The sequence below is a fragment of the Crinia signifera genome, chromosome 9 (assembly GCF_055691185.1).
Source record: "Crinia signifera chromosome 9, ASM5569118v1, whole genome shotgun sequence".
In the NCBI taxonomy this organism is placed as follows: Eukaryota; Metazoa; Chordata; class Amphibia; order Anura; family Myobatrachidae; genus Crinia; species Crinia signifera.
The window spans coordinates 117,537,649-117,681,827 of NC_139225.1; the positions used below are offsets into that span (position 1 = coordinate 117,537,649).

The 144,179-nt window shown below is 44.8% G+C and overlaps 1 protein-coding gene across 1 annotated transcript; it reads right to left on the bottom strand.

Moving 5' to 3' along the window:
* Window positions 1-7,952: 7,952 nt before the first annotated feature.
* WDR44 (WD repeat domain 44) lies at window positions 7,953-89,197 on the bottom strand. The gene is made up of 20 exons (XM_083159579.1): window positions 88,916-89,197; window positions 60,182-60,215; window positions 41,138-41,212; window positions 39,582-40,218; window positions 36,930-37,060; window positions 36,738-36,839; window positions 36,190-36,326; window positions 30,296-30,379; window positions 28,474-28,580; window positions 27,949-28,100; window positions 25,906-26,044; window positions 24,048-24,112; window positions 21,633-21,749; window positions 17,247-17,369; window positions 14,349-14,540; window positions 12,900-13,001; window positions 12,689-12,804; window positions 11,784-11,911; window positions 11,048-11,182; window positions 7,953-10,593 (listed from the first exon to the last, which is right to left on the bottom strand). The coding sequence occupies exons 1-20, from the start codon at window positions 88,987-88,989 to the stop codon at window positions 10,499-10,501; spliced, it is 2,745 nt and encodes a 914-aa protein (XP_083015705.1). The 5' UTR covers window positions 88,990-89,197; the 3' UTR covers window positions 7,953-10,498.
* Window positions 89,198-144,179: the final 54,982 nt, after the last annotated feature.

Sequence of the window (144,179 nt, forward strand, 5' to 3'; positions counted from 1 at the left end):
AATGTGCAGAGAGAATTAGATTTGGGTGAGTTATTTTGTTTCTGTGCAGGGAAAATACTGACTGCTTTATTTTTACACCAATATAGATCTCACTTTGAAGTAAAACCCCACCCAAACCTAACTCTCTCTGCACAAGTTACATCTGCCCCACCTGCAGTGCACATGGTTTTGTCCATCTAAGAAGGAATTTGTCAGAAAGAGTGAACCAAAATAACCCCCTAAATGTCAGAAATAATAATAAAAAACATACCAAATAGGCATAAAAAGGAAGTTATCTCACTCTAAATATCGATGCATCGAAAAAAAAGTTTAACACAATCTCATCAAAAATACTCATGGTTGTAGCTCCTCATTAAGATATTCAGATTTAGATGTTTCAAGGTCAATGTTCTCAAAATAATTTAGTGGACCTTTTAATGGCTATTATATGCTCCATTGTGCAGAAATATTGACAGTTGCGGTATCTCCAATCAAATGCGGGTATCAATGAATCAGTGGGATCCTAATACCGCACAGGTGTTTAGTGATGGTAAAGTATCTTGTTTGAAAAGGGGGTACCACTAACCCTGAGCTCTCACTTCTGGATAGTGGCAACCTCCTATTTGGACAAGTGAAGTCCCTTTAAGCAGTGCTCGCTGTCCGGTCCTGCTATGCCCGCATCAGGAGATTGAACGGTGTGGTATATAATTATAATTGTATACAGTATACCATTTAACAATTTAGTTAGTAATATATATGGTGTAAATGTATGTCTATATATTGTATTAGTATTTCTAAAGGTCTCTTTGATCTTCATCCATCAATATATGTTCATTTTTATTGTTTATTCTTTTATATGTACTTATAGAATAAATCTTTTTTTAAGGATAACCTTTTGCCTGGAGTACCTTGCTAGCAAAATTAGCTTTTGACAAATAGTGCAGAACTCTTCAGTTTAATCTTCGCCGTCCCAGCTTGCCAAAGAGCATTGAATATACCCCACTGTCTTAAGGCATTGATGTGCCAATCTCAGCCAATCCGTGGCCTCACTGGCTGCTGCCCGCCCTGATCATTTGTGTCTTTCAAAATACGCATTCTAGTAAACATGCTAATTGGTAAAGCATGGGGGTAAATTTATGTTTTTTTTAAACATTGGGTAGATCCTAATTGGATAAACGGTCACTAGGTTAACATAATATACTTTGAGAGATCCACCAGGAGACGGGTACCAAAGGTTGATTACAATTTGTTTTTCCAATATTGGTATTTTTGGGGGGGAGTGGGCGCTGTTAACTTTTTAAAGCCACGTATAAACATAAAAATGAAAAACTTGTATTGACCATTGTCATGTTGAACTTTTAAATGTCGCCTTATTACTATGTCAACCATATGTTGTTAACCTACTGACATTTGGCCTAAGTAATGTAGACCTATCTGCTGGGTAACATTTTATGTTCCGTTTTACTTTTGGCATGTCAAACTTTGGGGAAAAATACCCTGAGAAATGAGGACTAGCAAGTGCTCCTGCTTGGTAAATTTAGCCGCTGTGTCAGGATTACTGAGATAGAGATGCTGCCCAATCTGTGAGTGACCAGTGAAGGAGACAGGTGAGCAGAGTGCCACCTACAGGAGAGCCTGACCAATCCAGTGATAGAAAAACAAACCACTATCTGTAAAGTAACATACACTGGGGCAGATGTATTAAGCCTTAACAAGGGTGATAATGAGAGATAAACATCTAGCCAATCACCTTTTATAGGTGCGTACACACGAGGCGATATATCGCTCACGCTTAGCGATATATCGCTCTGTGTCCCGTTTGCATCAGCGACTAGAGATGGTCGCTGATGAAAAATAAACTGCCGGGGGAGCCAGCTGGTCGCAGGAGCAAGCTCCAGCGATCACAACGGGCATAAAACGGGAGCGCGCACCCAGCGATTTATGGCTGATGCACACTCCCATCGCTGGCAATATGGTTGCTCAGCGACCATATTTCCAGCGATAGTTGCAATAATCGCCCCCGTGTGTACGCACCTTAAGTGCCATGTAACAGGCTGTTTGAAAAAAGTCAGTAAGGAGCTGATTGGCTGGACATTTATCTCTCCTTATCAACCTTGCATTTATCTATTGTTAAGGCTTAATACAATGCTCCAAAAAATAAAGGGAACACTTAAACAACACAATGGGCGGTATTCAATGAGGCTGATTCGCCAGGTTTTTATGGCGATTTTGTGCTGTAAGGCGAATTTCTGACTAAAACGGTGAATCACCCTATTCAATGACCAGATGGCGAATACATTTCAAGGTTTTTTTCGCCATGATTCACCGAGTAGCAATCGCTATCTTTTTATGAAGTGGAATGTGAACTTTTAAAATAAAGTGTTTTGTTTTTTACAATTGGTGTCAAAAAATCTGGAATTTTATTCTGAGGAGGGGCATGCTATTTTTATTAATGTGCTGTAAGCACATGAATATATATTTAATTTAAAAAAAAAATATATATATATTTTTTTTTTACACAGAGCAGCCAGCAGGGGGCCGGAGCCGAGCCGCTCATTAGATATTCATATATTCACTTCACCCGATCATTACATATTCATGATCGGGTGTAGTGAATATACGCGGTCCCCTGCTGGCACCCCCGGGGGGCAGCCTGTGCTGCCTGGCACCCGGGGAGCCCACCTCCCCCCCACAAATGTTCTGGGGCAGGCAGGGAGACTTCCATCTCCCTGCCTGCCACCGTCCTCAGGCTCCCTGCGGCGTTTGCCGCAAGAGCTCAAATTCGCCGGTCAGGGGCAGCGAGCCCCTGACTCGTTGAATACCGGAGCCGGCGAGGCTCCGGAACGCGGCGACCAGTGGCGACCAGTGGCTGCACATCGCCAAAATCCACATTGAATACCGCCCAATGTAACTCCAAGTCAATCACACTTCTGTGAAATCAAACTGTCCACTTACTTAGGAAGCTACGCTGATTGACAATCAATTTCACATGCTGTTGTGCAAATTGAATAGACAACAGGTGGAAATTATAGGCAATTAGCAAGACACCCCAATAAAGGAGTTGTTCTGCAGGTGGTGACCACAGACCACTTCTCAGCTCCTATGCTTTCTGGCTGATGTTTTGGTTACTGTTGAAAGCTGGCGGTGCTTTCACTCTAGTGGTAGCAAAAGACAAGTGGCTCAGGTAGTGCAGCTCATCCAGGATGGCACATCAATGCGAGCTGTGGCAAGAAAGGTTGCTGTTTCTGTCAGCGTAGTGTCCAGAGCATGGAGGTGCTACTAGGAGACAGACCAGTACATCAGGAGATGGAGGAGGCCGTAGGATAGCAACAACCCAGCAGCAGGACTGCTACCTCTGCCTTTGTGCAAGGAGGAACAGGAGGAGCACTGCCAGAGCCCTGCAAAATGACCTCCAGCAGGCCACAAATGTGCATGTGTATACTCAAACGGTCAGAAACAGACTCCATGTATGATGGGCCGACATCCACAGGTGGGGGTTGTGCTTACAGCCCAACACCGTGCAGGATGTTTGGCATTTACAAGAGAACACCAAGCTTGGCAAATTCACCACTGGCACCCTGTGCTCTTCACAGACAAAAGCAGGTTCATACTGAGCACATGACAGAATCTGGAGACACCAAGGAGAACATTCTGCTGCCTGCAACATTCTCCAGCATGAACAGTTTGGCAGTGGGTCAGTAATGGTGTGGGGTGGCATTTCTTTGGGGAGCCGTACAGTCCTCCACGTGCTTGTCAGAGGTAGCCTGACTGCCATTAGCTACCGAGATGAGATCCTCAGATCCCTTGAAAGACCATTTACTGGTGCGGTTGGCCCTGGGTTCCTCCTAATACAAGACAATGCTAGACCTCATGTGGCTGGAGTGTGTCAGCAGTTCCTGCAAGACGAAGGCATTGATGCTATGAGCTGGCCCGCCCATTCCCCAGACCTGAATCCAATTGAGCACATCTGGGACATCATGTCTTGCTCCTTCCACCAACACCACGTTGCACCAGAGAGGAGTTGGCGGATGGGAGATCCCTCAGGAGACTATCTGCTACCTCATCAGGAGCATGCCCACGCGTTGTAGGGAGGTCATACAGGCACGTGGAGGCCACACACACTACGAAGCCTCATTTTGACATGTTTTAAAGACATTACATCAACGTTGGATCAGCCTGAAGTGTATTTTTTCACTTTAATGTGACTCCAAATCCAGACCTCCATGGGTTAATAAATTTGATTTCCATGGATAATTTATTGTGTGATTTTGTTGTCAGCACATTGACCTATGTAAAGAACAAAGTATTTAATAAGAATATTTCATTAATTTAGATCTAGGATGTGTTATGTTAGTGTTCCCTTTATTTGTTTGAGCAGTGTACATCTGCCCACTTTGCCTTATGTTGTCTATGTATACCTCCCACTGTTGTCTCTTGGCAGTTGCAATGTAACTGAAAACAAATTCCTAGTATACAGAAGTACACCTGGCTAATAAAGTTAATTCTGACTTTACAAAAGTGTGTGTGTGTGTGTAGTTGGTACACTGACTTTATGAGGGTCAATGTAGAATGTCATTTAATGCTGAAATGCTCTTTTTCAAAGATGACGTGGATACAACAGATTTTTCAACAAAGGCCAGAACATGCTGACCCAACAGACCTTAAATGGTTTCATGCTACACACTTGATGCATTGCATTGAATGAGAGATGGCATTTAGTACTTAGTGTGCTTGCCTATTTTACATAGAATTATAAAGTAAAGAGCTGTCCTAAAGAAATACTTCAACTGTGGAAATTATAAGGGTGGTTAGAACCCATATTTCTACAGGGTAGCATTGTAATTGACCATAGAACTATGCAAGGTTAGTCATTTTCTTGCAGTGCACTGGTGTTAAGTTACTGGGAAGGGAGGCAGTGAGGTCCATCCTGGTCTTCTGCCTCTCTACTATCAACAGAAGGAAGACTCTGGAAAAGGCACCGCATGGACCTAATAAAAGTAAACTGTCTAGTGACCTTGCTACCTATCTCCATAGTCTTCAGACTGGAAGTATAACTTGTATATCGACTCAGCTGGCAGGCCGGTCACCTGACTACCCCTGGCCAGAGTACTGGGAGTGTTTTAGCACAGGATCACCCTTGATTCATAGGACCAAAAGCAATGTGGAACCTTCACTCATTGTAAATCAAATACCATCATTATGTAGCAATGGGTATGATACATTGTATCCATGCATTCTAACATTCCACAAATTAGTTCATTCATAGGGCCTGATTCAGACTCTTTGGCAAGGCTGCAATTTTTGCAGGTGGACAAAACCATGCTGCGCTGCAGGTGGGGCAGATGGAACAGTTGCGGAGAGTTAGATGTTGGCAGGGTGATTTCAAACTGAAATTTAAATTGCAGTGTAAGAATTAAGCAGCCAGTATTTACCCTGCACAGAAACAAAATAACTCACCCAAATGTAACTTTCACTGTACATCTGCCCCACCTTCAGTACACATGGTTTTATCCACCTGCAAAAATTGCAGCCTTGCTAACAGATCTGAACCAGATCATAGTCACTTTTGCCTAATTAGTTATATGGTTCTGAACAAATCTTATCTCAAACAAAGCAATTTATCATTGATTCATGCAAGCTGTGTCACAATGTGCGGTTAGTGTGAGCACTTATTAGTAAATACTTATATCTCAGAGAATGTAGGGGAAAAGTTTGTGACATTTGCAGATATTGAAAGCAAACACTTTAATCATACAATAGCGCAATTCTATTGTCATATGTCACTGGTATGACCCAGGTTGTGCCATTTGCCCTGTTCTCACTGGTACAATGCACGGTGCATGGTACAAACTAGTACCATATTGGAGATCTGTTCTTGTCAGTTATGACCTCTAGCATCTGTCTCCTCTGAGGCAGAGAAATGTGGGTGTCTGAGGAAGGTGGCGGGTGAACGGAGGAATTGCTGAGGCAAACTACCAGTAACTCGCGTGTGATTGGTTGACAACCATGGATCTACATGATATTGTATTTTGTAGCAGGGTTAAGATTTGAACTCCAGATAGAACAGTAATATAAATACAAAAGCCGTGATCACTTGATTGAATTTGCCTTGTTATTAACAGAGAAGAACAGTGGAGATTACATGTCTGAGAGGAGGATCAATAGCTCTGTAGTTCTAACAACAATTATTCTATTGTGCATCTAATACTCTGAACCTCTAGAAATGCAATCTGGAGATCTCGCCTTTCCTTTGTGGATGGGATCTGATTGAGTGGTCAAAATCCTTCGCCACGTCAATATACTACAATATATAAATTTATATGGAAGCCAGACACTTTTCAGGTATTATTTCCTATATAGTCATGCAGTCGCCTACTTCTTTTCATTTTAAGAATGCCTCCCTCCTGTACATTGTTAAAACCCTTGGTATATTTAAAAGTGTGCATCAAGATCACGCATCTCCTTTCTCTACTCCAAACGCTACAGGTTAAGAGTGTTCTAATCTTCTGGCCATGCACCATTACTTTATTCATGCTCCTAAAGTACTTCTGTCATTACTCAAGTCTACCTGGATTTTGAATAATTTGCTTTATGCCTCCATGCGTGTCTATGCTGTGTCATCTGCAAAAAAGAAACACTTTCCCTTCAATACTGTTTGTCAGGTATACCTTTCGCCATTGGATAAGTATTCTGTCTATGCTAAATTGCCCATTTATCATAGATCAGATATTCAATGCGATCTGCGCAGGATCTTACTGCCCAAGATCACGTTGCAATATGCAATCCCATCGGCTGTATGTAGGATTAGACAAATGAAAGGACAGGGTCTCTGAGAGGTAGCCGTCTCTGCGATGGGCTGTGAGGTCAGCACAGGTGCCGTCAGCAAGGACAGCACTGCACAGCGGCCACTATCAGGGAGAGTACCGGGGAAAGCCTACTACCAGCCAGCAACATGTGTAGCCCATAGTTACAATAGGCAATAGATGGAATCTTGGTAAAACAAGCAGCATCGCATCCACCATAGAAACCTATAGGAGATACGGCTGCGTGCAGGATTGGAGGAATATCAGCAAGTATCGGTGTCATAACCTAACAAGTTTCTACACATGCCCATATCAGAAGTGTAGACATTTTATTTTCATAAGGGTGATCCCACACTTACAGACCACCCTTCTATATTACTCACACATTATGGAAAGTTTCATGATGAGATCTGTGGTATATTGGGGTTTATATATAATTGCTGCTGAGTAGTTACCAGAAACTGGTAAACGCAACACTATGCTGGGAGAGCCACATCAGGGCTCAATCTACAGAAACCATGGCAGCACACAGGAAGTGACATAGGTCATTACTGTGCAGCTCCCAGCATGCAGGGCAAACCCCCAGCACAACACAAATGGGGAGTGTAATCTCAGGAGAATGCTGGCTGAGGCCACTCCCCCCAATGTCACATCCAAACTTTAGCTCAGAGGTGGTCAGGACAAATACACAGCCTCCAGAATTGGGGGTGTTGCTTAATAGCAAGGGGTCATGGTCCCAACCAGAATTCTACACCTGGGACTACACCTCCCATTTCTGTCAAGCTGGGGGCTTGCCTTGCACTCAGAATCTCCAGGAGCTAACACAGTGGGAGTGGATAGCGAGTGCATTAGCCGGACAGTGTTTCCTCCTCAAATACCCCCCAGACTGTGGGACACTGCGACCCGCTGGAGGGACAGCAGGTCAGTCCATGAAAAGCCTGGAATCGGTACTGTTGGAAGGTGTGGCTTATCAGCTTCTTCTCTCCAGAGTACTTTCAATTGAAGGACAGGCTGCAAGGACACATTTCAACTGGGTAGCATCTTGCAGAACTCTGCCCTACTGTTCCCTCCCCCTCCGTTTCCTAGCCACAAGTCAGCATACAGAATATTATTTTCCTGGTAACAGAATTGCACAGTATACATCTTGAGCACAATAATGCACACATACAATTGTAAGCAACAAATAATTTTTATAATCTTTTCGGTGATAGACTTTTAATGATAAGACTTTGTTTTTTGTGTATTCCCCTAATAACCATCAATAACACGTACTGCCGGAATGTGCCGGACTGTTATTTCATTGGTATTTAGTGAGCATATTTACATACATTTTCATTATCCAGGATATCTAAAACAAGAAGAAAAAGAAACTTCCACTTTACTACAGTAGTTACAAAATGTAAACAAATTTATCTTTTTACACAGGTGGGGTGTTGGAGGAAACACACTAGGAGCAAAGCAAGAACAAAACAAAAACCCCTAGCATCCTGATAGTAACCGGTTCTGCCCCGGTACATGACTGTATAAGGAATGAGATCCGTCTCTTCTACTCGTGACACAGACATATTGTGCCCTAATATAAAAAGCAAGTGTTACAGATCAACCAAGTATTCACAGCAGAAAGGAGATGGAGCAAAGCACAGACAGCAAATGCCAATGTTGCAGATAGTACAAATAATAAAAATGTATTAAACCCCATTTAAAAAAAAAACAAAAAAAAAAAACACATTTACAATTTTTTCAAAAATCTAAAATTTTACAGATGTGCAGAAAAAAAAATGAGAGCATCTAAATACCTGAAATTTTTTTTTTTAAACATTTTATTTGGGGATCTATCTACTAAAGGGTGTTAAGCTGTAAAGTATTATAAAGTCGCAAATGTACTTTAAATCCTCACAACATCAAGTAAGATTATTTGTGGTAGGACCACTTCTTAAGACCAGAGGTTCATGCTGTGTGATTGTGTGCCACTAAGGTAACGGTGCAGCCTCCATCTTTGTGAGTCCACCTTACATTGTGTTACCAACACACACGGGTGAACGGTGAATTTCTATGCTACGAATTATTATGCATTAATCTTAATATTTGCAATGAGACAGACTTATGTAATGCAAATTTCTGAATGGATAAACAATGCACCGTGAAAATTATATAGGTTACATTCAGCAATCTGAATAAAGCTACATATTGCAGGTGTCTCATGTGGTAATTATGCAGATTTATATTACCACAGCAGTCGTCTCCAATTTAATAACGCAAATTGGAATTGCTGCGATTTTAAAATGCCACTAAAAAGATACAGAGAAAGCAATTCTGCAGGCGGAGCCAAAGCCGCTAGAACGCAGCCTGTCAGTTCGGTAGGAATAGACTTTTAGGGCCAGATGCATCAAGCTTCATAAATTGATAAAATGGAGAGTGATCAACAACCAGCCAATCAGCGCTTAACTGACAATGTTATAAGATGAGTTTGAAAAATGACAGTTGAGTTGGGAGCAGATTGGCTGGCTGTTTATCACTCTCCACTTGATCACTTTTTGACGCTTGATACATCTGGCTCTTCGTGTTCATTCTAGCATCCTGCATCTTTCAAAAATCGGTGAAGCTTCTGTTCATTGCCCGGGCGTCACTTTTAGCAAAGGTGCATCAAGCACAGTGTGGTCCGTATTTCAGTACTGATATGCAGACCAGAATTGTGCTAGAAGCGCCATAGCAGAGAATGACATCCCAGGGAAGGAAGCAGGGATTTTGAAATATATGGATATAAATTCAGTCTACAACAATATGGCTGCTTCCACTGGATGTCCATTTTAATACATTTGTTCTATCATTGCACTAGGGTTATGCACCCTGGCTTAATTTAGACTCATTAGGTGTTAGATGTGCCATAGGACATTTAACATAATAAAAAAGCAAAGGATAGTGAAAAGACACAACTAAAAAATATTGAAATTCTATATGCACAGAACATAGGAATTCTGAGCATAACTGACTTTTAAAGGAAGGCTCATTGGTGGAGACATTGTTTTGAGTACTGTTCTTTACCTTTTACATAGTACATATACTATTCACATATCTCTTGAACGTCCAGCAAGGCAAGGACAGACGTGTGTCTATACAGGATAATATTGAACAGCACTGAGCTGCAACAAGATGGCGTCTTACAATATGTTGTTCAAATAAGGTGCAGAGTTACTAAAATCATAGCTCAGTAAAAGATTCCCCTGAACGGTGTACATTTTGTGAAGGTAATTCTAGCTAGAAATCTGGGTGGAAAAATCATAAAATTGACCATAATGAATGATTAACACTGAACCCTAGTCCTTACCTATACATGTATTTCTATCATCTAAAAGCAGCTTTACAGAGCATTCTGGGTAAAGAACGGTGGATGTGGAATAAAGTAGATGAAACAGTAGCACGCGGAAACATTATAAAGCAGCTGCGTATTGTTGATAGTTCAATATTATTTGAATAAAGAAAATAAAAATTGGCAGAAAGTCACTGGAAAAAGGTGGTGAGAGGAGATCTTAGCAGCGCGCACACTTGCTGGTCACAATATTACTGCAGAACAAAGACCCATTATCCTCCAACAGTATCTTCATGTGCAGAGACGGCTGCTGCAGTAATATCCACAGGTCAGTGTAAGTTTATCTGTTATTTTATTATGACTGGTGGCTATTCTAATAAAGTACGGGTTTGTTCCATCAAAATAGGACTTAAGATATATTCTTCTTCTTGTTAACGAACACCTTGATGGCGCCTGTAAAATCGGCAGACAGAAGAACTTCTGTGTGATCAGACTTCAAAGCACCTGGAACAACAGAAATAATTCATTGCATCAGAGCTCATAAGAGAGCATATTATTATTATGTAAGTTGCAGGGATATATTATTTATCTATTTATGCATCTCTCGGTGTAACTACAGTATATAGACAATACATTAAGTATAGCAACGGTCACATATGTGTTCTGTTGTGAAAATGTGACAGCAGCCTGAGCCATTGTTTATTTTTAAATCAACCCAATGTCCCATTTCGCTGACGACATCGGCTCATAGACCGTCCCAGAAGCCTCTGCAAGTATTCACCTGCATGTGACCCTTAAGCCTAGCAATGATCAATGAAGTGTCAGCCTTAGTAAGTCAGCAAATAACGGTGTAAAAATAAGAGAGAGGCAAAAAGACAACAGAGGCTGCATGGGCAATGTTCTACACAAATAGCCGCAAGTATACAAATAGAAACCACAATAAAAAGGAGTCACTCACCAGAAGGTATGTTATCTACAGACTCTCCTTCTTCCCCCTTGCTGTCAGTGTCTTGCCTCTCAGAGGGTGTGTCCACTGATATCATCAGGCTGGGATTTGGGGCAAATATAGCTGATGTGACAACTGCATTATGTGCTACAAGAACAAGATGAACACATGAAATTTAACAGGGCAATATTTGCTGATAGATGCCCCTTTCGCATGGCTGAGCCGGGTCGGACCTGACATCGTAATCCCAGGTTGCCTATTATACAGAAGGTGACCCGGGTTTATTCCTTCTTATAACCAGGTCAAATTGCCAGGATCGATGACCCAGGTTAAAAGTGGTGGTGCTTTAACAACACTCCTCCACCGTCACCAACCAACTCGGCAATAACCCAGGCCCGAGGTGTCAAAGTGGTAAGAGAAGCAGATCGCAGAAAGTCCCATAAGCAGCTGGGCCAGGAGTAATACTAGGGAGCTAACTCCCTACTGAGAACATAAGCACAGATCGGAACAGAACATTTGCGTCATTAAAATGAGACTCGGGGGAAGGTGTACCAAGTCTTGGAGAGGAGATAACACGGAGTAGTCGCCCAAAACAACCAACTGACTGATGTCACTTTAAAGATTGCACTAGAGAAGGGACAGAAGGTAATTTTGGGAAAGGTCTGCTAGGCTTGATACCACCCCCCCCCCCCCCCCCCCCCAAATCAGGCTGTATATGTGCACAATTATTCATTTTATTACACTATACCTTTAATCCCCTCCCAGAAGTCATTGCGGTCTCTTCGTACAGAGGTGAACTTGCTTAGATCATGGTACGTACTCCAGATATAAACATATTTGTCTTCAGAACCACTAACGATATATGTAAAATCATGGCTGAACAGAAGGGAAAAGAAGAAAAAGGAACACACTTATAAACTAAACTGGAGACTTCACATAGGAGATAATCAGGTGCACTTAGAATTTACATTATAAATACCAAGCCTCAAAAAAATGCCGTGTTTTTGTACCAAACATTAAATTCCTTTCTCTGATTCCATAGGAGACACAGGAACACAAGGGTGTACGGAAGTGGTGATAGGAGCGTCACTTTAAAATACGAAACCTCTTAAACTCTGGCTCCTCCTTCTCAAAATATTTGGCAACTTCATGTCAAGAACCAGTCATCATACCCCTTTTGAGCCAAAGTTCTGGGTCTGACCTGGAATTTGGGTCATACCCTATTTATACGATGGCTCCAACCTGGGTTATTCCTAAACCGTCTCGGGTGCAGTGCCTACGCTGTGAACAGGGATCTGGGTTGGACGGTCAGGGTTACCGGTTCCCACTGCCACCTGACCCGAGTCTTTGTATGTACATATAGACTTCTTCATACAAATACATAGTACACAGCAGGTGCGGAAGAACAAGCTTTGTTTTGCTATATTGGAACCTATTGGCATTTCTATATAGAAGAGTAAAACTTGCACATGTGATATGACAGGCCTGCTCAGTGATCACCTATGCAGGTGATGCTGCCATAACAGCCTGCTGGAAACACCAGATTAGACGGGAACAGGACACCAAGTGGTATCACCCATGCAGCCTCACATTCCATATACACGCATACATACAGCTCTCCACTGCATCTCTCACCCAGTATATGCCCTTTACCTAAAACTGGCCTTTATCTGGCTGCTGCTGTTCACACAGCCTTTGTACTTCATGGATAAGGATAAATCTCTCAGGTCATAGAGCCTTATTCTTGAATCATTAGACGTTACCAAGATCTAAAACAAGTGGAAAATAAAAAGGTTAGGAAACCGGAAAGTTAAAAATATAGACACTTAAATGTAAGTAGAGAGAAAGGTAACGTGAAAGTCACCTTATTTTCTCCTGGCAATGGCTCTATTCCAGTGATTTTCCTGCCAACCCTATTTCGCCCTCTAGTGGAGCGGACGTGTATTTGAGTGTGGTATTTTAAATGCTGGGGGAAAAAAAAAAGAGAAAGAAATCCATAAATAAAAGCCATTTAAACAAGTTGGCTAACACCAATAATCTTAAGATAAAGGATAACACAATCTTCTATGTATTCCCCTGACAGCAATGTACTACATATTATTTTTTATTTTAGTAACATTGACTTAAATAGTGCCAGCATATTCTGTAGTTCATACAACGGAGAATAAAACGGTGATAGAACAGTAGTAATGGTGTGTACACACGGTGAGATTCCCTTGCTATTTGACTAAATATTCCAGTGCTATGCAATCTTTGCTAACTCTTACATACAATCCTGTCTATCTGGGTTTCGATTTATGCTGCTGGCACATGTTCCTTTAGAATGCCATGGTTGTCATCAAAGTCTACATGGAGTGTCAAGAGTAGCTGGGGCTACAGCATTCAGGATATTGATGAGCTTTGGCTTAGATGTGGTACAGCAATACCAGAAGAAGAAAAGGTAGAAGGAGAACTTGAAATAATGTAAGAGAAATTGCAGGTAATGAAGTTGTGAGCTGGGAAAAGAATGTTAAAGGGATCAGAAACCAAACAGTATTGAGTGAACAGCAATCATGCTGTGGAGTACAAAAGGGGGCGTGGATAAATGGCTATAATGGATAAGGCAGTGTCTGACTGCTTAAGCCATGTTTTGGTTATTGCCAGAAGGTTCAGGTTGTTTGAGAGAAAGTAGTCAAGGATGAATCTGAATTTGAAATTCCAATAATTATTCATATTATGGTGGTACATCTACAAACGTAGGAAAAGCCGCCAGAATATATTCATGGGTTATATTTACTAAGAAGCAGGTTTTCAAAGCCTCCAATAATCAGTGTCTTTGACCGATAGTTTTAAAATGGCAATAAAAATAAATGCTGAACAACCCTGATTAACACTGGCTAATAAATTATCTATCTGATGACCAGTGACCTTCATAACCTGCTCCTTAGAAGTTCTATAACAGTGGGGGTCATTCTGGTTCACTCCTTCTGGCAAATTCCTTCTTAGACAGACAAAACCATGTGCACTGCAGGTGGGGTAGATGTTACTTGTGCAGAGAGTGTTAGATTTCGGTGGGGTTTTACTTCAAAGTGATCTCTATATTGCAGTGTAAAAATAAAGCAGTCAGTATTTTACCTGCACAGAAACTGAAATAACTCACCCAAATCTAATTCTCTCTGCACATTTTACATCTGTCCCTCTGCAGTGCACATGGTTTTGTCCATTTAAGAAGGAATTAGCCAGAAGGAATGAACCAGAATAATCCCCAACGTCTCTACTCATAACATACCACACTTTACGGCCCTCAATCGGTACAGGTAAAAATCCTTATTACCTCTGTATCATAGAAGATGCATCTCCCATCATACGTGCCAATCACGGCATGCTTGCCGTTCTGACAGAAGTTTGCAGCTGTAATGAGTTTCGTCTGTCCATCGATTTCATTCCACAAGGCAACTTTTTTATCAGGAATGTTCCAGAGTCGAAGTTTTCCATCCAAGGAACCGCTCAAGAAGTATCTATCATCCTACAGACAGAAACCAGATAACTTACTGCTATAAAATATATAATCATGAAGAGTCAAAATTGGTATTTAAGTTGCAGAGCAGAATTCAGATTCCTTCCTGCACATGAATCAGCGTCTGATGAAGAGGTGCAGTCCTTATGTACACAACCTGACTCAGGCTGACTACCATGAGGAACAATCTGAAATATCCAAGCAATGCAATGCACCGGGGGAAAGGTTTAATGGTCAATGGACTATAGGTACAGTGAGTTTATGGTTTAAAAAGTTGAAGCTGCTTCCCAAGTTTTAAAAACTATTTCTTAAAATAAAATTGAAAAAAAACATGCGTCCCATCTACATTATTGGGGATATAGCATATATGTCTGCAAGTATACACGGTGCATTAAAAAGATATTCCCCATAACTAGTTACTGTAATAAATAAATAACGTTCTAAATAATTGCACTCTGTTGTTGTAAAATTAGAAACGTATTTACTTGCCGATGCCGGTAACCCACAGGGTCCTGACATGAACAAGGCTGCCAGGTGCACACATTGTTTAGTGTGTACCCAGTAAAAGACCTGTAACGCACTAGATAGGGTTTTAATGTTGGGTACACATTAGACGTTGTGTACCAAGCACGATTATCAGACGCGATGGGACCTGGCAGGGTTTGCACTTGCAGATGCTGGGCGTGACGAGTGACAGAAGGGAGGGGGCATGGCTCTTGCTAGAGACATCCGTTGTTCGGCACATTCAGTTGACGGAGGACATTACCATCTACTGTTAATGATATAATAAAATACACACTGGACAATATACAGATGGAGCCCCTCTCATTGAGGTTGGTGGTGGTGGTGGAATCGCCAGTCTCCGCCATCTGCCACCGGAAGGGGACACGCGCGAAAGAGATGCTTGCACACCCCATTCCGACAGAGCTTTCAGACGGTCGCCTGCACCCCCCCTCCCTCTGAGCCAGCGCTCACCAGCGGGGACATTGTGGTGAGCGCTGAGGCTAAATGAGAGGGGCTCCACCTGTACACAATGTTGTTGCGATATGTCGTTATATCTAATGTGTACGCACCTTTAGTAGGTTTATCTTTTAAAGTTGGTTTATTTTTCTGCATTTGCTCTGTAAATATATACGTGTTAAGGTGCCCATGCACAGTGCGATGTGAACTATACAATGGTACTGTACAGTAGAACTTCAGAGCTATGCAACGCTATGAGATTTCAATTGTATGCCATTTGAACTGCATACAATTAGGACTAAACTACGTTATGTAATTACCTCATATTCTATACAATGTGCTACAACAGTGTTGCGATGCAATTTTGTACAAAAGTGCTGCCTGCACATACTTTTTGTACTATACAATTTAAAGTACATTGGAGCGCACTATGCATAGCATCACATTGCAAGGCCCACAGAAACAGTGCGATCTGAACTACATGCGATGCATCTGAAAGTTCACAATTCATACAATAACCGCACCGGGTATGGGCACCTTTACTCCCCACAGACAGCCCTATTTCACACTATACGGTAAATGCACTTACAGTATGTTATAGAGGAGTAGATGTATGAAGTAGTGATAAGGGAGAAGTGAACCAGAGGAAAAGTGGCCCATGGCAACCAATCAGCTGCTCTGTATCATTTTATATTATGCAATTTATAGATGCTACTTCAGTGCTGATTGGTTGAAACCCCCACTGAACACAGAACTTGTCCCAGAGTACTATCCTTGATCACTTAGCAATAAAAAATGTTATGCATTATTCTTGGTCGATTAAAGGGCATACTGTATGTTCCCGCAGAGGTGGCTGCTGTTTTGTGGGTGGAAGTAGTATTTATAATGGAGCCAGCAACTTCATTAGGAACCACTGACATTCACCAAGGGGGAGAGTGTCACACAAACCAGACAAGTAGGTATTATATTTACCAAATATAACACAGCGGGGGCATAAAGACAAGCGACAGAGAGGGCATGGTCATTCTGGGATATACAAATAGCATGGGACAAAAATCAGACAGTTCTTCTCACGTTCCCGAGCATATGTCAACCAATTCAAATGAAACAGACCCACTGGATTACATCACATCAACTAAAAACAGGTCATCAGTGCCGGAAACGGCAGCAAGAAAAAGCTCTGCGTCCTGGTAAAGCAAATGAGGAAACATAACATCCCTGAACAATTCTACAACCTTTTATATTTGCTAATAAAACGCACAAACACCAGCTGAGTCCAGATAGAAAGTTATCATAAGTGCCACACACGGAACAACAGAACTATATTTTAGCGTAATTAAAGCAATGATTTTACAGCACAATCAATTAGGGTTCCAAAGAATTCATTAAAAGCTCCAATAAAAAACAAACCTATAAAAAGTGGTTCTGAAAGACTGGGAGGTTATCATCATTACACAGAGTGACTATGCCGGCATCCCCCCGCACAGGGCAGGCTGCAGATTCACCTCTACCTGGGGAGGGAAGAGCAGTCCCTTCACCCCTTCCTCCTCTCCTGTCAAGATAATTGGGCTTTAAAAATCGCGCTGTAAACACACAGCAGGGACCATTTAAACTTGAATACACTGTTACTGTATGTCAGGACGGGAATGGCTGGTGATACATTATATTCTATACAATTTAAAACCCTCTTTCGTAAGAAAGCGTCCCTCATTCTCTATTGAGCAGCATTACACTGTCACAGGAAGGTTTACTTACCCTTGGATGGAAAGCTATTGCTGTAACAAAATCTATATGCTGGAAGCAACACAGACACTCCCTCCTGGATATGTGCCACAGCCGCACCGTCTTGTCCATTGATGAGGAGAGTAAAAAGTAATTCTGTGGGGAGAATATCAGGATGACTGTCACAGTGTGTTCTTTTCAATAACAGGAACAGCGGCTAGCACACGTCCTAATTATCTGCTGTAAGGGGATCGTTAGCGCTAACTGTCATTTCACCCTAATCATTTTGGCTCTTCACTATTATTAAGCAGCAGAAGTCACTTTGTGGACAACGGATCGCTGCTAAATACAGTACAGACAAATATAATAGCCGTGGCCCAGTTTCATGCTGGCGGAATATTGATCCGCTTCTTTATTGTGTGACATAGTGGTTACAACGTGATAGGGAACAGCTTCTGAAAAGATGTCTGGTCCTTCCATTCAATCACAAGGGGGTCATATTTAGATAAGGAAGAGACTGAATCACTGCAAAAAGGGCTTTAAACCATCACCCTTAAGGGGCTCTTGTGCAAACTCCTACCCTCCATCACTTGCATAGACTTCAGTCTATTAGCTCATGGACAATGTCTACGTAGATCAGGGGTGGCCAAACCGGTCCTCGAGATCTACCAACGGTCCACGTTTTCCAGGTTACCTAGCTGGTGCGCAGCTGTAGTCATTACTAACTGTCAAGTTTCCCAGATCACCTAGCTGGTGCACAGGTGTAGTCGTTACTAACTGTCACATTTTCAAACATGCTGCATTCATTCCTACTATAGATCCACAGGTTGCCTGGAAAACATGCACCGTTGGTAGATCTTGAGGACAGGTTTGGCCACCCCTGACGTAGATCGTCAAAAGGTTGATACGTGAAAAGTTCAACATGTGCATGTGGACTCCTAATTAGTATAGTGCGTACCCTCACCATGCTGTGGGCCACTTTACCGTTCCCACTTGGAATCCACAAAGGGTAAAGCATAAAAAAAGTCACAAAAATAAAAAAGTCACAAAAACACTCAAGTCAACCTTTTGATTGCCGATCTAGACACTGTCTTTGAGTCATCTGGATCCCATCTAGAACCATGCAGGCATTAACCAAACATCCATTTGTAAAACGGAAACAGGTTTTTGTTCGGTAAGCTTTTACATTGAAAGCTGCAAACTGCTGAATGTATAGTGTATAAGTTGTGTAGTGCACCACAGCGGCCTATGGGCATGATTCAGACTGGATTGCAAAGCACAGTTTTTCTCAAAAGGACAAAACCCATGTGCACTGCAGGTGGGGCAGATGTAACACGTGCAGGGTGTGTTCGATTTGGGTGAGTGGTTTTGTTTCTGTGCAGGGTAAATATTGGCTGCTTTATTTTTACACTGCAATATAAGTTCAGTTTGAATACACCTCACCCAAATCTAACTCTGCACAGGTTACATCTGCCCCAACTGCAGCGTCGCATGGTTTTGTCCACTAGAGAAATAATGTACTTTGCATTTCAGTTAGAATTAGATCCTTTCATAATTTCCATCGTCTTCGTAATCCAATCTGTTTTGTTTTAGGAAGTATTGTATCAGCTACGCATGGAGACAAAAATAAATTCCTATAACCCACAAATAATAAAACAAAAAATTAAAAGGAAACACATTCAAATGATAAAAACCATGGAAGGAAAAAAACATGTGGAACGGAACGATGATACATTGAGGGGTATTCAATGCCGCAGTGAGCGGCCGGCGAGGGGGTTAAACAGCGAGGATTGCTGAAAACCAGCGATCCTCGCTGTTTAACCCCCGTGCCGGCCGCTCGCTCTATTCAACGTACTGGGGAAATCCTCGCAGTCACAGGACGGCGAGAATTCCCCAAAACAGCGAGACCCGCGGCTGCTGCAGAAAACTCGCAGTTTTTAGCCGCGGGTCTCGCTGCTTCTGGAGCCGCATCCGCCAATTCTCCCTCGCTCAAAAAACGGAGCGAGGGGGAATTGGCAGATGCGGAGGCTGTGTTGAATTCTGTCAGGGTGAGTGGTGACAGCGAGCAGGAAGCCCTGCTCGCTGTCACCACTCGCAAACAGCATTGAATACCTGCCATTTACTCCCATTTACTCCATTCCTACAGTACATGAGATTTCACTTTGCAGCAAAATCCCCCCAAAAATCTTATTTGCAGGCAGAGTGAAAGAAATGTAAGATATCAATGTGGGTGGGTGCTAGGTATGAGACGGGCAGACCACTGTGGATAGAGTAGCGGTGCATACACACTGGGTGTTTTTGCCCAGTGTGATGATCGCTTGCATACACACCGAATGATATTTCCCCCCTAGCCAGCGATTTTCACTGCTGTGAATGGCATTCCATAGCAGACAGCTGCTCAGTCTGCTTGTAAAACCAGCGACTGCCGGCGATGATGCGGGTGCGTGCATCAGCACCACCTCTCATTGCCGGGACAAACACATTGGGCAGCTTTTGAGATGAAAGCAGCTCAAACAACCAAACTGCTTTCAGCTCAAAATCGCCCAGTGTGTATGGGCCCTAAGGCTGACAATAATCTCTCTGTCATTTACAATTACAGCCATTTACTGTGTTTGTCTACTTGAGTTTAAATCTTAAAACTATAAGTTATGCAAGTACCGGAAGAACTTCTCCAGGTGCGGGGAGACAGAAAATCCCAGAACTTTCTAAATTAATGTCTTCCACCAAACAAAACCCATAAATACTTTATGCGTTTGCAGAGTGGTGTATAAACCTGCCATGTTGAAAGGAATAATAAGCATGTGACAATGAAAAGCTTCATTCCTTAACGATGCAGGGTATTTAAAATATAGATTTTATTTTACAGTATATCGGTCCTTTACGATGGCTGCTGCTTTCAAAGAAAAATGGATTTAATAAAATATTCGGTACTCTTTACCTAGAACGGCGCCCGTCGCAGGCATCGCGGGTACATTTATGTGTGGCCGCGACGCGACCGACGCGATGCCCGCGATTTCCCATTGAAACCCATGCTAAACATGGAAATCGTGTCGGTCGCGTCGCGGCCGGCCATAAATGTACCCGCGACGCGATGCTCCCGATTTCCCATAGGAATCAATGTTAAAAGGCGCGATGGACCCGATTTTACTGTTAAATGGCTCAATGGACCCGATTTGGCCATAGAAATCAATGTTAAATGGGCCACAGAGCCCATTAACCCTTAAATGTCCCCCCCAATTTTTAACGCCACCCCACGATCCACGGGAACCCGAAGCGTGGCGAGCGCAGCGAGCCCGCGAGGGGCGGCGGTACGCGTCCTACGACCTTTTCATGCCCTACTATCCACTAGGGCGTGGAGTGAGAATATAATAGTGTGGCGAGCGCAGCGAGCCACCGAGCCCGAAGCGTGGCGAGCGCAGCGAGCCCCGCAAGGGGACGCGGATACCTTCACAGGTAGACGCGTACCCTCGCGGGCTTCACAGGTGTCGGCGTCGCCACGGACACCTGTGAAGCCCGCGAGGGGACGCGTATAACTGTGAAGGTATCCGCGTCCCCTCGCGGGGCTCGCTGCGCTCGCCACACTATTATATTCTCACTCCACGCCCTAGTGGATAGTAGGGCATGAAAAGGTCGGAGGACGCGTACCGCCGCCCCTCGCGGGCTCGCTGCGCTCGCCACGCTTCGGGTTCGCGTGGATCGTGGGGTGGCGTTAAAAATTGGGGGGGACATTTAAGGGTTAATTGTGCTTATTTGGGCTCTGTGGCCCATTTAACATTGATTTCTAGGGCCAAATCGGGTCCATTGAGGCATTTAACAGTCAAATCGCGGTCAATCTGACTTTTTAACATTGTTCCCTATGGGAAAATCGCGGGCATCGCGGCCATCCCGATTTACCCGCGATGACCGCGATTTTTACCCCCGACGACCGCGATTTCAATCGCGGGCGCCGTTCTAGGTAAAGAGTACCAAATATTCAAATCAGCCTGAAGTTAACCGAGCATCCCTATGTATGACAAACTCTAATCATTCCAGCGGCATGAACAGGTTTCTGCTTTTCTCGCAGCCAGTGTGTGCGTTAGATTAATAGCGCACACTATGTCCATCCCTCATATTTAATCAGTATCCTCCTTTTGCGGCTTTCATTTGCCGTCTGCAAATTAGGATGGGGGGAAAAAAAAGGCTGTAATAAAGTGGCCTTAAATCTAGACTACAGCTAGAGCCAAGTTCTTCTTGACTAAGTTTCTGCACCTAGGTGCATAAAATGCTTCCTTTCATCTATTGTTCTCAGGGGATTAACAAGGGATTAGTGTGACTGGTCTTTCTCAATTAATCCTATTAAAAGGCCAAGGAGAAAGAGGCTCCATCTGGAGTGTGGTTTTGTGCATAAACAGAAGAACTTATGTGAGACCGCAAACTTACTTTTGACCAGGACAAATCGAGCAGGTCGGCGGTGTGTCCTTTGTATTTACAAAACGGTACCTGGCGGAAAGGTGCATTTTTATCATCTGTATCATTATCGTCTCCTGCACTGCAAGCCTTCAGACAAAGAACAAACAAACATTAGCTAGCTGTTCAGCCAACTACGGTAATTGCGTAGATCACAAGTGGCGTATCATGTTTAAGGCAGTACACAAATAATTCTCTACTGTGGGTAATACAATTCCTCGCTCAGCCATTATTCTTAATGAAGCATTTCTTTCTCAACCGTGATGACTGTCACATTGCGCGTGTGTGTGATCAGCAAGCAGCTGACCGTATTGTCAATATTGGGGCCTAGTGTTTCCCATCCCATGCACCAGGTCACATTTCTGTGTTCCTGTACCAGGTGTCAAGACTTTATGGGGACTAAATGAAGAAATCTGATCCTTTGCAATACGGTTTATATCGGAACTTTCTTTTTGAGTATGAACGAATCCAAAAGCGTGGTAAGACTACTATATTGCATGTACTGTATCTAACACAGGCACGCTGGATACTGCACATATATTCCCCCAATGAAAAGGAAATGTGGCCTTACACTACTGTGACTTCAACAACGATCGGCTTTGACTTCTCACCTTGTTGAACAGCCCAGGAGCTTCCCCGGCGGCAGGATCACATAATAAATCCTACGATAAACCGTATTCATCCCCATTTCTGCTGATTGGAGCTTGCCAGAGGCCGAGGACAGAGGTGCAGCACGTCCGATCTTTAACTCCGATGCAATGCGCATCGGATCGGATGTCAAACACAAGCGATTTGCCCACTTTTCACCCGATTTCTCTGCCTGATTCGTCGCAACTGGGTGAAAAGTGTCCGAATTGCAGTAGCGTATGGCCAAATTTAGGGGCCCCCATACAGATGGAGCCTTCTTCAGCTAGCCTTCTCTGGATAGCCATGGTGAGCCAAGGCCTATTGTTCTCAGCATCAATACAATACATACAGTAGGGGATTAGCAGAGGATTACGTCCAAAAGCTCTGGCTCACTTACTCCTATTAAAAGGGCTAGATGAGGATGGATCCATCTGTACAGTACATCACTGGCCATGATACCCTGACCTGCCAGCACCACCGACCGGATGCAATGTTTGGTGGGCAGCGATAATCAGCGATCAGAGGAAAATTAAAAAGAACAGTTCTGACCAGGTTTAATATTCCCAATTCACTGATCTCGGTATCAGGAAATCGGGAAACTGCCACAATAAGTGGGCAGTTTATGGAAGTCATAGGGGCCGATCCTATTAGTCCCCAAGGTTGCGGATGATTCGAGAGTGTGAATCATCACAACATCCGGTGCACTTTACGGCGTACCGAATTTGCTTAAAATGCTCGTACCTCCATAGGGGTGCAAGCAATTTTAAGGGGTATATTAAATCGCCGTCGAGCATCTCCCGTGGGGGAGATGCTCGACGGGCCCTATTCAATGCTGTCTTCCCCGACAGCATTGAACAGGGTTTCCTGGCAGAACGAGCCCGACATCTCTAGCTGTCGGGCTCGTTCTGCCGAGAACAGCCGGGAAGTGACGAGCTGCCGGCTGCATCTCGTCACTTCCCGGCCGCAACTCGCGGCCACGCCCCCTTCTCGCCGCTCGGCGGCCGGGACATTGAATCCCGACTGCCGAGCTCCAGGCGAGCTAAACGAGAACGGGACAGGGGCACGGCTGTCGCGCTAGCTCGACAGCCGTGCCCCTGACTTTAAAAACCCCCCTAATAGAATTCGGCCCTGCGAAGGGTGAGCGATAAAAGGTAACTCACACCCTTCGGGTCTAATAGGTTGGACCCCATAATTTAGACCCTCCCCCGAAACACAAGCAGGGTGCCCATAAGCTTTTTATAGAGGGCCCTGGGCAAAAAAACAAAACAAAACAAAGAAAAGCATGATTCCTCACCCCTCACATCTACTACATGTAAAGTAGAATTCTGACCGAATGCACCAAACTGTCCAATAAACAACAGTTACAGCTGCATTTCCCTCAGCTAGGGAGAAGGGGTGCTGGATGACGCTCCGACACCCCCAGAATCCCGACTGCTGGTACTCCGACAGGGGGAATCCCGACTAAGAGGGGATATTCTCCCTTGTGGGGGTCCACGACCCTCATAGAGGGTGAATAGAACCACTGAGCCTGCAGCGTGGCGAGCGCAACTTCTCTGCGCTCGCCCCCTGTCAGAGCACCGGGAGTCGGGATACTGACCGTCGGGATCCCCCTGTCGGAGCGCCGTAACACACCCGGGATAAGATGCCATTACAATAAACTGTACTCATGCAGCACTTATTGTGGCAGTGAGGTTACTGGGAATTCTTATAACTCCGTGGATTTGACCTTTTCTATCTAGTTCAGAATAGAGATCTACGTACCGCACCATCTGTATCAGATTTGGAAGAATTAAGACTTTCCTGAGACGGTGATGGAGAAACTCGCCCTGTAAAAACACAAGGAGACCACACAAAATGAAGGCATAGTAATGAGCGTGTGCCCTACTGTGTGCGGGATTCCCTTGCCTTGGTTTCCTCACACACAGGTATCTATACTGACTGCTGAGAAAAAATCCCAATGTACACGCTAGTGTTATAGAGAACTCAGACACTACGCTTCTATGGGGCAGGAGCGGAAATTAATGATGAAATATTCTCTGTAAAGCACTGCATAATATAATGGCACTATGTAAGAATGAAATAATCAATATTACCTCATGTGCGTACAAAACATCTGATTGTAAAAGTGTGTTAAAGGAAAAAACATGAGTTTACACTAGAACACAGACAAGTCTATAGAGAGGAGGTTTACATTGCATATAATGTGCCGCCCACTGAACTATATACTAAATCCTTTCCGCACAAGAGGCCTTGTCCTGACATTGCTATAAAGCAGACAATTACCAAACAACTCAAGTAGATGAATCCGGTTACAACTGACCACAACCTACAGCTGTTATTGGACAATCACAATAAACAAATCCGGTAAATTGAGCCTACAGACAGACAGTGCCTAGGAAGGACTGCGTGACCTGCTTTTCTGGGAGCACGATAAATAATAAGAAATACTATAATCCAGGGGTTCTGAAATCGGTCCTCAGGACCCCACACAGTTCACGTTTTCCAGGTGCATTCATTACTCATTGACACATTTTAAAAAGGAGCTCATGATTTCACTTGTGATTCTGTGAGGAGACCTGGAAAACGTGCACCGTGTGGGGTTCTAAGGACTGTTTGCTATAATCAAAGGGTACATTTTTCTTAAAATGCAAAAAAATGGCAATTATGCTAGAATATATATATATATATATATATATATATATATATATATGTCATATATAGATATATATCTATCTATATATATATATATGACAAAGGCTTAGGTGTCATTACAGCATCCACCACAGAAGGTTACACCCCCCCCCCTCCTTAGAATCCGCAGGGAAGATCACGTAGAGCAGGGGTGGCCAACCCGCGGCTCTCCCCCTGCCAAAGTGCGACTCCTGCTCCCAACTCCCCTCTCATACATTAACCCCTTGAGTGATGGGTTTTGCTGGGGCAGGACAAACCTGCCCGAGCAAAACCCACCACACGACGTTGGTAGTCCCCCCACCCATCTCCGCTCTGGCGTTTTTACGCCAGAGCTTCCCTGCCGCTGCTGCCCCCTATGCCTTATCCGCCTGTCACATTCAGCAGTGACGTCGGCGGCAGGCTGGGGGATGTTCGCAGCGGCTCGGGAGGACTCCCGAGTCCCCCCGAGCCGCGCCGAAGATACCCGAGCCTGCCGCCGACGTCACTGCTGCTGTAAAATGAATGGCAGCTGGCGGCATGGCGGCTGGGTCAGGGGAGCAAAGGTGATGTAGGGGGGGTGGTTCGGAGATAATTCAGCAGCATATGAATTATCAACGTTTCAGGTGCATTTATTGGAGCACCCTTCGTCAGGATAGGTTTGGCTTGGCATAGACACAAAAATGGGGCTTGGCCTACTTCCAAATAGACCACGCCCCTTTTTTGCCATGTTGTTAGCTCTTTAGCTTGACTACAGATATTATTCGGCTCTTTTCCTGACTGGTTGGCCACCCCTGACGTAGAGACAGCGCCTCAGCACAAGCCAAACTGCCTAGTGGCTGATTGCGTTGTCTGCGGGTGATCGGTACACAATAAGGCATAAAATACAGATACTAATTTGAATAACTGTATATTTTAAGACTAGCCAAATAGCAATGACCATTACATTTACCTTCTGTGTTATACTTGATCCGCATGTTATTGAAGTAATCAAAAGCATTTTTGAGAACCCATATCCTCACAATATTATCTTGTCCAGCGGATGCCAATAATCGTCCACAATGAGAAAACTTCATCGTCCAGACAGCGCCCTGGCAGAAAGTGCAGAAAAAGAAAGAAATCCAAATAAATAAAAGGTAACTAGATAAATAGGATCCCTCCTTATTCAACCTATATTGGATAACTCCTTACGCCTAGAAAGGAAAAAGAGAAAGCGCTCTCTGGATGGGGCACTCCAAATAAGATGTTCTAGGTATTCGTGAACGGTATACATATGCACGGCATATCAATACATCCATCCCTCTCTATCTGAAAAGTGGTAAAACTATGTGTATAATATTTTATCTAGGTCCCAACATCTGCCAAAACAGCTCTGACCCATGGACGCATGACTGCATAGGATCTTTGTAGGTATCCTGTGTTACCTGGCACCAAAGCATTTGTACAGTAGTTGATCCTGTTAGTTGAGATTGGGCCTCCTTCATTGAATTTGGAAGTCAACACCTTGAACTCTTTGTCCTGTTCCTCAAACCATTCCGGAACATTTGTTTTAGTACTATCCTACCGAAAGAGGCCACCGAAAGAGGCCACTTCCATCAGTGACCACCATTGTACATCTTGGAGCCAATGGTAAATCAATCTGACCGATTCGGCCATCCACATTGGTAGGTACTAACCACTGCATACTGGGAACACCCCAGAAGATATGCCATTTTGGAGGTGCTTTTACTTAGTTTATCCAGCCATCACTATTCTGCCCTTGGCCCTTATTCAGATCTGATCACAGTACAAATTTGTTCTCAAAATGGGCAGAACCATGTGCACTGCAGGTGGGGCAGATGTAACATGTGCAGAAAGTTAGATTTGTGTGAGTTATTATGTAAATACTGGCTGCATAATTTTTACACTGCAATTTACATTTCAGTTTCAACACATCCCCACCCAAATTTAAGTCTCTCTGCACATGTTACATCTGCCCCACCTGCAGTTCACATGGTTTTGCCCATTTTGAGAACAAATTTGTACTGCGATCAGGTCTGCATAAGGACCCTTGTCAAAAGTCACTCAGATCATTACACCGGTCCCCCTTATATAGTACAAAATGATGGAAATTGGTGTTCAAGGCATGGGAACAAGCTATTGGTCTCCCCTTCCTACTAGATTGTAAGCTCCTCCGAGTAGGGCCCTCTTCCCTCCTGTTGTCAAAGCCCACTTCTCTTCACATTTCACTCACAGCTCTCCTTTACTCCAACACTCAGTGACCATCTTCATACTCATCTCCATCATTGGCCTCAAGCCTCTAGTTGTATGTTGATTGGGTCCTCACTACTTACATTTAAGCTGTAATGTGTATTGAACTGTGGTGCTCTTTATTTGTACTGTATTTTTGTTATTTATTCAATGTTATGCCAAGTTTTGTCTCCCTGTATTGTTCCTTTGTACGGCGCTGCGAAACACTTGTGGCGCCTTATAAATAAAATAATAATAATAATAATAATAATAATAATAATAATAATAATAATAATAATAATAATATTGGGATGCTTTATAACTGCAAAAAAATGACACAGGCCAATTAAAAATAATGAAAAACTTAAGTGCTTAATTAGTCATTCAGGGGGTGTCCCATTTTTAACTCTAAAAATTAATTTTTCCCCAAGTATATCAAGTGGGGAATTGAATCTTGCCGTAAATTGACAGTGAATCCATTTTTTCGCAGATAACTGAATAGGATTTAGACAATTGAATAGGCTTTTGGGATTTGCTGTAAATTCTGGCTTTTTAAGATGAAAACCGGGGTTTTGGGCGGAAAATTGATTTCTTTGCGATATGACTAAGGTGATTGAGGTAAATATAGATGAAAATCCTGCAGGATGGAAAAAAAGAAAGCCAGAGCCCGAGAGATTCTAAGCTCCAGAGAGATAGAGAAAGCAACATAGACACAGCGGATAGATAGACACTTAATCAGTGAAAATGTAAACAGGAGTTTGATTACCATGTGTTCTCCACTGAGATCTTGCACCACTTTGATCTGCTCAAAGTCATAAGGACCCTTGAACCCATGAGCAGCTTTGAACTTCACCGGCCTGGTGTAGGGCATTCCTTCATCATCACTGGACGATGGGTCATCAGGGTCTGTGTGAAAGACTGAGGGCCAGAGTAGACTATTAGTACACAATCCTACACATATTCCAGAAAAACAAAAAATTCAAGCAAAACAAAAAATTCAAGCAAAACAAAAAATTCAAGCAAAACAAAAAATTCAAGCAAAACAAAAAATCTAACAGCAGCAAAACAACAACAACAACAACTCCAGGAACAGCGTATCTAACAATAATCACAAGGGCATATGTAAACTTTCCCATGCTTGAACAGGATAAGAAATACATAAAGTCTTAATTAGTGTTTATACTGGAGCTATGAGCAATCTGCTGAATACCTTTAGGGGACACTTCCAAAACTCACAAAATACAGATATTAAATATAAAGTCCTCCAGAATCTGAATCGGATGTAACGAACCTTCATCTCGGACACTTTTCACTTTGTTGACCGCTCTCTCTCCATACTCCTCCGCCAGATGTTTTGCCCTTTTCACCTTTTTGCCCAGGAATTTTTTCAACTGCGTCCTTGAAATCCAGGAAAAAGAAAGTAAGATCCTGAGTCTCCATGTCGCTGAACCATCAGAGTTAAAGAGACCGTTAACTTTCATTCAGCCAAACAGGACATGTTCCCGTCTGATGTGTTATGGAAGCTCACTAATCACGCTCTTATCAGATTAGTAGGGTGTTATGTCTCCACTGATGCACATTTGGAAGTGAATGTTATAATGAATATAGCTGCGTCTTTTGTCAGCAGTGCATAGAGACAATGGGGCAGATGTATTAAGCTTTAACAAGAGATAAATGCAAGGGTGATAAGGAGAGATAAACGTCCAGCCAATCACCTGCTAACTGCCATGTTACAGGCTGTGTTTGAAAAAAAGTCAGTAAGGAGCCGATTGGCTGGACATTTATCTCTCCTTATCACCCTTGCATTTATCTCTTGTTAAGGCTTAATACATCTGCCCCACTATGACCAGACAGACCGCCCAGACTTGGGGTGAGCCCAGTAGGTGGTTCAATGCCAAATCATAAGCCAAAACACAATACATAATAAAAGTAGTAGAGACCTCAGATTGGCAGATTACACTGAGACAAGAGCAATGATCACCGATGTCAAACCCACAAAACAGATTCTTCATTTAAAAAAGCTAAAAGGCTAAACGTTTCATGCATCATGAAAAGCCAAACATAAGCCAAAGTCAGTGTACATGGAGTAAACAGCCAGCCCTAATTCACAAAACTACATTTAAACGTTTCAAGAACCTATCAGACCTGCATGTATGTGTAGTAGAGCAGAGATGGTGGTGGTGACTGGGTAGTGCCAGGCGCATTTCATGGAACGCAGCGTTTAGTATGCAGATACAGGTACATACAGAATATAGACATGACGGACATTGTTTTATTCACCAAAAACTGTAGCGCTGCCTATCACTTTGTGAATACAATAAATTTTAATAGAAAAAGTTGCAAGTATGAAGGTGGATCGATAAGTAACTGTTAAGAATGAAGACAAAAAAAAAAATTTCTCAACATAATCTCCTTTCACGATAATAACCCTCTAAAAAATGTTTTGTGAAACTCGCGTAGGCTTCTGATCGACGATGACCTCCTAGTTTGAGCTGAATTTTTTTCCTGCGATACACGTTTTCAGGTTAGGGAACAGAAAGAAGAAGAAGTCACAGGGAGCCAAGTCAGGCAAGTACGGTGGATGCAGCAAAAAATCATAGCGCAGTACATGCAATATGGGCGCAACAATTCTGGATGCGGGAGCTGGTGCATTGTTGTGGTGGAAAAAAAACCCCTAACCTATGAATCAATTTGAAATTTCGTATGGTGTTGTGTAAAAGACGGTAGTACAGGATAGTAATACCAACTTTCCTCAGCAACGCCACCTGTCTTCAAACACAGGTACTTATTGATCCACCTTCATAAAACAATGCCTGGCGCTACCAAGTAACAGCACATCATGGAGTGACTAGAAGGGCTGTTTAACGCGCACGGAAGCTAGATGCGTGTGGACACATATGTAGTATAGTAAGCCTAGCTATGTCCAGCCTGGTTTGCATATACACAATACCCATACAACTAGGCAAACACAAACAAGCCGATATGACCCCTGAACTCCTATGACCTGTGGGAGCTCAGTGACCTTATAGGTTTATACTACTGTCCACGAGCAAAGGTACAAAAGGTAAAGCAAAGGAAATGTTTTACAGGTAAAACAATGGAAAATGGATTACGTTTTCTGCTTCAGTTTTCCCCCATCTGTATCTGCTTGTTGAGATTGAGGCTTCTCTTCATCATCAGACTGGGCAGCATCATTACTGAGGGAAGCAAACAAACATATTACAGTATATCAGATCTTCAAGCCTATTTGGCGATAATTTAATAGTAGATAGTATTAGTAGTACTTTATAGTAGATTTAAACATAAAACTGCTTGGTACCACCATACCATGCACTCTTTGTGTACCACCAAATTAAATGACTTTTTAAAAAAAAAAATGTGACCGTAACTGGAATGCAATGGTCAGATCATGTAACAAACCCAACTGGATTTTCTTCCCACCTTCGCAATGATGACTTACATCATTGTACAGTTTAAAAATACATCTGCAATTTCTTTTTCTGAGTGGACAATATCTATGGAAGGCAGATAGTATTGGCTGCTAGTCACATAAACAAACTCAGTATGTCCTGTAATGAAGAACTAAAAATTGCAGGTAGAGCTCAGAGAAGTGTCCATAGGCCCCTCTGCTCACATTAACACGTTCCACTAAACATATGGTTGACATGCACAATTATAAATATCATCATCTTGTAAAAACAAAAAAGGTTCCTTGTCTAGCCTGCCAGTGATTTGAGAATTCAAAATGCACACATTTTTATGGAATTGCTACTTTAATAAAAGTTTGAATCTAGCTTTAGCTTAATATTTACAAGCAGAAGTTTCACAAACACATCACTAAACTGTTTCACAATGCAATTAGGTCTAATAAAAGTGATACAATCTTGCACTAACTATGAAACAGATCTCTAATGCCCCTTTCAGACCGCAATTTGTAAACGGTATATTGCCGTTTTTTTACCGTTTTAAAACGGTAATCTGTGCGGTCTGAAAGGTGCAGGACCACTTAACCGGTAATGCTGCTTTCCCACTGCAGACCCGTTTTAAGTTACAGGTAATCTTAAACGGTATTTAGCATTCCCACTGCAGCAGATTACAGTTTGAAATGCCATTTAAGTCCCATTCCCATTGCAGGTAAAATGTTTTAGCTCTTCAAAACGTTTTTACAGCATTGGTGTGCAGTGGTGCTAGTAATATATACATTGCTGGCCTGTGCCAGCAATGTATATATTACTGGCTGATAATTAATCATTGGTGTGCAGTGGTACCAATAATATATACATTGCTGGCCTGTGCCAGCAATGTATATATTACTGGCTGATAAATAATCATTGGTGTGCAGTGGTACCAATAATATATACATTGCTGGCCTGTGCCGGGGGGGGGCGGGGCGAGCAGGTCTCCGTGTTCAGCAGGCGGGGGGCGTGGCGAGCAGGCCGGGAGGGGCGGAGCGCCCAGCTTGTGTGGCCGGGCGGGGGAGCAGGACTGCCGGGCGGTGATCGACAGCGGGACGGCGCCGGTGAGCGACAGCGGGACGGCGCCGGTGAGCAGCGGTGAGTATATGACGCTGCGGGCAGGGAGGGGGGTGGCAAGGGAGGGAGCAGACAGCTGGACTGAAAGCCGCGCATCTTTCAGCCCGGCTGCTGTATACAGATTCAGCGAGGATGGCTCAAATATGAGCCATCCTCGCTGCATCTGCTGGTAAAACCGTTTAAGAGGCATTCCCATTGCCTCTTAAACGGTAGATTACCGGCTAAAACCCTGCTCTGAAAACGGGTTGAAATACCGTTTAACTTTAAACGGTATTTCAACTCTGGCGCTTTCCCACTGCAGCCTTAAACGGTATTTTGCCCTCAAAAATCGGCAAAATACCGTTTTAAGGCTGCAGTGGGAAAGGGGCATTAGAAAATACCGTTTTTTCTAACCGGTTAAAATGCAGGGTCCTACCAGTTTCAGAACCGGTATTTTAGGCTCAAAATCGGCTCTGAAACGGTATTTAGGACCCAGCCAATAAGCTGGGTCCTAAATTCAGTGCAGTGAATATTTAATGCGCTCATTAAATATTCATTGCGCAGGAGGCCGCCGCCGCCCCCCCCCCCCCCCCCGCACGCGGGTTAACACATACAAACCCGTTAACCCCTCCGCACCCCCACCCCCGTTAACACCCCCCCGCATTGTGTTTAAGAACACCCCCCCCCCCACCCCCCCCCCCCCCCCCCCCCCCCCCTGAAGCCGGTACCTCCTCACATTGCAGTTGATCGGCAGCCGCAGTACTGTACCACGGCTGGCTTCGCGTATGAAAAAAATAAGGAACTTTCTGAAAATGGCTGCCCCATAGGAAACCTCATTTAAAAAAACTGTCTTTTGTATGGGGGCAGCCATTTTCCGAAAGTCACTTTTCTTATAAGAAAAGTGACTTTCGGAAAATGGCTGCCTCCGTACGAAAGACAGTTTTTTTAAATGGGGTTTCCTATGGGGCAGCCATTTTTTTTTTCATACGCGAAGCCAGCCGTGGTACAGTACTGCGGCTGCCGATCAACTGCAACGTGAGGAGGTACCGACTTCACGGGGGGGGGTGTTCTTAAACACAATGCGGGGAGGGGTTAACGGGGTTGGGGGTGCGGAGGGGTTAACGGGATTGTATGTGTTAACCCGCGCGGGGGGGGGGGGGGGGTCGCTGAAGACTGGCTTTGACCCTGTATTTGGAAGGTTTCCAAAAACGGGTCTGCCAGTGCAAAAAAAACGCACTTAAACGGTAATATACCGTTTAAGAAATGCGGTGTGAAAGGGGTTTTACCTGGCAGACCCGTTTTTGGAAACGTTTCCAAATACAGGGTCAAAGCCAGTTTTGCGGTCTGAAAGCAGCATAATGGGCACACGGCAGCTGTACCAGACCCATCCTGCTAGATGTAGTCATTTTCAATTTGTATTTAACTTGTGAAACTTCCTGAACATGGTTATTGCTTTAATTGGCAATTTTATTAGGTCAAACGACTCCGGTTGTAAATAGTAGGAAATAACAGCCTATAAGAAGATACTTAAGAATGGAAAAAAAAACAACATAATGACTTTCTGAAAAAACAAACTCATCTGAATAAACAAACTCATATCAACTTTAATCCAATCTCTTTCACTGCGCCCTAATTAGCTCTGACACAGCAAGGAAGCCGAGGACCTGGTAATTAAATTCTAAACTTAAAATAGGTGACATCATCTTTATAATGACGTTAAATGTTTATCTTGCAGTACAAACAAATACTACACTACATTCTTATTTGGAAACCAAGAAAAGGATTTTATTGCGGTTACTGTGGTAAAACAACAATATTACCTAGAGAAAGATTTTGTTGAACGGATAATATTTAGTGGCAAATGAACAATCCACAAAGTCCTTCCGCTGGCGTGATTACCTAACCAATAACGAGGGCTGATCACTCTGCATAAACAAACTAGTCCATGTGGCAACTCCCACGAACGGCAACTCCGACTCAGTCACTAAATTTATATTCATTTACAACAAAATTTTAAGAATTTGTTCCATGCTAACATTTTGTATCTTACATGATCGTGGGAACCACCTTCCCTTGCAGCATCATCATCAATGGTTACTGTATGCTGTTGTCTCAATGAAGTGTAAACCAGTTCCGCGATACAAGTGTTGGAGGCCAGCGAGGAACACAAGCAGAAATCCGTGTGATTCGTTCACGCTCTGGTATCAACTTTACCCGCTACACTATTTATGCCGATGCACTCAGAAGACATATTGCAAGGAATGTTGGCTCTAATTTTAAAGTAATTACTATTCTTCCACCTAGCCGGATATGAATACTATAATTATGATTAGTTAAGAGATTAAAAAGATACATATATAAACACATATATATCTGAATGCACTTCTCGAATCTTATTCTCCACAAATAATGCACACAGTGGCTTTAATTGGAACAGTTATGTGTAGAGACAGGATTATATGCATTTGCATATTTGCATATGCATTTGCATATTTTGCCCATTCTCACTGGTTATTGCATATTTTACCTAAAATCTAGTGATGGTGCATATTTTAGGCCCCGCTCCCTTTCCACCCGCGAGTCACAGCACTGCTTTGCCCTGCTGCTGCTGGCCAGGTAGTGGTAGAGTGTGCAGGATGGGGCAATATGTGCGCAGTGTGGGGAACCTTGGATGTACGATATGTCTGACACTGCTCTAGGCTGCCAATCCATGATGATAAAAGTCAGTTGGGGCAATGCCATTATGAAGCTCCTGAACTTTTGCCTTCCCCTGGCCTGGGACTTTACACCATGAGACAGACTTCTGCAGCAGAGGAGGCGGGCAGAAGGGTTGTGACATCACGCGGCGTGGAGAAAATGGCGTGTCACAGTGAGTATGCGGCGCAGGAAAGAAGCCTTCCACTGCGCCGCCCTCACACTCTATGCTGACATTTGATCCATCGGCACTGGAGATGAAAGTCCGTGTAGTTGATGCAAGAAGAGCCTAGGATGCTGCAGTCTGCTGTAGCAGCCAGGAAGAAAAAAAATCCTGTGTACAGCACTAGACATCTGCAGATGCTGTGGGCCTATTTTTGAGGCTTATTTGCAACTAATTTTATGCTGATTTTTTAATAAATAAGTTAAAAATTACTTTTTTTTATTATTTAATGTAGCATATTTTAACACTTTTCATGCATATTTTAAGTATTTTTCAGGCATATTTGCATGCATATTTCAAGCTTTTTATGTTGCATATAATCCTGTCTCTAGTTATGTGTGTTTCCATATACCAGGCATGGCCAAACTGTAGCCTTCCAGGTGTTGTGAAACTACACATACCAGCATGCCTTGCCATAGTTTTAGCATTCCCCAATAGCACAACTGTGGCAAGGCATGATGGGACTTGTAGTTTCACAACAGCTGAAGGGCCAGCAGCCTTTATACAGTATTTATAAGGCTGATAAATAAGAGGGTGGCATAGATGCTCTAGAAGTACATTGCACAGCTAGCAGGCCCTTCAGGGATCTGAACTCATGGTTTAGCACATTATTTAATAAACCATAGGTAATGATCACCCTGAAAAGTTCTAGATAAAAGCTAAACAAATGGCAATCAAACTGCAAGAAAAGCCAGATGAATTTCCAATATAAGTATCTGTTAAGCAGACGGCTCCGACCACAAGCTGTTAGTACTGAAAAGTCAACTGTATCTTTGATACATTAAAAGCTGTGTTTTGTGGTTCTGTTTCACAGATGTAATCCATGGAAGAGCATAGAGTTTGCAATCAGAAGACATTCTATGTAACGGGAGGGGGGGGGGGGGGGGTGTCGGAGAGTGTCTATGACAAGATAATACATTTCTAGAAATATGGTCAGGTATAATACTATAAGCTAGGAGTCGGGAAATGCAGTCTCTGCAGTCTGCACTGTAGCCTGGTTTTCTGACAGTGTCTCACCAGTAATGGGAGAGGAAGGTGTTAATGGCCAGGACCAGAATTTTGAGTAGTATACATGACAACCTCTGCTTCCATGACAGCATGTCTTCTTAAAGTCAGGAAATAGATTGTTGGAATTCACACAAATAATTGCCCATAAATTGATGCAATACAAAACATCCATACAGAAAATAGCTAGTGAGTATCACTAGACAGCAAAGACTCTATATAACCCTATATCAGGCATGGACAAACTATGGCCCTCCAGCTGTTGTGAAACTACACGTCCCATCATGCCTTACCACAGTTTTGCTCTTAGGGAATGCTAACACTATGGCAAGGCATGCTGGGATGTGTAGTTTCACAACAGCTGGAGGGCCACAGTTTGGACATACTGTACCTGCCCTATAGCATTTAATCTACACAACTGAGCCGTTACAGGGGCTGAGTATCCTATATGCCATGTCTACCCATATAAACACAACATAAACACCATCATATACAGTGAGAGTATACAGTAGCAGCATACCAGGGCAAGAAAATTATACTGTATCTAGTTTTAATTGCATTTCATGACCCTTACCTGACATACTCCTTCGTTCTCCTCATGATATGCAGGGTGAGTGGATTTATGCCAGTCGGTAATTTTTCCTCTGCCAAACTCAGAGGGATCTCCTCTCCCGTGTCTAAGTTTTTTATCATTACGCTGGCCAAAATCTCCTGCAATGACAAACCCCGATTTAATAAACTGGCATAATGGGGAGCTCCCATTATACAGAAGCGGGAGGAGATGAGGAAGTAAATAAAGGAGGAAAGCGGAACAGTCACACTACTTACGAGAGAGAGAGAGAGAGAGAGAGAGAGAGAGAGAGAGAGAGACATTGTGAGGACTTCCATTACTGTTCTAGAGCAGCGGTTCTCACCATCATCACACAAGTCCTCCCAACAGGCCATGGTTTGCGCATTTCTGCCTATGGAGGCAGGTGGGAAAAGAACTGACCCGATGCTTGATTAAAGACTTCCACAAAACATGACCCATGGGAAGACTTCAGGGTTGATATTAAGAACCTGTCCTAGCGCAGAGCAGAAAGAAGGGAACAGGGGCAATGAAGTACTTGGTGAGGACATTACCTCATCAGTCAGCTCCCTTCCGGAGTTAGATCGGGGCCTCTGAGGACCAGCACTTTCCGCTGGGGAGCTGGACAGCTGTCCATCAGCCGCCTTCCCATTTTCCTGTTGGTAGGATAGCAGGAAGGCAATGAACACAGAACTGTGTGTAAATGTACCAAACTAGTAATGAGAAAATGCAAATACTATACAAACCTGAGCAGTCACTACTTTGTCTCCACTGGTGGCACTAGCTAGATCCAGGGAAGGCTGGGAGTCTCTGTTTGAACCTTCTGTCATGGGGTTTGGAGACAGGAGTCCGCCAGCAAGAAAGGCATCTTTTGTAACTACAAGGCAAAGAAGGGGACTATAATGAGGCTAGGGAAACCTGCAGGGTGTCCATTCTTTGAGCACTAAGAATCAGCTAACTATACAGCTAAATGGGTCTAGAACCATTTCTTGTAGATATGCAGCACGTTGTTGGATAGTTCTTGGGTTTAGCAGGAGTGTAACTGATTGAAAAAAAAATTCCCAAAAGAAGGTGTTTTTTAATAAAGTAAAAAAAATATAAGAAAAAACATAGACTCCAGGGATAGTCTGGCACTCCCAAATGAATTTGATTTATCAATTGCTGTGGTCCCTTCCTTATGGATAAAAATCCAGCAACATTGGTACGGAGGAGGCGGCACTCATCGGGATAATAACATAGGCTGTAAGCTTGTAGCAGGGCCCTCTAACCACCAAGTCTCCTTGGTGTTACCCAGTTTCTTTCCATCATTGTCTACAACTGTAAAGCGCAACGGAATCTGCTGCGCTATATAAGAAACTGTAAATATATCGATATATTACCACACACATATTCCGCTGCACTTAGACAATATTTGGCCATTCACATCACTCCCTGCCTCAGTGGAGATAATCTGTCTATCCCTACCACATGCACACATAAGGTTAATATAGCTGGAAGCGAATTAAACTACCAGTATATTTTGGAACGCTGGAGTAGAGCAGAGTACCCAGAGAAAGTCTGCAAAAGTATGGGGAGAACGTCCAAACTCCACACATATAGGGCATAGCCCGTATTGAAAAACCGAACCTGTAATCTCAGTGTTATTACTCTACCCCAGACAAAATCTAGGTTAATCACCCGCTGCTTGTTGGCATCCACCGGTGAAGCGGTGTAACAGGCTGCCCACACAGCTATGGGTCATAGAGTACTGACCATGCTGCGGCTTCTTGTGGCTACTGAAACACTGCAATGCCCATAGGGCTTGAGCTGGCCAACTCCGGTACAGACACGTTCTAAGAGCAGTGCTCAGCTTAGCCTGCAGTCACATGCAGAGGCCGCACATGACAACACTGAGGAAGAGCTTTCAGATTCCTAAGGTATAATATATATATATATATATATATATATATATATATATATATATATATATATATATATATATATATATATATATATATATATATATATATATATATATATCATACACACACACACACAGGTTTGCCCAGCGGAATGAAGGTTCAAGTGCATAACTTGGTTGAATGTTAAAATGCAAAATAGAAAAAGAAGAAAGAAACCCCTTACAGAGAGCACGTATAATATTATACACTGATTAAATGCCTGTCAAATTGGTCCCTTTCCGCTCCTACCTCCAATCCCTGTCTTCACAGCTCCATCTCTAATACCCAGCAAGTTCAAAACAGATTATTTTGCCTTCACTTTAATCTATTCCGATTAATCTTCTCTATTAATCAGTAATTTGGGCCGTCGGGGGACCTCTAGTGGTCACTGGCGGCACAGATACCTTGACAAGGAATCACAAACACTGGATAAGATGAAGTCTTGGTCTTGATTTTGTAGCAGGCAAACAGCACACCAGGTAATCAGCATAAGCACAGATGGCTACAGCATTGCAGCATACAGGTGTCACAGCATAGTACAAACTCTTCAAAAAGCTTCTGTGGTCCCTACCGTAGCCCACACCCATACATTAGGCCCCCCATACATCTCTTGTGAGCCACCCGGAAGGCTCACATACAATTTGGCACTTGATGGGCCATTTATAAATCGCAAGCGATTTATCACATGTAAGAGGGAGCTGCAGCGGGTGGTGGGTGGCGGGTGCTGAGCTAGCGGGCCGGGCAGTGATCATCATCAGCGGGACGCCAGGATGGGTATTAGATTTTTTAAATATCCTGTCAAATGACTGGCCATTCTCTAATTGGCTGAGAGGGCTCTCAGCCAATCAGAGAACGGTCAGTTATTTGACAGGATATCTGAAAAATCTAATACCCGCCACCCAGCTGATGATATGATCATGGCAACCAATCAGTCGCTACGGATACCTTGTTATAATGCACTTAACAAATGTTACACAAAAGCTGATTGGTTGCTGTGGCACACTTCTCCACTGCTTCATACATTTCCCTTTATGTGTAATGCCGACTAATTGTGGATTCTAAAATAGATTTAGTGCTATTGGGAATGTATGGATTTTATATACATTTCCAACATTATTCAATTCAGATAAAAATATGTACATACAAGTACTTACCAAAAAAAAACTTTACAAAATAAAAAAAAAAAAAAAAACAGAATTATTTCCACTAAGAGCATTACAATTTTTTATTTAAAATAAAATTAATAAAATCATCAAATCATGGCACAGAATGTGTTTTGTCTTCTTTATTCTGCATCACTAGTCTATCGGATTTGTATACTGTAATACGGAATACACACAGACTTTTGTCTCTGTTCTTTATGTTTATGTGTAATTAAAATAAAAAAAAGTGTTTAAAAACAGAAAAAAATCGTACGAAACAAAAAGACGATATAATAATTTATATATGTGTACTCACAGTCCAGACCGGATGATCTTGGGCTCTCATAATCAGGGTCACCTTTCTTTTTGCGTGGTGGTGGTGCTGGCCGTGCAGGTGGTGGTGGTCTTGGCGGTGGTACATTCATAGGAGGTCGTGGCCGTGAAGGACCGGACTTCTTAGTACTTGCTACAATATCCGGCTCAATATTAATCTGTCGGGGAGGCTTAGCGGGTGCCAATTGCTCGATAGCGTCAGAGGTTGATGTTTCATTGGACACATTTTCTACAGTTTGTTTATACTGGTCTTCTTTATCCACCTCATAAACTGTTTTTTGTTCCTCTGTTTCTTCCTTTTCTGTAATTTGAAGGTCTTCAGTTAATTCTATAATATCTGCAATCTTAGAAGTTTCCACCAATTGGTCAATAAGAGGTATAGAAACATCATGCGTTTGACTGTGTTTTGGCCCCGAATATTCCTCCAATTCTTGAAGGATAAGGTCTTTTGGGTCATCAGGAAAGGTGGTTTCAGTAACCACTAGTTCAGGGATGTTGACTAAAAGTTTCTGATCTGTTCTTACAGAATTGCTAGAAAAGTTCAATATTTCCACAACCGGGCTATGACTTTCATCTAGGACAATGGACTTCTGACTCTCCTCAATAATGCTGTCAATAATCTGAAGAAAAAGATTACAAAAATAAAAAGCATGCCCCAACACCAATGATTTATAGTACTGTACATCGCAATATTGTATACAATCATTTTTTATGGTCCATGCCCTAACTGGTTGCCATGGGCAACAGTTACTTGGGCTCATAAAAGTTTCCATAAAAGCTCACACTGATTTGTCTTTGTTAGCAAAGGCCAGACAGTCGACTTCTTTAGCCTCTTATTAAGAAGCCAATGGTCCCAATTCAGACCAGATGCTGACGCTGGGCTGATAATTTCTTGTCATCAAGTATACGCCACCCCGCCAGAGTGAAATCCTGCCCCATGATTGTGCAAATGATTTTCCTAGTGTATGCAGTCTTTGCGTATCCCAGGACTTATTCTGCGGCTGCGATAGAAACTGGCTGTTCGGGGTCGGAGCGGGCGTCACACGCCTTACAACACCTGGGCACCCATGCAATTTCTCTGACTCTCCCAGAAAATGGGTGGTTACCACCCCCAAACACCAGCTTCCTGTCGATCAACTTGACTAGGGCCAGCGATATAAAAAAAAAGTAGTAGGATTTTATCGCAGGATGGCCTCACAAATGTGTACAACAATCCTTATGCATGCAGTCTATCAATAATCGCCAAGAGATCAGGCCTGAATAAGGCCCAATGTAACATCTGGGCTCTGTTATGCAAGGAATCACTTGTTTAGCAAAGTAAATTTTACAAAACTAATTTAATGGAGGTATAGGGGCTGATGCACTAAACATTGGAGAGTTACAAAGTGGAGAGAGATAAACGGATCCCAGCAACACAGTACAATGTTTTAAAGTGGCATTTACTCAAAAAAAACACTAGCCTGTCTTTTCGGAACCGCGCAAGCTTAAAACATCCCCCCTCCATGCACCCCACCTTGGTGCTACAAGTTTTACACAAACCTCTTTTGGGTCATCTTGCTTTGGTTCTGTGGTTCCAATTTCTAGATGGGGCTGTTCGGAATGGGGGACTTCTTCCTGTAAAAAACAGCTAGCGTTTAGAACAGCTCACACTGTATAGTGCACACAATCATAGGACACTGCAGAGTTTGTTGGTGGAGGTGTACATCTTAATAAGTACAAGTATGCAGAAGAACATAAGATAATAACTTTTCAAAAATTTCCTAAACAATGACAAAAACACATACATGGGCTAGTCCAGTTGTACCCAAACTCTTACAGGGGTACCCTCAGGTTGGTGGTCCAGGACCAGATCAAATTATTTATGGTCAAAGTGAAAACCAGTGCTAGTGGCTGTCATTCATAACACCTGTGGGCAATCAGAAGGACAACTGTACACAACCTCATAACTGACCCTAGGGATGGACAGGTAGGCACAATTCACTTCATTTATGTTTTATCTTTTCCCCTAATTTATAAAAAAAAAAAAAAAAAGACGGTACTTATGTAGTATCTGGGCTGCCGATTTCTAAATCGGGTCGGATCGGGAGATCGCATCGCATCGCATGCGACCATGCGATTCGATGCGATGCGATGCGATGACCCGATTTTTCCATAGGAATCAATGTTAAAATGGACTGAGTCCATTTTAACATGGAATTCAATAGGAAAAATGGGTCCTTTTCATACCCCTACTATCCAAGTGGGCATGGAGTTGGATATAAACCTGTGGCGAGCGTAGCGAGCCACCGAGCCCGAAGCGTGGCGAGCGAAGCGAGCCCCGCGAGGGGACGAATACCGTCCCCTCGCGGGGCTCGCTTCGCTCGCCACGCTTCGGGCTCGGTGGCTCGCTACGCTCGCCACAGGTTTATATCCAACTCCATGCCCACTTGGATAGTAGGGGTATGAAAAGGACCCATTTTTCCATAGGAATCATTTTAACATTGATTCCTATGGAAAAATCGGGTCATCGCATCCGATATCGGATGCGATATCGGATGCGATGCAATATCGCATCGCATCGCATCTGATTGTATGCCTTAACTTAAGGCATACAATCAAAAAATCGGCAGCCCAGATACTACATAAGTACCAAAAAAAAATACGATCCTAGAGGTGCGGTGAGAAAAAAAAATATCTATTGCTCTAGGGTGCTGTCCTACATGAAAGCTTGGGAACCACTGGCTAATGCTGTGTACACATGGTACAATTTGACATTCGATTTAGGGGAGAGGCTAAAACAGTGTGCCGGGTGCAGCGAGGCACTGAGCCCGGAGCATGGCGAGCGCAACAAGCCACGCGAGGGGACGCGGTACACTTAGACGGTGTTCATGACAACTATGTCTACATTCAGGACAAAAAAAAATGTGAAAAACTCATGTCGACCTTCCAATTGTAGACCAAATGCTTGTTGTGTCAACCTTCCAACCGGTCCAACTATTTTAGGTGTCGACCTTCAGTGGTTGACCAGATGTATGCCCACCTTAATGGAGTCAACTCTATATCACATACCCCTTATAATAAACCCTATGAGCTTGCTAGTTCTTTTTTAAAGGACAGCGTTATGTCTATTCCCGAGAGTGTTTAAATCGGACTACTGTTATAGCACCTCTGATGGCAGAACACTTTACCCCCTTACCCTGTGCAGCAGGAACTGCGTGCACCCAAAAGGGGGCAGACTGACACAAGTGATAAATCCATTGACTGATAATCTAGGTGCAGCTGCTAGATACTGCTGTATTGAATATGGATGATCAACAGACAGTGCCAGTGCTGGTCCTGTGCGCATCGGATCAGAGTCTGGAGGTCGGACCGGCTGTACATAAGATTTGCTGAATCTTATGTGCAGCTGGGCAGGGGACTGCGAGGTGGCTGGCAAGCCAGAGCAGGGAGCTGTGCTCCGGGCAGGTGGAGGAAGCAGGGTGGCGGGGATTCTGCTAGTAGGGTGGCAGACGCTGTGGAGGACACAGAGGCTGCAGTAACGTAGAGTCGGGCTGGGGGAGCCGGGAGCTGTCAGTGCTGGGGAAAAAAAAGCCCATACAATGAATGGGCAACTTTTGATTAGCTGAGCGCTCTCTCAGTCAGTCAGCAATTGGCTGAGAGAGCGCTCAGCCAATCACAGGCTGCCCATTCATTGTATGGGCTTTTTTTTTCCAGTACTGATCGCTCCCGGCTCCCCCTGCCTGGCTCTACGTTACTGCCGCCTCCTTGTCACTGTCCCCCGCAGCGTCCCCTGCCCGCTGCCTCGATGTCCGCCACCCCCCTGCAGCTCCCCGGGAGTTGCATATGATACATCGCATGAGATGCATCATATGCAAAACTTGGCACATCAAGTGCCCAATCATGTGTCCCAGGGAGCTGCAGGGGAAATCAGGTCTGACTTGTCCTTAGTACAAGTCGGACTAATGTATGGGGGCTTTTAGTCAACTCCCAGTAATGCACTGCACCCTTGTGCAGTCAGTGAGGCAGATGTATTAAGCCTGGAGAAGAGATAAACTGGAGATAAAGTAGAAGGAGATAACGCACCAGCCAATCAGCTGTGTTTAAAATATGACAGTTGGGAGTTGATTGGCTGGTGTATTATCTCTTTCCAATTTATCTCCAGTGTATCTCTTCACCAGGCTTAATACATCTGCCCCAGTGTGCCTTGGCACCCCATGCTCAGCACCATTAATCATTGTCACATTGGCAGAAAGGTGAAGCTGCAGCAATACCCCACTCCCATGCACAAAACCTTTAGCTAATTTTTTTTTTTAAATACATGCCAACCACAGTGGGGCCCTAGTTAGAGGGGGGCCCAGGGGTACTAACCACTTTTGCCCCTGCTTTAATCCGGCCCTGTCTACAGAGAGAGGTGTGACAGAATATTAGAATGCTGACCATGTGCTATAAAAGCTGAAACCAGAGTGTCCCACTGCAGTTGGTTTCTATTCTAAATATATATATGTGACACCCAGGAAAACACAAGTAATCTGTGCACTTTGCACTGTATCGCACTCCCAAACACCAGCAGCTCACTTATCCCAACAGGCAACGCTCCAGATTAACTACCAATATCACTGCTTTGGTTCAGATACAAGTAGGGGAACATTTACTGATAAAGTAACCCAAGGTTGCCGGAAGGATCATTTACTCAGTGGTAATCAGCACAGATTCATAGTACAATGCAGACAAATGATTTGGAAAGAAAGAGACTAATCATGTTAGGGGAAACAATAGGATGACATTTTTCACTTAAGAAATGATTTAGTTCATCCTTTGTCTGTATTCACATTCCATCATGCTACCCCGTGCATAATGACACCAAACCAATTACACCGCTATTATGTAACATGCAAATGCCAACCTGATATCTGTCAATGAAATAAATAAAAGAGACTGACAACAACAAAGTATTCATTTTACATAGATGAAATTGGTTTGTGTACTGGCAGGGCATCTGATTTGTGTGTCATTCAGTTCAATTCATACTTTATAAAATTGCACATACATGTGTGTGTAAACACACACACACTATTAGATACAGTACACACACCCATCATATATAATAAGGGTTCCCAAACTTTTTCGAATCACGGCACCCTAGAGTATCAGAAATTTCCCACGGCACCCCTAGGCCCCCCCCCCCCCCCCCCAAAAAATATATAAAATTAAGTAGATTGTGTTTATATTCAATTCTTAGGGTCAGTTATGTGGTAGAGGGCAGGATTTGCTTCTGTTAGTACATATTTTATGATTGGCAGCCACCAGCACTGGTTTTGTCCATAAATAATTGATCATAAATAATTTGAATTGGTGCAGGACCAGCAACCCGTGGCACCCCTGCAAGTGTCCAGAGGCACCCCAGGGAGCCACAGCACACAGTTTGGGAACCTCTGGGCTAAGCTGCTCCCCACCTCTATGGGAGGAATTTAAGTGTTTTGAGTGCCAGCTGCCACTAGGTGGCTCCCAATGGAAAATCACATCTTGCTCCGTTCGGTGCACAGACATTACAGTTCTGTTGTTCCATCATTTTGATGGACTTTTAACTAGTCTCTACTAATGCAATTTAAAAATAAAAGCCAAATTGGATTGGTTGATATACAGTAGGTATCTACTCATTTTTATTCTGTTATCAGGGGAAAAGTTTCTCTCCCAAAAAACGGAAAAATTTTCCTCCAGCTATCAGGCCCAGTGGGTAAAATGCTATTAATGGCTAGGTGCCATTAAGATAAGAGTACTGGACAAGTACCTGGCAGGCAGGGTATATTCACCACTGTTAAGTGATCATTTTTTTGTCCTGTGTGTTTAAGCCTCAAAAAAAATAAAAAAGGAAACCGATATACACTGGGGGAGGGACAAGCAAAAAAAACTCAAAACGTATAAAGAAACCCCACTAATTTCTCAGCCAATCAAATGCAAACATAGTAGGTAATACCCATTGGGGGGTATTCAATGCTGCAGCGAGCGGCCGGCGAGGGGGTTAAACATCGAGGATTGCTGAAAACCAGCGATCCTCGCTGTTTAACCCCCGCGCCGGCCGCTCGCTCTATTCAACGTTCTGGGGAAATCCTCGCCGTCACAGGAGGGCGAGAATTCCCCAAAACAGCGAGATCCGCGGCTGCTGCAGAAAACTCGCAGTTTTTAGCCGCGGGTCTCGCTGCTTCTGAAGCCGCATCCGCCAATTCTCCCTCGCTCAAAAAACGGAGCGAGGGGGAATTGGCGGATGCGGAGGCTGTGTTGAATGCTGTAAGGGTGAGTGGTGACAGCGAGCAGGAAGCCCTGCTCGCTGTCACCACTCGCAAACAGCATTGAATACCTGCGAATGAGAAGAAAAAAAAGAGGGAGAGGAATTGTCCACTTTCAGTTAACAAATCACATGAAACATTTATTATTTGCCATCACCCTATTAAAACCCAACTATAATGAACGATGGTCTCAGATTCCACCGCAAACCAGATTAGTACATTTCTCATTTACCTTTAACCCTGGTTTTCAATATTAAATAAATAACGCGACTAAACTGCTTTCTAAACGAAAGCAGCTAGGACCATACAGTAAGTTTATGAATAGTAACTGGCTTGAATTGGTCTACAGCACCTTTTACAGCAACAGAAAATAGGTCATAATCTTCTTTTGTATTACAAAAACAAAGTACGGTACAAAGCCAAGCTTAAGTGAAAACTCTAATAAACCTGGATGAATTATTTAATGTCAGGACACATGAGCAAAGACACAGGAGTCTGCTGGAACTGCAAGCTTTCATAGAGGACTCGTCGCTCACATAACCTCATTAAAAAGAATGCTCTTGTTTTAATTCCACAATACGAGGCGTAGAGAAGTGGCAGGCTGGCTGTCGGACAGAAAGTGCACACCTTTACAGGGTGGAATCTCGTTTACCTTCTGCTATTTAGCATTACATTGACCTGGATCACAAACACACCCTCTGGGAAAGACCTGCGAGTCATCCTGCTCCTGGCACGGTCACCTTCCTGCATCACTGACTAAGCACAGAACTCCAGGCTGGTACAAAGATTAGTGGAGGGTTACAGGTGTCAGTAACCATTGATGTATATTAAAAAGAAGACATGTATCTGGTTGAACTCGGTGTGATCCCTTTATTGAAATGTACAGATTATGGCAAACTCAGAAGCCTGCCGGTGAACACAGCAAAACCAGCTCACCAAAACATTTAGTAAACCTGGCTACAGGAAAGGGGATTTACTCCATAGCAACTAGATGGCTCATATTTGTAGCGTGGATTAGAACACAGACTTACACATTGCACAAAAATACTGGGCCGGACCTGCATTATTCAAAGAGAGTAACACAGGTCGAGCAACCTGGAATTTCACCCTGTGTATAATGGGTAACCTGGGTTCAGTGTGAAACGGTTTGATTGGATTCGGACCCAGGATATGCAATGTTAAAGTGGTATAAATGTACCCAAATCACATGTTTGCATGCAAATGCTTGAATTACAAGTAATGTATCAATACATATATCACTTAATGCACGGTGGAAGCTGTAGTTCTAAAGCTGAAAGAGCAAACCATTTCACATGTAGTGATCCCACGCAGTGACGCGACTAAAGAAGATGCAACTGCTATGGGGCCCAGTGGCTTGGGCAATTCTATGCACTTTTTTTTTTTTTTTAATTGTGCCGCCCTTCATCGACTCCCAGGTCAGAGGAGCTGGAGCTGGGTACCCTGCACTGAGGCAAAGGAGTAGGAGACACAGCGCAGGGTAGATAGTGCAGCAGATCCAGCACTGGGGAGCTGGAGGAGACCAGCGATGAGGAGAGTGTGAAGCAGCGCCGGTGATGGGGAGGCAGGAGGAGGAGACTCAGCAGTGCTGATGAGAGGAGGTACACAGGTGTCACAACTTCTTCATAAACCCTGTCTTCCCTCTCCTCCTCCTTCACAACCCCATCTCCACACGGAATCGGTACATCTGTCAGAATGAACTTAGGTCTACAGTCATTAGGTCGACTGGCAGGAAGGTCGACCCTATTTAAGGTCGACATGGGCCAAGGTCGACATGACTTAAGGTCGAATTTGCATAAAGGTCGACATGAGGAAGGTCGACTGGCCATACGGTCGACATGGGTTTTTCACTGTTTTTTGATCCGAATGTCGACACAGTTGACATGGAAACAGTTGGCAATGAGAATCGGACGCTCGCAATGCATCGGGCACGGTGGCTCGCTTCGCTCGCCATAGCTTTAATAACCTCCTCCACGCCCTAGTGGATGGTAGGGCATGAAATACCGCATGTCGGCTCAAAAAACAGTGAAAAACCCCATGTCGACCTTATGACCAGTCGACCTTCCTCATGTCGACCTTTATGCAAATTCGACCTTAAGTCATGTCGACCTTGGCCCATGTCGACCTTAATCCCTTCCCGACATTTGACGTACATTTACGTCATGGCCGGGATGTACTTCCCGACACATGGCATAAATGTACGTCATGACTTTAAACTGTCACTGCGTCTAGAGACGCAGTGACAGAGGGACGATGTCTGCTGTCCCTGACAGCAGACATGTCCCTGCATGCCCAGGGGGGGCTGCGATGCCGCCCCCCCGTCAGCGATAGCTGTGATTGGCTGTTCAGTGTGAACAGCCATTCACAGCGTTTTCCTGTGTTACCAGCGAATCAGACGCTCGGTAACACAGGTGTCAATCACCGCCGGGCGTCAGGGGGCATGAGGGGGTCATCGGTGACGATGACACCTCACCCCACCCTCACCCCACCTGCCCCCAAGGCTGTCATTGGTCCGTCGGACCGACAGCCAATCACAGCCAAGGCGCGACATTTAAACTAACGGTGACTGCGCTGCAGACGCCATTCCGGTCTGGAATTGCGTGCAGAGCGGTCACCGTGCCTATCTGCCGTGATACTGACCTGATCCTTGCTAATACTTACCTGATCCTTGCAAATACCTTACCTGATCACCTGATCACTGCTTGTAGCGTGCTGGATGCTTCCTGGATCTGACTTCTTGTGACTTCCTGCTGCTGCTGCAGTGTGATAGAGAGATAGAGAGAGAGATAGAGAGATAGTGACAGAGAGAGCTATATTTTGTGTCTGCTACCCCCCCTTTTTGGGGGTGCAGGTTTTTTTTATATATATATAACTGTCAGTGCTGCTGCTGCAGTGTCATAGAGTGATAGATAATGATAGATAGTGAGAGATAGAGAGATAGAGAGATTTGTGTCTGCTACCCCCCCTTTTTGGGGGTGCAGGTTTTTTTTTTATATATATATAACTGTCAGTGCTGCAGTGTCATAGAGTGATAGATAGTGAGAGATAGAGAGATAGAGAGAGATAGTGACAGAGAGTGATAGAGAGTGTATATTTTGTGTCTGCTACCCCCCCTTTTTGGGGGTGCAGGTTTTTTTTTTATATATATAACTGTCAGTGCTGCTGCTGCAGTGTCCTAGAGTGATAGATAGTGATAGATAGCGAGAGATAGAGAGATAGAGAGAGATAGTGACAGAGAGTGATAGAGAGTGTATATTTTGTGTCTGCTACCCCCCCTTTTGTGCTGATCAGTATATCTGAGCTGATCAGCAACTTTTTGGGGGCGCAGGGTTTTTTTTTTTTTATATATACCTGTCAGTTGCTGCCAGTTGCACTGTCAGTTGCACCAAAGGTTGTGCACCTGCTGCCCCTCACTGGTAATCAGTGTCGCATCAGTGATCACCTTTTTTTTTTTTGAGGGTGCTGTGGGGTCTTTTTTTAATTTTTTTTTTTACACACACTGTGATTTTGTGGGTGTCCTGTGGCCACTGTGCGCTGATCAGTGACGTACATCACTGATCAGCTTTTTCGGCACAGGGTTGATCTATTTTTTTTTTTTTTGATCAAATTCCTGTTGCCTTTGAGCGCTGTTCAGTGACGGACGTTACTGACCAACATCTGTGCTCAATTTTTGGCGCAGGACCTTTTTTTTTTTTTTTTAACCCCTTCAATTTTTTTTTTTTAACCCCTTCAATTTTTTTTTTTTTAACCCCTTCAATTTTTTTTTTCTGCACTACATACACACTACACACTACATACCCCCCGGGTTGAAATAAAGTTTGTACCCCCCCCTACACTATACACGTGTTGAAACATTTCACTACCAGTAACACAAAAATAAAAATGGCATCCCAAATGTCATCCCGAAGAATGTATTCAGCGGAGGAGGCATATGCCATGCTTGCCTCTGACTCTGACACAGCCAGTGAGGCAAGCGGGGAATTTGAAGGATTCGTCTTAAGCTCCTCTTCCTCCTCTGGTGATGAGGGACCCCCTCAAAGACGCCCCCGTAGAGCAGCTGAGACCCCCCCCCCCAATAATTGATCTCGTATGGACCCCACCACCAGACAATTTTGAGCCCCAGGTTCCTGAGTTTTTGGCCATGCCAGGAATCCAATTTGATTCCACAGGTCTCAGAGAAATTGACTTTTTCAAATTATTTTTCTCTGATGATTTTATAAATTTAATGGTGGACCAAACTAATTTATATGCCCAGCAGTTTATTGCTCAAAACCCCACGTCATCATTTGCTAGGTGGACCCCTGTAGATGCAGTAGAGATGATGACGTTTTGGGGTCTGGTGTTTCATATGGGCATAGTAAAAAAGCCAGAAATTAGGCAATATTGGAGTACAGATGTTCTGTACAGCACCCCATTTTACCGTATGGCCATGACCCGGGCTCGATTTGAGACGATCCTTAAATTTTTGCATTACAACGATAATGCACAGTGCCCACCCAGAGATGATCCCACCTTTGACCGGCTATTCAAAGTCAGGCCGGTCATTGATCATTTCAGTGCCAAATTTGAAGAGATGTACATCCCAGATAAATTCATTTGCATAGACGAGTCCCTTATACATTTTAAAGGAAGGGTTAAATTCCGCCAGTACCTTCCCAATAAGAGGGCAAGGTATGGCATAAAAATGTATAAGCTGTGTGAAAGCACCTTAGGGTACACTCACAGGTTTAGGATATATGAAGGGAAGGATTCAAGAATTGAACCGCCAGAATGCCCCCCCTCCCTCGTAGGTGTTAGTGGAAAAATTGTCTGGGATTTAGTGCACCCCTTCCTGGATAAAGGTTATCACCTCTATGTGGATAACTTTTACACTAGCATCCCCCTGTTTAAGGCCCTTGGTTCAAGAGGTACAGCAGCTTGCGGTACTGTGCGCAAGAACCAAAGAGGCCTCCCAAAAACACACATTGCCCAAGTAATGAGAAGGGGTGAAAGCAGGGGAATATGCACCGAAAATATGTTGTTGGTCAAATATAAGGACAAGAGGGATGTCCTTATACTGACAACAATTCACGGAGACAGTACCACCTCCGTCCCTGTACGAGGTACCAGTACCCACACCTCAAAACCTAATTGTATCCTGGATTACAATAGGTACATGGGCGGAGTGGATCTTTCAGATCAGGTACTGAAGCCGTACAGTGCCCTGCGGAAAACAAAAATCTGGTACAAGAAGCTGGCCGTGTATATCATCCAGATGGCACTGTATAACGCTTACGTGCTATTCCGTTCTACCGGCCAGAGGGGGACATTTATGCACTTTCAAGAGGAAGTCATAAAGGGCCTAATATTTGGGAACCAGCAGGCAGAGGGCCCCAGTACTTCTAGTACTGGCCCCCGTATTGTACCAGGGCAGCATTTTCCTGATGAAATCCCCTCCACTGGAAAAAAGGGAAGGACACAAAAAAGGTGCAAAGTTTGCTATAAAAAGGGAATAAGAAAGCAAACTATTTTCCAGTGTGACACTTGCCCCGACAAACCCGGCCTATGTATAAAGGAGTGTTTTAAATTATACCACACATCTATGGATTATTAGGTTCATAATTTCACCGTGCTTCGGGGGTCTTGCTAATGCCACATAGCACCCACCATTCATTTCACCAGAATCAGAGCCGCAAAATCCAAAAATCACTCCTTCCCTTCTGAGTCCTGCCATGCACCCAACTGGTATTTTTTGGTCACATGTGAGGCATTGCCGTACTCTGGAGAAATTGGGGCACAGATTTTGGGGTGCTTTTTCTCCTTTATACCTTCTGAAAATGAAAAATTTTGAGCCAGAACTGCATTTTTGTGTAAAAAAATGTAATTTTTCATTTTCACTGCCCAGTTGTACCACAATTGGTGAAACCCCTGGGGGTTTGAAATGTACACTATACCCCTAGATGAATTCCCTGAGGGGTGTAGTTTGCAAAATGGGGTCACTTGTGGGGGGGTTCCACTGTATTGGTGCTTTGGGGGTCTTGCTAATGCGACATAGCACCCACCAACATTCCACCACCAAAAATCACTCCTTCCCTTCTGAGTCCTGCCATGCACCCAACTGGTATTTTTTGGTCACATATGAGGCATTGCCATACTCGGGAGAAATTGGGGCACAGATTTTGGGGTGCTTTTTCTCCTTTATACCTTCTGAAAATGAAAAATTTTGAGCCAGAACTGCATTTTTGTGTAAAAAAATGTAATTTTTCATTTTCACTGCCCAGTTGTACCACAATTGGTGAAACCCCTGGGGGTTTGAAATGTACACTATACCCCTAGATGAATTCCCTGAGGGGTGTAGTTTGCAAAATGGGGTCACTTGTGGGGGGGTTCCACTGTATTGGTGCTTTGGGGGTCTTGCTAATGCGACATAGCACCCACCAACATTCCACCAGAATTTGTGCTGCAAAATCCAAATATCACTCCTTCCCTTCTGAGTCCTGCCACTGTTTGGTCACACATGAGGCATTGCCGTACTCGGGAGAAATTGGGGCACAGATTTTGGGGTGCTTTTTCTCCTTCATACCTTCTGAAAATGAAAAATGTTGAGCCAGAACTGCATTTTTGTGTAAAAAAAATGTAATTTTTCATTTTCACTGCCCAGTTGTATCAAAATTGGTGAAACCCCTGGGGGTTTGAAATGTACACTATACCCCTAGATGAATTCCCTGAGGGGTGTAGTTTGCAAAATGGGGTCACTTGTGGGGGGGTTCCACTGTATTGGTGCTTTGGGGGTCTTGCTAATGCGACATAGCACCCACCAACATTCCACCACCAAAAATCACTCCTTCCCTTCTGAGTCCTGCCATGCACCCAACTGGTATTTTTTGGTCACATATGAGGCATTGCCGTACTCGGGAGAAATTGGGGCACAGATTTTGGGGTGCTTTTTCTCCTTTATACCTTCTGAAAATGAAAAATTTTGAGCCAGAACTGCATTTTTGTGTAAAAAAATGTAATTTTTCATTTTCACTGCCCAGTTGTACCACAATTGGTGAAACCCCTGGGGGTTTGAAATGTACACTATACCCCTAGATGAATTCCCTGAGGGGTGTAGTTTGCAAAATGGGGTCACTTGTGGGGGGGTTCCACTGTATTGGTGCTTTGGGGGTCTTGCTAATGCGACATAGCACCCACCAACATTCCACCAGAATTTGTGCTGCAAAATCCAAATATCACTCCTTCCCTTCTGAGTCCTGCCACTGTTTGGTCACACATGAGGCATTGCCGTACTCGGGAGAAATTGGGGCACAGATTTTGGGGTGCTTTTTCTCCTTCATACCTTCTGAAAATGAAAAATTTTGAGCCAGAACTGCATTTTTGTGTAAAAAAATGTAATTTTTCATTTTCACTGCCCAGTTGTATCAAAATTGGTGAAACCCCTGGGGGTTTGAAATGTACACTATACCCCTAGATGAATTCCCTGAGGGGTGTAGTTTGCAAAATGGGGTCACTTGTGGGGGGGTTCCACTGTATTGGTGCTTTGGGGGTCTTGCTAATGCGACATAGCACCCACCAACATGCCACCACCAAAAATCACTCCTTCCTTTCTGAGTCCTGCCATGCACCCAACTGGTATTTTTTGGTCACATATGAGGCATTGCCATACTCGGGAGAAATTGGGGCACAGATTTTGGGGTGCTTTTTCTCCTTTATACCTTCTGAAAATGAAAAATTTTGAGCCAGAACAGCATTTTTGTGTAAAAAAATGTAATTTTTCATTTTCACTGCCCAGTTGTATCAAAATTGGTGAAACCCCTGGGGGTTTGAAATGTACACTATACCCCTAGATGAATTCCCTGAGGGGTGTAGTTTGCAAAATGGGGTCACTTGTGGGGGGGTTCCACTGTATTGGTGCTTGGGGGGTCTTGCTAATGCAACATAGCACCCACCAACATTCCACCAGAATCTGAGCTGCAAAATCCAAAAATCACTCCTTCCTTTCTGAGTCCTGCCATGCACCCAAATGGTATTTTTTGGTCACATGTGAGGCATTGCCGTACTCGGGAGAAATTGGGGCACAGATTTTGGGGTGCTTTGTCTCCTTCATTCTTTGTGAAAATGAAAAATTTTGAGCCAGAACTGCATTTTTGTGTAAAAAATGTAATTTTGCATTTGCACAGCCCAGTTGTATCAAAATTGGTGAAACCCCTGGGGGTTTGAAATGTACACTATACCCCTAGATGAATTCCCTGAGGGGTGTAGTTTGCAAAATGGGGTCACTTGTGGGGGGGTTCCACTGTATTTGTGCTTGGGGGGTCTTGCTAATGCGACATATCACCCATTAAAATTCCACCAGAATCTGAGCTGCAAAATCCAAAAATCACTCCTTCCCTTCTGAGTCCTGCCATGCACCCAAATGGTATTTTTTGGTCACACGTGAGGCATTGCCGTACTCGGGAGAAATTGGGGCACAGATTTTGGGGTGCTTTTTCTCCTTCATACCTTCTGAAAATGAAAAATTTTGAGCCAGAACTGCATTTTTGTGTAAAAAAAATGTAATTTTTCATTTTCACTGCCCAGTTGTATCAAAATTGGTGAAACCCCTGGGGGTTTGAAATGTACACTATACCCCTAGATGAATTCCCTGAGGGGTGTAGTTTGCAAAATGGGGTCACTTGTGGGGGGGTTCCACTGTATTGGTGCTTGGGGGGTCTTGCTAATGCAACATAGCACCCACCAACATTCCACCAGAATCTGAGCTGCAAAATCCAAAAATCACTCCTTCCCTTCTGAGTCCTGCCATGCACCCAACTGGTATTTTTTGGTCACATATGAGGCATTGCCATACTCGGGAGAAATTGGGGCACAGATTTTGGGGTGCTTTTTCTCCTTCATACCTTATGAAAATGAAAAATTTTGAGCCAGAACTGCATTTTTGTGTAAAAAAATGTAATTTTTCATTTTCACTGCCCAGTTGTACCACAATTGGTGAAACCCCTGGGGGTTTGAAATGTACACTATACCCCTAGATGAATTCCCTGAGGGGTGTAGATTGCAAAATGGGGTGACTTGTGGGGGAGGTTCCTAACTTTTAGCACTTATGGTGCCTAGAAACCTACATGGTGCCTAAAAAATAATCTCATAAAAAGGAGGCTCCAAAATCAAGTAGGTGCTCCTTCTATTATGAAGCCTGTGGTTTGGTCAACGTGCACACTAGGGCCACATATAGGATATTTATGAAAACAAAAGAATTGGGGGAATCAATTTTTAGTCACATTTCTCTAGTAAAATGTACTGTGTTCCTTAGAAAAATGTATTAAAATTGCAAATCTGCAAAAAAAATGAAATTTTGAAATTTCACCTACACTTTGTTTTAATTCCTGTGAAACACCTAAAGGGTTAACAAACTTCCAAAATGCTGTTTTGAATACTGTGAGGGGTGCAGTTTTTGAAATGGTATCATTTATGGGGGTGTCTCACATACAAGTCCCTCAAAGTCACATCAGAACTGAACTGGTCCCTAAAAAAAATCAGTGTTTGAAATTTTCTTGAAAATTTGAGAATTTGCTATTCATATTGTAAGCCTCCTAGTGTCCAAAAAAATTAAAAGGAAGTTGAAATAATGATGGAAACATAAAGTAGACATATGGTCTATGTTCGTTATTAACTATTTTGAGTGGTATGATTATTTGTCTCACAAGCAGAAAATTTAACATTTTGCAAATTGCTAAATTTTCCATTTTTTTACGACATTTTGGTATTTTTCACACAAAAACACAGACTGTATCGACCCAAATTTACCACTAATTTGAAGTACAATGTGTCACGAAAAAACAATCTCAAAATCACTGGGATAAGTAAAAGCAAAAAAAAGTTATCCCCACTTAAGTGATACATGTCAGATTTGAAAAAAAGGGCTCTGTCAGGAACGCAAAAACTGGCTCTGTCAGGAAGGGGTTAAGTCAGGTCGACCTTCCTGCCAGTCGACCTAGTGGGGTCGACCTAATGACTGTAGACCTAAGTTCATTCTAATAGATCACCGCTTCCCCTCCACTTCTCCTCTCAAGCTCGCTCCTCCACTCCCCCTCTCTACCCCACAACGCTCAAGCTCTCAACCTTTCTTTCCCATACATTCTCTTCCACTCCCTATCTCTAATGCCCCTTTCCCACTGCAGCTCTTAAACGGTATATTGACTTTTTTTTAGCCTTTTTAAACGGGTGAAGCTGCAGTGGGAAAGCTCCAGGGTGCTATACCTGTTTAACAAATACTGGTATTTGTTAAAAAGGTAAAAAGCAGTGTCCTACCAGTTTAAGACCCGTTTTTTGGCAGTGGGAAAGGGTCTTAAATGGTATCCCACACTGGTCTCCCATGGTACCTGTCCTGCCACCGCCTCCCCTCCTCCCCTGTTACCTGCCAGCAATCCTGGGGATCCAGACAGCGCAGTCTGTGCTCAGGAGGAGGAAGCAGGTCCATTAGGAGAGTGTGATTTCATCGTCGGGGTCCCTGCTGCAAATGGGAACTAGCGGGCCGCTTATTCATATGCGCATATGTAATGAGCAGGACGCCCGCTGTCTACCTCGCTGCCAGGTACCAGGAGAGGGAGGGAGTTACTAGGTGCTGCCTACTGCAAGGTATATTACTGGTTAATTACCGTGTACCTTTCACAACGGGTGCTATGTGAAAGGTACAAAAACGGCAATTAACCAGTAATATACCGTTTACAACATGCAGTGTGAATGGGGTTAAACTTGCTCTGACCCGGGTTAAAGAAAAGTTTATAAAAAAACAGGTCAGAGCAGGTTTGGCAGTGGGAAAGCAGCATTACTCTGCATTTTTACTTTACCCTCTCTCTTTTCCCAATACCCTCTGTCTCACTCACGGTTTCTTCTGCCCTTAACATTTTGTACGGGGCCCACAAAGTGTCAATTATGTCCCTGATCATTCAAAGACTTCATTTCCTGCATGATTGTAGCAGTCACGCATTAGACTGCAATGTGCCTTTCTTCACTAGGAGAATAGGGCGGCTATCAACTAAATTGGGAAATTGTTTTTTGCAGAACTGTCTTACATCTCAGCAACATGGACACTGTCATCAATATGCGGACAACCTCTGGCCCTGCACTGCTAAACGGTCACCCACCGCTTGTTAACAAGAACGCCATTGATTTCACAGCGCACATGCTTTGTTTAAACTAGCTTTAGAAATACTAGGGGTACATTTACTAAGATGGAAGTTCTACTGAAGATGGGATGTTGCTCATAGCAACCAATTAGATTCTACTTCTTATTAGAATCTGATTGGTTGCTATGGGAAACATCCCATCCTCAGTAGAACTCCCATCTTTAAGCCCTGTACACACAGGGCGATTTCAGACAAAATTGTTGGGGATATGGTCGTTGGGCGACCACATCCCCGTGCGTACCGTCACCGGGAGCACGCTCCCAAGACCAGCCCTTGGGTGGTCGCAACAGCAGCAGCTTCCCCTGGCAGAGTGTTTCATATTTATCAGCAACCATCGCTCATCGCTAATGAAAACCGGACACTCAGCAAGTTGATTTAATGAGCCCTTCGCAGTTTCACTGTACCGGCCATGTGTACTTACACGTGCATGGCTTAATGTTTGAGACTGCTACTGGCAGGATCAACCAGGTAGCTCTTGGCTTTAGTAAACGCACCCCACTAGTGTTCATTCTAGCATCCTGCGAAAATAACGTAATTGTAAACAAAGCGATTTATAACCCTGTGCACTTGTGTATCAATAGGTTTTGTATAGGCCAGTCCAGACACACACACCCCCTACCAGCTGCTCACATGCTGCAGGCTAAAAGCACTTTACATTTTGGATCAGTAGTCAGAATCATTTTACTTTTAATCCAGACTTCAATGTAGGATTTTCACTAAAGACTGTCAGTAATTAGAAAACTCAAACAAAACCTAAATGTTTCCAAGAGAGGACAGTATTTTACATACTTGCAGTATGGTATCCATGGCACCTAAGACTTGTTAACCATTTATTCACTACAGCTATAAATGGTACCCTGAATGTATCTAGTGTAAAAAGCGCATAAATCCTTTTTCTTCAACCGTCTTCCATTGGTTAGTTAACTTGTGGGTTAGTATATGGCAGTCTGGCACGTGTCCATATACAGCGCTCTAAAACTGGGTAAATATATTGACAGATCAATCGATCTGCATATATATCTAGACGGAATGACATCCCAAAAGAGTTGGTGCTTTTGCATGCGGCCGGCCACTAAGCTGCCAATCACCGGTGGCTCTACGGGGGGGGGGGGGGGGGGGGGGGGGATCGGGTGATTGCTCACACACACACAGATACTGTATATCAATATACGGTATCGGCTGTGTTGTACAGTCGACAATATATCTGAACGATGCTGTTCACAGATATATCGCTCGTACACACAGGGTGATTTTGCATGCACCTTAACATTGCTTACATGAAAAGTAGTGTGCAGACCTCAAGAAAGTCACAGATGAACAAATCGAAGAGCACCAAACTGCACCCACACAGCTGAACAAGCAAGGGTTTTTTACACTCCCAATAAAAATCAAAAAAGTCATTATCAGGGGGAAAAGAAACATAACTACATCTAAAACATGTACACCACAACTAAAAGGTATAGAGAGGCAGTAAAGAGTTTGGGATGGTTCAATCATTGCCACAATCTGTGGAAGAGACGTTCCTTTAGTTAATTTAGCGATGGTGGGTTCTACAGTATGTACAAACAGGAAATAACGTAATAGGTTTCTTACATACTGTAGGTTATTTTAATGTATTTATATCATTATAGCATTAACGCAAAATACAATCATTGTCATGGATAAACAAATTCTAAATATACATAAAAACTCACTAGAACAATTGATATGTATAAAAACAACCAACAAAACAATACTTTGTTAAAAACAAGTCTCAGCATCAATTACGGTGTAAAGGTATACACCCCGATCAACCAAATGATATAAAAATGTCAGCCCCCCCAACAAATATAAAACTTAAAATAAGAAATGAGAAATCTCATTGAATCCTTAGCTGTAACATGTTACATGGGACCTACATGCTTCCTCAGGTAGTAGAGAGTTTATTGTAACTTAAAATAGGTCATTTCATTTCATTTATAAGCCACATCCTGGGTTATTACCCACTTGTAATTACACCCCTGCAATACTGGAAAAATTGGACAAGGTGATGGGTCCAATAAACCAATACTGTACATACTATGACCCCAGAAACAAGGAAGATCTCACGGTATGCAGGAAACCTCGTGCAAATAATAAGTGTATTATCTGTCAGAACAACATTGCTTGTTTTTTTTTTATAATGTCCCCACAGAGAAACCGTCAAATACCCAACAAGATTTCCCTACTGTAGTAGCCAGATATATATAAGCAGCCACATAATATACAAGGTTCTGTCAATGTATAGCCCACAAAACAGATTTACTGACAAATATAAAGTCAACTCATCGACCACCCATGTTGTGCCTTACTAGCCTCTCTGGTTGGGAAAATCTCAGAAGTGGTCAACATCATGATTTAAGAGTAGTCCTACTTAACGTTCTGTCGATGTGTTCCTATAGCACCCAATCAGATTGTATAGATTTTCTTCTAGAAAGTACTAAATAAACTAGTACAATTTGAATGGGACAGCATCCCATATTAATAGAACTCCCATTTTAATCATTTTACCCCAGCGTGATGTGACAAAGATGCATATACTGTAGGTAAAAAAGGATGCATGACACTTGAAGTCTCATGAGACCAGGCACGTGAGGGGTGGCTGCTTGGCAGGACTGCAGCAATGATGTATGAGGACACATCTGTATATGCTGCACTTATGGTATTGCTGAACGCATGGATTTACCACAGGGTTGCATACAAAACCCCAAAAGTCCAGGGTGAGGGGGCAGAGTTCCACCACCATTGCCAGTGTTTCTATAAATTGATCCCAATTTGTTATCTCCCCATCCCAACTAATCCAACTCCAGTTTTCATGAACCTTTTCATTTGTAAGTATTCATTAGCAGAGACCTAAAACATTTATGAAAGTTTATAAAATAGAAAACTGTTCATTTTGTGTGTCGAATATATCCCATAGCCTATGTTCTGCTGATTGTACAATGTCTAATACACTGGAATTGCTTCACCTGGGGTCAACTCGTAGCCAATTACACTGTGCAACAGGATATATTCGGCACATAGAAGTAACAATACTGATGACTGGAAAATTGTGTAAACAAAAAAGAAAATAAAGAAATGGTTATATGTTGAATCTTTTCAACAACCATGGACAGACTCACCTGCAAGATGAATGTTCCTGGCTTGGTTGGGGATCTGCAGAAGGGAAAATAAACACATAAATACTTATAGGTTTATACAGAAACACCCCCTTACCTCCACACAGGATTACTTTTGGTGTCAACATAAAAACACACGCACATACATACATACATACATACATTTGTTTTGCTGTGCTTGAAAAAAGCCAATACATGGCTGAAACGTTGCTTACGGCAAGCTATTCTTCTTAGAGTAGTTCTTTATCCCAAGTGCCGCTACTACAACTTTACTATATAAAAAGTGGTCACAAAGCAGCACAAATGTAAAGCTAGGTAAAAAAGTATACAATATTTTGAAAAATGTGGGTGATTGCACAAGATCGCAACTTTAAAAACAATCCCACTGTACACGCACTATTGCGAGCTCCCGTGAGTCGTTCGTCGCGTCTTCGGGTTGGTCGTGCAAATGGTAAGCAAAATGCATTTAATTTGGACTAGATAGTTATATAGTACATATCTATACTAGTCTTGCCTGCACAGTCTATTTTTCTATTAGATTTCTAATAGGGCAGCGCATCAGGATCGAATCGGCATTGAATGCGGCTAAAAAAAAAAAAAAAAAAATATCGCTCGATGTCCATTCGACGTTGCTTATATACTGTAAGTAAAATTAAGTAGAAAACTAGACCACATCGAATCCTGTGTACAGGGCATAATATGCTTAGGCATGAGATCCTCAATTATCCTAATGCAACAGCATACCTAGTGGCCAGGAAAGTAAGACATTAGAATACATTTTTAATAATAATTAAATCCATTTTTAAAGACAGAGGCTGAAGGTATGCCCCAAGCGTAGAAGGAGCACTGTCCTAAAACAGACAGTCATATAATGAGGAGCATTGCAGCTGATTGGTTATTAAAGGCCACTTTACCGGTCTTTAGAAAGTTGACAAATCAACCCACCCCTTGAGCTCTATGAACATGTTCCTGGCATTACTGTACAGCACACAGAAACACACAAGAAGGGATACTACTTTAGTTATGATGCCATTCTAGAGGACAATACATGTATTAGTCTGGAGACTATCGGGGTGATTCTGAATCAGTCCCCGCGTTCGCACAGGGGAACAATTTTTGGAGACTGCGCGGTTATTCAAGTGCTGCCGCTGTGTGTGAGCAAGGGGGCTGTGCGGGTGGCATCTGGGGGACTCCACAATAAGGGCCTATAGTCCTCCGTATGCCAAATGCCGTTCTATAGAAAATGTGAAGATGGTTAGCCAAGAATGAGAGGAAATTATTTGGGCCGTCACCCCTGTACTTGCCTGACCATGCTAAAGAAGAAAAGTGTCTGTTTCGGCAATTAAGAGTTTGGATTTTTTGCCGCATAAAAACACTTAGAGCTTGTCTACACAATAGTGTTTAAGAAATTATTTAAGTCATTTAGCTACTTCGGACCATTTCTCGTGGCAAGATCAAGGTCACCAACATCAAAGATGTTTCATTGCATCCCAAGGAGTCTGAAGGAAAATCAGTGATGTTGCAGAACTGCAATTATTGGAGATTAGAGCACAAAAACTAACTGCTGCTGCTAGAAATAAGTGGTTTAACAATTACAGTAGATCCACATTTAAAAAGGTATAGCGCCTGATTTGTTTGTTGTTTAGCCAGTAAATGTGCTGGCAGCTCATGCTTGGGAACGGAATACAGGCCTAAAGCTAGGTACACACTAGGATCTGGCAGAGGAGCAAAGGCAAGTACATACACAGCGATGGACCCAGGGTGGGGTGATGTCTCCGGTCGGGCCTGCATGCCTGGCCGTCAGAAGGTGCAGTTGGCAACGCTCAAGAGCGCAAATAGTCAAGGACATGGGCCTAATTCAGACCCGATTGCAGAAAAAAAATTCTTCTCAAAATGTGCAAAACCATGCTGCACTGCAGGTGGGGCAGATGTAACATGCAGAGAGAGTTAGATTTGAATGGGACGTGTTCAAACTGAAGTGTAATTATAAATCAGCCAGTATTTACTCTGCACAGAAACAAAATTACTCACCCAAATCTAACTCTACACATGTTACATTTGCTCCACCTGCAGTGCACAAGGTTTTGCCCATTTTGAGAACACATTTGTCCTGTGGTCAGGACTGAATTAGGCCCATAGTGCATACACACTATAAGATTTAAAAAAATGTTGTTCCAATCTTTTGGAATCTGCTAAATTGTTCAAAAAATATTATCTAATTTGTATGCAGCCTAAGGGGGTATGCAATCCTTGATCCTGGATCATTTGCGGTTTCCCCAACAGCAAATCGGCAGGCGGGATTCAATGTCCCATCTGCAGATCAGGGAAAAGGGGGCGTGTCTGCGTAAACGGCCTTGGATTGTCCAGATACGGCCGGGATCGTGACAATCCACGGCCATTATCGGCAGAACGTGCCCATTTTTAAAGTCGGGCTTGATCTGCCGTGTTGCCTCTTCGGTAGGCACCCACCACTATTTCCGCCGTCATAAATAGCGGTGGAGGATTGCATACCCCCCTAAAGAGTATCAGAATCTGAAAACGTTGACTTATATGGATAAGAGACAATGTTTTAGAAAACTCCACGAAAATAATACAACTGCTGAACCTGCAGTCTCCTACAAAGAAACAGACTGAAAATAAAAGAAATAAACAACAGGACTAAAAAAACAGGACATCATCCTTCACGTGGAAGGGAGAACTGTATCTATTTATTCCTTTAAAAACGGAAAATATTTCTGTGCTTAGCACCTACGTTTGAAAGTATAGCTATGTGACCCTGCACAAGGATTGCCTCTAGCTTTGATAATAAAAAGAGGATATAGACTTGACACTTCTTGTAGCTCTTCTCCCATTAAAAACATGTGATTTCTGAACTCTATGGTTTTCTTCCTTGACTCAAATCTTATAACCTGGAAAAATCAGATGAGCCTAACCAACATTAAATACTATGGTTAGAAAATACGGGCAGGCATTTATGGCTGTTTAATTTGGGTGTTATTGGTCATTCTGGTGAACAGAAGGACTTTCCACATTAGAACGTCTACAATGGTTGCTGGTCTAGAAGGGTTAACCATGCATTGTTGAATTATTTAAATGCTTGTTAAAATCATCAAGTCCTATAACATTTTCAAAAAAGTAAAATCTGCTTATGTTTAAACACACTGGCTTCCTACATCGCTTAATATATTTGTAGATTTCAACATGGCCTTACCAGAGACTATTAAACCTCTCTTTTCCTACTACTTATACGGCTTCCTATAAAACTATGGTTGGTGTTTAATTACCACCGGTCAATGATGGGGTGGTAATTATCTCACCAGGGAGGCTATTCAATTATCGGTGTGTGCCATGGCGTATAGCCATAAGAAGACACAGATTTCGCTGAACAACTGCATTTTCGGGTGGAAACTGGATTTAGCCGAAAAAAAAAAAAAAAAAAAACTTGGAAAAACTTTGGGATAAATTGCGAAAAGCATTCAATGTTTCTTTTGGGATAATTGAATAACTGTCCATGTGTTCTACTGGCTTTTCCCAACTGCTTCTTTACATATGTATCACCTGAAAGCGTTCCAACAAGAGCGTTAAGCCTTCTATAAGGCAACTGTAGAGGCCCTCAGCAGCAATAACATGTAGCTTGAAGATTGTACTTATTTAGGACACATAAAAGAATAATTGGACATAGAACATGTATCAGAGTTTGCAAGGATGAAAGGTGGGGTAATAGCTCAACATAAATATACCCATACACTGCCCCATTACCGACAGTCCTCAATACCAATGGAATGGGCAAACCAGAAAAGGAAGTACCAATTTAGTCAAAATGTGAATGGAGACAGACATGTCTAGAAGCTCCTCATTCCCACACTTATTTATTCATTACCAGTTATAGTACTTGTATAGCGCACACATATTCCGCAGCGCTTTACAGAGAACATTTGTACACTCACATCAGTCCCTGCCTCAGTGGAGCTTAAAATCTATATTCCCTACCACATGTACACTTACACACAGACATTCTAGAGTTAATATTGTTGAAAGCCAATAAACCTACCAGTGTATTTTTGGATTGTGGGAGGAAACCAGAGTACCTCGAAGGAAACCCACACAAGCACGGGGAGAATATACCAACTCCACACAGGGCCATGGCGGGAATCCAAACACAACAGTAAGAATCCCAATGGTTGCAATTCAGATGGATTCTGATTAAGTGTCTAACCCTAACTCACCCCCCCAACCCTTCTGTCTCACAGCCTAACTATAACCCACCCCTCCCCAGCCTAACCCATGCCCATCCCCAGTGTTTAACACCATCAGGATTCTGACCATCAGGATCATGACTATATCTCCCTCATACACCTAGCGTGAAATGCACCTGGAAACTGTGCTCATTAGTGTGATATAGGACACGGTGCGTTGGTATCTCTATAAAGAGTACTACAATGTAGCATCGGCAGCTTTTCCAGTACAATTCGGTTTTGCTCCATATAAAGACTCAGCATTGTGTTGCGACTAAGATGCATTTTCATCCATTAAAAAAAGGGACTCCAAAAATCAGATCTGACAACTCAGTCACCCTAGCCATCTCGTGCTCCGTGTATGGGGACGCATTTGTGTGTACAAAGTTGCAGATGAGCACCACAGATCTTGGCGTGAGAAAAAACACAGTTACTGTATCAAAGTACTTGGTATACAGACTCAGGATAATTCCCGAACCTATGCACAAGTGTTGCAATTCAAATTAATCGGTACGTAGCGATTTTGTCACATGACATTGCAACACAGTTGCGGGTTCTGGCAAAAAGAAGACCATCAAGGCATCAGATCAGGCGTGACGAGAAGGGCTGTTTGGTGCGATTGCAGCAGTAGTGTCTGATGACACATATGTAAGTAATATCAATAGTTTTAAAAAGTCCAAAGAAGCTATTTGTTCAATGTACACATTAATGTATCACCAGCATGACTGTGCTACTAGTAATGTATTCAGTAGTGACCATGCCCAGCTCTGGCTGTGCTCAGGAACAAGACAACTTCTTTAGTCTGAGCCCTTACAATAGGGTGTGAAGTTATTTTTGGATTAAAAGAGGAAATCCTGAGCTGCCTGTCGCAGTCACCTGGACAAACATCTGTAAGAGGAGTTGTGTTCACAAAGGCCTCACCGCCACTGAAATTGTTACAAGACTCGGGCCAAATGAACCAGCTTTAAAGTACACCTACCATTAGTTCATGCTGAAACATTATTTACATAGTGAACTCTTACATATGTGAATCTAAACCAACAAGCAGTACACTGGGATGGACACCCACATCATTCGATGGTTGCTTACCATTAAATGATGTGGAAGGGACACGCACATCTAAGGTTATTCTGAGGTAACCTTAGATGTGCGTGGGCATTCGGAAGGAAGAGGGTGGGAAGCAGACATCCGGTGATGTCAGTTACCCACCCATAGCACGACCCAATTAACATGGGAACGCTCATGAAACGCTGGGTGTTCCATGGCCGCCGCCCCACGCCTGCAATGTTGGGTGCGTGCACCCAGCGAACCTTCTTTTTGCCGCGGCCGGGCGCACCAGGCATACGCACATGCGCAGAAATGCGGCTGCGCATGCACCAAACGGTCCCCATGCGAATGTACGGTCCCTTATTTGGCTACACAATAACTTTATACAATGACAATGGCCTTGGGGCTTGATACTGTATTTAAAATCTAGTTGCCAGGATGAGGGGGTTAAGGGGTGTACCCATGGAGCGACCCTAAGTGATTATGACTACATAGTCAAAATTGCGTAGAAGGTTAGTAAAGATCTGTCAAGGTTAGACAAATCGTCCTATAATATCGCTTAGTAAAAAGAGCTGCCAGGCAAGGATATTGTGACTAGATCACTGGCTGTGTAGTCAAAATCCCTGGTGTTCACTGCTGAGGGAGATAGTCACTAGGCGATCTGCAATGTATACCAACCAAGTATGTTACTTCTAGTATAGTGAAAATTGCCCATAGACAAAATCCCTTAGTTAAAATCGCTGGTGCATTTAGTCAAATTTGCTCACTAGCAAAATCGCTCTGTGTCTTAGGTGCCAGGCCACTAAACCACAAAGATAATAACTGAACTCCCCACCCACAGCCACATTGAGTTGCCTCCCCCACCACCACCACCACCACCAATGACCAAGCAACTAAAAGCATACTTCCATGTAAAACCAGCCCGTTGCAGACACATTGTTGTGCAGATAATGGCAAAAATCAAGCTCCAGCCCCCACTCAGACCCAATTATGAACAAAAACATCCCTCTGCAGCTACAGAAACAATTCCCATGGTCACATCTCTACTCCCTACAAAGTTGTAATTCTCATCTTTGCATGGACCCATCAGAAAGCTCTATGTGGGCAAAGTTTGGAGACAGCAGAGGCAGGGACAGACAGGAGGAGTCAGTGCGGGCTGGGATGGACAGTCACACCAGTCAGGTTTGGGCACTCAGCACCTGAATACAAGCACACCCACACATCTCTGCTTGTGCTGATGAAGATCTGCTGCCTCCCTCTCTGCACAATCTGGTCACCAGGCATCAAAATCTAGGGGCCATGGGAAGCTGGTCCCCAAAATTTGTTCAGCTTTACTAAATTGAGGGAATAACAAATATTTTTGTCGCCTAAGCACAACTTCAACAAACACATTAAAATCCTTATACATTTTAAGATATGAATCTATTATGCCATTAATGTTTCCACAGGCCCAGATAGCAATAAAATATAAACTGTTCATTAGATGTGATCGTGCATCAGTTAAATTATTCATAAATGCCACCCACTCCCATCAAGCATACAAACTGTATTAACACTGTTCCTCGCTGCGCATTACTAACCCAGGTGAGAATCTATTGTACCAGATCATGCAGCATATGATAGAGGGAGAATTCAGCAGCATGTCAACATTAACCAAACCACTAGAGATTTGGGGAAATTATTATAATGCATGTTTTGTTAAGTGAACAGCAGAGTGTTTTATTTTGAGAGATGAAGAGAAGTAGCAGTTCTGGGTATATTACATGTTCCGGTTATACTAACGAAGAACCACCGCATTGCATTTGCACTAGTATATCATCCCATAAAATCACCCTAAGGAACCATCACATTCTATGTTCAATTAATATGACATGATGTAAGGCTGATATTATTTACAGTTCTGAAATTATCTAGAACATGGCAAATTCCTGTACACATAATGGTTACAAATCTCCTCTGTCAAAAAGATTTTTGCTGCTTTAGGTAAAGCCGTATTCTAAAGCACAGTTTCTCAAACTCTGGGGTAGATTTATGAAGTGGCGATAAGGGGAATATGCGCTATCCCCGTGCGTTATGGCAGGGGATAGCGCTTCCCCTGATCCATCACACCCGCGATGTGGGTGTTCAACGGGGCGGTGGTGCGGGGCAGGAGGGTTAGTGCACGTTCGGTATTTTATGTGTGTGGGCCTTCCACTTTCCATCCACTAGGGTTGGTGGGAAAATTAAATAGTGTGCCAAGCGTATTGAGGCACCATGCCCAAAGCATGGCGAGCCATGTGAGGGGACGCGGTGCCACGTTTAAGTGTCCAGGTCAACTGTGTCGAAATTCATGACCTTTTGACCTTCCCCAAGTCGACCTAATGACCCTGTTGACCTAGTTCATGTCTATCCTATAATCCATACCCAGAATAAACGGTTTAAAACGGTTCTCCTAGCCCTTGTATACAGCTGCTCCTCTTTACTCTCTCAGGAAAGCCGTAACTATGCGTGAGCAAGTGGTGCACCGCACCAAGCGCAGATGCTCCGTGGGGGCACCGTTGCCCGCCCCACTGCCTGTGCTTCTGGCTTGCAGGGTGCATGGAACAGCACCACACACCATGTAATAAATAGACCCTGTAAAGTTGTAACTCCTGTTCCACAATGCTTAGACATGTACTGTGACTTTTACCCTAAAAAGATGCCCTTGCTGCACTGTGATTGGATACAAGCAGTGCACCAATATGGTTCCCATGAGCATTAGGTTTAAGCAGTAGATGATCCTCAGAACGTGAGATGACATTCAGATGCAAAAAACAGCTCAGAAAAGGTAGAGAGAGCCTGGTAATGCCAGACAGAGCTGGACGTAGTGACAATCTGCAGCATTCTGCTCTGTGTAATGAGCCATATAGTCTGCCTACATACGCAATCGCTCACTGGGTCTAATTTCTCAAGGTAGTATCCATTACGGAACATGTTTAGCAATAATATGCAGATTGTCTGTTACTGCTGTATCAGCACGTGGATTCTATTGTGTCGTGTCCTCGGACAGCACCTAGGAGACGAGAAACTGATAAATAATAATCTACGTCTTCCCGGAGAACAACATGAGCATCATACGACAAACGCCAGCAAATACTAATCCTATCAAATAAAAAGACTAACGCTGCTCCTCACCTCTATAGGGGGGGGAGATTCAAGTGTTTTTGCGCAAGCAGCTATTAGCTGGCAACCAACGGTGCTGACATAACGGTCAAGTTGTTCCATCATGTTCTTTTATAAGGCACCAGCTTGCTTCCATTAAGGAAATGCAAGAGTTCCCAAAGTACCAAAGCAACTGTTAAAGAACTTATAAAGAGCAAATTGCAGCCTATGTAGGAAAAAAACAAAACATCTACAAAATCTGTTCTCAGGAACTTTTTAGATTTTGTCTGGGACATTGAAAAGAGTGGGCAGTATTACGACCTTTGTCGTCTACTCATGTGCAGTATGACCTGAGTGTATCTAACATTTAGCCACATTTATTTGAGTCCAAATTAGACATCCATACTGTGAGCTTGCACAATACTGTATTTCTCCATGTTAAATAGATTTGGGAAATGATTATTCAACTTTTCTAAAAAATGTGCATGTTGTCTGCATAGATCTAGCCTTAATACGTCATACGAGTGAACATCGAGCATAATTTTTACAACTATGATGCACAACGAGACTGCGCTGATTAATTTGATATGACAATTGCATATTGTGCGCCACCGAGTCTGCATACGGAGAACAAAACTTGTACTTGGGAAAAATACTGCGGCTTCTACATTATAGCACTTGGTATGCAGAATGAGACTCAAGTTGGGCACACGTTGGACGATGTGCACCTAGCCTAAATTTGCTGCTGAAAGGAACCGGCATGCAGGAAGTGCATATACCATGGTGGACACTGGGTCTGCAGGAAGCGGGAGAATGGGTCACACGACATGCCTCAACACGAGCGACATCCCTGTCAGTCCTGCTGTAGGGCCGCCAAATGAGCCACTAGCAGCCCTAGGAAGCACACTTATAATGAGTACAAACCAGGTGACTGACCAGCTTTGTCTTTCTGGACCGGGGCACCAGACAACATATCATGTGTGTACCCAGCTTAAGTCCCACGCAGATATACAAGTGTCACACTCTATGATTCAGCACATCGTCGCATTGTGTTGGGACTAGGCAAAAGAAAAGGAAAACTCCCAACGCTAGACTCTCTCCAGACCTGGTGTACCAAGTGGGACTATTTGACGTAACTGTAGCAAAGATGTAAGAGGACATATCTGTAGATGGAGGAAAACACTTTTTGTTAGCTGAACGAATATTTAGACGTATCCAATAATTCATTTTATGGAGGTTATTCGATTGTTTTCCATGCAGCTGTTACTAATGGGTGCTGCTTGCATGGAGCAATTCAATAATTGCTCCGTTTCTGCGCGCATACTGTAGCAGAGCACATTTCTGCTGGCAGCCTGAGGTAGCGTGCAGAAAAGTGTGAGAACCCTGTGAGGTGTGCACCTCAACGAGGACTTTAAACTATTTGGACAGACAATAAATGGGCAGCCGACACAATTTAATTGCGTCATTGGGCACCCATTAATTTGTGAGCCTTCTAAAACAATTGCACTATCCCGTATGTATGTATGTATGTATGTATGTATGTGATGGAGTAGGATCAAATTGATAGGCTGAATTTTCATGCTATTTCTTCAACCTTTAAATATGTCTGCAATCTATTGAATGTAACTGGCACAAGACAAACAAATCACACACGGTAAGATTTGGCTTCCGATGTTCCTGATATAGGGAACATCGGAAGCCAAATCGCATGGAAATCGCAAGCTTTTTTAGGGCTTGCGAACCCGATGCGCTGCCGATGCGTGCTCCCGTGTGAGCGCATAACGGCAGCCAGATAGAGAGGGCAGGCAACACTATATAGTGCAGATATGCACTATATAGTGTAAATTGTGCCCCTCTGGCATGCCGCGTGATGCGAGTCCCGATGCGATCTGATCGGGTCAGGACTCGCATCTCACGGCATATCCTGCCGTGTGTACACACCTTTAGTATTGTGCTACTGAATGTATACAAACAGAAATGTTGTACAGATGAGAACGTGTCTCCTGCCAGGGATGAAGGAGCACAGTCTTATGACTTGTGTGTGATAATGAAGCATGGAAACCAGGTAAAGCACTATGGGCGTGGAACCAAAGATTCTTGACACACCAGCCTCAGGTATGTATGGTTTGGCAACATGGCAAAGAGACAACACTAACTAGCACTAACACACCACCTGTCATCGGTTATATACTGGTTTTCTTCCCTGCTCATTACCTTCAGGCAGAAGAAGCAGCCCCTACTTGACCTGGTTTAGACTATCAGTACATTACATGGACAAACGTATTTGGCCACAGCTTTTAATTATTGAATTCAAGTGTTATAATCAGACCCTTTGCCACAGGTGTATTAAATCAAGCACCTATGCAGTCTACATTTGCACATTGTAAACTATTATGTGTTTTAGAAAAATAAAAATAAAATTATAATAATAATAAAAAATAATAATAAATAATAAGGATTGGACTGATTGTACAATTAAAAACAATAATACATTTATTAATAAAGTGACCAAGTGCTGGTATGGTAAATTTGGGGGGCGGGAATAAAATCAACTTGCAGAACTGTCCATTCCTATTGTGCCGAAGACAATATTGAGTGCAAATGCATAGAGAATGGATAGGGGTTACCGTCCACCTGTAGACACCCTGGGGTGTAGCTTGTGCTCCCTGGGACTCAAGGCCCGAGTTGTTGGTAGGGCCGAGTCACCGTCCAGAGTAGAGGAGACACCCGGAGATGGTACTCCCAAAAGATGGTACTGGGGTCCTTTTCGGTGTTGAGTGTCCACGGTTAGGTAAAGTAATCCAACGAGGTCCACGGCTGGTCTGGAACAGTTCAGGGATAAGATATGGAACACCTGACGCGTTTCGCCGGCTCAGCGGCTTTATCAAAGGGCCCCGTGGACACTCAACACTGAAAAGGACCCCAGTACCATCTTTTGGGAGTACCATCTCCGGGTGTCTCCCCTACTCTGGACGGTGACTCGGCCCTACCAACAACTCGGGCCTTGAGTCCCAGGGAGCACAAGCTACACCCCGGTGTGTCTACAGGTGGACGGTAACCCCTATCCATTCTCTATGCATTTGCACTCAATATTGTCTTCGGCACAATAGGAATGGACAGTTCTGCAAGTTGATTTTATTCCCGCCCCCCAAATTTACCATACCAGCACTTGGTCACTTTATTAATAAATGTATTATTGTTTTTAATTGTACAATCAGTCCAATCCTTATTATTTATTATTATTATTATTATAATTTTATTTTTCTAAAACACATAATAGTTTACAGCGCTGCTACATCCAAGTTGTCCTTTCTATCCAGTTCGGGCCCAACTAACCCGACAAATCAGCAGCTGCTAGTGACACAACCCAGGTCACAGCGCCACCTACCACCCCCTCCCCCTGTGGAGGTACTTTTTCTTACATTTGCACATTTATGATACAAAATGGGTCATCACAAACATCTCAGTTAATTTAAGTGGTACTGTTATAGGATGCCACCTTTGCAATAAGACGGTTCCTACCATTCCAAGGTCAACTGTAGGGGAGAGTGGGCCTAATTCAGACTTGATCACAATGCACATTTGTTTCTCAAATGGACAAAACCATATGCACTGCAGGTGGGACAGGTATAACATGTACAGGGAGAGTTCGGAGGAGGGATAATAGTATGGCAGCTGCTTTTCAGGGTTTGGACTAGGCCCCATATGTCCAGTGAATGGAAATCTTAATGATTCAGCATACCAGGACATTTTAGACAATGGTGTGGCAACAATTTGGGAAAGTCCCTTTACTATTCCAACATGACTGTGCCCCAGTGCACAAAGCAAGGACTATAAAGACACGGTTTGAAGAGTTTGGTGTGGAAGAACATGACTGGCCTGCACAGTGTCCTCACCTCGGCTCCATGGGACACCTCTGGGATGAACTAAGACAAAGCTTGCAGCCAGGCCTCCTAGTCCAACACCGTGTGCCGGACGGGGTCCCGACAGTCGGGACAGGCATTTACCCGACGTTGGTATCCCGACTGTCAAAACACCGACAGCCGGGTTCCCAACGGCCGTCAGCTATTTTCCCTCGAGGGGGTTCACGACCCCCAAAGAGGGAGAATAGGTGCCTCACGTAGCGATCGCAGCTAGCTCGCAAGGGGCTTAGTTGCGCTCGCCATGCTGTCTGGGTCCGGCCAGTGGGGATCCCGATGTCGGGCTAATGACTGTCGGGATCCCGACTGTCGGACCCCTATACCACACCCTCCAACACCAGTGCCAGATCACAGATTCCCACAGAACCACTGCAAAATCTTGTGGAAAGCCTTCCAAGGAGAGACGACCAACTCCATATTAAAGTACATCATTTGAACACACTGTCATTACAGTTCCTGTTGGTGTATGAATACTCTTGTCCATATAGTGTATAACACAGCATGAGCTATATGTGCTGCTGGGCGGGTTTCAGCAATATCCCATAGAAAGAAGAAGTTGGTCTGGAAAGCACATCATGTGGTGAGTGTGCCGTGGCTTCTGACTCATGTTATTAGCAGAGTGCTTCTCCAATAAGACCAGGGGACAGAGAAGACCTATCTTTAACGTATGCTAATTATATAATTTACAAGACCTATATGTGCATGGGTAACGGGACTTACAGTGTACCGATGTGTGTAGGGAGAGCGTTCTGAGCGATGCTGCTTCGCTAAGAACACTTGGTGTCTCAGCACACAGCACTGTGTGCTGAGCGAAGGGTCAGGGGCAGTGTTCTCCATTGAGAACACTGCGTGCAGGTTAGTAATTGGCGGAAGACACAGACCCGTGGGGCCGTGCATGGAAATCACACACACACAGCAAATTTTCTGAGCATAAAATAATGTAAAATCGCTCAGAAAATGCCTGAATATCGGCCTGTGTGTAGGTCGCCCATAAGTCTCCATGAACTGCAAGCTTCTTTATGTGGTGCACGCGCGCGCACACACCACTCTTATGGTAGACAACAAAACAGTACAGCTTTACAACAAAGAGGGCATATGGGGAAAACAATAATTTACTGACCATAAAAAAAAAAAAAAAAAGTAATAATTACAAGTTATGCTCAGAAATGACTATTTCTACTCAGAACGTACTGAAACGCTTAAAAATATTGTCAATGACAGCTTAACCTGTTATTATGCGATATGCAATACCCCAACCAACATTATTACATAGGGCAAATAAGGGGACTGGTGTTCCCTCTCTTTTTGCATCTACAAATACAAAGAAAAAAATTTTGGGCAAGTCCGAGAATAGACGGCCAGTCCGAGAATAGACGGCCAGTCTGAGAATAGACGGCCAGTCCGAGAATAGACGGCCAGTCCGAGAATAGACGGCCAGTCCGAGAATAGACGGCCAGTCCGAGAATAGACGGCCAGTCCGCCTGGCCTGTAATTGTGGTTGTAGAAGATGGACAAGCTTTCTATCCTAGCAGACGGAATCAATATGGTGAGACTACAGTCTGTCCTTGGCACGTCCTGCTCTTCCTCCTGGATCCAGTAGGTCAGGGGGCACAATGCAAAGACATTCGCACAAGCAGGGTCCTCCTACCTCATGAACTTTTCCTTCCATCATATACCCCATACTACCTACAATGGCACCTAACCCTCGATTTCTGCAACCCTGCTGTTCAGCTTTGATTGCTGTGACCACTAAAGTAGCAATGTTTATAAACCACGTACTTGGTAACAAAGTTTAGCATAAATTATTATCATCATCTATTACCCATCCTTTTCAAATATTTAGAATGAATAGTCCTGTCCTTTGCTGTAACTGTCTTTGTTGTCAACCTACAACAACTAGGTCGGCAAGCATTGGGTCGACACAAGCATTAGGTCAACAGTCAAAAGGTCGACACGGGGTTTTTCAGTTTTTTTACCCAAATGCCGACATGGACACAGTTTGAAGTGCTGCGCATCGCTCGCTGCGCTTGCCATGCTTCCAGCATGGTGCCCCACTACGCACGGCACACTATTATATTCTCCCACCACGCCCTAGTGGATGGTAGGACATGAAATATCACCTGTCGGCACATGTCAGCTCAAAAAAACAGTTAAAAACCGTGTCAACCTTTTGACTGTCAACCCTGCCCCATGTCAACCCAAAGCTTGTCGACCAAATGACCGTATCCCATTTACCATGTACGTGTCCTGCTGTGCCTTGTACTGTAATTCATTATTTTCTTGTTTTTCCCTCATCTATGTATATTCAGGCGCTGCGGAACCAGTGTAGAGACAGAGCTGGAGGAAAAACAAAACTGTTTTCTGAGTTCTATCTGGAGTTAATATTTTTATATTTGCAAAAGGGATATTTACACAAGTATTAACATTGAAAAATCAAGAGTCATACGTAAATGTAACACCTGCTAGTCGTCACCAACTATAAACCTCAGCTGCAGCTCCATGTATGCCATTACAGTTCATAGGATTACCTGCTTTAAAAAGATAACAATGGAACCGGCATGGCCAACTAACGCCACACAGCAGAATATATATATATATATATATATATATATATATATATATATATATATATATATATATATATATATATATATATATATATATATATATATATATATATATATATACACAAATACTTTCACATGCAGAAATCTTCCTCTCTCCCTCAACACTCACTGTAAAGCCCCATACACAATATACGACTTGGGACATAACTATATAAGAAACTAAAATATATTGGCGGTGCCTCTGCCCAACGAAATGAAGTGCAAACACAGAACTATATTGGTAAACTATATCATTCAGTGACATCACTGGGACCAGCTGCACATGAGGGCCATTGGTTATATAGCCAAACTCGACCTGGATGTTCAGCAGGTGGTGGTGGTGTTAGCAATGTGCTGGAACACACCACCCCAGAGCCCTACACTCTTAGGGCTGGTACGTGCTAATAGCATGCATTCACAGCATGTGTTCTTAAAGCATGGTAACTGCATGCCAGCATTGACAGTCCCAAAATACAAAAGGGGCTAGATTTACTAATATGGCAATTCCATGAAAATATGGGCACCGAGCCTAAAACAGTGAACACGGGTACAAGACGTGGTACTTGCGTATTGTCACGGCGCCCGGCTACGCTACACTGACAATGTAGCCTAAGGTAGCTTAGCCGGGCGCCGTGATAATACACTCATGATCCCCGCACCGACCCGGCGGTTATGTATTATCACAGCTCCTGAACAAGTTACGTAACTTACAAAGTTTAAGTAAATTAAGTAGTTAGCATAGTGGTGCATTGGTATTCTCAATACACCACTACGCAAATTACGTAATGGGCACCATGATAATACACAAGTACCCAAGACGTTGGCGTCATTAGCCAGGTAAATGCTCTATTATGCCAGTAGAGGAATGCATTTTGATTTGTGATCTAGTTTTTCATATCAGGGGCGTCATCCTATTAGCAGAGGTAATTTACCTCTGCTAAGAGGTTTGTCAGGGTCTATCCTATTAGTCCCAGTGCGGCGTGCTGATCCCTCAATGACGGCATTTATCTGTGATTACGCTCTGCGTACCTCAGGCATGCAAAGCATAATCCCTGATAAGCAGGCCTTCAGAACCACAACAACACATGGGTTCGGGAACTTATCCCAAACCAATTTGTTAGCACCCTACGGCTGTTATTGTTTACTAAATAAAGACCATCATGGACAGGCTTTCATGCGTTTGCATATAAAGCACTCAAAATAGGTTTGATTACATTATTACATAAAATGCCAATATCAGGGGTAAAATAATGGAGAGAGTTCATTCAAGCCCCCTGCATTTTTTCAAAAATTTTCCCTGCCTTGAGTGCCACTCTCTGCTGTTGTACTCCTAGCACATCTGGTCTGCATACAGACCACACTGTGCTAGCACTAGAGACGTCGTAGGGAAGAGAAACTGCATGGGATTTGGGAGATTCAGGGTGCTAGAATGTACACTGCAATGGAAATAAAACAAAATAAAAATGATCCTCTTTCCATGATAGTTAAACTAAAAAAAGTTAATGTAGTTCCCCGAAAAGGTTAAGAAAAAAAAAAATTATTCATCTTTTGAGCTATTTATTCATCTTTTGAGCTATTACCTCAAAAGAGTTTCACCATGTTCTGTACCACATGGAGATTTGTATAAAAAAATATTCACAGATAACACAAATTGTCAAACGGTTACCAAATTTATGTAAAGGTCTAGCCACCCACATCAAACACGCAGCTTGGGCACACATGGCATGCTGTGCTGCAAGTGCAAATTAATATGCCAGCCTCCATCTCACATTTTGCCTTTAGCAGTGTGCGCATGTACGAGTCATAGTCCGGACACACTTGCCACGACTGGGACACCCTGCGACAAAGCTGAACGCAGCTACATCTGTAGCTCAACATTTGAATCAGTGGGTGCTATTCAATTGTTATATTGTGCCCGATCTCCCATCTAAAGTAAAGGGAGATATTCAAATCGATGTATATTTTTGTGCAGATCGCGCCCATTATGGTCTGGTTTAGCCACGGATTCCCGCATTTCAGCTCACTAACCCTGGGTATAGTGAGCAGAAGTGCTGGTGAAAAACAATTGAATACCACCCAGTGTCTCTCATAAATGGTGATTCCATAACAAACTTCATGGACCAGCTTGAAACACCTTCCCGGGAGGCAAACAGAAGTGCGGGACTGTGCCATACCCATGGTGGACAGTAACCAAGGAAGATCACCATCTTTACTTTTGGATTCATATCAAGGGCTTACTAGGAACAGACATTATCCATTCTTGTACCAGGAATGGTGTAGGACATTTTAAATTCAGTTCAGTGTACTAGCATATGCATTATTTTTTTATTATTGTTCACACTTTTACTAGTACTGGTCATATTCATGCCTAATAAATTGTCTTTATACATGTAAAATCAGTCCAATTAGCTTTTACGAATAGTATTCTATATAAGCGCTGCTATCCATTTATTTTTATTTTTCTCCATACTTTAAAAGTAGGCTGATTTTTCAAGGATACCTCACACAAGAGCGCTTCAGCTATTTAACATGGGTTTTTTACGAATACCAGTTTTTGCCAGCCACCTCAGAGGACAGGAGGATCGCAGGTCACCTGGCCTGAATGGAGAAATAATTGAATTGCTCCATTAAATGCCTAATGGCGGCACCAGAAACAATTGAATTCCCCCACATAGTGTTTTTTTTTTTTACTGCTTGCACAAAGTAAATATTAGGAGTTTAAAATACTAATTTGTGAAATAACCTTCCTGAAGCAACCTTCAATCCCAACTCAGGGACTGTGGCCACCTATATGCTGTCTGTACATGAAGAAAAGATAATAACCCCAGGTTGCCCTTCAACACACGGCAAAAGATTTTACACGACACGCCTCGGATGGGATGCTCTGGTCTTGAGCAGACATGCAGCACATTGTGAAATAAAGACTTACTGCACAAGTATACATTAATAACTCAGATAGTTCGGACAATGGGGCAGATGTATTAAGCCTTAACAAGAGATAAATGCAAGGGTGATAGAGATATAAACGTCCAGCCAATCACCTCCTTACTGACTTTTTTCAAACACAGGCTGTAACATGGCAGTTAGCAGGTGATTGGCTGGATGTTTATCTCTCCTTACCACCCTTGCATTTATCTCTTAAGGTGGCCACAGATGCTACAATTGTACTGTGCTATGCGTTTTTGACTGTACAATGGTTCTATACAATTTTTTTTTCCAGCTTGCTATGAGATGTGCACTTGGATGCATGTGATGAACCCATGTTTGTAATGTTAAATTTCAGATGTAGTGTAAAAAGTACGTGCAGCACGTACTTTTTTAGACATACAATATCGGGCTCCCGGGAACGCGCATCGCACAAGCCCATAAACACCATCCAATAATTGTACATAAGATGCAATTTGTGCTTAAAAAGTACAAAACGCATTTGATAATTGATGCGTCTGTGGGCACCTTTAGAGCTTAATACATCTGCCCCATTGTATGCAAAAAGAGTGCATATATCGACTCCCAGGCCGGCAGTTAGCATGCGTACCTCGCATGCAATACCCTGCCATCCCCCTTGTAGTACAATATGAGAACCTTTAGTCCACCTACCATATAAACCCATTACAAAACTGACCTTAGTAGCCAATTTATCATCATGTAAACCACTTCTAAACAACCTTCAACAAAGATTTTCTCAGACATCACTGTAATGCTGTGTACACACGGTGCAATATGATTGCTAGCGATATATTGCTAGCAATATATTGCCAGCAATCATATTGCTCAGTGTCTCCTTTTCATCAGCGATGAAAAGGAGACACTGCTACGGGACGGAGGGGGAGTGCAGCAGCAGCAGACGCTGCTGCTGTCACTTTGAAGGGAGGAAGGAGGGAGCAGCGGCACTGGGCTGGGGAGATCAATGCTGATCTCCCCGCCACTGACCTCCGTGAAGGGAGGAGGGAGGGAGCAGCGGCACTAGGCTGCGCTGACCTCCCGGCACAGTGATTGCCGGGGAAAGCCGCTGGTCGCAGGAGCATGCTCCAGCGACCAGCGGGGAGTGCACACGGGAGCGCGCAGCTGGCGATTTATCGCTCAGCGACCATATTGCCAGCGATTTTACCTAATATTGCTCCTGTGTGTACACACCATAACCTTATTTAACTAAATGATTTGAAGATCTACAGGATATGTAAAGTCCCCCCCCTCCCTCAAATATCTAACCCCATTAAATCCAGCATTCCTGAACTGTGCATTTGTGACTTTACCTCTTCAGCACATGAGGAATTCCGGATTGGAGCAGGGTCTACACATGTTTTCTGAGCACTGCTGACTGAACAAACCACTGGTGTTACTAGTTGGGTGGGGGGATGAAGTTGGCAATATGCACTTAAACCCAAACTGTGACCCTAGGGCCTAGGCTATTTAGTTTTTGGAGTCTATTAAATCCTCTATATCTAAACAACATTTTTTTTTAAGTATGATAGGTCCACTTTAAGACTCATTGACCATATTAGCATATGGCAGGTTGAATAAATGAAGGCAGAGCAGCCAGATAAAATGTTATTGCAAGGTAGGAGCTATATACAGTAGGTGTGAAGCTTAATGCAGTTTTGCAGCCGTGGCAGATTTCTGACTTGCTCCAGTCATGCGTCAGTGACTGTCCCCAGCAATACACTGTCATATGGTTGGAAAATATGGGCAGAGACACAAGGGACGGTCATGTAATACAAGTGAATCAAACAAGCCAAAATGCAATAGCAATGTGACAAAGTGACTGCTCGTTACAGGGAAGGACATGCTGTACTGTACTGGTTTTGGCAGTTCTACATTCTATATGTATCTTACACACTACACCCTGGCAAGGGCTGAGGCTGGAACTACACCTACACAAGCAGAAGGTAGAACACAGTCTTGGTGCCAAACTGATCATTAACCCACTTGCCTCCAATTGCAGCATACCAGGGGATAGCTATAACTGCTAGCTACAGTACATAGTATTACTGTACTGTCTCTGAGGCCGTATGAATGTACATATACAGGAATTCTAGCAGATAGAAGAAAACAATCAGTATAGTTCATTGTCTGCTGCACAAATAAATATACGTGTTAACCGTGTAATAAACTGTAATTAGATCCATAAGCCAAAAGGAAAAAGAACAAATAAAGGAAAGAGGAAAACAGAATGACAATACCATAACAAATGGCTGCTTGGGTCTGTAAATAATTGTGATGTCCCGTACGCGATAGGCAAAATAATGTCGTTCATTATATTTCAAGTGTGTAGGCTTCCAATGACAAGTGCTCCCATAGTGTCTGATATGCAAACCAGACCTGTGCTAGAAACACCACAGCAGACAGCGACACCCCAGGCAGGAAGAGGAACTGCATGGGTTTTCAAAAATAGCGGGTGCTAGAATGAACACTATACTCCCAGGTACAGATCAGGGAGTAGATAGTTACAGAGGGCAGTTTGCATGCTGCAGAATGCCAAAATTAGCAAGCATTGTACCTGCATTTGCCATTATTAGCGACCGCTGAGATCACCTAGGACTTCAGTCCTCGAGAGCTAACAACAGTTCACGTTTTCCATACCACCTAGCTGGTGCACAGGTGCATTCATTACTCACCAACACATTTTTAAAGATCCACAGATTCTGTGAGGAGACCTGGAAATCATTAACTGTTGGTAGCTCCCGAGGACTGGAGTTGGCTACCTCTGGCCTAGTGTGGAAGATCAACTAGAAAAAAGAGAAATCTTTCTTACCTAGAAATGGCTGTCAAAGGCATTAAAGGGACCTGACAAATGGGGACATCACTGGTGTACAGGAACAACTAAATTTTGGGTCAGAACACTAGGGCGATTCACTTGCAATTTGGTCACTTTTCAAGTAAGTGCACAAAATGCATCCAAATAGCATGTGATTGACAACAGGTCCGATGCGATGCGTGGTGCCGTGAGGATCGCATCGGAGCTTGCTGCCTATACATTAGGACGACTTCTCAGAGGGGGGAATTCGCTTATGATGTGCAACTGCATAGTGTGAGCGGCGCGCGGGGGGGGGGGGGTGTCTTATTTACATATCGCCATATTTACCATCTTTTAGATTTACTATCAACGTCAACTAAGACTGAGAATAGTAAAGTATGGCGAATTCAGCGAGCCACCTGGTCCAAAACATGCGAGTGTAGAAAACCTGTGAGGGTATACGCCATCACTGGTGGTGGATACATATTATTATGCATAAAAGATTTACTTCTCTTAAAAAAAGTATAAAAAATACGCGTTGATCACGGTCTCTCTGACATTTTTGTATTCGCCTATATACTATAAATGCTCTATCCTGCACCACAGTAGCCATGGTCAGGAATGGCAGTTACACTACTTCTTTCATGTCTACAGTTTTCTATGAGGGAAGACCTAGAATTACTTGCTCATCAGCCACACTCATATTTCAGACTCTATGCAGACAGTCTTGCTTGCATAAAATATTAATTAAAATAGGAATTAAAACTAGGTATTTGCCAACCAGGAGGACATCAAAATCTAGCAAAATCTAGTGGCGACAGCGGGGGACAAACACTAATTTCCTGACGTAATTTCAGAGAAAAAGGGGTCTTTCTGTTCCCTTCACTGTGGTGAACAAAATAGTATTCTACTTTAATGTTCGCCGGCCATCGGATGATTTTTTTTTATCCGTTCACAAATACAAGTGTAGGCTGAATTATTTACAAAGATCTGGATGAAGACGGGGCGGGCGGCTGACGTCATGTAACAACAGCTGCCTGCAGACTTCGCCATGCCCGATGCTTTTCTGGGCACACCCAGGAAACGTTGGGCATACCCAAGTGCCATCCCTGTTTGCACACGGCCCACCCCCCTCTCTGTGCGTATATTTGCCGATATGCATGCGTAGAGCCGCACCATCATTCCCCGCAGAGAACTAAACGTGAATCAGGCCCATAGTCACATACAGCACATTACTGAAGTGAGGACATGGCATTCATTTATTGAGGTTACCATTAAAGGTAGGTGCCCATCATCAGAGTACTATCAATCCTATACTCTGCCATACAATCTCACACTATAAACTCAATTTGGTGGTAATTTGATTGCTTTGTTTTAGACAAGATTCTCCACCATGCATAGCAGCAATAGAAATCCTCTCATGGCCACACAGAAAACAATTGAATTGCATGTTAAAAGCATCAGAGTCACCATAGGTAATTATAGTAACTGCAGCATTAGACTAACTGTACCATAAGAAAATAATGTTTCACAAATAACCGTAAGTGAAGGAGAATCAAAGGCTCTATCCATTTTAAAAATAAAGTTTACTTGATCCCCTCCCAATCCAATAATTGTTCTAGGGTTGCACTCACTTGCTTACAAAGTATCTCTGTTATAGTGTGTACAGACTGTTAGATTTGGCTTCCGATGTTCCCGATATAGTGAACATCGGAAGCCATATCGCATGCAAATCGCATGCTTTTTTAGGGCTTGCTACCCGATGCGCTGCCGATGCGCGCTCCTGTGTGAGCGCAAATCGGCAGCCAGATAGAGAGGGCAGGCCGCACTATATAGTGCAGATCTGCACTATATAGTGTAAATTGTGCCCCTCTAGCATGCCGTGCGATGCGAGTCCCGATGCGATCTGATCGCATCGGGACTCACATCTCACGGCAGGATCTGCCGTGTGTACACAGCTTTAGAGAACGTTGTTGGTTATTCCCTGCCACAAGAAAGTAGGTCATGGATGTATAGCAGTGGGTCAGCTATACTGTATCTGGCCAACAAGTACCCGCTACACACAGATCTAATGGTAGCAGCATTATTGGAAATGGACAGGATTTACGCAAGTTTCCTTTAAACAATGGAAAACACGCACGTAGTGAACACAGGTGAATAAAAATTAGAAGGGAGGGTAAATACGGTATAACTTAAGTAGTGTACACACAGTGTGATTTACTTTCTATTCAATCACGATTTGATCCCAATTGAAATGGGATCGAATCGCATAGTGCCGTGTACACAGTTTATTTAGGCTATATAGTACAGATCTGATCTTTACTTGCCTGCACAGTCTTTAATTAAATTTAATTTAGTCCATTGAGATCGAGGGGAGGGGGGGATATTTAATCCTGGCCGCTCTTTTCCACTAGTAGAAATAGCGGCCCTCGCCTACTCAATGCCGTTTCCGACAGCATTAAAGACCGTTTCCAACAAAACAGATCCGACTTTAAAACAAGTCTGATCTGTTTTGTCGGAAACCGCCGCAGATTGTCGAAATCACTGACTTTTTTTTTGACAATCCACGAACTTTCCGACACTCGGAACATTGAATTCCAAGCGGTCAAGTTACAGTCGGATGGAACAAAAATGGACTGTTCCGAATGCGTTTGATTTCGATTTGATTTTGCTTATATAAAGCAAAATCTAATAGAAAAATAGACAAAGTCGAACCGTGTGTACACTACATAAGCCATCAAAAGCATGAAGACAATGAAAATTACTGTAAGGAAACAGAGTATCCACAAACATAAATGAAAGACTAGGCAAACAGAGGACGCCATGATTGAACACTCCTAATTAAAGACAAGGAAAGAATGTGTAACATCAGGAAAACAGAAAGAGGGAGTGAGTGGGAGATAAGGCGCCAAGTGATCACATATGTAAAAATAATAATTAAACATGCCTGCAAGAGAGACTGCTGGGAGATCCACGGTAAATGGAAGATGAGAGCATACATGAAAATATGCATGTAACATGCCGATAACAGAGGTATAATTATATGTGAGTGAATGCAGGATGCAAAGTTGTAATTAAGCGAGAATATGGAGAACAGGTTTTTAGTGACAGCAAGGACAGACCATAGGAGAGGGGACACGTCATGTCACATATTACTGAAAAAGGTAATGGGAGACAAGATTTAGAGATAACAGTCATCAGGTAAATTTATAGTAGGGGAATGAGAGCACTGGACAGGGGGATGCTAGTACTGTACATTAGAAGACGAGGGTACCATGTATGGTTAATGCATCCTATGGGAGTAAATAGGGCACACTGGGGAGGAGAAAGGAAAACAAATAAGAATGAATTAAAGTCTAAGGTGCCCATACACCTTGCGATTTTAACATGCATTTTGAACTCTTAAAGTTCAAAACGCATCGCATTGTTTAGAATCGCACAGTGTACCTGCGGGGATGCGATGCACGTCCCCACAGGTACAATATTGAATAGCAAAAAAGTATCTGCAGGCAGTAGTTTTTGTGCTACATCGCATCACTTTTGTAGTACATGCCATGCGATGAGATGCGACGTCCATATAAACTTTAAAAAAAAAAGTAGAACAAATCGTATTGCAACAGTACTGTACATCGCATTGCATCCCCTACAAGTGCCAAAATCGCACAGCACCTTAAAGTTCAAAACCCACAGCACATTAAAATCAAAACGTCTATGGGCACCTTTATGGTGTGTACACATGGTACAATTCAGCATACAATTTTGACAATATAGTCAAGATCGCGTAGGTTTTTTTAAGCTTGTGATGCCGATACACAAATCGAAGCCAGATAGAGAGGGCTGCACTGACTATAGTACAGATCTGTACTATATAGTCAAAATTGCATTCATGTCTCATGGCTTGCCGTGCAATTACATACCGATGCTATTGAATAGCATGGCCGTCAACTGTGTGTACACACCAATAAGGTGCCAAACATGCTGCGTTTTTCAGGTGCGATACACGCTCCCACGCACATTACATCGCAGCCCATGTTTTTAGTACTAGATTGCATCGTATCTAGTACAAAACGCGCGGTGCTGTAGCACATTGTATGCTTTTTGTACTAGATACAATGCAATCTAGTACTAAAAGCACAGAGTTCATGGCACCGTGTATGAGCAATGTTCTGCTGTATAAATCATGGTAGAATACAATTTCAGTAATCATTTTCCTAGAAAGCTGTATGGGGTGGGAGGGAAAATATGCAATGTTATTGGCTGCAAAACACCTTCGCACAACCAGTAGAAAGGTGATTCCCAGTCATCCTTAATTTACTGGGAGGACAGAGGATATTCAAAGAACAGTGAAAAAAACCCAGCATCATACAGTAAGGGGCACATTTATCAACAATAACATTATAAATGGGATATGGGTGCAATATTAGCTCCCAAAATCACTTTGAGGGATATGATAATACCACTTGAGTAACAAATATCACATGCAGGGACAGGGGCTCCAAAAAGGTGCATCAGAAGTCTCTACTCTTCTAGCTGGGCTGCACAGTGCTACTGCCTCACGGGAAAGAAGAGGCCCTGGAAGTCTGGGTCCCAACTGTCGTGAGGTCATGCAGCACCCATAGATTTTGCAAAGTGTAACCCATAGGTTACACTGTTACAGTGACTAATGTCGTCTGCAGATAGCGAGTGAGATACAGCCACTGGGAAAAATTGGTCAAACCTCCAAAACATTCAGTTTTTCTGAGGTTTGGCCATGTTTTAGCAATCTTTGCAGATAGACAAAACCATGTTACACTGCAGGTGGGGAAGATGTAACAAGTGCAGAGAGAGTTAGATTTGGGTGAGGTGTGTTTAAAAATATCTCAATTGCAGTGTAAGAATAAAGCAACCAATATTTACCCTGTTTTACCCCCAAACCTAACACTCTGCACGTGTTACATCTGCCCCACCTGCCGAGCAGTATGGTTTTGTCCATCTGCAAAAATTGCAGCCTTGCTGAAATGTCTGAATCAGGCCCGAAGCCCGGAATGCAATGGATTCCAGAGCTCGGATGCAGTGGGCAAAACCATCTGCAGATCGGTACTGCCCTATAGATCCCCATGGGCTTCATGCATACCGCATTAGTAACCACAGATATGCATGGTGGATGTATCTCAAGCAAAACGCAATGCTTGCTGCATCCCGCACAGTGTTAGATGCAGGAGTCAAACAGGAACATTTCAAATTGCTAAGCCTGGAAAATATGACAGCTTTGTGTCCTCCATTTAAACCTCTGCTATGGTCCCTCATTCATACATTCAGGAATAACTAGTATTTGCAGGCGTGCCTAGGAAGCTGTTTTTTTTCTGGGATATACTGCACATAATTAACAATATATACAGCCCATAATCGGAGAGGGAAAAAGTTAATACACGGTTAGATATGTATAGTAAACAGATACTGGAGGAGACAGATACACATACAAGAGAGAGACAGGGGACTATACTCCCATATAATAGGACAGGGAGAACAGATACGGATTAAGACACTCAGAAATAGAGAGATACAGTATAGGGAGTACTGTATACTCACACACGGACTAGGGAGGACAAGTACTGGGTGACACACACACACACACACACACACACACACACACACACTACAAAGGACACATATAGGGAGTATGCTTGTATACTGGGAGAGGGGACGTACATACAGGACTGATACACTACAGGGACATATATAGGGAGTATGCCCGTATACCGGGAGAGGGGACGCACTTACAGGACTGATACACTACAGGGACACATACAGTATAGGGAGTATGCTTGTATACCGGAAGAGGGGACGCACATACAGGACTGACACACTACAGGGACATATATAGGGAGTATGCTTGTATACCGGAAGAGGGGACGCACATACAGGACTGACACACTACAGGGACATATATAGGGAGTATACACATATACAGGGAGAGGGGACGCACTTACAGGACTGATACACTACAGGGACACATACAGTATAGGGAGTATGCTTGTATACCGGAAGAGGGGACGCACATACAGGACTGACACACTACAGGGACATATATAGGGAGTATGCTTGTATACCGGAAGAGGGGACGCACATACAGGACTGACACACTACAGTGACATATATAGGGAGTATGCTTGTATACCGGAAGAGGGGACGCACATACAGGACTGACACACTACAGGGACATATATAGAAACATAGAAACATAGAATTTGACGGCAGATAAGAACCATTTGGCCCATCTAGTCTGCCCCTTTTTTACCCTTCAGGTAAACTCAACCCTTTTATATAGGGAGTATACACATATACAGGGAGAGGGGACGCACTTACAGGACTGATACACTACAGGGACACATACAGTATAGGGAGTATGCTTGTATACCGGAAGAGGGGACGCACATACAGGACTGACACACTACAGGGACATATATAGGGAGTATGCTTGTATACTGGAAGAGGGGACGCACATACAGGACTGACACACTACAGGGACATATATAGGGAGTAGGACCATATTCTGGGAGAGGGGACGCACATACAGGACCGATACACTACAGGGGCCACATATAGAGAGTATGCACCTATACTGGGAGAGGGGACACACATACAGGACTGATACACTACAGGGAAACATACAGTATAGGGAGTATGCTGGTATACTGGGAGAGGGAACGCACATACAGGACTGAAACACCCATATATGTCCTTGTAGTGTATCAGTCCTGTATGTGCTTCCCCTCTCCCAGTATAGGTGCATACTCCGTATATGTGGCCCCTGTAGTGTGTCAGTCCTGTATGTGCGTCCCCTCTCCCAGTATAAGGGCATATTCCCTATAGTGTATCAGTCCTGTATGTGCGTTGCCTCTCCCAGTATAGGTACATACTCTCTATACGTGGCCCCTGTAATGTATCTGCACATACAGGACTGATACACTACAGGGGCCACATATAGGGAGTATGCCCGTATACCGGTAGAGGGGACGCACAAACAGAACTGATACACTACAGTGACATATATAGGGAGTATACACATATACAGGGAGAGGGGACGCACTTACAGGACTGATACACTACAGGGACACATACAGTATAGGGAGTATGCTTGTATACCGGAAGAGGGGACGTACATACAGGACTGAGGGGTGAATTTATGAAGCTTGGAGAAGTGTTATCTATCCCCATAAAGAACGTTATGAGCAAGGTGATAATGGTTCAGCCAATCAGCTACAATATGTAAATTGACAGGTAAGAGCTGATTGGCTGAACCATTATCACCTTGCTCATAACGTTCTTTATGGGGATAGATAACACTTCTCCAAGCTTCATAAATTCACCCCTGAGACACTACAGGGACATATATAGGGATTAGGACCATATTCTGGGAGAGGGGACGCACACATACAGGACCGATACAGTACAGGGGCCACATATAGAGAGTATGCATCTATACTGGGAGGGGGGAGACACATACAGGACTGATACACTACAGGGACACATATAGGGAGTATGCCCGTATACCGGGAGAGGGGACGCACATACAGGACTGACACACTACAGGGACACATATAGGGAGTAAGCCCGTATACTGGGAGTGGGGAGGCACATACAGGGCTAATACACTACTCCCTATATGTGTCCCTGTAGTGTATCAGCCCTGTATGTGCCTCCCCTCTCCCAGTACACGGGCTTACTCCCTATATGTGTCCCTGTAGTGTATGCCCGTATACTGGGAGAGGGGAGGCACATATCAGGGCTGATACACTACAGGGACACATATAGGGACTCTTAGGGAGTATGCTGGTACACTGGGAGAGGGGACGCACATACAGGGCTGATACACTGTCCCCTGTATATGGTGTATGCCCGTATACTGGGAGAGGGGAGGCACATATCAGGGCTGATACACTACAGGGACACATATAGGGACTCTTAGGGAGTATGCTGGTATACTGGGAGAGGGGAGGCACATACAGGGCTGATACACTGTCCCCTGTATATGGTGTATGCCCGTATACTGGGGCTGAATGAGGTACAGAACAGAGGGGGCGATAGATACTCACACTACAGGGGAGGCAGTAAGATTCACATCCTCGGGAGCATCGAAGAACTCCTCCGTGTCGCTGTCAGACGCCATGGCCGGGTATGGCACAGGCCTCAGTGGGCGCCGCTCCCCGGGGGCACTGACAAGGATGACATACAGGCTACACGCCGCTGCTGCAGCTGCTGACAGGCCGGGCCAGTGGCAGGCGGGGGGGCCGGGGCTCACGCACGGGCCGGATATCGCGAGATTACAGCGCGCACATAGGCTGGTTGAGAGGAAGCGCCGATGCTGCTGCGCTGTTGACACACAGTGGGCGTAGCCGCTGCCACGAAGAGGAGGGAGTGACAGGAGGATGAGAGGGATGGGGCGTGGTCACTGGCACGGAGGTGAAGAGGAGGGGTTGTCCTGAGGCTGGCACGGGGCGTGGTCACTAGGACGGAGAGGCAGAGAGGGTGTGACGGGAGGCAAGCGGAGGGCGTGGTCTGTCAAGAAGGGGCAGAGGAGGTGGTGACAGGAGGCGGGTAGTGTACTTCGCTGGCAGCCTGGCTGGCACACAGAGGTGGAGCCGAGCGTATTGGCTCACACATACAGGGCAGTAGCGTGGCACAAAATCCCTGGGTTCCGTGTGGTGTGGGGTGACTCCGGGCTGCATTAATGTTGAAGGGGTCAGCTGCACCCAAACAGTAGGTGTCGTTATAGGCGACTCAGAATGGCAGCCAGCAGAGGCGTAACTACAACTTTGTGGGCCCCATAGCAGCATTTTTACGGGGCCCCCCTTTCACTAGAGTTTGTGTGAAGTTGTGACATTTGGTGAGGTCAGAGACATTATACGCAGGTGCAGTAGTATATACTGGTGGAAATTTGGTGAGGTTTTATTAGACATGTTCAGGAAAGTTAGGCAGGCTAGGCCATACCTCCCAACTTTCGTCTGGAGGAAATAGGGACACTCGCGCGGGGGGGCGGGGCGTATGCAAATGAGGGCGCGGTTTATGCTAATTAGCCGCGACCTCATTTTCATACGAGAATAGACGCTGTGCGCATGCGCACAGCGTCTATTCTACTAGATTGGGGGCTCTCCCAACTGCCACCCCCCGCAGCGGGACAATGCCTGCCGCGGGTGGGACGTCGGGACAGGACCCGAAAATCGGGACTGTCCCGACGGAATCGTGACAGTTGGGAGGTATGGGCTAGGCAGTGTCTCTCCTGTCATAAACATATGGTACTCTTTACCTAGAACGGCGCCCGTCGCGGGCATCGCGGGTACATTTATGCCTGCCCGCGACGCGACCGACGCGATGCCCGCGATTTTCCCATTGAAAACCATGTTAAACCTGAAAAATCGCGTCGGTCGCGTCGCGGCCGGCCATAAACGTACCCGCGATGCCCGCGACGCGATGCTCCCGATTTCCCATAGGAAGCAATGTTAAAAGCCGCGATGGACCCGATTTTAGTGTTAAATGCCTCAATCCACCCGATTTGGCCATAGGAATCAATGTTAAATGGGCTACAGAGCCCATTAACCCTTAAATGTCCCCCCAAATTTTTAACGCCACCCCACGATCAACGCCAACCCGAAGCGTGGCGAGCGCAGCGAGCCCGCGAGGGGCGGCGGTACGCGTCCTACGACCTTTTCATGCCCTACTATCCACGTCGGCGTGGAGTTGAGAATAGAATAGTGTGGCGAGCGCAGCGAGCCACCGAGCCCGAAGCGTGGCGAGCGCAGCGAGCCCCGCGAGGGGACGCGGATACCTTCACAGGTAAGCGCGTCCCCTCGCGGGCTTCACAGGTGTCCGTGGCCACGCGGACACCTGTGAAGCCCGCGAGGGGACGCGCTTACCTGTGAAGGTATCCGCGTCCCCTCGCGGGGCTCGCTGCGCTCGCCACGCTTCGGGCTCGGTGGCTCGCTGCGCTCGCCACACTATTCTATTCTCAACTCCACGCCGACGTGGATAGTAGGGCATGAAAAGGTCGTAGGACGCGTACCGCCGCCCCTCGCGGGCTCGCTGCGCTCGCCACGCTTCGGGTTGGCGTTGATCGTGGGGTGGCGTTAAAAATTTGGGGGGACATTTAAGGGTTAATTGGGGCTATTTGGGCTCTGTAGCCCATTTAACATTGATTCCTATGGGAAAATCGCGGGCATTGAGGCATTTAACGCTAAAATCGCGGTCAATCAGGCTTTTTAACATTGTTCTCTATGGGAAAATCGCGGTAATCGCGGGTACCCGATTTTGATTTACCCGCGATTTACCCGCGATTTACCCGCGATGCCGCGATTACCGCGATTTTACCCGCGATGCCCGCGATTTCAATCGTGGGCGCCGTTCTAGGTAAAGAGTACCAAACATTTTACTCCAGAGATTTGGCTATTAAAATAATTAAAACAATTCAAAATGATATTTATAATATCTTCTTTGAATTCTTACTATTTTAAAGTCAAAACAATGTGCCTCACCTGAACACATCGGTATGGCTTGTGTCATACATAATGTGTGGTGTTAGTGTGATTTGACAGAGAGTGGCAGCAGGGATATAGGGTGGCGTGAAGATAGACAGAGGGGGCATGGGGACATGGGCAAAGGGGGAATGGAGGCAATGGGGGCATGGAGACAAAGGGGGAACAGAGACAGGGGCAGAGGTGCCACGGAGACAGGGGCAGAGGTGCCACGGAGACGGGCAGAGGAGGCATGGGAACAGGGGCAGAAGGGATATGGAGGCAGAGGGGCCATGGAGACAGAATCAGAGGAGGCATGGGAACAGGGGGAGAAGGGGCACAGAGACAGAGGGGCCATGGAGACAGGAGCAGAGGAGGCACAGAGGAAAAGCGTGCATGAAGACAGAGGCAGCAGGTGCTTGGAGGCAATGAAGGAGCAGGACCCACAGCCTTCTGCAACATTGGGAATAGTTAAGGGCCGTATGCTGTGTCCTGGAATTATACAGAGTATGCACTTGCTTCTTGCATGGCCCAGACCGCAGTTATCCCCGGCTAGTCACATATTTGATGTTGTTTCCCACCCACCACTCCCAACCCACAGTGTGCTGCAAAGATGTAGAAGGAAGCTGTTCTGGGATCGTGTGAGTGACTCACCGGGACGTCCTACTGCAGACCACACTTGGGGCCTTATTCTGGTTGGTGCGGCCGGGCCGTACGCGTACGTCCCGGGGTTTTTCATGATCTGCGCATGTGCAGATTCGCTAATGCGCAGGCGCGACCACTGAACAACGTTTATCGGGTCTCAACGTGCGAAAAAACCTGTACGCGAGTGTACGGGTATTGGGGGCGGCATAGGGGCGTGTTGAGGGGAGCGGCCGAAATAATGAGGGAAAATGGGCGTAAATATGGGCGTACACGGGGGTGTGCACCAAAAATGAGCGGTGCTACTACCGCACGATCGACTAAAGCACCGTTCATTTCGGACACCAGACAAGCGCCCGCCAACCGCCAGCTCAGACCACCCCTACAGATACCGCATGCCAGCGTGCGCCTGAGTTTGCTAATTAACGCTGATTACTACTCAAACACATACACCTGAATGTAATAAGCAATGCTGCAGTCTATTAAGTCCAAACCATTATTTCACTGCCTGCAAGCCACACACAGCACGCAAACACATTGGAAGCTTATCTTTCTATACTTCTCCACATTTAAAGGTTTGTTTAATTTAAGGTAAGAATCTTTTTAAGACCTGCTTATATACGCTAAGGTAGGTATTTGCTAAACAGTTAGACACATTCACTACGTGCTTTCATAGACTTTACACAGTAGCACACTCAATCTACACAAGTCGACATGTGTCAACGTGTTCACTCTAATACAAACATAGGTTTTGTATTTAGGATACAATAACATAAACCACATCTAACACCTACAAAGGATGTTTCAGCAATGTTTTAAGCCCATGACCACTATTTTGCACACAATCTTTGTATAGTACCCAAAATAATTACCTGTACCACTATCTCATCTGCTATGATTTGGATTTGACTACACTCTGGATGTAAGATGCCACCAATCACATTATTGCACTCTCATCTCTCTAACAAAGGATTCCTACATCTGCTTATGACACTGTAAAATCATATATATTTAAAAAGTTATGCATGTTTGTTCACAAGCTATTTTATCATGTTTGGCCCATTCACACATCTTTTTTTAGGGAGGACACATATGCATTCCTACACAAATGTACCTTTTCACCCTTGTTTGTCTGCCTCACCCACTCCATGAGGAAAGCATTGTTCTGGACCTGCTTTTACCTACTACTGTAGGAGCTACCTTACCTGCACACAAACTGCTTTCTCACCTATTAAGTTGCTCTGCACATGTGCTGACACAAACTAATTAGCAGGGAAAAGTTGGATAGGAACATGGGAATGGCCATGGAGAGGGTTACACATGGGAAACTTCGACCACACTTCAACAAATGTTCAAAAATACCCTGGTCAGTAAGTACACATAAATCTAGTATTTTTTTCACACAAGAAATGACACATACCACAATTTTGATTTAATTTGTAAAATAAATTTATTTGCTGTTCAGCATCACAGCTTATTTCACACTTTAATGTGAGAAATCAAATAAACAAATAAAATAGACACACAAATAATAAAACAGCCAGAACAAGAGGTTGCATATCTCCAAACATGTGTTACCCTGCAAATGCAATGGTGAAAGAAATGGGGACACCAGAATACGTACTGCAACAACCAGGGTGAATACTAAGCAAGATACACACCACCACAAATTTATCCTGCATTTGTAGAGGTCAAAATACGAACTTTCATGCCCATGGCACGCAAATGGATAGATGGCCAACTCAGGAAGCGGATGTCCAGTGCAATTTAAACATTTGGGGTCCAACCACAGAGGAAGTGAACCAGGTCTCATTATTTGGGCCCTTTTTTCCCCCTTTTAGATGGGGCCTTGGGGACAGGGGCCTTTGGCTCAGCTGCCTTGCGGCGTCTTCCCCTAGTCGACACAGGAGGGTCAGCAGAGGTGGAAGGTTGGGGAGCAGCTTGGGGTGGGGCAGCAGATGGGGGATTGTCCCTTAGGGACCTGGCGGTGGACAGCTGCTCCGCAAGAAGTTCATTCTGTCGGCTGAGGTGTTGGCCAATGCTTACTATGCCAGCCGCCAGAGTGTCGTTAATGCGGTTCAAGGCCTCACACTGCAGCCTGTTTGTGGCCTTCCACTCCGCCAGAAATTCCGCCACCTGCTGCTGACGGATCGCAGCATCCACCCCTTGCTGCTCGATCCTCTCCAGTGTCACCAACAGGCTCTCATCCCATGTCTCCTGTGGCTGGTGCTGGGGGCGACATCTTGGTGGAGGCTGGACCACTTGCTCCACCTGTGGCTCTGCAGAGGAAGATGCTGCCGGTACATCCTGGGTTTCTGCTTCTTCTAGGATAAGAATTGAAAACAATGTCACCATCACATACGCAATAAAAAATATCTTTCTAAATACAATGCATTACTGTGACTTACCATCAAAAGCAGCAGCAAAGACCTCCGCCGGGAGCTCACTGTCCATATTGGAGATCCCCCTGACCTCCCCCACATCAATCACGTCCAAGGAGTCCTGCTCCAGGGGGGTATACTCCAAATGGTCGGGCATAGGACCTCTCCCGGTGGACATGCTGTGGTTGTACCGGTCAGTCATCTTCCTCTTCATTGCCGTTTTGAAGTCAGTCCACCTACAAGTTTAAAAATACAAATATCACCATGAGATATGTGCACCACTGTGCTACGTGTAGGGTTACCACCTAGTCCCTTAAATTCCGGACACATGTTAATTACACAGGTTCTGTGGCAGTTTAAAATTAGGTGAAGTGGAGTCTTGAAGTCAGCCAGCCACAGAACCTGTGTAATTAATATGTGTCCGGAATTAAAGGGACTATGTGGTACCCCTAGCTACGTGACATTTCCTAGTGTGGGTGATCTTATGTTTTTTTGCCATATGTGTCCCACACACACATTCATGTCTCAATTAGGAGGCATTTCAGTGTCTCATCTCATTCATTAGGCCACTAAATGCACATACATACATCACTATGCAGAAATGACATCATCCATGGCCAAATTATGCACCTCCACCTGGTGTGAAACTACACATTCCACCATAGCTTGACAATGTGGTTATTATGGAGTAATTTAACTATGGAATGGCATACTGGGATGTGTAGTTTCTCACCAGCTACATGTGCACAGTTTGGTCATTCTTGTTTCAGTAGCATCATATGGAACATGTTACAACAACTCTTTACAAAACACACTTTCTCTTGTCCCATCACATACTTCACATGAGCAGAACTGTGCCCATAACCTCACATCACACCAATGGTGCATGTTTCATATATCAATGTGGGTTATTAGACATGGTTGTGTTCACATGTGACATTGAAGTGTAGCACTATCTACAAACACACCTTTCTATTAGTCTCAAAACATACATGTAACATATGTACACACATATGACATCAGGGGGACAAAGACCAGGGCAATTTTTCAGCAGTCTCCAGCAGGAACTGAGGCCCTTATTCTAGTTCACTCTTTCTGCCCAAATATTTCTTTGATGGACAAAACCATGTGCACTGCAGGTGAGGCAGGTGTAAAACCCCACCCAAATCTGATTATCTCTGCACAAGTAACACCTGCCTCACCTGCAGTGCACATGGTTTTGTCCATCTAATAAATATTTGGCCAGAAAGAGTGAACTAGAATAAGGGCCTCAGTTCCTGCTGGAGACTGCTGAAAATTAGCCCTGACAAACACACTAACCTTTTCTTCACCGCGTCCCAATTTCTGACCACTGGTGCCACCTAGTTCACTTCCTCTGTGATCTTCTCCCAAAGGTTTCTCCTTGCACTGGCACCCGGCTTCCTGGTTGGCAATTCAATCCATTCGCGTGCCCTGGGCACTAGAATTCGCATTTCGGCCTCTACAAATGCAGGGTTTCTCTTTCTGGTGGTGGTATCCTGCTCAGTCCTCACCCTAGATGTTGCAGCTCGTTTTCTGGTGGCCCCAGTTCTCTCACCATGCACCTGCTGGGTCACACCTGTTTGGAGAGATGCAACCTCTTGTTCTGGCTGGTTGCTTGGCCCTTGTGGAGCTGGTGGAGGTTGAACAGGGCCTGTTACTGAGAGGCCCGCTTGGTCTTGGCTCCTCCTTGTCCTCTCCTGCTCCCTCTGCCTCAACCTTTCCAGCAAGGATTCTGCTCTTGCTCTCTGGAGAGCGTCCTCAGCTGTGGAATCGTCTGAACTAGACATGTTTGCAGCAATTGTGGCCTGCATCTGACTGAATATTTATATGTTAATCTCCCGCCATGAACAAGGGGGCGTATATTTTTCACCGCAATGTATTTGCTCATTTACACAATATTTCCCGCCGATAATTCCCGCTTAAATTACGCAAGTCTCAACGCACCTGATCAATCACCTGTATATGCACATACACAGGTTGTGGAGCATTGTGGGCTACATCGTGAAATGTGTGCACCTGTCATTCCAATGATGAGTGTTGTCAGCTGGTATCTGTTGGAGTTCGTGTATGCTTTGTGAGTCACATTTCAAAACATCACGTTACAATGCTTTCCTTACATATGTAATGTGTATGAAATTGTCATACAGCAACATGTTGCATTGTTTCCCTTTAAGCAGCGTAGTTATAAGTAGAGGGTTGCGTGTATTATTTTCCGCACACTGTAAATACAGTACTCCTCTCCATGGAAATCGGTGTATCGTGCCCCCTTTAAGCAGCGTAGTTATAAGTAGAGGGTTGCGTGTATTATTTTCCGCACACTGTAAATACAGTACTCCTCTCCATGGAAATCGGTGTATCGTGCCCCCTTTAAGCAGCGTAGTTATAAGTAGAGGGTTGCGTGTATTATTTTCCGCACACTGTAAATACAGTACTCCTCTCCATGGAAATCGGTGTATCGTGCCCCCTTTAAGCAGCGTAGTTATAAGTAGAGGGTTGCGTGTATTATTTTCCGCACACGGTATATACAGTTCCTCTCTATACATTGAATGCATGCTGGTGGTTATGGTGTGTGTATATCGGAACGGTCCGCGTAAGTTTCTATTCGCATCCAGTTTGTTAATGTAAGAGGGATTAATAAAGTTAATACCAAACAAACAATTTTTTACACCAATCAGCAAGCACCAAAAGTGATATATGTACCTGCAATTATTAACTGCGCCATTGGCACTATGACTACTACCAGGGCTAGGCCGTTTACGACCCAGGAGCTGTTGGCCCTGGTTGACGTAATGGACCGTCACCTGGGGCCCAGGGGCCCATATGTCAGCAACATGGACAAGCGGCGGGCGTATACTGCAGCCCGCCGCCTAATATACTCGACGACCGGCGTCCGCAGAAGCCTGGGGCAAGTTGAGCGGCGCTGGTCCGACCTGCGCCGGCGGCAGCCAGTTTTGCTCTGCACCCTTCGCCGCCATATTGCCCGATGTAAGTTTTGATTACTAGTATGTCTGCGTTTTTTAGCTAATGTTTTCTGTACTTTTTATAAATATGTTCCTGAGTATGTGGGTGTATATGGGTGTATAGGGGGGGTATATGGGTGTATATGGGGTGTATAGGGGGGGTATATGGGGGGGTATATGGGTGTATATAGGGGGGTATATGGGTGTATATGGGGTGTATAGGGGGGGTATATGGGGTGTATAGGGGGGGTATATGGGTGTATATAGGGGGGGTATATGGGGTGTATAGGGGGGTATATGGGGGGGATATGGGGTGTATAGGGGGGGTATATGGGGTGTATAGGGGGGGTATATGGGTGTATATAGGGGGGGTATATGGGGGGATATGGGGTGTATAGGGGGGGGGGGTTTAAGTATTTGCTCAGTTTTTGGGTGTAGCATATCAATTAGTTTGCATGATAAATGTCTGAAACATAACAGCAATGATAATTTGGAAGGTTATGAGCATGACTAATGTGAATTTTTATTTCCCCCTTTTTTATGAAACCCAATCTTCGATTTCTATGCCATCAACATGAACATTTCAGCACGGGCAAGGGCACGCATGGAAGCCCGGGAGCAGGCAGCCCGGGACCAGGCAGCCCACGAGCAGGCAGCCCTGGAGCAGCCAGACGAGGAGGAGGAAGAGGAGGAGAAGGAGGAAGAAGAGAAGGAGGAAGAGGAGGAGGAAGAAGAGGAGGAGGAAGAGGAGGAGGAGGAGGAAGAGGAGGCCGAGACAATGGCTCAAGCTGAGGCCGAGACAATGGCTCAAGCTGGGGCCCACACAATTTCCCCATCCCCTTCCCCCACCCCCTCCCCAACCCCCACCCCCACCCCCTCCCCAACCCCCTCCCCTACCCCCACCCCCACCCACACCCCTACCCCCACCCACACCCCTACCCCCACCCACACCCCTACCCCCACCCCCTCCCCACCCCATTTCCAACCCCCCTACACCTCTCCACCACCCACCCCCAAACCTCTCCAATCCCCACTCACACCCACTACCTCTATCCAAATTCCCATCCCATCCCCCTTGCTCCTGACCCCCCCAACCACCGCACAGCCAACCAGCGGGGACCAGGATGGCTCAAGTAGCCGTAAGTAAATAATGTGTCTAATGTTGACCTACACATTTCTACACATAAACAATCACAACAACCACATATGTGTATCCAACATCAACATTAGTTGCAACATATCACTGCAGGGCGACCATGAGGTGTGTCCTGTCCTTCTCCAGGAACAAGGGTCCCCTTGGTGGTTTTTTTGAGTGTGGCCATGCCTCACCCCTTGAATAATTGACATAACAGTACATCCAATGAGATATCCGACATTAGTGGTGTGGTAGTTATGTGGCTCCAGGTGTTGGGTAACTCCAGTTCCCAGCATGATGTGCAACACAGGGCCGGATTATAATGGAGGCACAAGGGGTCAGTGCCCCTGGGCCCCCCTCTAGCTAGGGGCCCCCTGTGGTTGTCATGTATTTAAAAAAAAAAAATTAAGTTTTTATTTGTTTTTTTTAGCTAAAGGTTTTGTGCATGGGTGGGGTAGTGCTGCAACTTCACCTATCTGCCAATGTGACAATGATTTATGGTGCTGAGCATCGGGAGCCAAGGCACACTGATTGCACAAGTGTGCAGTGCATTTCTGGGAGTTGACTAAGTCCCATGACACTTTGCACCAGAGGACAGAGGCTGAGAAGTTTGTGCTGAGCTCTGATTGGTGGAGCTCATTACATGCTTCTCAGGTCCATGGAGAACAGCAGCAGCAGCTTAGTCATGTGAGGGTTTTTAATCAGAGGCAGCACTAGGACTGTGAGGTCTCCTCCAGAGTAAGGGGCAGAGGGACAAACACAGGCTTTTCATGTGGTGTGTGTGTGTGTGTATATATATATATATATATATATATATATATATATATATATATATATATATATATATATATATATATCCCCTGCAGTTAACCATTGACCAAGTTTATTCTGCCTTTACTCTGTGTTTTGACTGTATAATATTCTCCCATGCAGTGTGCGGCCAGTAATGACAAGTGCAAGGGGGCCCCCCGGTCTAAAGTACCCCGGGCCCCCCGAAGGCTTAATCTGGCACTGGTGCAACATAAATGTAGAGATTGTTTTGGTAATAGTGTGTGAGGCCATGCGGATGCATGCTTTACAAACATAGCTGTAGGCCTATAATTTGTACAGCAATGTCCGAAATTTTAAATAGTAAGGAGTGCTTAAGCCACAACAATGTCATAACCCTTAAATAGCACAGCCTAATTGTGAGGTTAGAGGACAGTCCCCCAAAACCAAAGTACCAATTGGGATACAGCATACATTCATCCATGAAGGAGTAATTGAATTAATGTTATTTACTATGTACAGTATGTGTGTGTTAACATATTATTTTTTAGTACTGTGTTTACAGCAGACCCATCTTCAATGTAGTTTAAAAATGTATGTGGCCTTCACACATAACTCTGAACTTTTTATTATGTACAAATACAACAAACATTTGTGTATGTTATATATTAATTTTTTTTTTTTATCCCTTCACTACAGACACTGAACAGCAGCAGGAGGAGGTGGCAGCCCTAATGCGGGAGATTGTACTGACCCTCCTGTACCTCCAGATCCTGTTTGGACTTCTGGAGGCCCGGATTTAATTTTTTTTTATCCCCCCCCCCCTTATTATTTTTGTCCTAAATAAAAGTTTATGTACAGTTCGAAATTGCCTGTGTTTTTACTAATAAATATGTTAGAGGGCTTGTAAGGGTAGGTACATACAGATGTGTACTGTAAGTTATACTTGTAATTTGAGGTGAGGGGTAATGATTGATGTGTGAATGTGTGTGTTTTTGAGTAAAATAACACATAGTGAAAATGCATGAATGTTTAATGTTGGTAGATTAAAACATCACACATAACATCAGGGTAGGTATACATGTTACACATTGTGGACAAAGTAATTATGGACATAATTTAGTACATATACAGAAACACCAACATAACTTGATGTAAAAGTAACAGCAATATGGGGACACATAGATAGTGTTTAAAATGCCACATTAGAACATAACAAATATACATGTAATGAGGGTTCAAATGTGGTTTTATTAGGTCTTTATTAAGGTAGACAATTGAGTTAATAGAAAACAATAATTGAATAACAAATAGATTAATTAATCAATTGTCAGATTTGTAGTTGAAAGGCAAGATTTGCAGGTCCATATATGTGAAGGGTATGGCAGCGTACACGGACGTACGCTCACTCTCACGAGCGGTGACATAAGCTGAGTTTTCCATTGAAAACAATAGGGACCCGTCCGTGCAAGCTGGCGTACGCTCAGATCTCCGCAAGAAGTCGGTGGGAAGACGGACGAAAGACGTCCGTAAATGGCGCCGTACGCTCAGTTGTACGCCTGTTGTCGGAGTGCAAGGGCTGGGCCGTCCGCGTACGTTGCCGTACGCTCATTTGTACGCCACTCCCCCTCTACGTTATTTCTGCCCGTACGTAAGCGGCTGATTTGTGGGTGGACTTAACCCCAACGGCCGCGTACGGCTAGCGTACGTTAATAGTGAACGTACGCACGTTTGGCCGCTCCGATCAGAATAACCTCCCAGGAGTGTGTGGTGGGGTTAACGTCCGGGACTGCCGAGTGGAAGCCGCCCCACCCTTTTAGCTGCGCCGCTGCGGAGCTACCTACGGACACGCGAGATGATCATCATCATCTTGCAAGTCTCAGTCTCTCTATATTAGGCAGCTCCGGAGCCGCGCACAATCACATTGAAGAGGCCGGACTCAAGTCCCAGCGATAATAGCCGAGTGCTGCGGCTTTGGCCAGGAAGTGAAGGTGCAAGGTCAGCAACATGACATGATCATCCCTACCTATAATCACCAATTAAAATAAACAAAGGGTGCAGGGAATCGCCTGCTGGGCTTACGGGCCCCCCAATCGTCCGGGCCCCATAGCAGCTGCATCCCCTGCACCCTCTATAGTTACGCTACTGGCAGCCAGGATTAGTACTCCCGCACAGTGGGGGATAAGTGTCACTAGTTGGCTGATTCAGTCAGCAGTGTATGTGCTGCAGGGGAGTGTTTAGTGTGTGCCAAGCAGGCACATAGCTGTGTGTGGGTCATTGGGTCGACCCTATTTAGGTTGACATGCATTGGGTTGACCACTGCTGTGGTCAACAGGTCTTAGGTTGAACCCTGAAATAGGTTGACAGGGTTTGAAGGTCGACACAAGCGTTAGTTTGACAATAGAAAGCACAGGTGTCAAGAGGTTGACATGAGTTTATCAACAAAACCAATCACGCTCAAGATGTTTGAGCAGCGCTAAAAATACAATGGCACACAATTATTTACTGTATTGTAAAACTTTTTACTGTATTAAAATCAAAAACATATACATAAAATATACATAAAGATCAAATACACAATATAAAGACAATTGCCGGCTGACAAGAAGAGGAGTTCCTCACATCACAGGATTTAGTTAAATGTGGATGAGCCCAATGGATGTGAATGGGTCAATAATATCGGTGGAGGGGAATGAGGGGGTTTGGGGGAGGGGGAAAGGCGGAAAAAAAACGGGGGCAAAGAAGCAAAAAATAGTCACTGGTGAGTGCACTTTACCAGTTCCGGTAGGCTGTTAGTATTCCATGGTTTCCACTCAGATGTTATGAGGTACTCACGGGAATGAATGGCACTTTGTTTAGCCGTGAAGGGTAGGTCGGCTTCCGCTTCAAATTGATGTCCCTTGTCTTTGATGACCAAAGGGGAGGCAGGGTGTTGGAATGTGGGGGGAAGAGATGTCACCCCAGTGGAGCCAAAGCGGTGTCTGCCGAACCAAAGGAACCTTTTAAATGGTGATGGGTTACTCACTTGGGGAATGTCCTCCAAAATTGCACGTTGGAATTGTGCCACTGGGTGTTAGGAGGAGGAGTAGCCACCATACATCGGATAGGAGAATTCCCAATTGGGGGGTGCAATGAATTCGTGAATGATAATGCACCACAAGTTGTAGAATCCAGTAGAGGTGAAGAAGTCCACATAAACAATCCTGGAGTTGAGGAACAGGTTTGTACACCTGACGCATTTCACTGCCAACTGCAGCTTTATCAAAGATAACCTTTGATAAAGCTGCAGTTGGCAGTGAAACGCGTCAGGTGTACAAACCTGTTCCTCAACTCCAGGATTGTTTATGTGGACTTCTTCACCTCTACTGGATTCTACAACTTGTGGTGCATTATAATTCACGAATTCATTGCACCCCTCAATTGGGAATTCTCCTATCCGATGTATGGTGGCTACTCCTCCTCCTAACACCCAGTGGCACAATTCCAACGTGCAATTTTGGAGGACATTCCCCAAGTGAGTAACCCATCACCATTTAAAAGGTTCCTTTGGTTCGGCGGACACCGCTTTGGCTCCACTGGGGTGACATCTCTTCCCCCCACATTCCAACACCCTGCCTCCCCTTTGGTCATCAAAGACAAGGGACATCAATTTGAAGCGGAAGCCGACCTACCCTTCACGGCTAAACAAAGTGCCATTCATTCCCGTGAGTACCTCAACATCTGAGTGGAAACCATGGAATACTAACAGCCTACCGGAACTGGTAAAGTGCACTCACCAGTGACTATTTTTTGCTTCTTTGCCCCCGTTTTTTTTCCGCCTTTCCCCCTCCCCCAAACCCCCTCATTCCCCTCCACCGATATTATTCACCCATTCACATCCATTGGGCTCATCCACATTTAACTAAATCCTGTGATGTGAGGAACTCCTCTTCTTGTCAGCCAGCAATAGTCTTTATATTGTGTATTTGATGTTTATGTTTATTTTATGTATATGTTTTTGATTTTTGATTTTAATACAGTAAAAAGTTTTACAATACAGTAAATAATTGCGTGCCATTGTATTTTTAGCGCTGCTCCCACGTCTTGAGCGTGATTGGTTTTGATGGTATTTCTTGGTGGGGACTGACTATCCCCACTTTTTGAGCAGCAGCTTACCCAAGAGGGACACACCGTGCCAAGCGCCTGCACGTTCCTTGGATTATTCCTCGGAATCTCCTTCTTCCTTGACATGAGTTTATCACGTTTTTTGTCCTGACGTTGACATAGTCGACATGGACACTGTTTAAGGGGTATATTCAATGCTCCGACAAGCGTGTCACAGCATTCTCCATTTTTTTCCCCTCATAATACCTCCTGCTCACCCTATTCAACGTGTCATCTGCTCACCACCCCTGATGTAGAGCATTGACCAATGTGGCATACGAGGAGTTAATGGCTCCATTTGTAGGCAGTGTTCAAATATTGCAGAAAATTCCTGAAAAATGCAAAGTAGCCTAAAAAAACGATTCCAAACCAGCCGACCTGCTAATGTTGTGTGTATCTCCTCAGAAGCCAAAATGAAAGAGTGAGGTAGAAGAGGTGAATCATGGGCAATAACTGAGGTGAATAGTGGGTAGAATAAAAAGTGAGAAAAAAAATGCATCATGGGGGGGGGATGACCACAAAAAAATAAAAATATCTTAATGTGGCGCTTCTAAAGAAAGAAAAATAATGTAGATCCTTCAAATAATAAAAATATACACTTGTAGACACCAAAAATAAAATAAAATATATTTATTTTATAAGTACATAAGTTGAATTCACCTAAAAAAGATGCTGAGAGCAAAACTGAAAGGCATACCGAAAAAAAAGCAAGCAGCGTTCTCTGTTTTAGCATTAGTTGTGAAAACACAAATGGTGAGGTACTCAAAATTTCCCATCAGAAAATAATGGCAAACAACGCCGATAACCAAGCGGCAAATAGGGCAGAGCTCTCTGTTTATTTTTGTCAAACCGGGAGCGTTGAATAGGGCGAGGAACATTTTTGGTGAGAGGACTGGTCTTCTCCCTAAAAAAAACGATCCTCGTCAGAAAAAAAAGCGAAATGGGAGCATTGAATACTGCCCTAAGTGTACTACGTCCCCTCGCATGGCACGCTATAGGTATAATGGGGGTGTTGTAGATGTGAAGCTCAGTGTGATTACTAGTGGTTTGTATGGAGAAGGAACGCTGGCGCAAAATAAATGGGTGACCCTGCATTCTGCTTAAACATCAGCAAACATTAGCAAAACAGAAATCCTAGGCTGTCTGCAACTACATCCAGCTTGTGTTCAACTATGTATGTGCAACGCTGTCCTCCAGTAACAGCACCCCTGTGATGGTACAGTGTCGTACCTGTTTTTCTGATTCAGGGCTTTTTCATGGCTTCTTACACGAGAGCCTGTGGCAGGAGACTGAATACCCCAAGGAGGACCCCACAGACTAAGTAAGACACAAAGGGGGTTATTCTGGTTGATTTGCGTGGGTGGGATTTTGCACCCTTGCGAATCAACCAAACCTTGTTGCCACCCATTCGCAAGGGCAACTTGCTCGCAGGGGCCTGCGAATGGATGTTACACAGTAACATCCATTCACAGGGCAGGGGGAACCTCCCACATCTTTGGATGGTCGCTGACCATCCAAAGATGTGGAAGGTGCATTCATATGTAAGTTTGCTCTGAGCAAACTTACATATGCGTGCACGCTAGGCAGGAAATGTGCAGACAACTGACATCCAGTGATGTCATCTGCCCCCCCCCACCACCTGCGTCACAGCCTCATTAGCATTAGTTCATATATGATAATGAGGCTGCACTGCACCCCACACCTCTCTCCACCTCCCCGCCCACTGTGTTGGGTGTGTGCACCCAGTGAATAGTCTGTTTGCCGTGGGTTCATGCACCCTGCATATGCACATGCGCATGCACACATCGCAAGCATCAGACCCTGTGCGAATGCAGGTAATATGCGAACGAACCTGAATAAGGTCCAAAGTGAGGGTGACTTTTATTGCTCAGGATATAGCTGGTCATTTGGGATTAGGCTCAAATATGTGCAATAAGATGTCAGCATAACAATTCTCAAAAACAGTACATTTAATAACAGAAATCACATAGTATAAATTACTTGCAAAAATCGAGTGCAAATGTTATACATTTCAATATCTTCATTTAACCTAAACACTTGACAGACAATTACATGTGGCACTTGAAAATACTGCCTGGCAACAGCATACATCACTTGATACTCACTGCAGGCAATAAAACCTGTCACATTTTAACACTAATTGGTTTCACTTAGCTTTCCAGGCTAATAGTGGTACCCACTATTCAATGCGGTCAACGCGGTTCAATGCGGATTGCGATTCGATATGCCGTTCGATTCGATTACTACTATATAGTTTTGCCTGGCAAGACTATTTGGTACTCTTTACCTAGAAGGGCGCCCACGATTTTGATCGTGGGCATCGTTAGTAAAAAATCGGGGCCATCTCGGGCATTGAATGCACTAAAAAATCGGGTGCGATGCGACCGACGCGATGCCCGCGATTTCCCATAGGGAACAATGTTAAATGTCTCAATTGACCCGATTTTTCCATAGGAAACAATGTTAAATGGGCCACAGAGGCCAAATAGGCACCCTGAAGTGTGAAATGGCCCCCACAATTGTTAACGCCACCCCACGATCAACGTCAACCCGAAGCGTGGCGAGCGCAGCGAGCCCGAGAGGGGCGGCGGTACGCGTCCTACGAACTTTTCATACCCCCACTATCCACGTCGGCGTGGAGTTGAGAATAGAAAGTGTGGCGAGCGCAGCGAGCCACCGAGCCCGAAGCGTGGCGAGCGAAGCGCGCCCTGCGAGGGGACGCGGACAGCTGTGAAGCCCGCGAGGGGACGCGGATAGCTGTGAAGGTATCCGCGTCCCCTCGCGGGGCTCGCTGCGCTCGCCACACTTCGGGCTCGGTGGCTCGCTGCGCTCGCCACACTTTCTATTCTCAACTCCACGCCGACGTGGATAGTGGGGGTATGAAAAGGTCGTAGGACGCGTACCGCCGCCCCTCGCGGGCTCACTGCGCTCGCCACGCTTCGGGTTGACGTTCATCGTGGGGTGGCGTTAACAATTGTGGGGGCCATTTCACACTTCAGGGTCAATTGGGACATTTAACATTGTTCCCTATGGGAAATCGTGGGCATCGCGTCGGTCGCATCGCACCCGATTTTTTAGTGCATTCAATGCCCGAGATGGTCGCGATGGGCGCCCTTCTAGGTAAAGAGTACCGACTATTTTTCTTTTCGATTTCCACTAAACGTTAAGGCACATTGGGATTGAATCTGCATCGAATGCTTCTAAAAGCATTCCATGTGCATTCAATTTCGATTAGATTTTGCAGAAATATAAGCAAAATAAAAAAAAAATAGGGCATATCTCATGACGTGTGTATCCTTTGTTAGGATAATTTGGTCAAACAGATAATAAGAGTCTTGTGATATAATATTGAGGTGAGTCTCTGTGTCAATGCTCCTGTATACTTGAGTTCCAGGTAAAGTAGCACCGCAATATACAGTATGTCAGCAGTAACTGAAGCAGGGATATATATGCAGATTTATATAAAACCCCAAAGTATAAGGTCACTTGTAGAAATAAACACAATGACAGGTAGAATCTAGGGCAATAATCACACACTTTCCTCTCAGATTGGCAATCTCCCCTCCACAAACTTGTGCAAGTCATCTTCTAGTTAGAGACACTCTCTTTCAATGGCTTTTACAGGGATCACAGACCAGTGGCGTAACTACAAATTTTTCTCCTGCCACAAATTGAGGCAGCGCCCCCCCCCGTACCCTCCGTACCCTCCGTACCCTCCGCGGCCGGTACCTCCTAGCGCTGGCACTTCTGGCGGGTCCCCGGCTCTGGCTGCTAATAAAAAGTGACACTCGGAAAATGGCTGCCGTGTGTCACTTTCTGTTAGCAGCCGGCAGGACAGAAGCGCCAGCGGTAGGAGGTAACAGCAGGCGGGGTGCGCGTCGCTGGCAGCCGGGAATCCAGGCAGCCAGTGTGGGGAGCATGTTTAAAAGTAGGAGACGCGTCTCACCTACCCGGCGGCCGGCAGCAATAGGGGGAGCGGCCTGGTCACACTGACAGCTAGCCGGAAAACCCGGCACAGGAGTAGCCAGCCGCCCAGCTCCCCGCACCCAGAAGCGCCGGCGGGCGGACACCAGCAGGTAACTATAGCCCCGCAGACCCCCCGGTGCCCACACCTTCTTAGCACCTCCCCACCACCGCGGGGGCTGCGGGACTATAGTTACGCCACTGTCACAGACTTCTATTGTACAATGTAAGCAGTACTCACCCAGTCTCCCACACAAAACTGTGTCCAGCTGAAGGATTCCTCGTTCTGAACAGGACCTCCCACTCTGCAACAGCAGTTAGGCAGACACTGACACAGGAGTTTCTCCTGTGCTTTTGTAGGGCTGTAATCAGATGGCTGTATTGACACTGCTATTCGCACTCTGTCTGGGGTTGTCTCAACACTGACCCCGTACGTATCACCAGTCCTGGCTTCTGTGATCCTTTCAGTATCTGTATTTCGAACAGGAAGGATAAGTCTGCACTCTAAACTGTTTGACCTATCGGTGTAGGTCTTGCCACCAATCTGTTTCTTTCTGGTGGGGGTGCTATCCTCACAACCATATAAGTTTATGGACACAAAAGAGAAAAAGGGGGTAGTAGGGTTGGATGCACACCTATTTTCAAGGAGGATTTGCTTTTTTTTTATAGGGCTATTTTTTCTTAAAAATGGCCTTCAAGTTTTTCTTTTATTAATTGAAACTGGAGGACATAGGGACTATTTAGATAAGGTGAAATCAAGAGGTTAAAAAAATACAGCCACGACACAAATGAGACAAATAGTGCAATAAAGAAATGTAACTAGTGAGAAATAATAGTTTTTAAAATGGTGCAGAGCTAGGGTTGCTTGTGCAGTCTTTGTAGTTATTCTTGTGAGATGAGTACTGGTGTATCTATATTTTTATTAGTAGCTATATTGCTTTAATTTAGATACTTCTGCTCTGTTTTCTAGTACAGAGCCCAGGTCTTGTCTACAACCCCCTTTTTCTCTTTTGTGTCCAGTATCTGTATTTCTACAGATTCTGGGGTACCACAGGAGTGGGTTACCACAAATTTCCCTGCTGGAATTATGCGTGTCCTCACGCATACTAAAATGATTCAGAGTCCGTATCAAAAGTCTTTGGAATATCACAACAAACTTAAACAACCTTGCTGTCTATCATATTGAGATCACTAGTACACCCAAACAAACAGTATGCAATCCAGGTGCTGATTAATGAGCAAAAGCAAAAGATAAGCCGGGAACAATATAAGTATGGAAGATAATGTCACACCCCTGTATACTGTATATTACTGGTTCAGTGTAATATAGAACATTCACCTTTCATTCTAGCCAATGTCTGAACTAGTCACAGTAAACTATATATTGATATCTTTATTATAGTGCAATCACCCCTTTTACTATTTCCTATTTTCTTTTCATAAATATTTTCATATATAACTGAATCAAATGGATTTAATCTGAAAATCTTACCACTGATCAACACAGAAGAAAAACAACTCTAGATATTATTGATTACAAAATGAACACTAATTGATTACCTATAGACTGTAAGCTTGCAGCAAGGCCCTCTAACCTCCATGACTGCCGGTTATTACCCAGTTTGTTCTATCACTGTCTATAATTGTAAAGTGCAATGGAATCTGCTGCGCTATATAAGAAACTGTAAATAAATAAATAAATACGTAAGAGAAGCCCCTTGTTTTAATACTTGGAGCAAGATTTACAATGCACCAAGTTTTCAGAACCAACAGAGAGATACTCCTGGATTCACTGGGGGAAATTGACTAAGATGGGAGTCTTATTTCACATGAGATGTTGCTATGGGCAACCAATCAGATTCTACTTATTTATTTAGAACTTTCTAGAAGATAACATAGTTTTTTTTTAATAAAAACTATCCCATTACAAACCTACCAAGTTTTTAAAGCACTGAACACATTCCCCAAGTCAGTGCATGTTTCTATAGACTTTAAAAAAAATTCTCAATTAAAATAAATAATAAATTGTGTGGGATTCCTCCCAAATTGAAGGACATGGAACCTAGGCTGGGAGTGATGAAACAGCATGGGAATCCGTGATTTTTCATTAACCAGCACTAGCATTCACCAGCCAGGGCTGGTGACTCTGCCTATAGCACTTGGAGACACTCAGGGGGACATTTACTAAAATCGAATAGGTATGAATGGTCTAAGTCGCACCCATTCGATGTTAAATACAATATGAATGTATTTCACACATCTAATAATTTACTTAAGGCTGAAATGTTTACTATTCCTATATTTTACTAGTTAGAGGTTCTAAAAAATGGGAATGAATACATTGGAATATAATTATAATAATAATAATAATAATAATAATAATAATAATAATAATAATAATGGCCCTTATTCTGATCGGTGCGGCCCGATCAGAATATGCGGCCGCAACCGTGCAGGCGAATCCCCGCCTTCCATACGGATCGCCACCTGCCGTCCGTATGCGGATATGTGGCGATCCGCATGAAATTGTACGGGGATACGCCTCCTCCATGGTGGGAGCAGCCCCTGCATTCGATGGTCGCCGAACATCGAATGCAGGGCCGCACGCTCCACCAGGTCCCGCAACACAAGACCACACGGACACTTGTCCGTGTGAAATCATGTATAGGGGCGGGCAGCTGACATCCGGCGATGTCAGATGCCCGCCCCGTACCCACGCGTCACGGCCTCATTACCATGCATACGCCCCGCGTTTACATGGGAACGCCCATGAAACGGGGGGCGTATGCATAGGGTAATGAGGCTAAGTAGCCCCTCACGCCCCTCTACGCCCCCTGTGCGGCGTATAAAGAATCCGTGCGGCGAAATCGCCTGCACATGCGCAGAGTGACCTCTGCACATGCGCAGACGATCAACATCGGCGGTCCGTCCGCATGCGGGAATTTCCGCACCGATCAGAATAAGGGCCAATGATATTTATATAGCACTTTTCTCCCAATAGGACTCAAAGTGCTTTATCATTGTCTTTATAGCTCAAAATACAAAACAAGCTAAACAGTGGATGTCAGTGAAATGCTTGCGTAAATAAGTACATCTTTAGTCTATTTTTAAAGGATTCTATAGTGGGGCTTCTCGCACTGCAAGGAAGAGAGTTCCATAGAGTCTAAGCAACAAAGTTGAAAGCTCGACCCCCAGATGAATTCAGGGAGATTCTGGGTACTGTTAGTAGTCCTTCTTTAATGGATCGAAGTAATCAAGTAGGACAATAAGGGATCAGAAGCTGCTGCAGGTACCTTGGGCCCTGGTCATGTAAGGCCTTGAAAGTGAGTAAGCCAATCTTGAAAATGATTCGCCATTTTACAGGTAGCCAGTGAAGGGCGTAGAGAATGGGAGTTATGTGGCAGGAGCGGGGCTGGTTAGTTAATAGTCTGGCTGCTGCATTTTGTACCAGCTGCAAGCGATGCAATTCTTTTGCTGGGAGACCCAGGTAGAGAGCATTGCAGTAGTCTAGTCGTGATGATATAAATGCATGTATGACTTTAGGCAGGTCCTCTGAGGGAATTAAGTGCTTGATTCTGGCTATGTTTCTCAGATGAAAGAATGAGGATTTGATTGTGGGTGACACCTGGGGTGACATTCTATGTGTTGCGGTAAAATCCACATGTTTTTTACCGCACCTAATCGCACTTTTGAAAATCGCAAGATTGGGCCGTTTTTCGCATATTTAATGAGATGTGAAAAACGGCCCAAATAGTGCGAATAGGTGCGATTTGATGCGATTTCTTTAGTCCTGAAAATGTGCAGGAAATCGCAATTAAAAAAAAAAAAAAAACTGCGCGGGGTCCCCTGCCAGAGCATAACCAGCCCCGGGCTCATTGAGCCGGTGCTGGTGACATAAAATCACAGTCCCCGACAAATTGGGGTCCCCTTGATTTAATGAAACCAGCACCAGGCTCAAGGTCCGGCGCTGGTTCCCAAAATACGGGGGACAAAATGAGTAGGGGTCCCCCGCATTTCAAGAACCAGCACCAGACCCAACCAGCCAGCAGGGTAATGCCACAGCCGGGGGACACTTATTATATAAGGTCCCGCGGCCAAAGCATTATCCCCCTGGCTGGTCAGCATGGGCAGGGGTCCTGGGGAAGTGGGGACCCCCCCAAAGAAGGCCCCCCTCCAGGACTTACCAGCCCATGCTGAAAGTCCGGGGCTGTCCCCGATGCCCCTGGGCGGTGGGCATCGGGCTGATGAAAAGTGTAAAAAAAGAATAAAAACTATTGTCTTATACTGTAGAACTATGAGTCCCAGCAAGTCTACCCCACATGCTGGGACTTGGAGAACCACAAGTCCCAGCATGCAGGGCATTAAAGGGCCCGCTGGCACTTGTAGTTCCACAGTACAAGAAATAGTTAAATAAAACACACACTGACACCCAGAAAAATAAACGTTTAATACATCCACAGCCCACACATACTGATACTTACCTACCTTGAGCCCGTGGGTCGGTCCCTGGATCCGGGGTCCGGGGCTCCAGGGCTGAAGAGTCCGGTTCCGGGGCCTTGGTCCAAGTTCCGGGGCTCCTGGGCTGAAGATTCCGGGGTCCTGGATCCGTAGTAATCCTAAGGGGTACCTGAGGAAGGAAATCCTACTCACCTGGTCCCCGGCGACGACCCCTGCATCTTCAGCTCCAGACGCGCTGCTCCCGGCTGGTACCCGCTCACGGACTGGAGAGACACAGAGATTTTCATCTTCCGCGCCTCTCCTCAGACTGATTCTATTGACCGCCTAGCGGCCAATCAGGAGCCGAGAAAGAGGAGCCTGCTGACCAGCCAGGGGGATAATGCTTTGGCCGCGGGACCTTATATAATAAGTGTCCCCCGGCTGTGGCATTACCCTGCTGGCTGGTTGGGTCTGGTGCTGGTTCTTGAAATGCTGGGGACCCCTTGTAATTTTGTCCCCCGTATTTTGGGAACCAGCGCCGGACCTTGAGCCTGGTGCTGGTTTCATTAAATCAAGGGGACCCCTATTTGTCGGGGACCGTGATTTTATGTCACCAGCACCGGCGGGGACCCCGCGCATTTTTTTTTTTTTTAAACTGTTTAACACTTTTTTTCCACCAGAACCCTGCACAGATCTCAATGATCTGTGCAGGGTTCTGGCTAATTCGCCCATCAGAACCTGGTCTGATTTTTGGGCGAATTTTAGACACATTTATACAAATCGCATACCATTAAATATGCGATTTGTATACTTTTCAATGTGAAAACATCTGGATGCGATGTGCTGCGAAAAACAGCCATCGCATTTCGAGAATGTCCAATTTGTTGGCCAAAATCGCAGCTCATTAAATATGCGAAAATGGAAAAACATGCGATTTCGGCCGATTTTGCGAAAAAAATTGCAAAAAAAAAAAAAAATCCCATAGAATGTCACCCCTGATGTTTAAGTGTCAGGTCACTATCCAGGACAACACCAAGATTCCACACATGATCAGAGTTTTTTAGTGCTGTGCCCCCCAGCGTAAGACCTGTCAGTTGGCTATGCTGCCATCTTGTCCTGTGAGTTATCATCAGGACTTCTGTTTTGTCTGGGTTCAGTCTCAGCCAACTGGCACTCATGCCGGAGGGACACCACGTATTTGGTAGCAGTCACTAAGAATCCGCTGATACTGTGAATAACAATCTGCTCAACTGAGTGCGACAATGACACTGTGTCGTCCTCCATATTGTAAATTAAGAGCAGTGTGTTATATAGGGGGAAATTTACTAAGCCTAATTCGTATAAAAAAGGCGTATTCGTATACAAAAATACGCCTTTTTTATACATATTCATATAAATTTCAAAAGAATGGTGATTCCTAATTTACTAACCTAATATACTAACTGGGCCACTAGGCCAATCAGGAGCCGATAAATTTGACCCCTGATTGGCCGCTAGGCGGCCAATAGAATCATTCGGAGGAGAGGAGCTGAAGATGAAACTTCAGCGCCTCTCTATCAGTGTTATGGTGACGGGCTGCAGGTTTGTTATTTTCTGAAGACCCGGGGACTACTACGGACCGAAGCGGACCGATCTTCGCCCGAAGGACCTGGGTAATAAAGATTTACTTCCACAGGTCCCCCAAAGGATTTCTACGGACCCAGGACTGAGGATCGCCGAACCCCAGATCCAGGATCCGCAGACCCCCGGACCCAGGGCTACCTACAGGCTCAAGAAAGGTAAGTATCAGTGTGTGTTGGCTTTGGATGTAATAAAGTTTTATTTTTAATGTGTGTCAGTGTGAGTTTTTTTTTACTATTTCTATTACAGTGGAACTACAAGTGCCAGCGGGCCCTTTAATGCCCCGCATGCTGGGAGTTGTGGTTCTCCAAGTCCCAGGATGCGGACACAGTTTTAGACAATGGATTATAATTCTATTTTTTTACACTCTATCAGCCCGTTGGCCACTGCTCCAGGACCACCGGGGACAGCACCAGGCTTCAGCCTGGCCAGGTAAGTCTTGGAGGGGGGACCCCTTAATTGGGGGGTCCCCACTCCCCCAGGACCCCTGACCGGTCAGAGTGATGAATGCTTTGGCCGGGGGGACTTATATAAAAAGTCTCCCCCCCGGCTGTGGCATTACCCTGCTGGCTGGTTGGGCCTGGGGCTGGTTCTTAAAATATGGGGGACCCCTATTCATTTTGTCCCCCGTAATTTGGGAACCAGGCCCGGCCCTGGAGCTTGGGGCTGGTTTTAAAAAATACAGAGAACCTCTATTTCATTGGTTTTCTGATTTTTTAAAACCAGTCCTGGCTCTTTCAGCCTGGTGCTGGTTACAGCTGTTTGCGTGGGGGGGGGGGGGGGGTGCATGCAGTTTTTTTACATTTATTTATTTTAATTTTTTTACACTTTAGTCTATACAAATTCGTATTAGCGGCCGTATATACGTATGGATACGACATCGGGGATAACAAAGCAGTCGTATTTGACTGCTTTGTAAATTCCCCTCTTGAATATGAATTTGCATTTGGATAAAACAGCCGTATGCAGTCGTATTCATTCGTATTAAGAATATCTATTTGTATTCTTAGTAACTTTCCCCAATAATGTGATTTAGGAATGTGGTGCCCCACTCCCGTGGTACCCCAGAATCTGTAGAACTACTAGGCTCAGCATGCCTGTTTGAGAGTTGCTGGGACATGTTGTACACAGCCCAGTGCAGAATTCTCCCAGAAAAACTGGAGGGACAACATGGGTTAATGTAGCTAAGAGTGTTATATAACTGAGCAGATAGAAGTCGTGATTGGTTCCTCCAAAAGCGTGAACCCTGGATGTGGAATGTTGACCCAGGACAGAGGAAGATGATATATAGCCCTGCACATGCATGTAAGGACAGAGAGAGCCCACGTGAGATACTGAAAGGATCACAGAAGCCAGGACTGGTGATGCGTGCAAATCAGTGTTGAGACAGTCCAAGTGAGAGTGCAGATAACCTGATCAACACAGCCAGAGAGAAGTGGACTACAAGAAGTTAACGGTGAGACTGATAGGCCTAACACCAATCATCCTCGCTCTGACCAGATGCCCAGACCACCAGAACCTGATGTTCCAAAGCAATGCAAATTGCTGGGAGAAAGAGGGAAAGCAGTCATGAGGTGTGAGGCAGTACAGCAGAGCCTGCAAGTGATAGCTAGGCCTCAGCTTTCTCCAGAGTCAAAGTGGGAGTACATACCAAGAATGCAAGACACAGATTACCATGCACCAAATCTCGAGTAAACAGGTGCAGGGCCGGATTAAGGTCTGTGGGCCCCCCCAGTAGGGTTACCCCCCCTATAGGGTCAAGAACCCCCCCCCCCCATGCGGCCGGTACCTCCTGCCTTGCGGATCCCAGCTGTCTTGCGGATCCCAGCTGTCTTTTTAAAAAAAAAAAGTGACAGTCGGAAAATGGCTGCCCCCATACGAAGGACAGTTTTTGAGGATGCTAGAGGAGGCCCTCGGGGAGGGCAGGAGGCAGACGGTGGGGAGGACAGGGGTCACCCATTGGAACGCTCAGCATTTATGAGTGTCCCTTATGAAAACGTTGGGCGGAACGGGCTACACGGGGCAGGATGTCATCATGAAGAGGGGGTGGGTTTGGGCTGTAAGGGAAGTGGGTCATTTATGCTGCCCCTTTCAATATTCTCTGCATCGGTTAAAAGATATAAAACAAAGCACTAAAAAATTGTGTTGCAATATCAATAAAATAAGATCAATGTAAACAGATTTTTTTTTTTTAAAGATGCAGAGTCCAGGTAAACGGTATTATAACTTTTGCTGTAGTGCAGTGGGGAGAAGGCTGTAATAGTTCAGGTTGCAAGCTATACCTTACTAGTTATGTTTCAAAAGTGGCTTTTCCTCCCTTTTGCCGTGGCTTCACTCTGGGGCATATATTCAATGCCGTGGGCGAGCGGTGACTGCGAGCAGGACTTTTTGCTCGCAGTCACCGCTCACCCTGTCAGTATTCAACTGACCCCCCCTCATTCGCAAATTCCCCCTCGCTCCGTTTTTTGAGCGAGGGGGAATTTGCGAATGTGCCTCCAAAAGCTGCGAGAGCCGAGGCTAATTACAGCGAGTTTGCTGCACTAGCCGCGGCTCTCGCAGTTTAGGGGAATCCTCGCCGTTCTGTGACTGCGAGGATTCCCCCGGAACGTTGCATAGTGCGAGCGGCCGGCGCGGGGGTTAAACTGCGAGGATCACTGGTTTTCTGTGATCCTCGCAGTTTAACCCCCTCGCCGGCCGCTCGCACCGGCATTGAATACTGCAGAATGTCTCTAAGCACGTACTTCCGGATCGCAGGGTGGAGGAGACCATGTACCGGGGATCGCGGGGAGGAGGAGGCCAGGTGCTATGTATTGAAAACCTGGTGCTGCGGATCGCGGGGATCGGACAAAGTAGGAGGCCCAGCACAGAAGGAGAGCACTCTAAGGTACACGCACTATGACTGAGGGGGGAGGGGGGATTAATGGCTGTCACTAAATTTTCAAGCCCCTACTCTCCCTCCACTACAACCCCCCTCCTCCAACCCCTCTCCTCCAACCCCCCCTCTTTCTCTACCCCACCCTCTCTTCTACACCCCATCTCCTCTTCTACAACCCTCCTCTTTCCAACTATATAACCCTCCTCTCCTGCTCTACACCCCCCTCCTTCTGTAACCCCCATCTCCTCCTCTACAATCCCCCTCCTTTAACCCTCTCCTCTCCTACAACCCCCTCTCTTTCTCTACCAACCACCCTCTCCTCTACATCCCCTCTCCGCTCCTCTACAACACCCCTCTCCTGCTCTAGCCCCCCTACTCCAACCCCCTCTCTCCTTCTATACACACACTTTCTTACTCAACCCCCCTTTCCTTCTCTACAACCCCCACATTGTAGTGACAATGGGGGGGGGGGGGGGGGCTTTCAAAATTTTGCTATGGGGCCCACAGAGTACTAGTTACGCCTCTGCTTTTATAGATTACTTTGGGTCAAGGTGGGATGATGTCCTTTAGGTTTTAAGCCATGCCAGTGGCATTCTAATATTTTTTAAATTTCTTAATGGTTGTTGCTATATTGGGTGATGAAAGTTAGTCGGTAGTTATTATTATTATTTTTTTATACTTTTTATACTTGATTAGGTCTGTTTAATTTGATGCTGAAGTTCTTCCTTTTTGTATCCTTTTTCGCTGAATTTTTCTTTCATCTTTTCCCATTCTTTTTGGAATGTTTCTATTTTAGAGCAGTTTCATCTTATATTCTCCTCAATTGGCCAATAGGAATAATTTTCAGCCAATTCTTGTAATGGTTACTCTTTTTTGATATTGTTTCCACTGACTTCTTCAGTATGGTTACGTGTTTTCTATTCTGTTCTCTTCTACATATACTCCAAGTCATATCACCATTTCCTTACTCATAGTTGAATTCTAGTTGGTTAGAGTGATGCTCTGCATTGTGATGCCAGGTCGCTCTTTTGACAGCCGAAATCCGCACCATGGGGATGTTGTATGTATCCGAGTTCAAGCAGCATGAGGTCTACGCAGGGCCGGTGACCTTCGCGGGGGCTTGCTGTGCGCCGCCGCAACTCTCCCCAGGGAGAGGAGGGGGGTCCGGTGTTGGGACGGTCCATGGGGGGGGGCTTGCCGTGCGATGCGCAGGGACAGGAGGAGAGGGGGGTGTCCGGCGCCGTGACTTTCCAGGGGGGGGGGAGCTTGGCGGTTGGTGCGGGTCGCAGCGACGCAACGCTCCCCATGGATGGGGCGGCTTGCTGGGTGATGCGGCGCGGACCTGCTCCAAACTGCCGCCCTCCAGCGGCCGGCGCCCTAGTCAAATGCCTAAGGCTGCCTAGTGGTGGCGCCGTCCCTGGGTCTATGCTATCTTGCTTGTTAGAGCCACGACTTCGTTTTTGCTATTCAATGGTCACTGCCCAGTAAATGCTTTAGACTGAAAATGCAGTTTGGGACATTTGTCATTTTGACCCATGCAATTTGATCAGCAGTGTTGCCTTTATTATTTATATGGTGTAAAAAACGCATAAAACCTGCGGTTTGCTGGAACGGAACTTTAATACACTTCATGGTCATAGAAGGGTTAAAGAGCGTCACTATGTTTATTTCTTCCCATGCACATTACATTATAGCTCTATTCCAGCATGTCATATTGTAGTTGCCTTGCTTTTCTTCCTTTTGTCGTTTCTGTGCGCTATAATTAGATGTAAAAATAGCATTGAGCATACAAAGCTCCTGTCTGTTCATTAAATCCCTGCTAAAAAGCAAGGCACAATTCCAGCAAAAATGCAGCTACTGAACAGCTTGAGCGTTATGTGGGAGAGGAAAGTGCCTCTGTGGAAAATATAGCAGGTGTCTGAGGAACTAGGACAGAAATGTGTGATGGAAAAGCAAATCACAGGGCTGCCATAGTCAAGAAACCCAACTGCTCACAACATGTCTTATAATACACATTATACTGACTTTATACGGGGGCAAACAGGACTCATCGGTATTCAATGAGCCAGAATCGTTGGTCACAGTGATCCAGATTTAACATTCGCCTGCCAATCGCCGGTTTTTAGCTGTGAATCGCCATGCATGGGGATTCGTGGGGAGTCGCCAAGTCACCCTATTCAACGTGGCTGAGAATCGCCGGCCCTAACGGCGATTCTCAGCCATACCGGCGTTTCCCTATACAGCCGCATTAATGTAGTCAGTTGTTTAAAAAAATGCAGAGAAATGCAAGAAAAAAGCAAATTACCCTGGACAAACGCTTCCCATACAGCATACGGCAAACGCTGGGTAATCTGCTCAAAGGGCAAACGAAGGAGTGAGGTGGGGAGGAGAATCATGGGTAAGTGAGGTGCACCATGGGTAAGAACAGTGCTTTGTGGGAGAAAAAAAAAATACCTGAAGAAATTAAATATATATTTGTATAGCACTTCTACGACCATGACATCACACAAGGGCAGCAAATAATAATACATTAGACTTGCATAGTTAAATAGAACACTTAAAACCAATTATTTCACATGTTCCTATAAAAGTTCACCAGAAAAAGATGACGAGGGACACTCGGTGAGGAACGGCGATATGAAAGAAGAAAAAGGAATCGCCAACTTCTCATTGAATACACTTTTGGCGATTCCCCTCAACTACCGTCGATTCCCCATGTAAAATCCTATAGACAAAAAACGGCGATTTGTAGAGAATAACATTTGGCGATTGCTGCTTCATTCACCGGTCGTCATCGGCGATTTCAGCTCATTGAATAGGGTGATTCGCATTTGGGGCTCCAAAAATCACCGTCAGACACGATAAAAACACAGAATCGCCATAAAACTTGGCGATTCCGCCTCATTGAATACCGCCCATAGAGGGGATTGAACAATGATCGGTTCCTAGCATATTCGCGATGGGGACCAATAGTGCGGCTCTGCGCCTGCGCATATTTGCAGAGTAGTGGAGGGAGGGGGGAGGGCAGGAGGCTTCTGGAGGGGAACACCCAGTGTTTTATTTGCATCCCCATGAAACAATGGACGTTCCCCTTGGAACTCGGGAGGGCCGATGCCTGCCAGGAGGTGTGGCTGACTTCACATGACATCAGCGCCCAGTCAGTTTAGAATGACTCTTATTCCCAAAGGGGAGAGAAATAATTTGATGGTCGGCGACCAACGAATGATTTCTCTCCCTTTTGGCTGTATGCGAGGAGATGTGTTTGCATACATCCCCTCATGTGGCACTGAGGCAGTAGCGCACGCAGGGGGGGTTTATGAGTACCCAGAAACCCCCCCAGGAGTCTAAGGGCCCTAGACTGAAAGCTGAGGGTCCCCTCTTTCCATGGGTACAAGAATTTTAAAAATCGGCCCTTGGGAACCGGAGATATCTGACTTCAAAGCAGTGGTCCCCATCCAAGCCTGTTAATTGCTCTTCCCAGTCAGATATTTCAGGTTCTCTCTGACTTAGAGTTTTTCTGAGGATATATTCCAAAAGCTGGGACTCTCCCCCTTTGATGGACACTAGAAGCTTGTCTCTACTGTGCCCAGAACCAGAGATATCAGCCTTCCAGCAGATGGTTACTGCTCCAGCTCCACACACCTGGTATGTAGTTTTATATCCTCGTTGGCAGATTGCTCTGCCTCCTGAACTCTGATCCCCTAGTCCCCAATACCATTTGGTAGGTGGGATCCTCTAGTTTTTAATTCCATTAAAATCTAAGAAATCTATTTCTGGGAACTGGATATATCTGCAGTCAAGCAAGCTGTCCTCCCACCAGAAAATTATGAATAATAAGCCCACTCCACTATACACCCCTCCTCTGCATCCTCTACCACCCTGGAAGTTATGTATCAGGGCCCCTTCATTCAGCCCAATGCCCCCTTCTCCCACCCCATCTGTGCAGTAAAGGGGTAATTAGTGGAAATTACTGATCCAGGCCCTACATGCTGAGCGGTTGATATAATACCCCCCACCACCCAGGGGACATCAAAGCTTCCCCCACCCCTACCGCTGGAGGATCGGTAGGTGCCCCAATACATTGCTATGCCCAGGGGTCTACACTGCTGTTGACGCCCCTGTATGTGTGTGTGTATATATATATATATATATATATATATATAAATATTGTTTTTTTATTATTTTCATACATTTGGTCTATCTATAATACTTTAACTGACCCGGCATATACTGGGTCACCTAAGTGTCCATCTCCTCTGGAAACCCCCTTCTGAAAATCCTGCGTTTGCCACTGTGAGGGGATTCTGCAGTGGGGGGAGCCTTCGGCTTAAGTCTCATGCCAAACAGCTAACGAGTGCTGCTTAGCGAATGGTGTTGAATCACCTCCTTTATGTATTCAGGACTGGATTAAGGTAGTGGCAACAGGTCATCCTAAGGATTTGTATTGGAGCATCCCCCTCCAGCAGCTCAACTGTTCATTATCAGTCTAACCCTAACCTTAACTGTTAATGCCTAACCCTAACCATCCTACCCCACACCCTAAAGGTGCGTACACACATACAGATTTTCTGTCTGATCTATCTGGTGGGAACAATATTCTGGAAATGTATGGGAGCAAATGACAATCAAAAATTTCCACCCAAATGCAGGAAAACAGAAAAAAATATATGCTTTGATAAATTTGTTATATCAGAATGATTTAGACAATTTGCCTGACTGATCACTGTCTGTTTACGAGCGTCTGGGAACAATTTTTTGATTGTTATTTACATCTCTGCTGATGACTCTTATTATCCCTCCTTTTGGGAAGCCCTGACATCAGAGAGAGAGAGAGAGAAAATGATCATAAAGGGTCTTTCTTATCTGTGCTGGTGTACACTGACCCATAGCATGTTGCTGCTGTTGTTAGCTGTAAGGATAATTATTTCGCTAGTGATGTTTCTTTGATTAAACACACTCGGCGTTTAATTAGAGTATCTGGTGTCCATACTGATTTGGCTAATGCTACAATGGTGTAAAAAAACATCACATCCAATAAATAAATAGAGTGCCTCCAATATGCTGACAGTCCAGTGTTCACAATAAAACAACATTAAGTACACCATAAACAGTTATGCTTAGAAATGAATTCACACAAGGTCAAATTACATATGGAATTTATTGCAAAGGCATCACGTTAATCATGTATACTGTGAAATATCCACACACATATATAGTTGCAAACAAGAAACCTCATATTGCAGATAGCAACATTGGTATCAATACACATGCCCATATGGGGAGCTGGACACACCCTTTAAGCAGTGTGACACGCCTCCTCACTGGTGCATCGTACTAAGGCGTATACTGCTATATAATCTCCCTGATTCTTGTTTTCAAAAGTAGGCAAGTATGGTTTATTTGGTGTTATTATTATTTTTTAAATTTATTTATTTATAGGGCAATGGGCGGGATGCACCAAGCAGTGGCAGTACATCCCGCCGCCCACCGCACCAATGCTTATCACATATGTAGTGACATATATAATGAGCAATGCAAAGGGCAGCTGTACCTATAAGAGCTGTTCTTTGTGATCCCCGCCGCTGCCTGGACTTCCTTGTTTCTGCACAGAAAAGCTCACGACTGTGGGGCATGTTGGGAGGAATCTGTATCAGATCCCTCACATACAACATCGCTGCAAAGAGATGCCAATAGGCCAGGGTTGCCGACTTTCTCATTCTCCTCTCCGGGAGAAGCCCGGAGAGGAGAGATTCAGTAGCCGCTCAGGGGGCGGGGCTTAAGCGTGACATCACTAAGCCCCGCCCCCATGCTGGTAAACCAGCGAATTCAGTGATCTCCGTGGAGGGGGCGGGGCTAAAATGACGCGATTGTGTCGATTTAGCTCCGCCCCCTCCTCTGAGACCCGAGGATCGCGGCATTTTAATGCCGCGATCCGGGGGACAGCGGGGGTCCCCCCTGAATCCGGGAGGGTTGCCCACCCTTCCGGGGGGCCGGGAGGGAGCCCCGATTTTCGGGAGACTCCCGGAAATTTCGGGAGGGTCGGCAACCCTGCAATAGGCTTCTATGGGGTTAGGCCAGCTAGAGTCGGGAGGGGCTTTAGTACATTTGAAAATACAGTTTTTAGTACATTCCACCCAATATCTGTTTAAAAAGTATTTCATCTCTGTTTTAAATATTATGATATTATTTTATCCATTGTTTACAAACTGACCTGTTCTTTGCACGTGCTGGCTAGAAAATAGAGTATAACTAATGAGAATTGTACATTATAAAGTGCACAACTCTGCAGTGAGTATGATCTGTTCCAATGCAGGAAGCAGGAGAGTGAAACGCCAGTGATGAGTCATCATATCTGGAAAATAAAGGAAGGAATTTAGCCTGCACACCCAAAATAAATCAAATATATACAAAGGTGCTACACTGCTGTTACTTAGGGCCTGATTCAGACCTGTTCCTACAGGTCCAAATTAGGCCCCATCTCTGATGGTGGGGGACTGCGCATAGGCGCTAATGCGGCTATGCAGTCTTCTGCAGTGAGTGCCTTTGGCAAGATTTTCATTTCCCGGGTGCTGGCAGCCTGCTTGACAGGCAGTGGGCATTCCGGTGTGGGCACCCGGCATTTCATGCTGGACTGGGATTCCCTTTATTAATCTCTCCATTCTGCCCACTTCACTGGGATGTGGGCGGGATGCAGGAAGGGTGCCCACTCTTCCAGTGCTGTTGGCGACTACCAAAAAACTCATGTATTTCCTACAGGTTCCAGGAGAGTGCGCAAGTATGTTCCACACAGCTCTTGATAACACACCAACATATTACAATCTCACACATGTGTGTGCATACATGCTTTACGTTTACACAGCTAGGGAGGCCAATCCCAAGGCATTTTTTTCAATTCCAGGATTCGGGATTGAAAAATGATCAATGCCGGGATTCCCGGGATACCTAGGATGGAGTTTGTCAGTGTACTGATGAACTTTAATCTCCCATCATGTCACTTACCCAGTAGCCGGGCGGTGCAGAGGACTAGAGCCAGGTGCTGCTGTGGGCTGGAGACGGGCCGGAGTAGTTCTGCGGCCTGGAGCTGGGCAGCAGTTGTGACCCAGCGCATCGGTCCTCTGGAGCTGGAGCCGGGTGGCAGTTGTGAGCTGGGCAGAATGGTGCTGTGTGCTGGAGCTGGGTAGAGTGGTGCCCTGGAGCTGAACGGCAGGTGTGAGTCGGGCCAGAGTGGTTCTGCGGGTTGGAGCCAGGTGGCAGTAGCGAGCTGTGCGGAGAGGTGCTGTGTGCGGGAGCTGGGCAGAGCGGTGCTGCGGGCCAGTGCTGGAGTGGAAACTGAGGTTTCCTTACCTCTCAGAACGTATAGTGCTCCTGTCCCCCAGCAAGGTGGGCAAGAATCCCAGCCAAGTATCCCACTTTTCTCTCCAATCACATGGAACCTCCCTTGCCCCAAATAGCACAAATCGGTGTTCCGAGGGGGACCTGATGACGTTATTCGCACTGCATTTCTTCGTAGCCATCCCCCGAGATACAGTGCATTGTTATCTCTTTTTATCTTATGTTTGCCCCCTTATCCCCTTAGAAGGGTTTCCAAACTGGGTGCCGCGTCACTCTGGGGTGCCACAGATTGGTGGTCCAGGACCAAATGAAACTGTATATGGCCAATGTAATAGGAAGCAACAGTGGCTGGTGGCTGCAATTAATAAAATAAAAAAAGAGCAACCCCGTCCAGCAAATTATAAGTGAACATTATGGTGACAGATTAAATAGACATAATTTCATAAATTTTTCTTGATTTCTTATAAAAATTTTGGCCTATGGGGTGCCATGAAAAAAAATGTTGAAACTCTATAGAGCTGTGATTTAAAAAAGTTTGGAAACCATTTCCTTAGTACTGTACATGGACTGTAAAATTGTAGAAGTTGATTGGTTAAGATTTTGGGGCAGATTTATTAAGCTTGGAGAAGAGATAAACTGGAGATAAAGTGGAGAAAAGGTAAAAGGAGATAAAGCACAGCCAATCAGCTGTGTTTGAAAAAGACAGTTGGGAGTTGATTGGCTGGTGCTTTATCTCCTTTTACCTTTTCTCCGCTTTATCTCCAGTTTATCTCTTCTCCAAGCTTAATAAATCTGCCCCTCAATCTTTCTTCAGAGAGATAAAGAACAGGGGAGGCCAACCTGTGGCTCTTGAGCCACATACAGCTCTTTTCTTAAATAGATGCGGCTCCCCCACTGCTCTGAAACACCACTGAACTCTCTGCTGACAGCGGCTGCACGGAGCTGTCAGCTCTTCCAGCTATTCCTTGCCGCGCTGACACACCGCTGAGTTCTCTGCTAGCAGCGACTGACAGCTCTTCCCGCGGGATATGATAATTTTGTCTACAGCAAGTTGGTCGACAATCATTAGGGCGACACCATTTTCACCATTGTGAGGGGATGAAGAGATGCTGTGCACAGGACTTCCTACTGCCCCCCTGCCACGGGACACTGCTGGCCCTGGACATTCCAGCGGAAAGCGGGACCGTTGGGAGGTATGCAAGATGGTTTTATGTAGCATAAATCTGATGCTTGTAGCTAGGCCACAACCCATTTGAAAATAGGGCTTAGCCTTGTAGGAGCTAGGCCATGCCCTTTTTCTTGCATGGTATCGCCTCTTTGTCTTACCATAACACATTTTTTGGCTCATTGCCTCTGATTGGTTGGCCACCACATGCCCTGGCCATGCAACCTATAGAAATACTTGAAAACTTCCAATGCCATTGTCAAGAAATGGAGCAAGGAGGTTTGGCGTATGAAGGGGCTGCGTTGAATACTGACAGTGGTGAAAGCGAGCAGGAAGCTCTGCAAATAATAAGTGAATCTCTGGTTTATGTTACGCTCTTGCTGTGTTTGAAAAGCACTTTGTACTTGTAAATTACAGCGTAGTAGCAACTACTGCACTATGTTACTGTTCTTAAAACTACACACTGGTTACTGGAACAAATTGTCCTGTTTTTCATCAAAGACAGACATAAAGAATGTATTTATCTTTCAAAATAAGGAGGTTGTTTTACAGTAATGTCCCTTGAAGTTGATGGCAACGAAACAGTAAAGAAACATAAATACAGATACAGTATGAGGGCTCCTTTTTACACAAGATTCACCCAAAAATATATATGCACAGATGCACATACATCTGTATTATAATTATTGTCTTTTATTTAAGTGCAGAGGTGGTTTAAGAGAGAAGGCCCATGTGCAGCCTCAGCGCAAGCCCCCTCCTCTCCACCTGCAGCAGCACAGCGCAGCGCTACAGGTAAATGTATGAAGCTTGGAGTAGTGGTATCTATCCCCATGAAGAACATTGGGGCAGATGTACTAACCAGCTTTAAGTGCATTTCTGCACTTAACACTGATTAACTGGGGGGGTTATTATGTTTACCCCAACCCAGGGCCGTAACTAGAGGGGGGCTAGGGGGTCACGCGCACCGGGCGCTGGAGGTGGGGGGCGCTGTCAGGTCCAGGAGACAGCCTGCGGGGTAGCGTGGTTCCGGGGACTGATGACGTAGCCCGTGTCCCGCTGCTGGGCTGACGTACGGTATTGTAGCAGGAGGTCAAATAATGACCTCCTGCCGCCAAGCGATGAAGCGCTTCCCGACGGCGGAGCGGCAGGAGGTCACTATCTGTGACCTCCTGCCGCCAAGTGAGGAACAGCACACAGCAGCACTTGCCTTCCTACTATCGCCAGCGCTAGAAATCGCGCTTTATTCCTCCCTCCTTCCCTCATGACATGCCGTCAACGCCGCTGCTCCTCCAAATCATCTCCCTGCATCTGGTAATCAATGTTTAATTTTAAAACTGTGTCTGACTCCAGCCTGCATAGTACCTACTGATGTATAATGGGCATCATGTGTGTGGCATATGTTTAATGACTCATTAAAGTTTAATGAGTCATTAAACATATGCCACACACATGATGCCCATTATACATATGCCCCACACCTTGATGCTCATTATTAAGGAGCATCAAGGTGTGGGGCATATGTATAATGGGCATCATGTGTGTGACATATGTATAATGGGCATCACGGTGTGTGTCATATGTATAATGGGCATCATGTGTGTGACATGTTTAATGGAGCATCACGCTGTGGGGCATATGTATAATGGGCATCATGTGTGTGGCATAAGTTTAATGGAGCATCACGGTGTGTGTCATATGTATAATGGGCATCACAGTGTGCGTCATATGTATAATGGGCATCACGTTGTGGGGCATATGTATAATGGAGCATCACGGTGTGGGGCATATGTATAATGGGCATCACAGTGTGCGTCATATGTATAATGGGCATCACGTTGTGGGGCATATGTATAATGGACATCATGTGTGTGGCATATGTATAATGAGCATCCAGGTGTGAAGCATATGTATAATGGAGCATCACGGTGCGGATCATATTTATAATGGGCATCACAGTGTGCGGCATAGGTATAATGGGCATCATGGACTGCACTTTTGGGGTCATGTGTATCTGGCACTGCACTATTGGGGGCATATGTGTATCACACCTCCATTTTCCATGTCCGCACCCCATGTGGCTACAGCTCTTAGAGAGCTGACAATGCCCTCATAGCGGAAAAAATGGGAGATGTAGCCTCGCAGGAGTACCACGGTAGTAGGTGGAACCTCTAATTAACGTGCAGATGTCTCCTCTCCGCTGCCTCGTGTTGGGAGGTATGTTTGTGACATATTGGACATTGCAGTGTGGCATATTGTGTATCTTTCAGGGACAGTGTTCTATCCAATGGCAGCAGCAATTAACCATTGCTTATAATGTGTACTGGGGGGCATAACGGTGTGTGCTATAATGTGTACTGGGCATTACGGTTTGTGGTGTAATGTGCTCAGGGCATTACGGTGTGTGCTGGAATGTGTACTGGGCATAACGGTGTGTGCTGTAATGTGTACTGGGCATTACGGTGTGTGCTATAATGTGAATTGATACTACTATGTGACCACACCACTTCTCCTCCCCCCCCCCCCCAAAAAATGCCCTAAATTTTTAGCGTGCGCCTGCGGCGCGCACTGTCCCTATTTATAATAATATATGATATATTGACTTGTTTCTTGGTTTAATATCACCCTTCTGCTGTCTGTAAGCACATATATATATATATATATATATATATATATATATATATATAAAAATTGGGGGGGGGGGGGCACTAAATGAATGTCTTGCCCCGGGCACCAGAAACCCTAGTTTTGGCCCTGCCCAACCAATGTATTACTAGCGCACCTAATGATCGCTAGTGGCAGCCTGCCGAGTTACGCTCGGCGGGGCTGTCCCCTGTAATCCCCCCCAGTGATTAGCGGCAGGGGGATGTATTAACAGCCGCCCTGGCGTTAAAGCGGCCGCTTTCGCTAGCTCATGGCTAGCGTTGTCTTATCCCCCACTGTGGGCACAACACTAGCCCTGCTGTGGATCCGGGCTGTGCTGGAGATCTTGCACATGCCCACTAGAGCTGGCCGGGGGAGAGAGGGAGAGTGTGCATGTGCGGGACGCCGGGGAGCCGATAAGGAGAGCCATTAATGCTGGGCATAACGGTTCTCCTTATCAGCTTAGAGGGGGGTAATACATCTGCCCATAACGGGTGCCCGCTTCTCCACGTTATACTGGAGATGTGGGACCCGTTATTTTAAAAACGAAAACAGCAGGTTAATACATGTCCCCCAGTATGCGCAAGGTGATATTGCACCAACCAATCAGCTACAATATGTAAATTGACAGCTAGTAGCTGATTGGTTGGAGCATTATCACCTTGCACATAACGTTCTTTATGGGGATAAACGAGCATGCACAGATGTCCTGGAAAATGGGGGATGTTGCATTGTATAGATAAGTTGGCAGTGTCTTATATTTAAGAATCTACACGGGACAGCTCCTGCCATTATTAGTATTGTTACCTCCTCAAAAAATGGCCAGCGCGCTGTCTCACTCCAATAGTTACACCAAGCAAGGGCTATTACACTGCACACTGCCCGGCACGCAGGGGTTAATGCGATTATACATACAGGCCACTTCTCTTTAGTTTCTGTGTGACAGACGTGTGGATTACCTCCTGCATCATGCTGCCGGCGTCACTCCCTGCGCAGGGAGTCATTCCTTATCATCCTCCTCCTCCTGAGACGAGCAGTGCACACACACACAGTGCAGCCTGCAGAGCGCTGAGCCCCTCTGTGTCCTAGGCTCGGTGCTCTGCAGGCTGCACTGTGTATTGTGCATGCCTGGCTGGGGGGCCGCCGGGTGGGGGAGGTGGTATGTGGCCATGGGGGTGGGGGGTGGCACCGTGCCGCTGTCACTGTGGGCAGCTGCCCATGCCCCTTTAGAGGCCGTGGCCCGGGACAGCTGTTCCCACAGCACTCCCCTGTCGGCGGCCCTGATGTCACATGTAGTTGGTGTCGGTGTTGCATACCCTCCAACTGTACCGATTTAGCCGGTACAGTACCGTATTTTAATGGTCTGTACCGGCTAAATCTAACTGTACCGAATGTACCGTTTTTCTATAGCCAGCCCCTCCGACTCTGGGAGTTGTAGTTTTTTATTTGTAGTATCACAGTTCTGTTCTATTGGCTGCTCTTCCAGCAGCATTTGCTGAGAGGGGGCGTGGCTGGCCAAGAAGACTTCATGTCCCATGGTGCCCTGCAGTGCAGGGGGACTCGGCTCGATTTTTGAAGTAGCTGCAGTGCAAACCTGCTCTGATAAAGCCATTACCGCAAGCACCACCACTCTCGAAATTGTTCTTCCTTGTAATTATCTCCCCCCCCTCTCTCGTCTGATGCCAGCAGTCACGGGACAGTGGCCACAGCATAGCCCTCACTTGCGGGCCTGCCTCCCCTTGCTCTCTCACACACACGCACACTGCGGAGATGCAGGCAGGAATGACAGGACCAGACGCTGCCTGATTAGTGATTGACTGCCAGCGGAGGGCCGAGGACTGATGCTGAGCTGAACTGCTGGGAGTAGGCAGCAGCAGCAGTAGAAGCACAGCATCAGCATGGGTGGGGGTGGAGCTTGGTTATATGTGTTAAACTCCACTTTTTAGAGTGGTGGGACTCGGCAGTCCCCTTAAAAAAATGCACAGTACAAATTCGGGGGTGTGACCACGCCCACTTTAACTGTGGTCACGCCTACCTCATACATGGCCACATCCCCTTCCCAAATATGTACCGAATTCTGCCCTACAAATGTTGGAGGGTATGGTGTTGACTTGTGCCATTAAGGGCCATGGTGGATCTGTGAATGTGCAGCCAGGATATTGGAGGTCACCTCAATGTAAAAAAGCAATACAATCATAGTGTAACCTGTTAGAATACTGTAGCATGATGTGCAGGGCTCAAGGTTTTATGCTTCCTTTATTCTAAAGGAAATGGCACAGTGGACAGTATCTACCCACTGTCCTCCGATGGTTGCCTAGCAACTGGTGATAATTCTACAGATGCTTTCGCTTCTTAAGCCTGCAGTCTACCTGAAAGCCATTGGGTTTCAGTCACCCTATTTCAGAATGGTTGACACCTATTAGACATTACTTTCTAAAAGCCCAGCGGCTGTTGGTCTTCCTTTTGGATGACAGAGAAAGTGGCAAATTAATTGAGGATAGATGGCTCCAGGCAGACTTCTTTTGTTGTTTCAGAATTTATCATGGATGACACCGTAGACACTCAGTGGCAAATGCAGGATTTCTAGATGAGGGTTTCCAATCTCCCACTCTGCGGATCATTGGAACAATACGGGATTCTGGGAGAGCGTTAGAACCTACTAATGACCCCTGTCTAGTTACAGTCTGTGGATGAGGAGTACTATGGGTGAGAAGTGATTGGTGTTGTTGTCTGCTACTATGATCTGTGCTGGTGGGTAATGGACGCTGTGCTGGTAGAGGTGTGCTAGGTCCAAGGCGGAACTGCGGAACTCACACCGCACCTGGGACCCAGATCATTTGCTTTGACCAAACCGGCAATTCGAGCCGGGTTATAAAAAGAGTTGAACTCTCTGTGTAATGGGAAACCCGGGTTTAACATGAAAGCGATCGAGATCCCAGGTCCGACCCAGCTTAGCAATGTGAAAGGGACATATGATACTGAGATCATCAACTACCAGAAGGACCAGTGATTCTACACAATCCAACCCTCTCCAATATCCAAATGTAAGTAAGTTTGTCCTGTGCTTGCCCAGAAATAAATTGAATTTGCATTGACCCTACAGTATAACCTCTCTTACACCACCCATTATAGATTGTTAACATGATTCATTTTTTAAGTCAAAGATCGTGGCTATTTTGGACATAACCTTTTAATGAAATGTTAACAGCCTGCATTAAGATTTCATCTGACATTTCAATAATATAATTGAAAAAGAGAAAAAAAAAAGCGTCTATCAATCACTTCCCACCTGCAGTTTACTGCCAGACGCTTACAGAAACACAGCGTTCCTTATTAGTGTTAGAAAGCTGAAATGTTCTATGAGAAATATGTTTCAATGGATGGAACAATCTCTAGAAGGTTAAACAGGGTCTGGATGAAGTATATCTTCTGACATACTAAATAGTGCTGACATTTGCAGGAACTACTGAAAGCAGATTTATTTCATTAGGTAATAGTTATATGTGATAATGGTATTGTGATCTTCTTAACCTCTGACAGTTAAGGAGGTTAGTGCCATAGAGAATTATAAAGCGTTGGACGGAGAAACTGATCTATTCTGGACAATGAATTGTTATATTAGGTTCAGACGGGTTCTAAAAGAAAACCATCATTGTAATATAATTTACAATATTACTGTCTTTTGTTCCATTACATAAAACTTTTTTTTCCAATACACACAAGTTAATAGCAACTAGCAAGTAGAACTGTACTACTGTATACCTATTCACTCTGCATGCTCTCTGCCCCCTAGCAGGGTGTGTTGTGGCATGGGCCACAGTGCAGGGCTGTTAGGGATCAAGGGTGCAGGTGGAGGGGAGGAGGATAGGAGGAGGTGGAGAACTACTTTGCCCATTCTCTCTACCTCATGGTTGCCTACCTTCCCGGAATGGCCGGGAGGGTCCCGAAAATCGGGTCACCCTCCCAGCCCCCTGGAAAAGTGGGCAACCCTCCAGGTTTCTGGGGGACCCCCACTCCCCCCCCCCCTGATTGCGGCTTCTTCCCCTTCACCTCTGCCGATCTCCACGGAGGGGGTGGGGCTAAAATGGCATAATCGCGTCATTTTAGCCCCGTCCCCTCCGAGGAAATTGGCAAATCGGGCCATCCATACATCCATGTATATGTTTTGACATTATTTGCATGTACTGTAACACAGAGTAATTAGAAGGTTAAAACTGCAATAGGCAGGAGATTATGGTGCGGCTGAAAGACATTTTATATTGTAGCGAGTGCGAATAGATGATGGTAGACACACCTGATTGGGGCGGTGATAGATCTGGCAACTAGTTGGTACTACGCACACCCTTTTGACAGTGCACCCCCTAATAAAATGTGCTGCGCACACCTGTGCTGACACTGTGGTATTTGGTACCGGTAGGCACTGTATAGGTGCATACACGGTGTGTGATTTTCCCAGGGGATGGAAGCTTTTCATAGCAGGACGATATAGAAAGCCGTCCATCCCGGCACTCATCTGCTGGTAATGCCAGAAGATGATGCGGGAGCGCGCATCAGCACTCACCTCTCATCGCTGCCCCGTACACACTGGGCGGCTTTTGAGCTCAAAGCAGCTCAAACGACAAAACTGAGCTGCTTTCAGCTGGAAGTCGCCCGTTGTGTATGGGCCTTATGTGTGATAGGGATACAAGCTGGAAATATGCATTTAATGTCATTTGAAATTTAGGGTAATTATATACAACATATTGATATTATTACAGGTGATGTGTTCTTATTTGAGCACGTGCATCATTAATAGATGTCCATTATAAAACTTCCTGGCTTATAACATTTGATCTACTGTAGCTACTGTACTATCTGATGCCTGCTAGTACACAATAGAAATATGAGGAACCTTGCCGAACATATAAATAGTGAATGACGTTCTTGTCTGTTATGCATAAAGTAATACTCCATCAAAAATAAATCAGATATTAAACAGAAGAGATAAATCATTATTATACATAGATAATAATAATAATAATAATAATCATCATATTCCAGTGGTGCAACAATGTTTGAACAAGATTTGACCTGACCTGGGGCCTATTGGCAGCTGAAAAACACAGTGGGATAAATTTACTAAGATGGTAGTTCTATCGAAGATGGGATGTTGCCCATAGCAACCAATTTGATTCTGTCTTTTATATTCTATAAGGAGCTAAATAAATACAAAGTAGAATCTGATTGGTTAGTATGGACAACATCCCATCTTTAATAGAACTTCCATCGTAGTAAATTTACCCCTGTGACGCTCATCTGCTGATATACTGTAAGAACTGTTCTACCAATGTACTGTATTTGACTGGGATGAAATGCATTTGATCCAGAAAAGGATGTATTTTTGTTATACACAAACAGCCAAAATGTTGATAAGTAGTGGTTCTGTTCATGATTCGGCAGATAGTACTAATATTCATGTTATAATCAAATAAAATAAAAAAATTCTGGGTACGGTATATATATTATGATGTAATAATTGATATTACTGTAAAGCACCGTACACATGGGGCGACCCACCTGTTTAGCTAAGGGACGTGCTTCAGTATGATCGCTCAGCACACATCGTGAAGCACACTGCGATGTTGTGTGCTGAGCGTGGCTTTGCCGCAATCTAGGGAAAGCCAATCAAGCGCTGGCTTTCACTGCAATTTAGTTAGATCGCTTAGAAAAGGGGCTGAAATCTGTGCCAGCGCTAGGTGCTGAGCGATCTGTTAGGGCCAGTGTCCTCCGGCAAGAACACTGGCCACAACTGCTTAATAACCACCATGTTGGCTATTAATTGCTGGGAAATAGCTACGCGTGGGGCCGTGCATCACTATCGCTATGGCCCCTACACGCACAGTGGTGTAGAGCCATTTCCTGAGCAATGCAGTTAAATGAAGTAGAATCGCTCAGAAATGTTGACCAAGGTCCAGAACTGGATAACAGCAGTCAAAAGCGATCACCTTCCTCTGGTAACACACTTGTGTTACCAGAGGAAGGTGATCGCTTTTGACTGCTGTTATCCAGTTCTGGACCTTGGTCGACATACTCCCTGGTTGGATCGTCCGGAAGACCCACCAGGTTGTAGACCTTATATTCCACCACTGTCCCCTTGTACAGCAGTCCAAGTGATACCATTACTTTGCTTTATTTTATTTTGTATGGTGTGTACTTCTGGATGTGGAAGTCATTAAAAAGTTTTTACGATCCATCTGCTGAGTGGTCTGAAAGATACCTTGATGCGAACATCACAGCATTTATACTAGTGAGTTGGGGTACGCATTCCCTTGGCAATACCTTTTCCCCTATTGAAAGATACCTTGATGTGAGAATATAACATCTACACATTGTGAGTTGGGGTACGCATCAAAAGTCAAAGATACCTTGATGTGCTTGATTAGTCACATCTTTGATGTGAGTTTAGGTACGCAAGTCATTTTGCAGACATCATTTGTAGACTCCATTCGGTGGAAGAAACAGCTGCACAGCCCCTACTTACCTGCATGGGTGTGAAACCAATTTCACAGTGTGGACATATTTCAATTACATGATTTTTTTGTCTCTGTTTCTTGCATGGACTAATATCAATGAAAATTGACTACAAGGATCTTTTGTTCTATATATCTGCTTAATAGGATCATTCGATAAAAAAAAGGGAAGTTCTGTATCTTATGTTATAAGCGCTGGAGGGTTTCCACTTAAGAATTTGTGTGGTTTATGTAGTGTTGGAGGAGTGGTGTCTCCTCATTAAGTGTTTGAAGCCCACTAGCAGCTGCACCCAAGGGTGATCCATTTACTTTTTCTGTATAGTGTGTAGATCAGCTTATTGCTGTTTGGAGTCACCAGTAAAACTTTCCATTGATTTTGAAGCATATTATGGGCAGTACGGATGGTGTAAGGATTATGGTGTAGCATGGTTAGCATTACTGCTTCACTGCACTGAGGTCATGGGTTTGATTCCCGCGATAACTGTGTGGAGTTTGTATATTCTCCCCGTGCTTGTGTGGGTTTCCTCCGGTTACTCTGGTTTCCTCCCACAGTCCATAAATATACTGGTAGGTTATTTGGCTCCTAATAAAATTAACCCTAGAATATCTGTGTGTGCGTGTACATGTGGTAGGGAATATAGATCGTAAGCTCCACTGGGGCAGGGACTGATGTGATTGGTCCAATATTCTCTGTAAAGCGCTGCGGAATATGTGTGCGCTATATAAGAAACTGTTAATAATAATAATGTTTTACTAACCTGCATATTTCATGTCCCATGTGCATTATACAGTAGTGTGACATATTTGCCAAATGGAATTTGGCCCCCAAGCATGTAGTTATATTTATATTCTAGTTACATTCCTTTATGAAATAAATGATTTGATAAAATATTATGGAATGTAGCTATAATCTTTTGGCGGATTTACCAGATGTTTTTCTGCAGAGAATCTGTTATTGTGGTTGGAAATGAGCTGCACACAAAAGCCAACAGAGGATGTTCATTTACCATCAGGAGAACTTTAATATGAATCTTGCAAGTTCTGCGGCCACACAGGCAGCTCAGCTACATCACAATATGCATTAAACAGTGAGCTGTCCGTAAAAACACTTAAGGCCCAGACACACTGGGCGACTTTGAGCTGAACGTCGCCCAAAACAGAATGCCGCCCAGTGTGTATGCCCCAGCAGTGAACGGTAAGCGCTGCTGTGCGCTCCCGCATCATCGCCGGGCAGGGGGAAAGCTGCTCAATGTGTATGCATTGAGCGACTTTCTCCCCAGCAATGATAGTGATCATCGCTGTCCATACACACTGGGCATATATTGGGGCACAATTCATAACAGTTTAAAACGAGATAATGGGGCAGATGTATTAAGCCTGGTAAGGTGAGCAAGTGGAAGGAGATAACTCACCAACCAATCAACTCCTAACTGTCATTTTTCAAAGAGAAGAGATGAAGTGGAGATAACTTGAAATGAGATAAAGCACCAGCCAATGAACTCCCATCTGTCATTTTTAAACACAGCGCATTGGCTGGTGCTTTATCTCCTTTCACTTTATCTCCACTTTATCTCTTCTCCAGGCTTAATACATCTGCCCCAATAATCAGCTGTGTTTGAAAAATGACAGTTAGGAGTTGATTGGTTGGTGAGTTATCTCCTCCCACTTTATCACCTTACCAGGCATAAAACATCTGCCCCAATACCCCTTGTCTGAATGACACCCCTGAATGATATATGAATAACTGCTTTTTTGGGAGCCAGCCTTGGTGCTACAATGACAGATTTTAACCCCTATTCCAGATACAGAACTAATATTTCAATTGATTGAATTGATCATGGCACCTTAGCTGTAGTAAATACTCTGATAACTAACCTGCACTTTATTGAAGCTCCTCCAAAGGATAGATAGACAATGTCTAGATAGTCAGTCAATAGGTCAACCTCAAAAGTTTGGCATGCAATAGTGAATTTTGGCTCATTCCGTTTGTCATCATGTGTAAGGGGCAAGTATAATGGGGTCTAGTATTTATTTTGCGTGTGTTTTTTTTTGCATAATGTGTAGAAGTGGTATATGGTATGGTACACTACACTCAAGGACACACCCCTTTTTGAGTGGCCACACACCCTTTTCCAGAGAGCGCGCTCCTTAGGCGCACACAGAACTACATCCTTCACTTTTGATGCCAAGGTGGCCTGTGTACTTTAAATGCCAGGGCCTATTTGTAATCCCATTCCCTCCCTCTCTCTGCTCTCCTCCTTTCTCACCACTCACCACTCTCTGAGCATGTACGCTGGCACCACTAACTTCCCCCCTCTCCCTCCCATCCCCTCTCCTATCATGGTTCCCCACCTGTAATTTTCTCCTGGATCCACCCCTGGGTAAGAAACATAGAGGGTGATTCAGGTTGGTTTCCAAAAGCAAACTCCTTCTTTAATGGACAAAGCCATGCTGCACTGCAGGTGGGGCAGAGAGAGTTACATTTGGGTGTTATTTTGTTTCTGTGCAGAATAAATGGCTGATATATTTTCGCACTGCAATTTAGATTTAAGTTTGAACACACCCCACTCAAATGTGACTCTCTCTGCACATGTTACATCGGCCCCACCTGCAGTGCAGCATGTTTTTGGCCATTAAAGAAGTAGTTTGCTTTTGCAAACCAACCAGTATCACTGAATATTAAAAAATCTGTAGTTAAAACAGTTTAAACTTATTTTAATATTTAATATCATCATATACTGATCATTATATTATAAATTAGCCACATGTTACCCAGCTCACCAGACAGCCGCTGCTGGGCACCGTCTCACACACTTACACCGCAGTAACATAGGCTCAGGGTAGCCAGACACTTGGTAGTGCAATGAAAAAAGGCATATCCAGCCTGGAGCTGATGTGTTTTTCTTAGCACTCCCACTATATGGCCGTTTACCACCCACAGATGCCTACTTCCTGTCAATCAGCTTGCAAAAGGCATGCATATAGAAAAAGTAGCAGGATTTTATTGCAGGACGGCCTCACGCATGCGTACTACGTGCTGTACCCATGCACAGTGTATTGACAATGGGCCACCATGTGAATTTGAAGCCATGTGATCAGGTCTGAATTATCCCCCTGGATCTTGTTTTTCATAACCGTAGCTCTGTATAAAGGGGGCCCGGGTGATAGCAGCATTGATTGGTGCAGTCGGCTCATTGCAGCTCTCGCACCAGCAGGCAGCCACACAGAGATATTGGTGCAGCCCTGGTGGCATTTCACAATAGGAGCTGGGTGATAGCCAGTCGCATACCTCCCAACTGTCACGATTACAGCGGGACAGTCCCGATTTTCGGGTCCTGCCCGCTGTCCCACCCGCGGCAGGCATTGTCCCACTGTGGGGGGTGGCAGTTGGGAGACCCCCCAATCTAATACAATAGACGCTGTGCGCATGCGCACAGCGTCTATTCTCGTATGAAAATGAGGTTGCGGCTAATTAGCATAAGCCGCACCCTCATTTGCATACGCCCCACCCCTTTTTCGGGCGCCCGATTTTGCCAGACCAGAAGTTGGGAGGTATGCAGTCGGAACCTATGGACCAGCTGCCAATCAGGATTGTCTGGAACCTGATTGGCTGCTGGTCTTTGAGCTCCAATCGGCTCACAGCTGGCTCCTGCTGTTTTTTTTCAGCCAGAACTGCGCTGCTGTCTCTGCATCTGCTGGTGCAAGAGCTGCAATCAGATTGCTGTACTTATAAATAGTGCTGCTGCCATCTGGGCCCCCTTACTGTAAAGCCCAAGATTGGGCCCTGATGTCGGCCCTGTTGGGGTGGCATGTCCGAAATTGCAAACGCTGTGCAAAGAGCCAAAGAGGTTGCAGTTTTGCGTAAAAGTTAAGGTGCCCATACACGGTACAGTTGCTGGGTGGGACGAGATGCGCGCTCCCGTCACACATCTCACCGCACAGCTCAAAAAGTATGTGCTGCACATACTTTTTGTAATAGATCTCATCTCATTGCATTGCAAAACGTATGCGATGTGACGCGATCTAGTCTAAATTGTATACAATAATTGTACCGTGTATGAGCACCTTGAATGTACAATACTCATATTTGATGATTGTATGAATGAATACACCTGATTCACAAGAACACATACAGTAATGTAAGGAGACTTAATATTTACTTACTGTCCCTACCATTACATTGCAGAGCACACGGAAAACAGGATCACATTTAAATATATCACAATGATTTTAGTAGCTCAAGATCTCCCTCTTGTGGTCAAATAATAATTGAAAAGGATCAGTAACTATTTTGTAATCTGTTTTCAACTTGATACTGCAGTTTTGGGATCTGTGGCGTATCTATAATGGGTGCACCCATTTTTTTTAATAAAATTAACTTGTTTTAACTGGGGTGGGGGAAAAGGGGGCGCAAAATTTTTCACGGCGGGGGGTGCAATATTTATTGTTACGCCACTGAGTCACAGTGCTGAAAATCCTTGGGGACCTGCAACCAGCACATTTGCTACATACATCTCTGCATGTATGTTCATATGTGTGCTAACCAGCTTCCCCTGCACAATGTGGTGTTAGCTGCAGCCTCCACCACTGCATACAATGTAATGTTTGAACTCCTGCTAATTTTAAAATATAAATTTCGAATTTCGGAAACTTAGTGGGCGGGATATACTAAACTGAAAATGTGGTAAAACCCCATTATCGGGGGTTTTAGCGCATTTTCAGATGCACCAAAGCCCCACCGCTGGGGCTTTGCTGCAGGGGGTGACGCCAGCTCTAGCTGCCGTCCCGCACCTGTCCCCGCCAACCTGCTCTGACCACGCCACCCCACCCATCACCTGATGTCCGGGCAGCCTCCTACTGTGCTGCCCGGACGTGACCTTCTCCTCCCTGGGACCCTAGTTATTAACTGGATATGCTGCCCATGGATTGGTGACTATATAATATGCCAATGCACTGTTGAATAATCATCATTTGCATGGACTTGGTGTGCTGATATTTCTGGAGGATATCTGGAGTGGAAATAAAAAATGTTGATATGAGCACCCCCCAATATATGAAGTTATGTGTGCGGTTTTTATATATATATATATATATATATATATATATATATATATATATATATATATATATATATATATGATACAAAGAAATACCAGCGCAAGATAGTCCTCTGATAATAATGAATCAAGTGGTGTCTTGATGTGTGCCCCTTTTTTTGGAGATCCTCACCAAAGGATCCAATACAGTACTTGTGGAAGAAAGGAAAAAAGCGCACTGGTGAGTATAATGAATGTAAAAATTTTACTCATGTACATATGCTCACATACATCAAGATTTAGAACAATCAGCTTGCCAGCAAACGGGGTACATCAACCGATACGATGGAATAGGTGGGGGACGTAAGATGGTGTGGCCCCTGACGAAGTCCAACGGTGACGAAACGCGTTGGGCGTGACCTAGACTCCTGACGTGATCCTGCGTCTCTGGCTATCTGCTTCAAGCACACGAGTGAGAGGTCCCGAAGTTTTGCGCTGTGACGTCCCTGGATACAGGCTTACAAGTGCGGCGGTGAGAGCGGTCTGCCTTGGAGGCTTCTCCTGATACCATCTTACGTCCCCCACCTATTCCATCGTATCGGTTGATGTACCCCGTTTGCTGGCAAGCTGATTGTTCTAAATCTTGATGTATGTGAGCATATGTACATGAGTAAAATTTTTACATTCATTATACTCACCAGTGCACTTTTTTCCTTTCTTCCACTATATATATATATATATATATATATATATATATATATATATATATATATATATATATATATATATATAAAAACTGTTTAGAACAGATTTTGTCCATCAGGTGGTGCTGTGCACTAACTATTCAATATTTTCAGTAACACCATCTAGTTATATGTGTGCCATCATTATATTCAGGCCCTGTAAACAACATACAGTATTTACAATGCCTTCAGTGTTACTGACGCACTCGGATGTGACTTAAATATCTGCAATTTCCATAATACCTATTATTTAGGTATTATGGAACGTCAGCACAGCAGTTATGCAGTATTGCCTGAAGAGAGGCACCTACTGTATTTCCATGATTTAATTTCAAGTCAGAAAGCCTGTGTATTGTAACCATAATCGTGTGGGTGTGGACGGTATATGGTCCCGACAGTCATTATCCTGATGTCGGGATCCCGACTGGCCGGACTCAGACAGCGTGGCAAGTGCAACAAAGCCCCTTGAGGGCTCGCTACGCTTGCCACCTATTCTATTCTCCCTCTATGGGGGTCATGTGTGGCACCCTGCAGCGGGTGCCACTAAGGAAACCCGTGAGGGGTAACCCGCCAGCAGGAAAGGGGTTAATACCCCTCACGGCGCCGACGCTGAGGGACGGGAGCTGGACTTACCCAGCAGGCCAAGGGAGAGTAAGCCGGCCGGGGATTGGCCAGGGAGATCTGGCGCGAAGAGGGAGGAGGAAGGAGAGAGGAGAAGCTGAAGGGAGGATGCGGAGACGGGCTGAGGCCAGAGCGGAGGCGTGTGAAGCCCCGTGGTTTAGCCCAGCAGCAGCAGCGGGAGACAGAGCCGCTCACCATAACCAGCGGGCGGGGGTGATGTCAGCGGCAGCCCGGGGGTGCGGGAGTCAAGTACCTGTCGCTCCACACACTGCCACGGGGGAGCACATTGACAGGCCATACGCCGCAGAGATCCACTACAGCGGGCGGGGAAGGAGGCACTCGGACGCCATCTCCCTGGGGAGCAGCACCAGAGCTGGGCACACTAAAGGAACAGGTGTCCAGCATCTGCCTGCAGGAATGAGAGGAGGGAGACAACCAGGGGAATCGCCCCACAGGTAGCACCCCCATATTGACCTCTGTGACCCTAGAAGGGTGTCACCACAGCTATTCCCCGCAGAACTGTTGTACCTGGGACTCAATTCCCTGCCAGAGGGACAGACCTCTGTTGCTTGTTGCCCCTTCCATGTAGCCCCTATGGCAGAGAGGGATGGAGATTCGACCGGGACCGTTGACCCCTGCGGGCACCCATGTGATGCTTGCTAACTTCTCCAGGTCCCATACATCAGAACACCCAGCCTAGTTGACCTATTGATTTGTGAGGGAACAGTGCCGCCTTGTGGCCATATTGAATCATACCCTGCATTTTACAGATTTACCCCATATGCAGGCTTAGGTACAGTGGCGGAACTACCGAGGGTGCAGGGGGTGCAGCTGCTATGGGGCCCGATGGACAGCAAGCACTCCCCTGCACCGTGCAGCCGCCGGTGTGATGCTGATCTGCTTGAGGGAGAGCAAGGAGCCATGCAGGGGGGGATGATGTCATGCGTTTCGGGCAAGTCCGCAAGTCCAGAAGTGAAGTGAGACTGCGGAAGGCAAAGCAGCTGTACCCCCCCTGAGCTGGACACATGCTGGAGGGATTGATTGTCAGTCCAACTGGCTCTGGCACTGTAGTGTAGTGACAGTGAGGGCAGCCGAGGGAGGACTCCTACCAGTGATGTGCGGAGGACTTCTGCCAGTGATGTGCGGTGGCGGCCCTCACCCCCCATCCCCCCTGGCGTCTGGCGCCGATACCCTCCCCGCTGCATACACCCATCGCAGATGCCGCTGCATCCCCCAGGAGTGGGAGACACCTGCCGGGGGGGGGGGGGGGTGAGGTAGCCGGCGCAGCGTACGGGACCAGGAGACACCGCGCTGGCTTGTGGGACACCCGGCGCTCTGGAGAGGTGAGCTGGACACACGGCTTCAACAAGAAGGAGAACTGGTGCGGTGAGTGGTAGACACTGCTCCAACAAGAGGGAGATTGAGCAGGAGGCAAGGCACCAGTGAGTGGGAGACCCGGCACGCTGAGCAGGATCCCAATTCCCTGCCAAAACCAGAGGTACACATGGGGGAGAGGGTATTTAGGAGCCACAAAGTGATGGCTGTCATGAGCCTTTCAAACCTGCTCTTCCATCTCCCCCCACCTCTTGTCCTCTACACCCCTGGTATTCTCTACCCTCCCCCACTCTCTTGTCATATACCCCCCCTCCTCTCATCCTCGACCCCCCACTCTCACCCTCGAATCCCCACTCTCATCCTTGATCCCCTACTCACTTCCTCTACTCCCCCCACTCTCATCCTCTACTCCCCCCTCCCACACTCTCGTCCTCTCCACCCCCACATGTCCTTTACTCCCTCCCACTCTCGTCATTCTCCCCCCTAATGTGAACAGTAGTGAGAATGGGGCAGGGGGCCCTTTTTAAGATTTGCTATGGGGCCCACAGAGTATTAGTTACGCCCCTGCTTAGGTACTCCCTAGGCTATTTATCCGTAGGAAGGCCTGCAGCAAGTAGACCCAGGCTATTGATCCGTAGGAAGGCCGGGCCAAGTACCCCCCAGGCTACTGATCCGTAGGAAGGCCGGGGTCCTCCTTTAGGGACCACTTCCTCGGAAAGTTGTACTTTACTCTCTGTGGACAGGCTGAGTCATAGATTCTGGTCCAGGACAGGAATTAGATACCGGTACTAGTCCTTACATGGTATAGTAGAGTAAGTTAGTACTTACCTGGAGACGTCCAGAGTACCCTGATGTCATTTACCTGCTTAAGTTTTATCTATTGTATTCCAATATACGTTTAAATGCTGATTCACGCCAAAGTGTGCTAGGTAGGGTATAGTTGCTATGTAAATGCTAGTAAGTGTTACTATTGATTCCCGTGATTTACACCACTGGCCCCGTGGGAGCAGCATATCGTAGGCCAAGAGTGTTATATTTACGTTTGCTAATTAGAAGTAATAAAATGTACACTTGTTATTTGAATCTCAACCCGAATGTTGCCTCTTCAATACCCCGGATAAAGATCAGAACCTGACCGGGTATGCCACACATGGACACCCACGAGGGAGAATAGCCGGTGGCCATCGGGACCCCGAGTGTCGGGGTAATGACAATCAAAATTTGGCCTAGCTCTGAGGGTCGCGGTTTGCGCATGCGCATTTCTGCGCTCGTACAAACCCCGTCAGCAAACGACTTCGGTGAATAACACACTTTCCAGCCTGTTCGCTGCGAGTAGGGAGGGGGGGGGGGGGGGTGTGAGCAGGGGGGCGGCAGCAGAGGAATGGCCAATGTTTCATGGGCGTCCCCATAAAATTTCTGCCCGTACCCACGGGAATGCAGGCAGGTCAATGCCTTCCATGGGCATACGGGTGAAGTCACATGACTTCATAAAGAAATATTTGTGTACACATTTACAGAGAAACATAAATCCTCCCGGCAGCAGTGGATGAGGTAGGCTTTACATGGCATTAATGATTTATGTATTTCTATCTGCCTGTTATGCTTTTCCAGGAAGGACTTACATTTACTGTATCACTTTCAGGCACAGAGGTTCCAAATAGATTATTATTTAGCATTTATTGGAGAGTGTTAAGGCAGTTTGTAAAAACTCTGGTCATACTTTTCCCTCATAACTTTACATCACAAATCAATTGTATTCATTCATTAATCTATTTTGGGGGGATTTTAGAAGATTACCTGAGAAGGTGATTGCAAGCAAATATTCAGCCTTTTAGGATATTGTGGGGTAGATTTATTAAGCTCGGTGAAGTGATAAAGGATGAAATTTACTAATATGAATTCGTAAAAAATAGGTGTATTTGTAGGCAGAAATACACCTATTTTTTACACATTTGTATTTTCGGGATTTACTATCCCAAAAATACAGCAATTCGTATTCCTAAAGATGGAACATTCGTATTTGTATTTACAAATACGAATGTCTACACCATCGATAGAATACGACAGGAATCACCATTCAAAAGAATGGTGGTTCCTGATTTACTAAGCAGCCGTATTGATAATACGGCTGCTAAGTGGTGTAAAACACCCACGCAAATACGACAGGAAAATACACCTTGATTTCCCTGTCGTATTTGCCTTTAGCCTACACGGATCAGTCAGATCTGTGCAGGCTTTAGTGTAAAAAAAATAGAAAATTAAATAAATAAAAAAAAAAACCAGCGTGGGGTCCCCCCCCACAGCCGTAACCAGCACCAGGCTAACAGAGCCGGGGCCGGTAATTAAAAATCAGGGAACCCGACAAATAGGGGTTCCCCGATTTTTAACAACCAGCCCCAGGCTCCAGGTCCGGTTCCCAATATATGGGGGACAAAATGACTAGGGGTCCCCCGTATTTTAAGAACCAGCCCCAGGCCAAACCAGCCAGCAGGGTAATGTCACAGC

Bases quoted from the DNA above. Each gene is read 5' to 3' on its own strand.
- WDR44 (XM_083159579.1), bottom strand. From the start codon at position 88,989: ATGGCGTCTGACAGCGACACGGAGGAGTTCTTCGATGCTCCCGAGGAT. The intron at 37,061-39,581 runs GTGAGTACACAT...TTTGCCTTGTAG, and splicing joins AAGATCATCCGGTCTGGACT to TTACAAAAGATGCCTTTCTT. The intron at 14,541-17,246 runs GTAAGTAAACCT...TTCTGTCTGTAG, and splicing joins CAATAGCTTTCCATCCAAGG to GATGATAGATACTTCTTGAG.